Here is a 122,269-nt window from a genome sequence, read left to right on the forward strand (position 1 = left end):
GGAGTTCTGAACACTCTACAAAATGTCATCATTAATGGATCAGGAAACTTGGCTCCTATTCCTGGATATACTTAGGCCTCTCTCAAGACCAGTGACTTGACTTCAGATTTTCCTTCTTTAAAATGCAAGACTTGGGTTGAGGGAGGAAGCAGGAGGGGGAGATGAATTCCCAGTCCAGTTCTGTCACCGCGGTATTTGGTTTATTTCAAATAATTTAGCATGATGCAGTGCTGGCCCTGACCATCATTTTTAAGCAGGTAATTTATCTTTACAATTCTCTTCTCTCTTAAGCACCTAAGGGACCATCTTTCATCTTTAGCTGTCTAGTGGTCTCATACTGAACCCCTGTCCATCCCATCCCCATGCTTAAGACTCCTGGCAATAACTGCCTTTCTTGGCCAATCCTCTAGTCTTTAGACTTATTTCCTTTCCCTCCCCAAATCTCATCCCAAATAACTGTCTGCTTTGAAGAATCTAAAAACTGATTTGAGCTCATCTGTTAATGACTAAAATTGGCAAAATGAATTATCTCTCTTAGAAATTATTTGTATTTTAATGTCTGTGATCTTAAATGTACCAGAAAATCAAAGTTAGAGATAGTTGTTGTGTCATAGACAAAGATCTCAGAAAGATCTTTTCATCACAGTATTTCCCTGTCCCTTAAAGCCCCAAAGAGGTAACAAGTATAGTCACAGCACACAAAAATTCAGAGGAAGAAAAAAAGAAAGCACAAAATCCCAGTTTGCCTTCCCATAGGCCACTTTATACCCGGAAAGACATATGGAAACATCAAATGTCAAACAAGTCTCTCTGGGAACCCTACCAATGCATCCACATGTTTCCAACATACAGAAGGTTTACTGGGCTCCAACTCAATAACTATAAATAGCATAATTTGGTGAAAGGCTCCACCTAATTGGCAAATATAATCAGCAGAAGACAGCTTTCTTTCTCTCTTTTGAACTTTCCACTTTCCATACCCCCTCCTATTCCTAGGATCTCCAATCTCCCTTCATAATATAATTCAGTTGTGGCAAGCTCCATTGCTTTCCCAACTCATGGTACAAACCAAATTAGCTGTAACTAGCTTTGCAGAAATCCTTGTCCATGGTGCTGATAAAAAGAGGCACTACGATTCTAACCCCAAAAACTATCTCAAGGTAGTATATAAGCAATCAGTGTTAGCTGATGGGAGAGAAATTGAATAGGATTGTACATATTAAGGTCAAAATGACCTCAGAGGCCTTTTAGTTCAACTCCTTGATCTACTAGAAGAAGACACAGAGGCCTAGGTAGCTTAATTGGCATAGGTAGTAAGCATCAGAAGCAAAATTTGAATTCAGGTCATCTGACTTAAGAGTCAATGAACTTCCTACTATACTAAACCAGCTTTGACCTCCATCATTCTTCATCCATTCCAAACCTATTTTTCACCTTCATCAAAAAATCCATTCCTCCATTATTTAATATTTGTGCAAGCAACTACCCCTGTTTCTTCTGCAACTTTGTCCCCAAAATTATTTATTTCAATTCTTCACTGTCCTCTATTCTTATGTCCCTTGCTGTCTGGTGCTATTGCTTCTCTTCTCTTGCATTACTCAGCCTTAGATTACATTTACCACCACACTCTTCTGCTCCTCTCATGCCACTGAATTAAGCTAGAGAAAATCCCACATGCATGCTGACAAAATACACTGAAAATTAAGGTTATACAACTTCAACTTGGCCCTCACTATATCAAGACTTCTACCCCTCCCTAATGTGCTGCTTATCTCAGTCTCCACAAAACCTGTTCTAAATGTCTTACTTTTGCAAGAACCCACTACCGCTACCACACCCTTTGCCCTTCTCTCTCAGGTAAGGACCATGCCTCTTACTTTACTAAAAACATGGAGGACAATCAATGCAAGTTCTTTCTTCTCCCATTCTCTTAATCTCAAAACTCTTTGGTGTAATTTCCCAATTCTCTCAACCTTTCTCTGAGTACTTGATAAAGATATGTCCTTCTCCTTGCCAATATCATGTGCACTTAATCCCATTCCATTCCTCCCATCTTCTCCAGTAGCATCCCAAATCATTCTTACCTTTCTTTCAGATCTCACTATCAACTGTTTTTCCCTATTTTAAAACATGTCAAAGTTTAACCTCCACTTAAGAAAGAAATCCCTTTACTAGACACTATACCAATTCAAGCTATTGTCCTATAACTTTCTTCTTTTTCTCAGGCAAAGTCCTTGGAGGGAGGGGTTAAAGAAAAAAAGCCCAACAAAACTTATGTATCCTCACTATTTCCACTTTCTCTTTCATTTTCACTAATCAAGCTTTTGAAATCTGAATACTACCGTCATCACTCACTACCCTTTCCAAAGTTACCAACATTCTTTTAATTGAAAAATCTTAAGGTCATTCTGTCCTAACTCTTCTAATTCTATCTTCTGCGGTTGACATTATTGACCACAGTCATTTCCTGGATACATTTTCTTTTGTGAGTTTTTGTGATGGTATTCTCACCTGGTTTGCTTCCGACTTGTTTGACAAGTCCTTCTCAGTATCCTTTTCTGAGTAATCTTTTACATCATGCCCCACAAGTTGTATTTCCCAGGGCTCTATCCTGGGCCCTTTTTTCCCCCACTCCATATAATCCCATTTGGTACTCTAATCAGCTCTAAGGGGCCAAATTAATATCTCTGTGTATATGACTCCCATATCTCCATATTAAGACCCACTACCTCCTCCAAGTTTCAGTCACATATCAACAATTTGCCTATGGAATATTTCAAATTGCATGTCCTGTAGATGTCTTAAATTCAGCTTTTCAAAAATTGAACTCATTGCCTTTCCTGTTAAGCCCTCCCCTCTCCTAAACTTTCCTATTTATATTGAATAAACAAATACCCTTCCAGTGTCTCACATTGTCCAGTGTCTTGATATTGTCCTTGCCTTCCCATCCTCCCTCACTGGAAATTTCTATTTAGACAACATTTCTTGCATTTGTTCCATTCTCTCTACTCACACTACCAACTCAGATTAGGATTCCAATCTCTAAAGTAGGCTCCTAACTGGTCTCCTGCCTCAGGTCTTTCAAAATGCCAATTCATTCTACATGCTACCATCAAAGTCATTTTCTTTAAGTGCACATCTGACTATGTAACTCCCCGATTCAATCAAGACAAAAGAAACCTATTGCTTCTGGAATAAATTATGCCCCCTTGCTCTTTTTATTTTTTAAGACCCTACAAAACCTTGCCCCAACTTACCTTTCCACAATTATTGGACATTATCCCCCACTACCTCGCTCTGAAATCCAGACAAATAGGTCTTTTTCTGGTTCTTCAATCACATATCCTTACACTAGCAGTTCTCTGTGCCTAAAATTCAGTGATTCACCCCATTACCTCTACCTCATAGAGTCTCTCTCTTTTTTTAAGATGCAGATTAGATGATCAGACTGTCTTCAGATAAAGCCTTTTCTTATTTCCTTAAATGGTAATGCATTGGCCCTTTCAAATAGCAATACTTGCTTGTATAGAGAAATATAGGTATGTATATGTACCCATATATATACATACATATGTGTGTCTATATATATATATATATATATATACACATGTATATATAGACACACATATGTATATGAGTTTTTAATAATGCTGCACAGATAATATTCTATTGATCTATTTGGTTTTAACATAGTTCATTTCCTTCCACCCCCCATATCTCTCTTTTACTCTTCTCCCAGAGAACTATTCTATATAACAAAGAATATTTTTATTATATATGTTTTATATTTTCTGCTTGTCTCCCCATTAAAATGTAAGCACATTATCAATAGGAATTGCTTCATTCTTTGTATTTGTATCCCCAGGACTTAGTATAGTATCTAATATTTAATAGGTATTGAATAAATACTTGTTGGCTTATTGTGAAGGTACAAATGAAAGACTTGACAACAGATTGAATGCTCAGACTATGAGGATGGAGACAAGAATGAAACCAAGGTTGCAAACCTGGGCAACAGGAGAATGATTGTGACATGGAACATAATAGGGAAGGTTGGAAAGAGGGAGAATTTGGAGAAAAAGATGCTAAATTCTGTTTTGGACATTGAGTTTGAGATGCCTACAGAAGACGCAGTTAAGAGATGTCCCAAAGTCAGATAGTGAGATTCTAGAGCTCAGGGAGAGGTTAGGACTAGATAGATAGAACTGCGAATTATCTGCATAGTAATGATAATTGAACTCCTAAGAACTGAGATCACTAAGGAAGACAATGTAGAGTAGGAAGTCTCTTATTTTTTGGCACTGGTGGAGGTGGGTTGACATGGACCCTTTGGAAATCTGGTGAAGCCTATGGATCTCTTCTCAGAATACTGTTTTTTAAACAAATAAAATAAAATGCTAAGAAATATAATGAAAACCAAATATATTGAGATACAATTATAATATTTTTTTAAATTACAAAACATGGGTTAAGAACCCCTACTACACAGGGAGAAAAGAGGCCCAAGGGAAGGCAGAGTAAAAAAATACCTTAGGTTAATGGAAGCCTCAAGGAAACAGAGGTCACAGTGAGATAAGAGAAGATTTAATGACAGTATGGTATGGCGGAAAAGGGGGATATATCAAGAACTGTGTAAGAATGGAATTTAGAATTCAGATCTTGGAGTTTACTTCTATGGATACCTCCAGGGAACCTTATTTCCTTTAGGATACCTCATTAGCCAAACATTGGAAGTAATGCTACAGATGCTATGGGGAGACAAACAGTCAAAGCCATCAAGATAAATGTTGTAAAATGTTTAAAATGTTCTTAGACACTGAAAAGGTGTGTTTATGAGCTTCCTTAGAGACCCTCTTGGGAGAGATAAACAATTATAGAAGGTGATGAGGGATTAGAGATGCTTAAATTAGGGTTGCTTTCATCAGACTTTACTAGAAAGAATTCTGGGAAAATACCTATTTTAAAAGTGCTTTTTTACAGGAAAACAGCATATTGCCCTTAACAAAATGTACTGTGTCAAAAAAGAAAGGTACTGTGACATTTAAATGCTGCAAATAACCAAGTCTGAATACATTTTTTTAAAAAAAATTTCATATAAGTAAGCATAATAACGTGAGAAGCAGCTGGGATATGGATAAAGATGTGAAAGGCTGTTGTAGTGGTTGTTGTTTTTAATAATAGCAGTGACCAGAAGTTACTAATTTAAAACATAGAGTTTGCCAAAACAATCTTAAGAGATGAAGGTTAGCAAACTTTGCCATGGTTACAGAAAAATAAATGGAGAAGCAGAGAAACTTGAACTTTATTCTAAAAAATTTTACTCTAAAAAGTATAGGCTGGCAGTACTTTTGTAAAATTTCTTCTCTTGAGTAGATGCCCTTTTCTGAGGGTTAGAGCATGACAGGAATGGAGGGCCCTCAAAATCAGAGTTAGAATTGATATTACATATTGTGATGCCCATTTGCAATAAGAATAATGTATTTTGGTTATTAAAATAATTTGGTTTGAAGTTCTCCAGGGAAAAAAGCAAATATTATAAGTATAAAAGATAAAAAGATAAAAGAGGGAGATTCGACTTGAAATTGAGATACTAGTTCCAGTCTTAGCTCTTTTACTAGTTTTGTAACCATGGGTAAATCATTTAACTTCTCCATTTCAAATTCTTCATTTGTGAAATGGGGAAAAAGACACTTGTACTATCTACCTCTAATGCATTGTTTGGAAAGCACTTCATAAAGAAGGAAGGAAGGAAGGAAGGAAGGAAGGAAGGAAGGAAGGAAGGAAGGAAGGAAGGAAGGAAGGAAGGAAGGAAGAAAGGAAGGAAGGAAACTAGGAAGGAAGGGTTTCTAAATTGTCTATGTAGGAGAAATACTGCTAAGTGCTTTATAAATATTATCTTATTTGACCTTCACAAGTTTGACAGGTAGGCACTATTATTCTCCCCATTATACAGTTGAGAAAATTGAGGAAGATAGGTTAGATGACTTGCCCAGCAACACATAGCTCATAACTCTCTTAGAGTCGATCAGAATTTAGGTCTTCCTGGCTCCGTATTAAGCCCTCTATCTACTTTGCTAGCTAGTTACCTCAAGTACTGTAAATATTAATCATTATACCTAGAAATGAGATAAGCTCTAGAAGAAGGAATGCTATAGATGCCAATGGACATTTGTTGGATGAAAGACTCAATGAATGAATTATCCTCCCCAGTCATACACAATGGTTGCCATATACCCCAGTGTATGGTGGGAAATTTGTGGTAATAATGAATATCTTCACCCAAGAGGGATAAATCTAAAGTCTAAGATTCAGGAAGAAATGTGAAAATATTCTCTTGGTTAACATTATCTTCCTGTCCTTGAGGAGGACCAACCCAATTCAGGGGATTCAGACAGCCAGTAGGCATTGCTTCAGGGCAAGCTGCTGAGAGGGGCCCTTAGCTGAGTCCTATTTATTTAATTAGCCGTGTTCTTGGAGGAAAAAGAAGGTGAGTATGTCAGAAAGGCCAAAAGCAACAAGGTCCTGTCCCCTGTAGGACTATAGCTTCTGCAGGGCCTGGTCCCCCCAGAATCCTGGATGCTAAAAAGGTGCTTTTCCCTACCAATTGAACATAGCACAACCCATGAAGTTCTGAAAGCTCACAATGGCTTTGTCTCCTTGGAACTCTGTTTTTGCTATGGAACAAGATGCTCAACTGAGTGCTTAGCTCTAAGTCTGTCACTGTTTAGCAATGATGCATAGATAAAATAGTCCCACCAGCTTGTTAGAAATGTGAGCACAGTAGGTTCTTTTGAGGGTAAGTGTTACTTTGTCCATCATTTATAGGGATTTTATTTGAACATAAGTAAGTGTTTTACTTTGTCAGAAGCTTTTCATGCATCTATTAAGAAAATCAGTTGCTTTGAGACTGTTTTTAATATGATTGTGTTGGTTGTTTTACTAATATTTAACCACCCTTGCCTTTTTTTTATATAAAATCAATTTGGTTATAATGAATTGTTTCTTTGGTTAGATGTCTATTTTATGTTTTGTTAATTTAAGTATATTTTAAAATAATCTTTCTTTTTCTCAGCTTACATAGTATGTTGTGATAGTTTTTATTATTTTTTAAACATAATTAATTGATTTATTTTTAGTTTTCAACATTTATTTACATAAGATTTTGAGTTTAAAAAATTATTTTTTCCTCCCTTTTCTTTCCTCTTCCCAAGACAGCATGCAATCTGATACAGACTCTACTTGTACATTCATATTAAACTTATTTTCACATTAGTCATGATGAAAAGAAGAATTCAAACTGATGGAAGGAAATAATTTGGATTTCTTTCTTTTTTTGTTTTTTGTAATTTTGTTTTGTTCATCTCCTATCTTGTTGATTTGATTTTCTGTCTTCTTTTCCATCAAGCTGGCTAAAAATTTTTAATTGTTTTTGTAGTGCTTCTGAAGAGCCAATTTTTTGTCATTTTACAACTTCTATAGTATTTTTAGTTTCCAATTCATCTATTTGTTTTACAACCTTAAGTTTCTTTAGTGACTATTTTAGACTTGCTAATTTGCAGAGTTTCAAATGCCTTAAATCTTATATTCTGTTTTTAATCCTCATCTTTTACTAGGTTGTTAATATATTTTTATTAGGGATATTTTCCCCCATATAAATGACTGACTTGCATCCCAGAAATATTTGTGGGTTGTTTTGTGATTATCATTAGTTTTCAAATAATTATTGTTTCTATGATTCATTCTTTGACCTGTTTACTCTTTAGGACTTCATGGTTTCCATTCACATTTTTGTCTTTTGCTTATGCTTTCAGAATTAATCATTATTTCAGTTTTATTATGATATGTAAATGATGCACTTAATATTTTTGCATTTTTTACGTTTATATGCTATACCTGGGCTCTAGTTCTTGGTCAATTTTTTCTAAAAGTTCACCTGTGCTGCTGGGAAATATATAATCATCTAATAAAGAAGATTTCATAATTCTTTGAGTTCTAATTTCTCCAGTGATTTGTTGAATTCTATAGTTTTTCCTTTTTGATCTTTCTGATATAGTTGTCTAAATCTAAGAGAATAACATTAAGGGGACTTTTTATTGCTATCAATGTCTTTGTAATTCAATTATTTTTCTCTTGTGAATTTATGTGCTATTTCATTTGAATCACATATATTTAATATCAGATTTGGTTTGTTTTATATGCTTTCTTTTTTAGCATAATGCACTTTCTGTGTTTATCTCAGCTTTTATTGTGAATTTTTATCTCAAAACATGATTTCAATTTCTGTTTTTCTGGACTCATGTGATGCCTAGAAATTTTTGTTGCAGTGTCTCACTTTTCTTCTGTACATTACTTTGATTTTTTGATGTGTTTCCTTTAAGCAATAGAATGTGAGGTTTTCTAATTAAATTTGTCAGACTTTTGTTTTATTTGATTGCACTATACATTCACATTTGCAGTTTTATGAATTAGCTTTATTTAGTCCTCTGTGTTTAGTATTTTCTGAGTTAGGATGTTTTTGTTCATTTTCCTTTTTTACAACAGTACTTTCTCCTTATGATTTTTTTTTTTTGCTTAATGTAATTTGAATTGGACCTATTCCCATAGGTTCTCTTATCCACAGCCATAATTCGATTCTCCCATTTATCAAACCTTTCCCTAGTTTGGGAATTTTGCTTAGCTAATTGATTCTTTCTTTCTTTCTTTTGTTTAGTTAACTAATTATTCTATCTTTTGCACACACATTCCCCTTTGCCTCTTAGTTAAATAACTAGTTCAAAATTCCCTACTCCTCTAATACTTTCCCTCTCTTTAGTTCCCCCCCCATTCATTTTCTATGAAGAATTTGCCTTATCTTCAATAGATCTTTTCTCTTTCTTTCTGTTCTTAACTTGTATTCTTTGCTTTATAGTCTGTATATTTGTTTTTTTTTTCTTCCTTTAATCTTGGGTCTCTTGTGGAATTAAAGTTTCTAAGATACCAAGCTTTGCTTTACTCTTTGAAATAATTTCTAAGTTATTGACTTGTAGACTTCAATCCCTTTTTTCTGTTGCATCTTTGAAGTAGTCATTATGACAAGGCAAAGCATTTTGCCATGATAAAATCTTTCATTTTGTCTCAAATCATGAGGGCCAATTGTACCCCTGGCACTTTAGCCACTTCTGATTGTTTTTTTTCCAACTTATAAAATTTTCTCTTAAATGAATCATATAAAAAACTTGGTAAGCCTTAAAATACTATATAAATGCTTTTTTATTGCTGGTTAGTCATTTCAGTCATGTTTGACTCTTCATGACTCCTTTTTAGTGTGTTATTGCATAGATACTGAATTGGTTTGCCATTTCTTTCTCTAGCTCTAGATGAGGAAACTGAGACAGGCAGGGTAAAGTAACTTGCTCAAGGTCAGATTTGAAGTTAGGTCTTTCTGAATCCAGGTTCAACATTCTATCCACCTAGTTTTCTATGTACATGCTTATTGTTATTGTATTACATCTTGGTCTATGCCTTCCTAGTTTTCTTGACATCGGTTACCTCTACTTTTCCTAATTTCCTTTCTCCTGAAGTAGGATGTTGTCGTTGGAGGTATAACGTTCTATTAGAAGAAATGGTCTTGTATATCAACTCATCACATATTAATTCCATTGTATTGTCCCAATCTCCTGTTACAAAATATCTCTCTCCATTGTAGCCCTTCCCCACATGGAGTTGAGATCTTCCCCTTTCTTTACTCCTGTTTCAATATCTCCCTTGCCATATCATTTTTTCTATCATAATCACTCTCCTTTCTGAGAGACTACAGGTATTAACTTCCCTTTGCTGTCTACCAGGAACTTGACTGAAGTACATTAAATGTTCTCTTCTATCCTCTACCTCATGTCTTGTTTTATCTGCATCCTAACATTCTCTTGTTTCTTCCCACAAAGTACATCATGAGACCTATAATGGGGATGGCAAGATGTAGTCCATAGTGTTTTAGGCTTGGTCCTTCAGAATCACTTCTCCCGTTTCTTTAAATGCAGTTTTCATCTTTATTCTTTTGTTTGTACATTTTAAGAATATGTGAGAAGCATAAGAATAAATGGAACTTTCCTTAAAATGATAACAATATCTATCTAAAATTATCAGCAAGCATTATCTGTAATAATGATGACCTAGGAGCCTCCTCAATAAGATCAGGGATGAAACAAGAATGTCCATTATCACCACTATTATTCAAAATTTTCTAGAAATGTTAGTTTTAGCAATAAGACAAGAAGAAATTGAAGGAATTAGACTAGGCAATGAGGGACAAAGCTATTACTCTTTGCAGATGGTATGATGGTGTAGTTAGAGAATCATAGACAATCAACTAAAAAAATCTGCTTAAAATAATTAACAACTTTAGCAAAGCTGTAGGATATGAAATAAACCTACATAAGTCATTGGCATTTCTTTATATGACCAACAAAGCCCAGCAGCAAGAGACAGAAAGAGAAATTCCACTTAAAATAACTGTAGATAACATAAAATATTTGGGAGTCCATCTGTTAAGATAAACCCAGCAACTATTCACACAAATAAAATCAGGTCTATGCAATTAGAAAAATATCAATTGCTCATGGTTAGACTGAGCTAATATAATAAAAATGACAATTCTATCTAAATTAATTTCCTCATTTAGTGCCATACCAATCAAATCACCAATAATATTTTATAGAGCTAGAAAAATTAATAACAAAGCTCATCTGGAAGAATAAAAGGTCAAGAATATCAAGGAAATTAATTTAAAAAATGCAAAGAAAGGTAGCCTAGCCATGATAGATCTAAAACTATAGGAGAAAGCAGCAATCATCAAAACTACTTGGCACTGGCTAAGAAATAGAGTTGTGGATCAGTGGAAGAGTTTTAAGTACATAAGACAGAGTAGTAAACGATTATAATAATCTACTGTTTGATTAAACCAAAGACTCCATTTTCCAGGATAAAGACTCACAATTTGACAAAAACTACTGGAAAAACTGGAAAATAGTATGGCAGAAGCTAGGCATAGACCAATGTCTCATATCTTATACCAAGATGAGGTCAAAATGTATACATAATTTAGAAATAAAAGGTGATATCCTAAGCAAATTAGGAGAGCAAGGGATAGTTTATCAGATCTATAGAGAAGGGAAGAATATATGACTTAACAAGAGATATAGAACATTATAAAATGCAAAAAGATAATTTTGCTTCATTAAATTAAATAGATTTTGTATAAGCAAAGCCAATGCAACCAATGTTAGAGAGCAGAAAGCTGCTAAATAATCTCAATAGCCAATGTTTCTGATAAAGGCATCATATCTAAAATATATAGCACCTGAGTCAAATTTACAAGAATAAAAGTCCTTCCCTAATTGATAAATGGTCAAATGATATGAAGAGGCAGGTTTCAGATGTAGAAATTAAAGATATCTGTAGTCATAGAAAAATGCTCTGAATTACTAATGATTGAAAAAATGCAAATTAAAACAACTCTGACGTACCACCTCATATCTTTGGATTGACTAATTTGAAAGAAAAGGAAAATGATAAATGTTGGAGAAAATGTGGGGAAATTGGGACATTAATGCATTGTTGGTGAAGTTGTGAACTGATCCAACCATTCTGGAGAGCAATTTGGAACTATGCCCAAAGGACAATCAAACTGTGCATATGCTTTCATCCATCAATAACCACTGCTGAGTCTACATCTCAAAGACATATAAAAAAAGGGGAAATATCCTATTTGTACAGAATATTTATAATATCTATTTTTGTGGTGGCAAAGAATTGGAAATTGAGGGAATGTCCATCAATTGGAAAATAGCTGAACAAGTTGTGGTATAAGAATATAATGAAATACTGTTGTGCCATAAGAAATGATGAGCAGGTGGATTTCAGAAAAACCTAGATGAACTGATGCTGGGTGAAGTTAGCAGAACCAGGAGAAAATCGTACACAGTAACAGCAATATTATATGATGATCAACTATGATTAACTTAGTTCCTCTCAGTAATACAATGATCCAAGACAATTCCAAAAGACTCACGATGGAAAATGCTATTCACGTTCAGAGAAAGAACTAAGGAGTCTGAATACAGATCAAAGTGTACTATTTTTACATTTTTTTTTTCTGTGTAAGACTTTTCCTTTTTGTTCTGTTTCTTCTTTCACAGCATGACTAATGTGGAAATATGTTTACATGATTGTACCTGTATAACTTATATCAGGTTACTTGCCATATTGGTGGAGGTGTAAGGGGAAGGAGGGAAAGAAAAATTGGATTTTAAAATCTTATAAAAATGAATATTAAAAACTGTCTTTATATGTAGTTGGAAAAAAATACTTACTAAAATATTTATCAAAAAAAATTAAGAAAGAATGATATCTGCTCAATTCTGTATACTTACAAGGTCATTTGCAATAATCAGTGAGGACTTGTTGGACATAGTTTGTTTTCCTTTTTTAAAAAAATGGGTAAATGTAGGAGACAAAATAATGCTTAATAATTGAAAAAATGAAAATATATCAAAAAGGAAATTAAAAGTGTTAAAATATAATATATATGAAAATACAAAAATAATAAAAAATGAACTATTTTCAGTTTTTCACAGCTAACTTTGCCCACAACAATGTTTTACATATAGTAGGTACTCAACACATGTTTATTGAGTGAATGGATTATAATGAAAAAAGCCTACACATTATAATGAAAAAAACACTGCGTTTTATCAAGATCTGGGATGATGGCCAAAAGACTAATTGTAAAGGACTGGGATAATGCCAAGAAATCCACAGTAACATAATGGTACCTAAGAGATTTGGCAAATCTATGGAAAGACAATTATTACCGTATTGATAAACCTGCAGAGTTTTTAAAATATAGAGTCTTTTTTCCCTCTGACATGCACAATTAATTAAAAGTGACAGAATTTGTGTGTCTTGGAGTGTATATGTACAGTGAATGTGTGCTTTTAAAGAGCCAGTCCCAGTTTTTGTTTTCTTATATGGTAAATCAAATAAAACTTTAAATGAATTAAGGAAGCTTGTGATAATATTCTTTGGAATCCATATGTCAACTCACTTTAGAACAAATAGTCATCTCTTAGTTTACTATAGGATTATATACCAAGAGCCAGAAGAGACCTCAAAGATATCTAGTTCAACCGTTTCATTTAACAGATGAAGAAACAGAGGCCAAGTGAGGTTAAGTGGCTCATTTTCCTTGTACATCTGAATGTTCAGATATTAGATTATCTTCAAATATTAACACAAATATTTGTGTAATGGGGAGGAAAGAAAATATTAAGCAGGTCTTTTACCATATTAATATATAACATTACTATACCTACTCTATACTATTAATATATCTATTTTCCACATAACACTTTTCAAAATTGGTAGTTCTATTAAGAGTTGTGACTTTTTTTCTTTTAGATGTTGTGTAGATTCTATGAGATCTTACAAATGCAAATGATTGTCAATGTTCAGTTTCCCACTTTGCTTATTTGTGAGTATCAAACATCCCCGTAGCACTTGTCACTGTGGAGCTGGTAATATTGTGTGGTGAATACTGCCATGTTTCTAATGTTCTATGGTGGATTTGAAACTGGGGATGTGAAAGGCCTGTTCTAGAACTTTTTAGTTTAGTGGATTCTCAGCCTACTGTTGCAGATGTCTTTAGTTATTGGACTGTATTCTAGAGACTTCTTTTCTGTTTTGTTATGTTTGCTTCCCAGGATGTCTGATCATTGAAAATCTCATTAAGCTGTTTAACTTGCATACTCAAAACCTACCAATTCTCTCAGCCTCTAATTGTAGAGCTAAAGAATGAAACACTAAACTCCATGAAAAGCTTTTCTTTTAGTGATCCCATTTTGCTGTTAATTTGGCAAAGATACTTACTTGAGTGATTTGCTATTTTCTTCTCCAGCTCACTTTACAGATGAAGAAACTGAGGCAGAAAGTGTTAAGGGACTTGCCCAGGATCACACAATTGGTATCTGAGGTCAGATTTGCACTCAGGTCTTCCTCACTCTGTGCTGGTTGCTCTACCCACTGTGCATTTAGCTGCCCTAGACATAAAGTAAGAACTTAATAAATGTTTATTGAATTGAAATTCATTGGATTATTTACCTGATTGCCCCTTCCTATACACCATAGGCAGAAAGTTTCCTCTTCTTCAGTAGTTTCATGCCCCTTTCCCTTCTCCAACAAATAACTAAAAAATTCTTTTAAATCCCTTCTGTTTACACTTGCTCTGAGATCACTTACTGCACTAAAGCTAGTTTCCTCGTCTCTTCATAATTCCTTAGTTTTCAGCTTTTTTCTTCCGCTGAAAGATGAGGGTAAAGAATTCCATTTATCTCCTAGCAAATGATGACACAGTAAAAACTAGCTTATCTGACATTCTATCAACCTTAAGATTATTAAAAAGTCACTTTCAAGCTTTGCCACCATGATCCCGTTTTACTGTTTACTATCTGTTATGACCTTTGGCAAGTGACTCACCAACTCTGGACTGAGATTCCTCCTTTTTAAATTGAAAGGTTTGGGTAAGATGATCTCAAGGACCCTTCGATCTCTAAATATGGAATTTTATCATCCTATGTTTTCCCCAGCGCATTGCAAGCCCCCCAAAAGACTGCTTGAGTCATATAAGAAATATTAAATTCTGTTCACCATAATATTAAAACTGGAATTTTTATATAGGATTTACTAATTATATTAGTGATAATTCCTTAAAATCATTTTTAAAAGAACAAAAACACCCCCACCTTTACAATTCTGGGCCAGGATACAAGGATAGCTAAAAGCAGTTTAGGAGTTGAAGTACTATGGTATTTTAAATATCAAGATGAACTGCCATAGGATACACGGAAAAGACAACATTTCTTCCTCAATTCCAGTGTCCTTGGTTCTTCTAAATTCTGGATACAAAATATGTAGATTTTTGAGGGGTAGGGAATAGCTGTCAAATGTTAGCTTAGCTTAGTTTTATTATGTCTTTGTGGCACAGTGAATATACTGCTGGACCTGGAGTCAGGAAGACTTTGTGAGTTCAAATCTGGCCTCAGACACTTAGCTTTATGACCCTGGCCAAATCACTTACTCCTGTTTGCCTCAGTTTCCTTATCTATAACACGAGCTGGAGAAGTAAATGGCAAACCACTCCACTATCTTTGCCAAAAAAAAAAACAAAAACAACTCAAATGAGGTCAAAGAGAGTCAGATACAACTGAAAAGACTGGATAACAGCAAAACCATAGGTCTCCGTGCAACATGCCTGTCAATTTTCTTCGGCAATTTCTTTGATGACAGAGACAATACCAGAGGTTTATTTACTCTGAATAACACACCCCGTTTGATATATATAGTTTTGATGATGATTTAGTGCAATCTACTGGGAAAATTGGATCCCCAAATGCATCTGAGAGACACTTCTCCATTATAAACTGAAATTTAAAAAGTTCCTGTCTAATTTTCTTAATATAGCCAATCTTGAAGACAAATGACTGAACTTCAGCAACAATCAGTTTCAAGCACAGGAGGAAATAGATTTATTCATTCCTTGTGGCCTATTTAACCCAAATAGTTACCCTTAGGGTAACAGGATAGATTAAGTTGAAGGTGAAATGGTCTGTTTGACTTGGTGTTTCATCTTGCTGGATGTGGACAAGATGAAGCTCTGAGCCACAGATTAGAGTCCACAGATTATATATGGTGGTTGTTGGTGGTTGAGATCTATCTATTCTTACCTTTCTGGGAAGCACAGGGGTTAGGAAATGCCCCATTCAATGAGCTATTCCCTTCAAAGTTCATAAGCACATTCTGCCTCCATTGAATCTGGTAGAATATCTTTCATTCAAAGGGTTAATGGAATCTTGAAGACAGTTTTCAGAGTTAGATAATTAGAGCCTAGGGATATTTTAGGATTGAGTGACTCTGCATACAACTCAACTCCCTAGAATGTATGATACCCTTTTTGACCCTTATATTAATTTTGATTAAGTCAGATGATACAAGGCACGAAAATTATCTGCTAATTGTCTTGTAGTGATTTTTAACTAGCACTCCTTCCTACTTCTCATCCCCAAACCCAGCCTGACACTACCTTCCTTTCCCCTCTGATAGGGCCTCTACTATTCTATTCCAGTTTCAGCTAATTGGAGTTGGCCTTCAGATTTGTCTCAAGCTAGATAAAGCCAAAGTAATTTTACAAGAGTTGGTATTCAATCCTTTTCTCCCATCATGGGCTTGTTTCCTTTCTCTTTTCTCTGTGCCAAATGGGCTGCACCAGCTTGTATGGTGCATGATTATACACCAGGATGATATCCTGACCCCACTGAGGTTCCTCTGGTTTGACCACTTAACAAATCATGCTTGGGGGCTTTTATTTTGATAGCAGTGAAATACCGTAAAGACACACTCATATTTTCTGTATGCATTTCATATTTTATTTATCTTACATTTTAGGGAGAAAAAAATCATATTTCATTAATGTAACGGATACCAAAACACAATTGAGAGAGAAAGAGGGACTTAAAGGTTAATATCAAAGAACTCCTTTAAAATTCACACTTGGTTTAGTAATGATTTTTGTGACTTGACAAAATATGGGTAAAATTCTCATTCTGTGCAACTCTCAGGAAGAGTGCCCAGTAGCATAACATGGAATGGGAGCCTCAAGCACTATACATTTGTCATCAAGAATAATGCATTTCCTGCTTCACCTGGTTAATCAGAACTCTAAGATCAATGCACCTTTCTTGAAATTAATGTGTAACCTTTAATTCTAGAGGAAGGAGCTTGGGGGTCAAAATGTTGAGTATTCCACTGTGTTTTAGCATTAGGTATATATTAGTGCTTGAAATCAGGAATGCAAGAGTATAACACAAAGTAGAGAGGAATACTTTAAAGTAACATGCATATATAAAAGTACCCACTTATTACAGAATACTGTGAAGTACACAATTACATGAGTAGAAGAAAACTATAATCTGTCTAATCTTTTAGCAAGGCAGAAAATGCAGCAAATCCTTTACCTTACTAGGTATGTTCTCTTTAGAGGAAATAATTAACTTTAAATCAGCATGTCTCACTTTTGAGAAGGATATTAACTCTTTGAAGGCCTAGGTCCTATCTTCAATCAATTGTCAATGATCTAAAAGGCTTGCAAATATTAGTACTTCTCACCAAAACAATGTTTTTCTTTAGGATCATGTCTGCTATATAGAGAAAACACATTATTGGTGCATCTTACAAGCAGGGAAATATGAAGAATGAAGGCTTTGAAGGAACCTGTTTGAATCAAGTACTTTTCTTCACTTTACCCCTAACCAATCACACATTTTAACTTTTGCCCTAGCAGTTACTAAATTAGAAATGTTTTAGAGACATTAAAATGATTCCCGTAAAAACTGACTTGATTATGCCAGTAAATGTAGTAGAAGTCACCATTCCATTTTTAGGCATAGAATTGTAATAAGCAAACTGTAGATTTAGAGAGTTTGTGATTGATAGAGGGACTGTATCTTTGGTAAAGTTTTTAAGTGTGCTAAAGCTCCATCTATGTTAGAATGCAGAACACATCATTAGAAGAAAATGGATGAGTGAATGTGGGAGTTTTTCTTTGAAAAGGATATTTAAAGACATAACGTTTTAGGAGGCTGGTCATGTAATGCCACTTTTTTTTCCTAGAAGAAAACTCAAGGACTTGGGGAAAAACAACAAAACACAATCTTTTAAAGGCACACTGGTGAGCTTATCTTTATAGATAAATGTTTATATAATATATATTCATACATAACACATATAAAGCTGATATGGATCAACTTATGGATATAAATATATTTATGTCTAACGCCTATGGAAGGATATTGCAGAGGAGTCCAGAGAACTCTGTAACAGGAAAAAAAAAAGTACATGATATAGATATTGGCATAGATGATATAGATATTTATATAGATGTAGCTAGAGATATAGAGATACTATATGTCTATATCTCTATCTGTAACTACCTTCTTTTTTTTTGTTCTATGTTATTACAAAATTCTTTGAAATCTTCCACAACATCCTTCCATAGGCTTTCAACGTTGTGGAGATATAATTTGCCAACATTTCCTCAAAGGATACTATTCGACCATTCTCATTTCTTCTTACATCCTAAATACTTTCCAGAGCTAAAACAAACATAATTCATCTGAAGTCACATCTTTTGTCTGATTTAATAAGTGTATTATCTTTAACTTTGCAGTCTTGAAATACCGTAAAATGGATTTCAATCTCTCCTAGTTCTTTTTTTTTTAATTTTCCATCATCTCCTAGTGTATCAGCAACCAGGAGGAGTTATATTTATGGTCATAGTTCAAATTCTTACAGAATTAAAGGATTGGCATGTTGAGCTCAAGTTAAAACTCCTGTAAATAGTTGATTGTTTACCTTAGTCAAGAGATATTATCAGTTGAACATAGAATAGAAAACTTGGTGAAATTGTTGAAAAGAGAAATGAGAGAGCTGGTTCAAAATGTGAATGAATTCACTTAGACCTTCTTTGCATCCATTGGGAGCTTTATTGATGCAAAGGCAGAGGGCCTGAGATTTATCAAGGAGCTAAACAAAGGCAGCAATGTAGGAAAAGGACAAAACTTGTATAGGATTATTTAGGATTTCCTTAAGGGGGTTGGAGATCTAGGGTTAAGTCTTGCAAAATAAAGAAATCTCGCAAGATGATAAAGACACAGGATGAGACACAAGATAAGGGAGATGAGGAAATCCCATTCCCTAGGATGAGGGGTGGGGACAAGGAATTTTATGGTCCCTCCAAGATGAGAGGAAGTTTTATGGTAAGGGGAGACTTTAGGGTAGGTACTTTTAGGTTAGAAAATAAACCCTGGGCTTCACAAAATCAATCCTTACTATTTTTAATCTTAGGGCACTGTTTCTATCCACATCAAAATGATTTCTCTTAAGTACCTAAGGAATGGATGAATAAACTATAGGTAGATCTGTTTTTTCCCCAAAGTTATGGTATTGAACCTTATCAGAAGAACAATACTGCTTTCTCAAATTTCAAGAACCTCTTCTGCATGATCACTTTGGTCCTACTATGTTTATCAAGGAAGTAACATATTCATATCCCCTTTAAGTCACATTTATCCAGATTAAACAAGCAGTAGAGCAACAGTGGCATCAAAAACTAAGAGTATAGAATGAATTTCTGGGTGAAAGTAAAGCATCATACTTTAGAAATATGCAAATAAGATTCTGACATTCCCTAACACTACCCTTAACAAAACAATATTCTAAGTATTGTCTTAGCTCTTTGTAACATAGAATTGGAAATGGAGGAGGCAGTTAAAAACCCATTTTAAAAAGCATGGATCTGTACTTGTTTGTAGAAACAACTTTTGAAAGAATCTTCAAAGAAAAATCATTGTTAAGATTATGAAAAATGCCTCCAAATATTATTTGGACACTACTAATAAGAAGTGATTACATTGGCAAAGTAACAAGTGGTATTAGTGAAAGCATTTAGAAAATAATCCCATGGTGAGAAGTCACACATAATGATTAGATTTGAGCTTGGAATCTCTCCCAAAAGTATACACACCCTTGGGACAATTCAATTAAAATTTTGAAAAAAAATATGATACTGTCAACAAGAAAACAGAATAGAAAATTAAGCAACATCTGGATTGAAGAAAAACATTACATTTTAAATCTCCAGATATAAGAACAAAACATTTCCTACCATGCCCCTAGTCCACAGCAAACAAACAAATTAATAAAACATAGCCTACCCTCTGTAAGACCTCTAGATTTTGGACTGCATTTGGAGTGTTGCCATAGCTCTTAGTAATAAACAGAGTAGGCACATATACACACAGTCGAGAACTTGCCTGTGGGCAGCTTCAAAAACGAATTCAATTAAAATATGTTTTAATCACCTACTATGTATAAGGCATTGTGCTAGGTAAATAGGATCAAAAGATAAATAATTGTATGGTATGTGTCCTCGAGGAGTTTCTATTCTACTGTGTGTATGAGAGGCAAGAATTCAGCATGTTCATAGATAAATCCAAAATCAAAGTGGGAAAAAGAGGGCAAAGAAGAGGTCCAGGAAAGGGAACTAGGAAGATTTGGGGAAGGAGAGAACACTTTTAGCTAGAGGCATGAGGGATCTATTACATAATCTGAGCCAACTAGGACTTTAGAAGCTCAAATTTGAAGACAAAGCCTTTCTCAAAGGCATGGAAACTACTTGGGCAAATGGCACAGAAATAGAGCAGTGAGTTCTTAGCTGGCACTAATTCATTAGCTGAGTCAGAATCAAGTACCACTAGTGTGATTTTGGATAGTTTCAGTAAAACTGTGGGAATGAAGACTGGTGGATAAAGAAAGCCTCGTTAAAGAGGATTTGGATTTTGTTTTCAGGGGCTTGTTCAATTTGCCAAAATTTGAGGTCGGGCTGTAACACAAAGTACACTCTTCAGCAACAAGCCCAGAGCTGTGCTGAAGATATATGAAAAGCAAATGAAGATCATTTTTGTGTCTGTGAAAAGAAAGAAAGAAATCAAATTTCCACAAACAGAAAAAAGAGTGAAAATGTTAAATTATTCATAAAAATTGAATGTACTACAAAACCTCCTCCTTGAGAATTGAAAGTGTATACCTCTTTTATAACTTGATCTTGAATCTCCAGAAAACATTTTCAAATCACAAATCTTGAATTCAAAGGATGACTGAGGAAAATTGTATAAAGTTCAATCAGTAAGTGTAATTACTTAAGAGCTTAATAAATACTGCATTGAATTGCCACCTGAAAGCATGTAGACAGACATTCAAACTGTTTGATGTTAAGTTTATTTTTTAGATTCCTGGCAATCTGTATGAAAACAAAATGTTAGACTTTAAAAATACTATTACTGACAGAAAGTAAATCTTGCCTGCCTTGTTTTGAACATAAATGATAATAAAACAAAATTATATTCTAATAATATAAGGTATCCATGGGCAGGTAGATGACATAGTGGATAGAGTACAGTGTTTGAAAGCAGGAACACTCATTCTCATGAGTTCAAGTCTACTACTAGCTGTGTGACCGTGGGCAAGTCACTTAACCCTATTTGACTCAGTTCCTCATCTGTAAAATGAGCTGGGGAAGGAAAAGCAAACCACTCCAGTATCTTTACCAAGAAAGTCCCAAAAAGGGTCACAAAGAGTAAGATAAGGCTGAAATGACAACAATAAACTTAGCATCCACAGTTCAAGTGGGATGACATTACGTGCATTAATGTGCCCTCTCCTTTCTGAGTTTCAGGTAGTAGGATTTTTATGTCAAATCAATAAATGATGTGAAAACAATTATAATGCATTCCACTTAAATATTTCATCCTTCCTTTGTACAGAGGGGCTTGTCATTTGCATTGTGACTTTCTTGCTGAAAGCTGATAACATTTATGTTGTGGAATCATTAGCACTGAGCTGTTGGGTAGCAAGTTGTCTTGACATCTATTTATATGTGTATTTGTTTTTACAGAACAAACACAGCTACTCCTCATTTTTCTATAAAAAATCTAAATTGTTTTACTTATACACTGAATGAATAAAGAGAATAAGTTATAACTTTGGATTGGAAAAAAAAAAGGTGTTAGGTAGAGGATGTTGAAAGTATGAGAAAACTTTCAAAGGGGAGCTGCTCCAAATGTTTCAAGCTTACCATATTTACAATCTTGTTATCTGAGAATTGGGAGTGACCATGGAGTGCTTAGTGTAGATAAATATCTACAATTCCACGTTGGTCCTTAGCTAAAAACTCAACAAAAGTTGCTGTAGTTTGCTAATACTAACATTGAAACCACCATTTTCATAGTTCACTAACACTGATATTCAGTATTAGTCCTTATTAGTCCTTTAGTCCATTTTCATTAAAAGGGCCAAAAATTGGAGTGGGATGGTCCTTGAAATAGATCATTTGGCAGGTAGGTAAGGCTAGTCAGGAAGATCTCAGTTCAAATTCAGCGTGACACTTCTTAGATGTGTGACCCTGAGCAAATCACTTAACTTCTCTAAGTCTCAATTTTCTCATCTGTACAATGGGGATAACAATAGTACCTATCTCACAGTGCTTTTGAGTTAAAATTAAATGAAATATAAAATGCTTTGCATACTAAAAAATGCCATATGACTCCAGCTCATTTTATAGATGAAGAAACTGAGGTAAAGGAGTCACATCTAGGAAGTGTCTGAGGCCAGATCTGAAGTCAGGAAGATGAGTCTTCCTGATTCCAAGCCCACCTCTATATCCATGATGCCTGCCAGCTAGCTGCCTTTATAACTGCTAAGTATTATTGCTACTCTGATAGCTGAAGGTACACTTTTCAGTGTAGCAAATATCAACTTATGCTCGCTTTCTCATCCTATTTGATTCTGTCTTTCTGAAAATTTTAAATTTTTACTCAATACAGAGGTGCAATTTTTTTTAACCTAAAGCAAATTGCATGAACACCCTTAAATGAACCTTTTAAGGCAAGGACTCACTCCATAAAGAGAAAATGTAAACTTTAGAGGAATCTAAATGAACTTTTTAAAAAATAAAGTTTTCTAGCGATCCTTGCACTCCCTGTTCCCCAAAGTGTGAAAACTCTGAGAATGTGAGAAAGAAGACAAAAAGGATGGTAAGTTGGCCAAACCACAAATGGTACCTGGTTCTAAAAGGGAAATCCCTGACACAGTGGGTATGTCCAGCCATTGGTGTCATTATAGGAAAGAATTATTAAGTAGTATGGTAGAGTATAGTCCAATTTGACTTTAATTCTGCAGGCTTAGATGTGCCTGTAGAGTAAGTAGAAATTATGAAAAAGAAAGCAAAGATAAAAAAAAAATCAGCTGAACCAAGTCAAATTGACATAGGTGGTCTGCTCTGAAGGCTGTGCTACAGTGAAAACATTAACAGAGAGAGCTTTGAAATAATAGTGACTATAGTGATAAGAGCTAGCATTTGAATCATGTTTGAAGGCTTGCAAACCACTTTGCATGTGATCATATTTGACTCTCACAAAACCTTGTGAGATAAGTGCTAGTATTTTATCCATTTTATGAAGAAACTGAGGCTGAGATATGTGATGTAACTTGCATAGGGGCACATAGCTAATAACTGAGGCTGAATTCAAATTGGGGTCTTCTTGTTTCCACGTCCAATGATCTATATACTATGCCACCTAGCTGCTTCTAATGAAGGGGGGCATATTAAAGACATAAAAGATATATGTGTATATACATACATGTATGAATGTGTGTATATGCATATGTATATACATGTATGTATGTATGTATGTATGACAAGGTTGCCAGTCAAAGCATAAAGCAGGATGAAGTAGAGATGAAGGTCTTTGCAAATATCATTCATAAATATATTCAAAGAAATCTGTGAATGCTAAAAAAAAGATTATCAGAGATACACATATAAAGCATTTTTACAAACCTTAATGTCCTCTATAAATGCTAGCTATTATTAGTGTAGCTGTCATTTCCATAACATACATACACACACAGTTTTGTTACTTCTCACTTCCCTCTACATCACTTCATATAACTCTTTTGTTTATTCTTTAATCCTTTGCTATTACCCCTAAAAGTGTTCCTATCAATATTTTCATGTATATATCAGAACCTTCTGTTTATATTTGACATTGTTTTGGTACTTCTCAAACACTGGAATTTCTGAGTCAAAGGATATAGATATTTCAGTCACTTTTTGTAGCATAATTCCAATTGCTTTCCAGAATACAGAATTCCTGAATTATAGTTGAAGCAATTCATAGCTCCAACATTGCTTTAATATTCTTGTTTTTTCTGTAGTCCTCTAATATTGACTATTCCTATCTTAGTCATCTTTGTCAATTTGTTGGGGGTTGGGTTGTATCAGTAAGCACCCTGACATACACAGGGGAGACTATTATCACAGTTTCTTAAATCTGCATTTATAAAAAGAAAGGCAACTTTTGAGGAGTGAACAATCACTTCAGTTACATTCAACGTACAGAAAAATATAAGTGGAGATAAAGACCACCAGACAGGGCTCTTACTGTCTGAATCAGAGCAATATTGCCACGCAATTGACATACATCCCCGAATCGAGAGAGCCTTTACACCTGAGCAGTTGGTGGAGGGGTCTGAACACATGACCACTCAGAGTCTCAACGAAGGATCACAAGATCCTTCTCATAAGTGAGCCCCCAAAGTAAAACACTAACCTTCCAGTAAATATAATAAAGACTTGGCTTCTGATTGTCTCAGAGTCAGCAGGCTTGAAACCCACATGACTCAGCACACTTGTGAACCATTAGGGCTCAAAGTGGACTGAACCTTCAGGTGCTCACAATCCAGTCTGAGCCTGGAAAACAACTCCAAACATATAAATTCTACCCTGCTTGCTGCCACACAGGTGAAAACCTAAACATTTAGCTTTGCATTTCTCTAATTTTAAGTGATTTGGAACAATCGTTCATATGTTTTGTTTTTGCTTTTACAGTTACAAGACTTTTAAGAACTATTCGAATTCTTTGACCACTTATCTATTTAAAAAGTGGCTCTTGATCCTTATCAGAAATATTTGATGCACACGATTTTTTAAGTTGAAAGTTTCCTTTCCTTCCCCACTTGCATTAATTATATTTATGCAAAAGATTTTCAATGTCAAGTAATATTTCTACTTTATCTTTTGTAACTGTTTCTATTGCTTATTTGGTTAAGAATTCCTCACCTGGTCATAGCTATGAAGGTCATCTCTGTCATATCATTTCCGTTTTTTTTATGATATGACCTTTAATATTCAAATTTTGTTTTGATTTTTCCAACAATTTCATCAACTTCGGAATTCTTGTCCAAGTAATCTATGTTCTACAAGTTATTAAAATCAGGATTACATAATGCATTTGTAATGTGTGAAACTTTTTTAAGAGATATACAACTGACTGAAATATAGAGAGAATATATGATCTCACTGTGTTAATTTTTAAGAAAACTTTGGATTCTAGAGCAAAATGTAGCCAGACTATCTTTAAACTAAGTTTCTCTCACATATACATCAAAATTATAAAGTATTTTGTTACATATTCAACTGTAAAAATGGTTCAAGGAACACTGAGGATCAGTATATGGAAGTGTCAGTTTTCCCATCTATAAAATTTGGAGGTTAGACTAATTCATCTCTAAGATACAGCCCTGCTTTGACATTCTATGAAAATGACCATAACAAAACATTTTTTTTACCGTCAGCAAGAGCATAAACATGACTCTAATGAATAAATTTCCTAAGAGTTTATTGATTTAAATCATTACTTTTAAAATATATGAATGTATAAAACATTTTTCTCACTATCAGCTACATGTGATATACAGTGCATTTTTTTCTCTAATATTTGGAGAAGCTATCAGGACTTGTTGAGTGTCTTGGGAAGTTAGATCCGTGAAGTCAGAGGACCACATCAGGTGGTCTTCATAGGTTTTTAGATTTTATAACTTCAAGGGACATCAGATATCACCTAGTTCACTTTGCTGAAACTACAGATGAGGAAAAGGAGACTCAGAAACTTCAATTGACTTGGTTGATGTAATGCATGTAACAAGTAACAGGGCTAGGATTAAAACCTGGGTCCTCTGAATACTAATCGAGTATTATTTCCCCTGCACTATTTTTGTCTCCTTTAATACTATTTCTCTGCTCCCAGAGAAGATATATCAAGGATCAGGTTTAGTATTCTATATGGAAAAATCTACTTTACTCATTAGACATTGCTGCCTCTGAGCAAAACACTTTAGGAAGACCCTTCTAACGTGTCAAGGATAGAAATTCAGAGAGATGTTCTGACCTAAGAGATAGTTTGGATGGTTTGCCCACACATCTTGGGCATCCCAACCTGGATATTAGACTACTTCTGCTTTTATCCCAAACTGGATTTTAGGCTGTATTCTGCTCTTAAAGGATAAACATTTTTCCAGTATGTCTTGATCTGGTAAGTCATAGGGATACCTCAGATAGTGACTTTCTTGTTAAGTCACAAGCTAAATGTTAGCAATTATCCCTAGTCAAAGACTTTCCCACAAGAATGCTTGCTTAGCATGACTTGTAGGGTTCCCTGAAGACCAAAGGGTGAGTGGTTGGCCCTGGTAGACATGATTTCTCAGATTTTTTCCATACTTCAATCTCACACCTTCTTCCCTTCAGAGGAAATGTTGCTGCTTGGCTTGAGCAAGGATTCCCTGTGTCCTGTAACCTGAAGATAATATTACTGCCTTGCTCCTTATCCTTTATTCTCCAAAATGCAATCATAACTTCCATATACTATGATCTCTAATTAGATACTATAGAAGAATCATGGCCAATTTATTTATGCCAAAAAGAAATTCTATCTTAGGGTTTTCCCATCCTAGTTCCCCTTACCCTTTAAACATCTTGACTAAATGTATTTCTTAACATTTAAGACTTTTAGTTTACTAAATTCATGACTATGTTAACTTCCCCATGTTACTCTATGAGATTGGTGTTCACATACTCTCAGGTTTCTTCCATAGGCAGCTAGGTGGTAGACTGGATAGTGTTAGGCCTGAAGTTAGGAAGACCTGAGTTCAAATCAAGCTGCAGAAACTTCCTAACTCTATGACCATAGCCAAGTCACTTAATCTCTGTCTGTATCATTTTTCCTCAATTGTAAAATGTGAATAATACTAACACCTACCTTTCAGGGTTATATAAGAATCATATGAGATGATACTTATAAAGAAGTTAGCATAGTTCTTGGCACACTTGTTCAGTCATTTTATCAGTCTTGTCCAATTCTTTGTGACTCAGTTTGGGATTTTCTTGGGAAAGTTTCTAGACTGCTTTGCAATTTCCTTCTCTAGTTTATTTTACAGATGAGGAAACTGAGGTAAACAGGGTTAAGCAGCTTGACCAGGGTAACACAGCTAATAAGTGTCTGAGGCTAAATCTGAATGCAGGTCTTTCTGACTCCAGGACCAGCACTCTTTTCAATGAGCCATCTAGCTGCCCTATCCAGCACACAGTAGGTACATAATAAATATTTGTTACCTCCTTCATTCCCCCCCAACCACTTCTAATCCCACTAAGTCATCTTTGGTTCCTTACTTCTCTCCCTCTTTCCCTCCTTTCCTTCTTTCCTTCCTTCCTTCCTTCCTTCCTTCCTTCCTTCCTTCCTTCCTTCCTTCCTTCCTTCCTTCCTTTCTTCCTTCCTTCCTTCCTTCCTTCCTTCCTTTTCTTCCTTTCCTTTTTTAGGATTCAATAATCAGCTTCAGTTCAATTGTATGACTTGTCACTGGGCAACTAGGTGAATAGAGCACCAGTGCAGGAATCAGGAGGACTTGAGTTCAAATCTCACTTCAGACACTTGACACTCACTAGATGTGTGACCTTGGGCAAGTCACTTAACCCCAATTGCCTCATCCTGGGTCGTCTCCAATCATCTTTATAAATATCTAGTCACTAAATTCAGATGGCTCTGGAGGAGAAGTGAGGCTGGTGACCTGCACAGCCCTCCCTCACTCAAAACAAAGTCAAGTGCAAGTCATGTCATCATTTGTCTGATGGCATGGTCTTCTTCAGCAATGAAGGATGAACACGCATGACTTGTCACTACTAGATTTTCAGTTGACTCCCGTGTTCTAAATCAGATCCATAGCATATACCAAGGTGGTCAAAAGAGAAAGAAAAAATGATAATTGAATGCCTGGAACTTAATCCAAACCTTAAATATGAAGACAAAAACAAATGAGTGATTCTGTGACTTATCTAATGTCACAACCAGTAGGTTGTGGAATTGGGATTTAAACTTTAAATCTGTGACTTACATTCTAATGTACCTTCCAGGATATCTGTTTACCTTATTTCTCATCTAGAGACTCTGAAGTTCATAGAAATTTGCACAGAGTAATTTGCTAAAGGGCAAAGCCAGTATAAATGGCTATCTTCAAGTGTTTAAAGGACTGTCACAAGAAGAGCGAATGAAAGAAAAAATCATTTAAGAGCTTACTTAGTATATGCAAAGGATTGTTCTAAGTGCTGAGGATAGAAATAGAAAAGCAAGACAGTCCATACGCACAAAGAGTTCACTTTCTAACAGAATAGAACAGGGACACAGTTTACTTTTCTTGGTCCCAGAGGGCTCTTAGTTCCTTAGGAGCAATGAGTAAAAATTATAAAAAAGGCAAATTCAGACTTGATATAGGAAACATTTCCTAACAGCTAAGGCTCTCCTTCACTTAGAACAGACTTTCTTATGGGGTACTAGTTCCCCACTCACATTCCCCCCACTGAAGGTTTCTATGGTTTGTCCTGCATTTGGAAGAGGACCAATAACATCTTGGGGTGCTGTCTTGACTTGTATGTCAATTGGATTTAAGTGAGGCAGAGTTGCACAAACTCATCATGCTCACTCTCTATTCATAAATCCTTAATGTCCAATGGCAAGATAAAAGTCAAGACAACTGGTGAGGTCCTGGGATGCACTGGATGACTTTGGCATCTTTGATATCTGACCAAAATTTAAGCATTCCACAGCATCTTCAGCCATCTTCATGGCCATTCAAACATTGTTCTCATCTGCCTGTTCCATCAGAGGAAGTCTTCACATGCTGGGGGTAGACAGTCCTCTAACTTACTAACAGGTTTGAGGACTATTGGTTCCCTCACCCTTGTTTAGCCTATCTTCCAAGATGTTTATGTGTGTGTGTTTTTTCTTACCAGAATGTGGCCACTTCACATGCAACAGCTTCTTTAGCCACAGGTGAGAGTTCAGTGACAAGTGGACACCAAATGTAGGTGAACAGTCCTGAAATGGGCTTGGCAGACCCTCACACCACAGATTCTTGTCCTTACTAAACACTCCACACACCTCATACACTAGGCGAAAGCTGAAGTGAACGACTGATTGTACAGGATATTATGGAGGGGATTTTTGTTTAGGCATGAGGGAATACAAAGAGGAGAATAAGCTTTTACTTAAGAGCCCGTCATGCCTGAACTCCCTTCCAACTCTAAAATTCAACAGTAACATCAACACCTTAATGTGGCCTTAGAAGAGGACTTGAATGGGTAAAAAAGGATGATTTTTAAAGGGAATTAAAAGAAAGTGAGTCTTGCAATATAAAACTCAGACTGGGAGGAAGAGATGGGAGTGAGGCCATAGGCAGTAGGAAAGCTAGACTATGGGTGCAGTTGCTCTGGAAGTTTTGAAAGGTGGACTGCAGGCCTGAAAGGAGAAGGAGGAGGGCAGCAAACCATTGGATTGGTAGAACACCAGAGGATGGCAGGAGGGCAATAGCCCTGGGGAGAAAATCTGGGCAGGAAGTCCCCTATCTTATCCCACAATGGCAACTTGAGCCAAATCCCTTTTAGCTTATTGCTAGTTATAGCTCAGACAAGAAACTTAATTTCTGCCAGAACCTTCCTTTATTATCTCTTCTTTTTCAGAATATTTAACAGTCAACTTTCTAAGGAAAGTAAAGTAGAAAGAATAAGCAAAGAAAAACTTCTAACTGAGAGTGTAGCCAGGAAAATGGCACCCTGTAGAAAGTACAAATGAAGAGTTAAGTCAATAGAACGCAATCCCCAGATATAGGTTTTGATTTTGTTAGCTATTCTAAATTGTCTGTTCCCCCGTAAACATAATCATTGATCATATACAGAGGAGATCTCATTGTGTGCTCTGAGAATGGGCTGATAAAAGCAAATTGTGAGTAGGAAAAACAGGTTTAGAAATAGCAAGCTATGCTAAAGAGGAAAAGAGAAATGGATGACTGGCTATTTCCTCTAGCTCCATGTGAGGTAGGGAAAAAAAATAAAAAGGACATTCATAAAGCTATAAGTCTCTACATAAAGGTGGTTTAAGTTCCCTACTATGTGTCAAGTATACTGTGGCATGTGTTTACTAAATGCTTGCTTAAATAAATTTAATCTAGGACTGTTTATGTTCTAGGATATAATAAAAACATTTTCTCTTTCCCCAAACCTTTTTCACAACTATTTGGAAAATGGTGATTGTCTAATGAAGATCGTTTCTTTCTAGTATCATTTGATTGAAACTGAAAATGCAGGCCTCTAACTTCTTTCATTTGGCAAATAAACTGATAGAATTATCTGGTTACTTAAAGTGGCCTACTATATAGGTATATTTCAAAGCCTGCTAATTAACATAGAAGGAAATTTATCTTTGCCACTCATATTCACTTCTTGGTTTTTCATATTTTACAATTATAAATCTCAAATTGACCAGATAATTTTTACACCTTTTATAAAATGGACTCAAATACTAGATTAAAAAATATGAAACAGATATTAGGTGGTCCCTGCCACCTTATCCATTGTCAAAATAGTTATAATCTCCAGAGCAGTGTCTTCTCTTTCTCTATATTTTTTATGATAGCAGTTCTTAAATTTTTTGGTCTCAGGCGTCCTTTATAGTCTTAAAAATAATTGAGGATACTTCAAGGATCTTTTGTTTAACAACCAGCTCTCTCAGAGGAAATATGTAGGCACAACAAATTCTTAAGTTTAACTTGCAATATTAACATTTTCTTCATCACTTTCTTAAGAATCAGCAATTACCAAACAATAAATCAAACCCATAATTTAGCGTTCACAGGTTCCTGAGGTGCAAGTTCTCAAACTGAAAATTTGATACTCAGTTTTTAGGAGCCAGTTTGAGAGGTTTCCAGAATATCCCTGACTATATCTATCATTATTTATCATATTAGAAATTAAAACATCTTAGCATTATTATGAACATAATTTTGACCTCAAAGGCCCCCTGAAAGGATCTTGGGGAGCCCAGAGATTGCTATAACAACTTTTGAGAACCACTGCTCTATATTATCTAATACAGTGAAGGCACCTAGTAAGTTCTTAAGAAAAATTTCCTTTGACTTGTTATTTTTATGCAAACCATACTTTTTTCATTCAATTTGAAAACAATTTTCATAACTCCCCTTAAGGAAAAACTACAGGATCCTGAACAGAGAATAGCAAAAAAGCTTCAAAATATTACATTTTCGTTTTGAATTTTCCTGGTGTTTTTCTTTCATTTTTAAAAACAACAAACTCAAGCTTGAGTGTACACCACCCTGGGTATAAGCCCTGTCAACTGCTCTTACAACAGGAAACAGTAAAGAATGACAGAAGTCTCTTGTTTGCAAAAAAGTCATTCCTGGTAGATTATTTTTAAAAAAATAAACCTTAATTTTTAATAGAAATATAATTGGGAGCCACAGGAGAGGAGAAAAACAAGCATTTGAAATGATATAGAAAGGATCCTGGTTTGGGAATTGACTTACTATACATATATGAAAATAAAAACATAGATGTATATTTGTGTGTATGTATGTATACAAACATGTATATATGTGTGTCTATGTATGCATGTAAGCATGCATTTACTTATGTATGCATGTGTGCGTGTGTATGTATAAATATGTGTATGCATATGCATGTATATATGTCTTATGTATAGATGTGTACATGTATATTCACATATGAGTGTGCATGTATACGTGTGTGTATTTCCTCCTCCAAGTTATCCGTTAGGTGGCTAGCTGACCAACTTAGAGTAGATGGCCACATCAAAGATCAGAGCATCATAGCTTTACAGCTGGTGGGTACCTGAGAGCATCCCCTAGCCCTTTATTTGACAGATGAGGAAACTGAATCTCAGAGGAGGTCAGTAACTTGCCCAGGGTCACACAGCTCTCAAATGTTGGAAGTAGAATTCCTACCATATTTCATGTCCAACATTCTATCCATTGTCCAGCAACTCTCAGACTTTTTGGTCTCAAGACCTTTTTATAAGTCTTAAAAATTAAGGACCCCAAAGAGTATTTGTTTCTGTAGGTTATATCTATAGATATTTATTGTATTCGAAATTAAAACATTTTAGTTTTATTGAGAAAATAATTTTGGCCTGAAGGACCCCCTAGGAGTACTCTTGAAACTCCTAGGGGACTGGGGACTCTGCCTCGAAAACCACTGCACTGTAGAGCTGTGTCACTGTGTGCATGGTGACTCTTTTGAGATTGCAAAATGGAAAGAAAAAAAGAAATTTTGTTCCTATTAAGTGCCAGCTATACAGCCTAAAAGACTGTAACACTGTAGTTATCTAGGAAATTCTAAAAGAGAATTTTTTGGTTCTCCTATAAATATTATGAAGATCATAAAATACTGACGTGAAGCTCACATTAATTGCAGGCCCAAATAGTATATTTGCCAAAAAGCATTACCTTTAGACTAAAAACAAAACAAAACACTGATAATAACTACTGTTTATCCAGCTCCCAGAAAGAGAATGTTCTGTAAGCCAACAATTATTGAACTTGTCATAATGAAAACCATTAGTGGTCTCTATTTTGGTTCAACAGTTGGGGAGGCCTTGTTAAGCATATCGACCTATTTCGTGAAATTTGTCAATAACCTCGCTTATTTATGACACCTGCACAAATGAGAACACTGCCTTTTTAGTGCTAGTTAAATTCCTCTTCTAACTGAAATGGCTTTTTAGAGGCTGTGCTTGTTATTCATTTCTTATACAATTAGAAGAAAAGTGTAAAGAGAATGCCTTAAGCTCATAGCATGCATCTATTTTGGTATATGAATACAGGATGTCAAGTTGGCTCCACTGTTGAACCTTTGCTCACTAGTTCTCTAATTAATCGGGATATACTGAACAATTCATGAAACCAAGCAGTTTTTTTCTTTATTTAATATTATTTGCTCTATGTTTCCACATATGAATATCTAAATGATATTTTATATAGAAGAATTTTATAATGAGCCAAAATACATGTAGACCATGTACCTTAAGAATTGCTTGAGTTAGACAAATCTGTCACACAACTATCAGTTTTTTAGCCCTTGATGTATGTTTTGATGTCATTTGTAAAGCAAAATGATGACAAAAAAAGTGAGGCTGAGTTTTTACTGTTTATAAACATCATTCTCTGGGCTTCAAAGTATGGGATTGACACTTCATAAATGATAATTCGGCACCATTCTGGTTCCCATAAATTAACATTTAAAAATGCTGCTTTGAAGAAAATAAGTATTTGAGACATTTCTGAATCTAGAAAGGCATCAAGCAGCAGGCTCCAAGATTAAGGAGGTTTATTAAAATGGAAGGGTTACAGTACACGATTGGGAGTTATGGCCTCAGCTTGGCTTCTGCTTCTATGAAGTATCTCTCCATGCCTTGTTTTTTCCTATTTATAAATTGGAGAGTATCCATGGGTAAGAAAGCCTGAGACCTGTAAGCTGAGATCAAATGGAATGTATCTTGGGACAGCAAAGGCTTTTTATTCATCACACATCTTACCTTTTTCACATCATCTTTTATCTCTTCCTACCTATTTATTTCAATGGCTGAACATTGGAAGAAAGAAGGTTTTGTTGTGGTGTTTACTGTTTGAACACCAACTGTCTTATTGTTTCAAATAGCATTTGAGATAAACTGTATTCATCTTTCTGTTTATTATAAAAGAAAGGGAACCATTCTTGGAGTCAGGAAGACATCTGGTAAAGTCCTGCCCCTGATTCATGCTATCTCTGAGATAAGTTACACAACCTCACAGTATCTTAAGGAACTGATGAAAAATTAAAGGTGATTTCTGATCTATACCACTGGAGCAAATTTTCACACTGGGAGTTCCCAGAACGAATGAATTCAGACATCTGGACTCAAAGAAAACCCATAAGCCACTATTCATCACTAAACAGGGACAAAACTTACATAGAATAAAATTACTTTTTTTTTTTTAATTTCAAAAACCTAATCTGATGTAGATTGGTGTCTTTGTGTGGATATAACTAAAAAGACTGACCTGTTTCCAAGAATCCTTTTCTCAAAGTAAATTCATAATGACTTTCTAATTCTCAAGGGCTCTTAGCAACAATTGGTGTTGATTGCCATTCTGTTTCCAGGTCTCCAAAGCCATTGGAAGTCTCTTTTAGGCAGAAGCAAAACCTTATTCTTGATTACTGTTCTGTCTGTTACTCTCTCCTCATCAGTATAGAACATTGCTTGAAATATCTTAATGTGCCTATCCAAACTGCTTAATATCTCTCTCTCTCTCTCTCTCTCTCTCTCTCTCTCTCTCTCTCTCTCTCTCTCTCTCTCTCTCTCTCTCTCGCCTTCTCTCTCTCATACACACACACACACACACACACACACACACACACACACACACACATTTGCATTTTCCCTTTTCCATGTTTCTCTATAGAAGATGCCAGGAGTCTTCTGGGAGGCAGGAGGAGTGGCACACTGATGGACGTACTGTGTTGTCCTACCATGGCGTTGAAAGCAGCCTCTTTTTGTGGACTGCATATTTTATCTAGTATTGTCTATATTTTTAAATTTATCTGACTGAGGTACAATCTCTCTTTCCAGTAGTGTCCATGAGTGAAGGATGCTCATAAACATGTTACCACATGCATATTCACACCAGGATCACACCTTCTGTATCCCCAAAGCAGGTCCCTGGTATTTATCATAACTAGGGCCTCTTATGTTAGATGATATGGGTACATGGCAAATACTCATTACATTTGATAGCCCCTTATGTCATTTATCCTTCTTTAAAGAATTGACTTCTGCTTATTCATTTGGTTGCATTTGCCATATACTAAATACCCTTACGTCCAACTTAAGGCTTGTGTGTATCTGATAACTCTGTTCTAGAACCTTTGTAAAGATCCTGTTTTGCTATTTCATGTTAAAACAGTGTTTTGAACATAGTAGCCTCTTAGTATTTGAATTAAATTCAATTAAGCATATCTTGTAGGTGACTATTTCTGCAGAGAACAAGGTATGTGATCATTGTCTTTTAGAATTTTGAGCACTTCAGGGACAAGATGATATTCTTAAATGATTATTTTTTTCTGGGTGTTTATTTTCTTACATTCTTTTTGCTGATGACATGCTGAAAAGAGAATGAGTTTGATTAGGGAATGGATAGTGAATTTGTAAGTAGTAATTAAAATAAGTTTGAATCCATTCCCTGCTTCAGCTTAATTGAGTCAGACTGTTTTTGGGAGCTCATCACATGTTAAATGGGAAGAGAAAATCAGGAGAAGGTGTTTCCCAGGTAAAATCAAGGCACCTGTAGGATATTGCCAGATGTGGTCAAAAATCAGCTTTATGGACAATTCTCAGACATTTTCTGTTGAACACTTGGTCACATAGACTACTGCTATATAGAAATGCAAAACTCATTAATGAATGCGAATAAAAACCAGAACATTATATCGCTTCCCTTTCCTCCAACTTCTCTATGACTTCTTGGGATAAGCCTCACCCAAATTAATTTGAAGCTACTGAAAAATATATCTTTTCCTTACCTTTGGTAGCACACAACTGTAATCCTTGTTGCTGGGGAGGTGGTGGCTAGTGGATCACTTGAGCCAGGAGTTCTGAGACATGGTAGCTGATAAAGTAAAATAAAGCTTATCAAGTGTTGACACTCACTTAGTCCAGCATGAGTACAGTGAACTGATAGGCTTCAGGACCATCTGCCTAAGGATGATGAGTAGCCATTTCACTTCTCTTCTGGGCAAGATAGGGAGACCCAATGGTATAGACAGAGAAAGAGAGAGGGAAAGAGAGAGAGAGAGAGAGAGAGAGAGAGAGAGAGAGAGAGAGAGAGAGAGAGAGAGAGAGAGAGAGAGAGAAAGAGAGAGAGAAAGAGGGAGGGAGGAGAGGGGAGGGGAGGGGAGGGGAGAGGAGAAAGAAAATACATTTTCTTACCAATAAAATATGGAAAACTTTAATCTTATTTACAAAAGCAGTATCTGTTTGTTCTTTGCCCAAAATATCCTTTCTTCAGTAAGTCTCCTATTCACCATTAATTGGACTCTAAAGTTGAAGTTTGGCATGATTTTAGTCAAATATTTTTGAAGAACAAAGATTAGTAATTTATCCTATTTATATTTTGTACAAATTTGGGTTCTACAATTAGGTCTGGATCTTCAGTGCCTATATGACATTTTTGAGCTTGATCAGTGGGATTTATCTACCTCTTAACACAAATGTTTCACAATTTCATAGAACTGTCTTGTAAAGTACTAATACATAACCAAGTTATCGATCCGACATGATATATTGTGCTTTTTCTTCAGAGTGATCCATCTCAATCACTTGAGAAAGGGTGCTTAAATGAATCTGAGGTAAAAGTGTATAGACATTGTTTTGCAAATTGAGACTTATGAAGCATGTCCTTTCAGCTAGCACTCAGCCCAGTTTCTGTAAGAGTGCAGTTAATTTACTCAATTTATTCTAATAGTATAAAAACTACCTTATCCAGTACTCACATGTACCTATCATGCTTGCTCACTCATACTATTAAGCAGCAATGTAATATCTAGCAACATAATCAATCAACTAGATCATAACGTATGTTAAGAGGGCTTTAAACATTATCCTACAAACCTAAATAGAAATATGAACACAATTTACATTTATATCTAAATATACTAATTGCAAAACAATGAAAATCTTCCCCATGAAAGAGGCATAGTAGTGTAGTGAATTAAGAATTGGGCTTGAATATAGGGAAACCTAGGTTCACATGCTGAACCCCGAACAAGTCTAACCTTTCCAAGTCTAGCTTCAGGGGTAGAGAACCTGCAGCCTGGAGGCCACATGTGGCCCTCTAGGTCTTCAAGTGTGGCCCTTTGACTGAATAGTTTGTTCTGTGAAGCATGGATTCAGTCAAAGAACCTCACTTGAGGACCTAGAAGGCTACATGTGGCCTTGAGGTCACCAGTTTTCCACCCCTGCTGTAGACAACTCTCTAGACTATATACATTGCAGAGAAGAGGCCTATTTTCATTGATGGAGGAAGTTCAGACCCTCCCCCTATCTCTAATTCACATGAAATTTAACAGATGACTTGTGGCCAAGTATGGTGGTACACAACTTTAATTCTTGCTTCTGGGAGGGACTAAAGCTGATAGATTGCTTGAGCTCAGGAGTTTTGCTCTTTAGTAGCCTAGACTGGTGATCACACTAAGTCTAGCTCATAATATTGTGAGCCCTAGTGTGGGTGGGGGAGCACAGGCTGCCAAAGGAGGGGAGAACTGGCACAGATCAGAAAGAGGGAAGATAGAAACTCCTGTGTCAATCAATATACAAATAATTGAATTGGGCTTATAAGAGGCTGTGTTTTCAGGTTTTCAGGGAGGGAGGGATACCACAGATCAAAACAACAGCAATTCTGAAGTTTAGATCTCCAACAGCTTACATGGAAAAAGAGAAAACAAGCATTAATATTGATTAAACTCCTGGTGTAAACTTTTAAACTAAGTGTTATGGCATGGTACAGAAACAGCAATTGAAGATATAATACTTGCCCTGAAGGAACTTATAATTTAGTAAGACAGAACATGACTAACAAAGTGTCATAAACGCATGAAGTCCATTCTACTATGGTACCAACTCAATATACGTCCCTCTTCTCACAGAAGTAGACAGGACCTCAAAGGCCATCTAGTCCCACCCATATCTGAGGGAGAATGACCACTACGACATACCCAATAAATTAAAAATAAATAATAAAATAATTGTTCGTGCTTTGATTGAAGACCTATAGTGAGGAAAAACCCACAACCTCCTGAGGCAAATGGTTCCTTTTCTATATAGCTTCAAATACTGGAAGTCCTCCCCTCTACTTTTTGCATACCTAAATTTTCTATTTTGTAACTTCCATATATTATTCTTTATTCTTTCATGACCAGACAGAACAAGAGTAATTCCACTTCTGCATGATAATCCTCCACATACTTGGTAATCACTGTTTCACCTCCACCTCTACCCCTCCCACATACCTTCTCTTGTTCAGACTAAATGTCCTTGCTTCCTTCAACCAGTCTTTTTATGACATGATTATGGGGTCCATCACCATCCTACTTACTCTCTTCTGTATATCTTCTAGTTTATCATTTCCATGCTCAGAATTAAACATAACCCTCCAAATGTGGTCTCATCAAGATAGACTATGGAATGGAGAACAATTATCTCTCTTGACCTGAACCTTGTGCTATTCACTGGAGTATAACTGTATTTTCTTTTTGAGGGGCAGAAAGGAGTAGTATTTGGTTTCATGATTTCCACTGTGAGGAACTCTCAGTGTAGAACACTGTCCTCCTTACCAATGGAGACAGGGAATTCATCTGCATCTTACATCAACAAAGAGTTTTGCAGGGATACTAAATGGTTTCCTGGAGTAACACAGCTATTATATGTTATTCAGTCTTCATAGCATCTAAAATCAGTCCTCTGTCTGAAATTTCAGGTGTCCTCTTGATACCCAACAGCTGTAAATTTAAACAATATTTCAAGTCTTAAACAGTTGGTAGCATGTAGAGTTTGTGAAAGGGAATAATGTGAAATGCAGCTGAAAAATTAATTCGTGATCAAATTGTAGAGGGCCTCATAAGTCAGGTTGGGGATATTATTTCCTAGAGGCAAGAGGAAGGCATCAAAAAGCTTGAGAAGTGATATGGTGAAACATGTGTAGTGCCAATGTGATATCCACAGTGTCCACGGTGGTCATGAATATGCCAGCACAATTCTGAATCACAAAATGCAACAGATTCTTCACATGGAAGACAGAACCAAAACGTCCATTCAGATACCAGAAAGCCAAATCCCAACACCACAAAATCAAATCCATCATAGCAACAAAGAAATTCACACACAACAACGCACCAGCCCCAAGCCTTCCCTCTGTTAAGCTTCCCACAAACCATCTCCCTTAAGCAAATCTCAAACAGGATCCCTTAAGCAAAATCACAAACAAGTTCTCTTATTCATCCTAGCTAACTGCCCTTACAAGCTCTGACTGCTCTCTGACTAACTAACTTCCTCTCAGCTCTGCTCCAGCTTCCCCTCTTCCTCTTCCACCCCTCCTGCTCCACCTGTCCAACAAGCTCCTTCCACCACATATGACTTAGGCTTCCATGTAATTTAAGCAGGGCACATAGGCCTATTAATGGATGGAAAAGATCTTCAAATCAAGCAAAAAACTATGTTAATAATAAGCAAAAATGCATTATCAATACATGTTTTAGGAAGATTGTTTTGGCAGCTATATGGAAGTATAATTAGAAAAAGGAAATATTAGGGGTAAGAGGAATAATTAGGAGACTTATAAAAGTCCAGATCAGGTAAGATGTTGTAGAGTCTGAACATAAATGGGAAGAACACAGATCCAAGAGATACTGCAAATGTTGAATGGATAGGACTTGGTCACTGACAGAATATTGAGGCTGAGAAAATTGGAGAAGCTAAAAGTAAGGTGTTCAAATGATCTGAGTTCCCTAAAGTGTGGAATCCTAGAAAGTAAAATTTCTATGAAACCAGAAAAATGCTAAGTAAAGCATTTCTGCTCTACTAAGGTACAACTTGGAATGTTCCTTATGAGTGAGGAATTTTTGGAAATTTGAAATAATATTGATGATCAATTAAAGAATTTCAAAATGGTACAGATGGAAGAGATTTTAGGTTTCATCTAGCTGAAATCCATCATTTTAAAAAGTAAGAAATAAAAGACCATGGGAATGAAAGTTATTATTGCATTTGAGTGAAGTTTCATAACTAGCCATATTTTACTTTTTATATAGAAGTTTAGAGTTACAAAGCTGTGACAATCTCTTGTTTTGTTTCTAATAAATTTTAAATGGTATATTCCTCATGACATAGTGGAGAAAGTGCTGGCTTTGGGATCAGACAAATCTAGGCTCAAATCCAGATTCAAATTTGACTTGCGACGCTATGTAAGGCACTTCTTTTAGCCTCAGTTTCCTTAAAGTGAAGCTATTAATATCTACAGCATTTACCTCATAGGATTGGTATGAGAATAAAATGAAATAATATGGGTAAAGCACTGTGTAAAACTTTAAACCTATATAAATGTCAGTTAGTGTCATTATTCTTCCAGAATTTGCTCTGTGCCTCCTTGAATTTGGAAGTAGGGCAGTTTTAGCTCAAATTCCCAGTTTAAAAATAAGAAATTTCCTCATCGCAACATTTGGCTAACACTTTGGTGAGAAAATAATGTTTTTCTAACATTTAAACAGCAGACATTATTCAGTGATAGGGAGTACACCACATGCAGATGACAAATATTACTGTCCTCCTGCAGATGAGAACACTTAAACTCAAAGGGTCAGGTGAGTCAGTGCCAGTGAGTACCTAACAGAGAGTGACAATTTAAACAACCATTCAATAACCCAGATAGACATCTATAGAGACAGAATTCAGTGAGTAGATATGAACATTACCCTCACTATCTCATCCCATTCAGGAAACTTTTATTAAGCAACAGTATGCAAAGCACTGAGAACAGAGCAGGCAGAGTTCCTAAAGTATTGAATTGGAAATCTTTGTTAGTTCAAAGGCAATGGATCATAAAAATGATGAAAGAAGAAATGCTTCATTGGACCAAAAAATGAGTTATTAGAAAAGATGGTGGAATCTTTCCTAGAGGTAAATTGTTAATTGCAAAATTCATTAAGAAGTATAGGAAAAAAGAGAGTCCCTATGTACACCAAAATATTTGAAACAGCACTTTTTGTGGTAGCAAAGAAATGAGAACAAAGTAGATTTACATCAATTGGGAAATGGCTAAACAAATGGTAGTGCATGATTTTGATGTGCTGCTCTGCACTGTAAGAAAAGATGGCTATGATAGACATGGAGAAGCAGGAAAAGACATGTATGAGCTAATACAAAGTGAAGTAAGCAGAGTCACAAAAGCAATGTACACAGTGACTACAACAATGCAAATGGAAAGAACAACCACTACAAAACAACAATAACTGAAGGTTGATAAATTATGAAGAACAAGCTTGGTCCCAAAGAAGAGATATAAGAAGATAGCTCCACCTTCTCCTTTGAAGAGATTGGGGTCCAAGAAAGTGATAGAAATGTATTCTCAGATTATTTTTGGATGTGCTGTTTTGTTTTGATGTGGGTTTTTTTTGATGTGTTGTTTTATTTTGATGTGTTAATCAGTTTTGTTGAACTTTTCTTGCACTTTTTTTTTTTAAAGTACATGACATAAGGAATACCTTTCTAGCAGATGGATAGGAGGAGTAAAGGGGGAAATCTAGGTAATGGAACAAAAAATCCACTTTAAAAAGAACTGTAGAAAAACTCTGGCAGAATCTAGGGAGAGAAGAAAAAAAGATTTTCCTTATGATTTTAAAAAAAAAATTTTAACAAAAGAGAAAAGGATTATAATTTTTTGTAACATCAAATAAAGCTTTTAAATTCAAATGATCATATGCTGATATAGAGTCTTTGCCTTTTATAAATTATTTATAAAAACAGAGTCAGTCAGTTTAACTCACAGAAAGTCTAGTTACAATTAAGCAATTTGCCCTTTTGGCATTTTGAATATTGCCCCTACACTCTTATTTAGGGGACATAGAGTGGAAAGCACACATACTGAACGTACATTGCCTGGTCAGTGATGAAGAAATGGATCTCAACATCAAATGCAATAAAACTACTGACAACTTCATCTGGACTACTTCTAAATACTATAGGGGAAATAAATATAAGTAACACAAATCAACACAATAAATATCTCCTGAGCAAAAGTGACTGTGCGGTGCTGCTTCACTAATAGTCTCCTCAAAAGATGCAAGTCACTCCATTTGCCATGTTTCCTTTCCTTTATCTGTAAGTGGAGTGAACTAGATGGGGTTGACTAGACTCAGAAATCTCTTCAGCTATAACATTCCTTGAACTAATAAGCCTAAAGCCTGATCCTGTCTGAATCTCTCTAAAGAGGCTTTTCTAAATTTCATGTAATAAGTGTTCCTTTATCTTCTGACTTATTGTAAAATCATAAGTCATTGGGCATATTTATAATAAGGTGAGAATTTTAGATAGTAAACCAGGGTATTTTGTTATTGAATAGTCACGTCTCTTTGTGACCTCATTTGGGTGTTATTGGTAAAGATACTGAAGTGATTTGCCATTTCCTTCTCTAGCTCATTTTGCAGATGAGGAAACTGAGGCTAATAGGGCTAAGTGATTTGTTAAGGGTCACACAGCTAGTTAGTGTCTGAGGCTGGATTTGAACACATGTCTTTCTGACTTCAGGCCCAGTATTTATCCACTGTGCCACCTAACTGCCCTTACCATGCTATTGTTATGTTAAATATTTTATTTTTGATTAATGTATTACACTGTTTTATAGACACACATATATAAACACAAAGCATGTGTGTGTGTGTATGTGTGTGTGTGTAGTAAGTAAGGAGGATTTTGTTATGCTTTTTAGAGTTTAGTTTTTCAGGATCCATGGGCATGGCAATGTCCAAGTGTTAGATAAATAACTCCCAGAATAGCTCTAAGGATCCTAGACAGCAATTCCTAGAATCATAGTGACAGGTTGTCCTACTGAGACTGTGCCAGGAGATACGGTATGACATAATGTGATACTGGCTAGGCTTGCACAAAATGATGATACTGCTAAAGTTAACCTGTGAGCTTAATGTTGGCAAGATGCCTTCTTTGTCTGTTGCCCTTTAAAGCAAGTGGGCACTGGTCAGTGAGTGGGGTATCCATAGGGGATATTTGAGATTTGCATAATGCATAGAAGCATGCATATACCTGCCTCAACCAGCCCCCACTGAGGCTTGAGGGGATTCAGAGGAGTGAAAAACTAATACTATGCTGTCTCAATTGACCACATCTAGGTATAAGGGTAATTGCCCCACTTCTTGTTGGGCTCTGCAAGAAGGGTGATTAGGCAACGTTGAAGGATTTGTTGCTCACATTATTAGCAAACTCCCTCTTGTGAGAAGACTAGACTTGGGTAAAATATGATTATTAACCCCTCTGAAGTTGTCTTCCTGTCCTTTCTGTCTGACCAGATCAAGAGTAAATCTGTTTGAGACTGGATGAAGTCCAAAAATTCCAGTGCCTCCTGTGCGTTATTTGTGAAATTTATGTGTTTGTATGTATGTATGTATATACATATATGTACACATATACATACATATATAAAAAACAGTGTGACACATTAACACAAGATACATATCTACATATGTAAAACAATATATTATCCACACACATCATGTTCATTAACATATACACAACATACATACGTGCATATATATGAGATTTTAATGTCTCAAGCTATATTTTATTGTGCATGTACACATAATTTTTAGTTGACTAATAAGATTAGCGTTTGTGGCAAGTTCTCTAACACGTTACCATGATCAAGATTCTAAAATCTGTTATTCGTTCAGTTAAAAAAATCATACTTTTAAATGTGATAGCTATTTGTGGTAAGATAGTATTTAATAAGTTTTACTTGCATTTGGAACATGTCTTTTTAAGAAAAATAAGTAGGAGAATAAGACATTTTCTGCATATTTTCAGCGATATCCTTAAGTTGAAATCTTGTAGCAAAGCCCCTGTACAGCTGATAGATTTTTATCATTAACATGGGCATGTATTGGGTACCTTAAAACACTGATGCACAAGTGTTGAAGATTTAAATATTTCCTTATAATTCCTGTCAAAATTTTCTAATAAATTATGCATCTTTTAAATGTCAGGTACAGATTATTATACACTAAAAAGAGAATAGTTGAAGCAGACTAGATGATAGTTTTTTTTTAAAAGAAAATAATACACTTTCAAGTGTGTATCTCTGATATATATTAAAGGTTGTATACTTCACTTTTTTTTAATAAAACACACTTCTGGATAGATGAAAAGTTTACACCTCACAAATTAAAGTTACTTTTATTTTTCTGCCTTATAGCACCTGAATTAACATATTACATCTTACACAATTTAATTTTCTGAAGCTAATAATTAAATACAGCATAGATAGGTGAGAAAATTAGAATATTAAGACTTTCATTATATTATCTGCATAATTCAAAATCTAGCCTAATAAAATGACAAAGTTGTTAGGGAGTCCAGAGATCCTCACTTATCTCAAGCATGAATCATCCTTGCAATATCCCTGACCAAGTGATCATCTCAGGTATTTCTTTCAAGTCTCTTAAGAAACAGGGAACTCACCATCTGCTGAAGTGGTTCTTATAATTTCTGGACAGTTTTTATTGTTAATTCATAATTTTTTCCTTATATTTAAATGAAATCTATCTATCTATACTATCTACTCAGTAATCAAAATTTTGCCCTCTGGGATCAAAAAGAACAGATCTAAACCCTTCTTGACATGACTGCCTTTCAAATATTTGGTATAAAAACAATAAGATGTTTTATATAGCAGGACACAAGTTCATGGGAAAACATAACCTGGAGATTTTAGTGGATTGCAACCTTAATATGAATCGACACTTTATAATGCCATCAGTGGCTCTAAGAAGCTGTAATATGTTTAGTAACCACACCATGGTACCATCTTGACAGACAGGATAAACCAGATTGAGAATAACTAACAGACCTCAAACCCATCAGTGAGTTAGGGAGATGTCTACCCCAACTATGTGAAAACTTCATCAGGTGGAATGGGTGGATGAGAACAATTTGTTCCTGTAACCATGAAGATGACTGAAGCAAGCTGTGGAGTACTTAGAGCTTGGTCAGACATTGAAAGTGGCCATCCACCGGTAGTCTTGACTTTTGTCTTGTCACTGGACTTTGGTGACTCTGGAAAAGAGACTGAGGCTGCTGACTACATACAACTCTGTCTCACTTAAATCTAATTCGCACAGCTCAAGACATGTCCCATGATGTCATTGGTTCTCTTTGAAAAGTAAGTACAAACAACAACTTTGATGTGCCCTCCTGAAAGAAAACATCCAATCAAAAAACCTAATGCTATCCTAGAATGCATAGAAGATGCATAGTGGGCTTCAGCTTTCTTCTCACTTATAAAATCATGAGATTACACTAGGTAGCTTCTAACCTCCCTTCTACCTCAAGATCTGGTATCCTGCTATTCAGACTTCTGTGCACAACAATGGAAGTAATAACTTCATTTTGCCTCCAAAGGACAATATCTGGAATTTCATCTTTCATCCTGAATGTCACATTTCAGGAATGACATTGACAAGCTATCTATCCAGAGGGAGGGTATTCATCACTGTTAATGTACTGGGAACCATGCCATAGAGGGATCAGCTGAAGAAACTGGACATGGTTAGTATGGAAAAAACATATGGAGGGGTGGGGGATAAAGGAAGGTTGCAGAAAAGCTATCTCCAAGTGAGCACTTTGTAAACATTAAATCATCATATTAATAGATATTCTTATTTTTTTATTATGATTAAAGTTTTCCCAGTCTGAAGATGATTCCTCTAGGTAAAGAAAGAAAAAACAAAACAGAAATTGACAAGACAAATCATCAGAATGTGCATGAGACTTTCTGTCATTCTGAAGACTGTCAGGGGAAAGATAAATAGAAAGATTTTGGAGGCATCAAAGCAAAATATAGCTCATGTTGTAATAGTTGCACTTAAGTCTACCCTGAACTTTTTCTCTGACCTTCAGAAAGACAGAGGTAGCAGAACTTTTCTAGTTTTCTCTTTTCTTGGATAGTTCAGGTATGCTAACCTGCTAACCATACCCAGTGAAATAAACCCATATTGACCTGATGAAAACTGGAACCCTATAGACTGCACAGAGATTATGAAACAATAGCAAGAAATTCCAGAATGGTTCAAAAGAGAAATGCCCTTAAAGGAAAAAAAATTGTAATGGATTTATGTCAGAAATTAGAGCTCTAAATGAAGTGCTTTCTTTTTAAATCAAGTTGATCATTCTTTGTGGAAATTATATGAAATATATGAATTTTTTATCTGTTCTTTTTGTGTTTTCTTCAGTATGTCACTTATTTTGCATCTGTTATAATTTGTGCTTCCTCCTTAAGTAGGACAAATATGAAAGAATCCTGCAAAGAATTAAGCTACAAGAATTAATGCAGTGCATGTATGCATACTGGAGATCATTTACACATATGAGAAAATTGTTATATTTGCTTCTTTTATCTGTATTTAAAGTGAATTTGCACAGAAAGGTAAAATCATAGTAAATTATGACAAAATTATAAAATTATATGACTTCTAAAAAGTAATCCTTACAGCAACTGACACAATTTAAATATCTGGTCCTTCTGTACCCATATGCAATGTCAATGTGAATGATTTCCCTGTTTTCTGAACTCTTTGAGTCCAGTGCTTTACATATGGTAGGGGCTTAATAAATGCTCATTGAAACAAATTGAATCTTGACAACCGCTTTCAACTACTTGTGTATAAAATTCAGGATAATGCTTTCTAATTCTTTCTGCCTTGAACAGGGTAGGGACTTAATGTTTGTTGAATTTTATAAGCAAAAGGCATAAAAATCCATGTTTATGAAAAATTATGATAAACATTACACTTGTTTCATTGAAAATACTTAGCTGTAGGGAGTAAAATGTGATGACTATTACAGAAATGCACCCTACCCCTCCCCACCCCCTTCCCTATAGTCAGTGCAAGCAAGCAGTAATGTTTTGAAACATCTCAGGGATTTTCTTCTTGTGCAGAAAGTCTAGAAACCATGACAAATGTTACACAGCTGCTGCTCATTATCGTCATCATCATTCACCACTTACTCTTCCCTTCACTGTATCATTTTCATTTGCTATGTAGTAGGTTATTCATTAGCTGAAGTAGAAATATCCCTTAGTCTCTCATTCCTTTTCATCCACATTAATTTCTCTGTTTATATCATATTTTCACTAAGCATGATTACACTGAAGGTAAGGTATTGTCTTCCTTACAAACATGATCTTTAAGTAGCTGGTAGATTTGTAAGACTTTCGTTAACCAAGTCTCCATGTAGTATTTCTTACTGAAGGCTGGGAATATGATATTTTTTAATTGAAATGTATCATAATAATTTGGGCAGCTAGGTGGCTCAGCTGATAGAGAAGGAAAAGCCTGTAGTCAGAAAGACTCTTTCTCAGTTCAAATCTGACCTCAGACACTTATTAGATGTGTGACCCTGGGCAAGTTACTTAATCCTGTTTGCGTCAGTTCCTCATCTGTATAATGAGAAGAAAGAAATGGCAAACCACTCGAGCATCTTTGCCAGTTATTGTTCAATTGTTTTTCTGTTGTGCCCGGATTTTCATGATCCCATTTGGGGTATTTTTGGCAAAGATATTGAAAAAGCTAGCTGCCCATCTTTGCCAAGAAAATCCCAAATGAGGTCACAAAGAATCGGCCAAACCTTAAATGACTGAACAGCAACCCCCGCAAGTCTTCAAAGTACCTCTGATAGTTTTAGAATAGATTGTATCCACATCATTAAAATATAACTGCTACCAGAATGATAAATTTCATTTTCCTGTAGTTTTTGAATTTTCACTTACATTTCCATATCATTATGAAGAGAAGCTGATGATGCTGAGGTACCAAATACATTTTACCACCTTAAGTGGCAATCAATCATTTTGCTACTGAGAAGAAAGATATTTCTCTTGTTTTTTTTTTTTTTCTTTTTGAAGGGTAGGGAAATGCTAAACTGCCTCCCAAGCTAACATTCTCAAGATGCTTTGATCCCTTTGGCAGTTTCATTGTATATAAGTGTAATTTTTGTGATATGTAAGAAGCTACCCTTTGTTTGAAAGAGCAGTTTTCTCATTAAGCACTTGAGAACAATCTTGGATTGTGGGAGCTCAAAATAGAGAACAATGAAGTGTCGATAAAAGGATTTAGAAACATGGTAACATCAACTTACTGTCACTGCAGCTTGCCTGTGATTGAGTGTGGGATGCTTAATAATAGTGTTTGAGACTGAAAACACTATACAGCCGTGTCTACATGCGCTGGGTAAACTATATGGAAAATACTTTGGATCTGGCTATTTTATTTCAGGGGTACTTTGCCTGAGAATTTTTTCAGAATTAAAAAAAAATGCTTGGGAAAATGGAGATCTAGTTAAGTGGTCTTTGAGACTACCATAGATTTGTTAGCTTGGTGAGCAAAACAAAGTCTCCCATCCCATCACTGACATCACACTATTGGATCAGGCTTTCAACTCTGCCCCTTTTACAGGTCTCCTGGCATTTTGGAATTCTTGCTTGACCACAGCGAACTATATTTTCCAGCATGCCCTTTTGCTCCTCTGCCCTGGGATCTCTTGACATCTAATTCAGAAGCTTTCCTTGCATCTAATTTCACTAGATATTTCATAGACTAATATTCTTAAGTAGAACGCTGGCCTTCCCCTTAAACCTCGCTCCAGCACAACCTGAGGCCTAATCAGATTGACTTCAGGCACCAGTATCTAGAGGCTAGAGAATCTCATAGATATTATGATCAATATTGCGTGTCCTTACTCCCCACTCTTTTATCAAGATAACATCACAATAAGGGAGAAAATATTTGGGGTGAGGAGACTGTGAGATTTTATATTCCCATTAGAGATTCTATGTTTTGAAAAGACACTTCACTATTTACAGAATTGCTGGTCTATTTAAGTGAATCAGATACCCTAATAACTTTTTCCATTCCAAGTGATGCTGGTTGGCATTGTTACAAATGCTGGAGTGAGCTATTCATGGTCTCTGACCTTTTCAAGTCAGCATGAAGGCCAAAGCGATTGGCTACACTAATGAAGCGGTGAATAATAAGTTATATGTCTTTCTGAAAGTGCACTGTCAGAGCACAAGAGCCAAGGAACAAGAACGCTGGAATTACTTCCTTTATAACCTTTTCCAGAGTTCAGGATTAAGTAAATGTGAACAGTCATCCTCTGATTTATCATGTGTAGAAGAACATGTTTGGAAAATAATGAAAAGAGATATAGTTATTACATGTCCTCACAACCTATTCCTTGCTTAACCCCTTGTAATCTATCTCACCACTGCCCAGCTTCCCAGTGTTATTCTCTCCAAGGTCACTAATAATCTTCTTGTCATCAAATCCAATGGTCTTTTCTCATTCTCTATTACTTTTTTACTGCAAGGCCTACTATTGACCACATCCTACTTGAAGCTTGCTTTAATAAAACTATTTTTGTGGTTTTTCTCCTACTTCTTTGACTCTGCCTTCTCTGTTTAAAAGATTGTACTTTCCCCCCTTCACTCAGTCTGTCCTTCAAGTCTCATGTTCGTACTGATTCTTTGAGTCAGAGATCAAATGTAATCTCCTCCAAGAAGGTTAACTTACTTGGAACTTTTATATTACTTATAAAACTTATCGCATAATGTCTAGCATTTTATTTCTGTACATGGGTATTTAGGTAACAAGGTGAACAGAGTACACCTGGAGTCAAAATGAATTTGTACAAATCTGACTTCAGACACTCACTAGCATTGTGACCCTGGGCAAGTCAATGAACCTTGCTTGCCTCAGTTTCCTCATTTGTAAAATGAGCTGGAGAAGGAAATGGCAAACCACTCCAGTACCTTTGTCAAGAAAAACTCAAATGGGGTCACAAAGAGTTGGACACAACTGAGAAGCGACTGGTCAACAACATACATACCCTCATTTTTCCCTCCTAGATATAAGATTTCTGAGTGCAGAGACCATATCTTATTCACCCTTTTATCCCATAAAGCACATAGCATGATGCCTTATGTGTTTCATACAGTTATATAGAATTGTATATTTAGGGGGGACCTCAGAAGTCATCAGTCCAATCTTCCTTCGTATTCAAGAATTCGGTCTACAACAACTTTCCAATCAACTTAGTAAGGCTTTGCAAGCTGCCTATCTCTAGAGGGTGTCATTTATCTCCTTTATGAACAAATCTAATTATGGGAAATTCACTATTTCACAAGACAGTTATTTAAACAGCTTTAATTGTTAGAGTCAAATCATGCCTCCTTATTTCTACTCATTTGTACTTGTTTTGCTCTTGGAGATTCCACAAAACAGCCCATCAGATATCTGCCCAGACGTCATTTCCCCCCAGGACAATCTAGATTCCTCTCCACTTTCTTCAGCTTTTCTTAAGCTGCATGATTCTCAATCCCTTCACCATCCTGGTTGCCTTGTAGAAGCACTTGTGCTTGAAAATTGAGTACCCAGCAGGGAGCACAATACTGACAATTTAGAAAGGACGAACAGAGTACCGGTTATTAAACCTCTCTTTGTGACCCATAATTTCATCATCCGGAGATGTTGTGTTTGGGCTCTGCTTTCTTCTTATGCTTTTAGCTTTCACTTCTTTTTGGAATCACAATGCTACATAAACATGGTTTCTTTGCCTTACTCACCTGTAAAAAACAAAAGCATCCATTGGCACTTCTTCCAGGTAGATGTCGATTTATGTATTTGCTTCTGTTATTATTAGTATTGACATTTCATTATACAATGAGAAAAGAAAAAGAAACATTGTAAACTTAAGTATTGAAACTTAACTACCTAAGTGAAGAAGAAAAATGCATGTCATGTGCACAGCATAATGTCACAGAGGATTCAAAATATATAGCAATAATTTCCACTTCAAGTACGCCTATATAAGTACCATGTGTTATGTTGGAGTTGTCTGTCTTTGCTTCTTTGTCAGTTTTCTTTTGTTCTCCACTGTGCCCTTTTTTACTTTGTTCTTTTTTTCCCACTCCCTCTTCTCCCATCCTGAAGGCTACAATTAAGTGTGGATGTATTTATATGTAGATAGATAGATACACATATAGTTATATACACATACATACATATATGCATACATGCAAAGACATATACTTTCTCCAACAAATTCTAATTCTGATCTTTGTTTTGACATTTGCGCATCTCTTAACTCTTCTGCTTTACTTCTATCCTCTGCCTTTCCCTCCTAGTACTTACCCTTGTCCCTCTCCAAGAATCACTCCCTCATCCTCCCATTTCCTTAAATCTGAACCCCCTACTGTGCCTCCTTTGACCTACTCCCTCACTCTTCCCTCTAAAGATCCCACCCTTATCCTCCCGAGGATCCCTCACTTGTCCTCCCATTCTCATTAATCTAAACACCCTTCTATACCCCCTCTTTAACCTATTCCCTCACCCTCCACTCTAGAGATGCCTTCCTTATCCTCTCCCCTCATTCCCTTCAAGTTTTATTTCTTTATGAATTTTGAAGACTTTTATGCATACATACAAACATACATGCATACGTATTTGTATGTGTGTATGTATGTATGTATGTATGTATGTATGTATGTATGTATTCCCTCTTCAACACATTCCCAATATGCCTATGGGTTTTCCCCACAGGCTGCCTTTCAAGTAGTGATCAGTGAATTTCTTCTATTTCTACTTTCTCCTCTTGTTCTAATGCTTCAGGACAATTTTCTTCAATTATTTCTTGTATTATTCTACCAAGACTCTTTTTTTTTTGATCCTAGTTTTCAGCTAGTCTGATTGTTCTTATGTTTTCTCTTCTTGATCTGTTCTCTAGATCAATTGTTTTTTTTATGAGATGTTTCACATTCTCTTCTATTTTCTCACTCTTTATATTTTGTTTTATTTTTTTCTTGATCTCATAACTTTACTGGCTTCCTCTTGACCAATTCTAATTTTCAAAGAGTCATTTTCTTCCTTAAGATTCTAAATCTCCTTTTCTAATTGATTGACTTTCTTTTCATAATCTTATTTTTCTTGAATTGTTCTATTTTTTTTCTTTTAGTTTTTCTTCAATCTCTCTCATTTGATTTAAAAAAAAATTTTTAAGTTCTTCTATAAATTATTTTTGAGCAGTTGACCATTTGACATTACTCTCTGGCATAAAAGAGGATTTCTTGCTTCAGTATCCTTCTCTGAAGGTGAACTCTGGTCTTTTCTATTCCCATAGTAACTCTTTATGGCTGGAATCTTTTTTCCCTGTGCATTTTTGTTAAAACTTGTAGAAGCTTAGTTTTATAATCACCTCCAGTACTGGGGTACTGGAATGGTGCCTCTTCCCTCAGATCCTCCATCCCTGGGGTAAAAGTTCCAATGGCTGGTGCCAGGCATCAGGACTTGCTACTTGTGTTTAAGTGAATCTAGCACCTGGTCTGGAGATGTTTACTCTTTGCACAGACCAAATCTCACCCTGGAATTTTTCTTCAGATCTTTTCCAATTGTCCCAGAAGGACTCCTGTTCTGTCCCTATGCGTATTGATTTTTACTGTTCAATATTTGCCCTGAGGTGTTATTTCATCTCTTTTGTGGGGAAAATCTTGAGAGCTTAGAATTTTCTGACTTACTCTGCCATCTTCCCAGCATCCTCCAGACATTTTGCAATTGAGGATACTGAAGTGGATAGAAGTTAAATGACTTGCCCAGGATCATACATCTCAATAAGTGTTTAAGGCCCATTATGAAGTCAGGTGTTCCCAAATTTAAGCCCAGAGATCTATTCAGTCTAGGTTATAGAGCCACTTAGCTCCCATGACATTTTCTTGGGTGAATTTTTTGACTCCTCATAGCTACATAAACATGGTCATGACTTGATTATTCCTTCCTTCATAATAATATCATGAGTAACTGAAATATTTCTGATTAGATATATTTGATTTATCTTTAAAAGCAGTGGTCATGTACATTTATATTTGAATATACCAGCCTTATACATATTAATGCTGCGATAACAGAAATGATGGCACATTGACAAGCACTTTAGAGTTTATCAAATTTTTTTCCATAAGAGCCTTGTGAGATAGGTAGCACACATATTATTGTCCCTATTTACCCATAAAGAAGCTAAAACTCAAAAAGCTGATATAGAAAGCTGATATTCAAACACATTTCTCTTAATTCCATGTTCATACTCATGTATACATATGTACATACATGAGTTCATATATACATATGCATACATACATACATATACACACCCATACAGAAATACATACATACATACACACCCACAGGATAACTAGTAATTCATTAAAAGAGAAAATGCGGGGCGGGGGGAGGGGAAGGTCAAGCTAAGATGGCAGAGTAATAGCATGAACTTTCTAGAGCACTCCCATCAAGCTCACTCAAGTACCTGTAAAAAATGAATCTAAACAAATTCTGGAGCTGCAGAGCCCACAGGATAACAGAGTGAAGCAAATCTCCAGCCCAAGATAGACTGGGAGGTCACCAGGAAGTATCTATTGTGCCATGTGGAGGGCAGGGTGCAGTCCATTGTGGGTTGCGTTGGCACAGACAGGCCCTGAGCAGATCTTGGGGAGACTAAATCTCTCATATCTGTGGTGGTTTCCAGACTTCATGACCCCAAAACACTGAGGATAAACTGGAAGGTCAATGGGAAAAGCCTGTGGGACCAGGACAGGAGAGTGGAGTAGTCCAGTCTCAGCCCCAAGATGGCAGAGTGGGGAGAGGGTGGAGGAACCCTCGACAACCACAGCAGCAACAGGAAGAGTTGATATCTAGAAAAATAAAATTAAGTGGTGAGGAAGGAATATATTGGGAGGAGAAAGGGAGAAATGGAATGGGGCAAATTATATCTCATAAAAGAGGTAAGAAAAACCTTTTTCAATGGAGGTGAAAGGGGGGGAGGTGAGAGGGAAAAAGTGATGCTTACTCTCATCACATTGAGCTAAAGGAGAGAATAATGTGTACTCAATTTGGTATTAAAATCTATCTTACACTACAAGAAAATAGGGGAGAAGGGGATAGGTAGGGTATGAGGAGGATGATAGAAGGGAGGGCAAATGGGAGGAGGGGATAATTAGAGTTAAACATTTTTGGGGAGGAACAAAGTCAAAAGAGAATAGAATAAATGGGAGGCAGGATGGGATGGAGGGAAATTCACAACATGACTTTTATGGAAATCTTTTGTATAACTACACATATATAATCTATATTGAATTGCTTGCCGTGTCAGTGGGGATGGATGGGGAGGGAGGAAGGGAAAGAAGTTGGAACTCAAAGTTTTAAAAATGAATGTTAAAAATTGTTTTTACATGCAATTGGGAAATAAGAAATACAGGTAATGGAGTATAGAAATCTATCTTGCCCTACAAGAAAATAGAGAAGATGGGAATAAGGGAAGGAAAGGATGTGATAGAAGGGAGGTTAGATTGGGGGAAGAAGTAATCAGAATGCACAGTGTCTTGGGGTGGTGGGAGGGGAGAGATGGGGAGAAAATTTGGAACTCAAAATCTTGTGGAAATGAATGTTGAATACTAAAAAGAAATAAATTTTGAAAAAAAGAGAAAAATCATTGGAATTAAGAGGAATTTTCTTCTACAATTGTCAGTGGTCATGTGGGGCTTTTATCCCATAGACTGTCATACAATCTTAGGACATGGTTTTTCAGTCAGGTCATGATCTCCCTAACTGCACTTTCTTTTATTTACTATTTTGTGAAGACATAGAGAGAACTATAAGAATAAAGGAAGAGAGAGCTCAAGGTGATTGTCAGTGCCAAATGGCACTGAGTTATCAAGCGGAGTAAGGACAGGAAAAAACCACATTGGTTAAGGTGTAAATGAGACCCATAAATGACTCTTCAGACAGGCATTAAAGTGATCCTTCAAGAGAATCCTGGATGCTAGGATACTGGGGGAGAGAGAAGAGTGATTGATAAAGAGTTCTGGGGACAGGAACCAAATTGCAATGGGCTGAAGACACTTTCAGTGAATGAATGAGCAAAAAGAGAATAGAATTAATGATCACAAACCATACTTTCTAGGAGTGAGTTTGTCAGTGAAAGTGGAAGGAAAAGACAGCATGATAGCTTGGCTGGATTGAATGAAGGATTTTTAGTTTGTTTTGTCAAGAGAGAAAAGTATATTTGTATAGTGAGTGGAAAGAGTCAGAGAATGAAAAATTAAAGATGCATAAGAGTAAGAGAATGATTAATGTGGGGAGATTGCAAGAGTAGCTGAGATTGGGAAGTACAGGTTAGCTTTGACACAAATGGAGCCAATTTTCTCAGAAATTGGATGAGTGAAAACATGGAGGGAATTGCAAAACTAGAGGATGAGAATTGGAGTTCAAAGCAGATGATTTTCTTCTCAGTAAAATAATTAATAACTAACATTTCATGGTGTCTATTATATGTCAGGCACTATGCGAAATGCTTTATAAATATTAACACATTTCATCCTCACAACAATCCTTGAGGTAGATGCTACTATTATTTCCATTTTACAACTGAGGAAACTGAGGTAATTAGGTTAAATGACTTGCCCAAGGTCACACAATTAGTAAGTGTCTGTAGTCAAATTTGAATTTAGGTCTTCAGACTCTAGCATCAGTACTCTTGTGCCACTCAGCTGCCTTAATAAAAGACAAAGTCTTATACTAGTTAAATCAGTGAGAGTCAGAATGAATTGAGGCCTTTAGAAGGAAAGAGGAGTTGTAAAACTATTGTTGCTACTATGGTAGAGATTTTGTTGTAGAATGACAAGACTACTGAATATCAGTGATAAACAAGTAAAGATGGAAGAATTATGGAGTAGCTTCATTGGCATGATTTTATCCAACAACATTTCAAATCTAATAAAGAATCTTGGAGGAAGTTGGTCAAATTACCCAGGCTTGAGGATTAGAAGTAAATAACTCCAAGGATAGAGTAAGGGGCATTAACAAAGTGGCTGAATATATGGTCTAGATTGGGCAGAAAGGAAAGTGAAACCAGAATAGGTTTGATAGATGGGGGGCATAGAAAGGAATCAAAAGTACTTTTTTTCCTTTCCATCTCCATTTTTAGTTTAAATATATCGGTATCAGAAGAATAAGTCTAAGGTTAAATGTATTCTCTTAGAATTCTTGAGAAAAAAATTTTTATCCTAGTATTTCTTTCCCTTTCTCTAGGAAGTGAATAATTCTTGGCATCTCAAGTCATCCTCCAGAAGGCAAATCTAGTTTTTAACACCATATATTCATTAGATATTTACTTTCTACATTCTTCTTTCTTTTTTCAAAGTCTTATTCATCACATATAAAAAAGGTGGAAATATGCCATAGAGGTCTCCCTTTTCCCAATGTCTTTCAATTTCCTGCTTCGGTATTCTCTCTCTCTCTCTCTCTCTCTCTCTCTCTCTCTCTCTCTCTCTCTCTCTCTCTCTCTCTCTCTCTCTCTGTCTTTCTCTTTCTCTGTAACACTAAGCACCCCAACATACACAGGGGGGCCTGCTAGGACAGGTTCTTAGATCTGCATTCATAAAAGGAAAGGCACCTTTTGAAGGATTTACAACCCCTTTAATGGAGCACATGTATCATTCCTTTAACCAAGTGCATATATCATTCACCTTGTTCATGAGAGTCAGTATCCTGAACTTCAAAGAAAATACAGAGAAATCAAAGATTAACAGACATGGTTTCCTCTGCCTGACCATAATTCAACAGACAGTCCAACTGTCTGACCATAGTTACCAGAAAGGGAAGCACAGTAATCTGGGTTTTCAAAGCTGGGAGGCTCCTTTGCAGCTTCCCAGAGGCATCATCTGACCAGTCAGTAAGCCCCAAAGTAGAACATCATCCTCAGAGTTCTTTGTACACTTTTTAAAGCCAGGGGCATCACATCCCTTGAGAACCAGTGCCTTATTAACAAAAAGACATAGACCTTCCTACAAATCCTCCTGGGCCTGACAGATCCTCCTTAATCACATTATTCAGAGGCATTATACTTCTTGATTATACTAAAGTGAAAACAGCAAAAGATCCTATTTTGATTGCCTTTTCCCTCTCCCTCTCCCTCTCCCTCTCCCTCTCCCTCTCCCTCTCCCTCTCCCTCTCCCTCTCCCTCTCCCTCTCCCTCTCTCTCTCTCTCTCTCTCTCTCTCTCTCTCTCTCTCTCTCTCTCTCTCTCTCTCTCTCTCTCTCTCTCCTCTCTCTTTCAGAAGCATTTATTGAAATCCCACTTCTACTAAGCCTCAAGTCCCATGCTTAGCACAACCAGAGAAATATAGTCTATGGTCAAGTTCACATTTTGGGGAAGACAAGATATTGGAGAGTTCAGCAACTGGGCAAAGAAAAAGACTTAAAAATTCTAAGTCCTAAAAGTGGTAAGAATGTATCACAGAGGTATATTACATGGTCCAGGCAGACATCTTTAGGTTGTCAATAGGTCAGATGACAGTGTTGGGAAACTATAAGCTATACAAGCAGGACAGGAAGCCAGGAAGTCCTCAAAAAGCAGCAGGAGACCAGATGGTAAGGTTTGTTTGGCAGCCCATTTGACCTGAAAGAAAAATTGATGACTCCTATCAACCCAAGTCATGTGAGCAGTTAAACAATCTATTTGTTCCAAGTGATCTGGAGCAAGAGTTGTGCAAGTCAGATTTCAATTGGACCTGACAGAGATGAGAATTTCTGCCTTTCTCTTGTTAGTAATACATATGAACAATTTCTATAGTTCTTGCTACCATGCATTTTTCTGTCTGTATTATTTAGAAAAGAAATTTAAAATAACACATAGAAAAATTGAGGAGGCATATGAAGAAAATGGCCAAAGAGAACCATGGAATACAGCTCCAAGATAAAGTAGAGAAAGGGGGAAGTAAAGAGAAATGATTTGGAGATTTTACTGCAGGGTTAAACAGTGACATTTTAAATTCAACACCTGCAAGTACTGACTGAGTCTTCTTACTTCTTTTAAGCCACTTCTTTGACTAATCTTTTTGCTTCAGCATTGTCTTCAACTTTTGAATGGACAAGAATATACTTCTACTCAATATCCCTGTCCTGAGTATTATTTTCCATGTTAACAAATAGGTCTCTGTGGACAACATCCTAATTTTGACTTCTTTTCCACTTGTTAATCCATTCACTCAGACCTTTGGTGAGAAGTTAATTATCTGTGAACACAATGAGTTTCTCAATGTTTTGAGCCTTCACTTTTTCAATTCCTTTAGTAGCTGCTTCTAATGATTCTTTTTAGTTTGTCACAGAGAATGTCTACCACTTATTTTAGATGATAGCCTGGTCTCCAGTAGAAACCAATTCATCCTTGTTCCTCTTCTCTTCCATTACTTTTTGTAGGCATCCTTGACATATACAATGTAGGATCTGATTACTGGTATGATTGCTCATTCCAACTTCCAGAACTTTTAGTTTATTAATCATAGTCATAGTTCCAGATCATGTTCCCAACTCATCTTTAGTCTTTCTGAAGACTTTGTGGGAAAAGGAAGTGACTCTGACCTTCAGGCAATGTGAACCTACTTTGATATTCTCATTCATGGCCACTTATGCAAAGAGCATTGAGTGGCTAGTTTGAAAAGTCTGGGCAGACTCCTTGTCAAATCTTAAATATTTGCTCTAGAAACATGACAGGAATGAAACACCCTACCATTCCAAACAAATGATTGCCTCCTTACCCATTGTCAGGGGAGCCAATAAGCACTATGATGTCACTTGCTGTTGGGAATAGTAACAGAATTTCCTGTTATTTGAGATTCTTCCTTTCTACTCCATAGATTACAGTATTCTACTGTTTCTTTACGATATCTAGAATTTCCCACTTTGGGAAGAACCTCATAGCATTTATGTAACTTCATTGATTTAGAGTCTCTTCCCCTTTCTTTTATCCTATATAGTATTTTTTGGTTTTGCCATGCTCATAACATCAGTTTTGATTCTCATGTGCCATCTCTGAATCTTTTTTTTCTGTTTTTCTTTGGAATTATTTCAATCCTGCCCAGTAATTCTTCATTCTATTAAGCCAGAAAATAAAGAGGAATTCTTTTAAAACTTTTAAATTGTTTTTTGACAAGGAAACCAATTTAAATTTAATACAAGCACAATGACTTGCTATTACCTTAAACAGGAAATCAAACTTATCACAAGTCTTTCGGGCAATTGAGACAATTCCCTAAACTTTCATGTTTCTTGGATCATGAGCAAGATCATTATCCTTCATGATTTATCTTGGACACAACTTCTCTCAAGCTGCTTATGCATCCTTTTTCTTTTTATTTTTTCTCTCTTTCCATCTCTTTTCCTTCCTTCCTTCCTTCCTTCCTTCCTTCCTTCCTTCCTTCCTTCCTTCCTTCCTTCCTTCCTCCCTCCCTCCCTCCCTTCCTTCCTTCCTTCCTTCCTTCCTTCCTTCCTTCCTTCCTTCCTTCCTTCCTTCCTTCCTTCCTTCCTTCCTTCCTTCCTTTCTTCTTATTTCTGCTACTGATTAGCATAGGCTTTGACCTGCTGCATTTCTGATATGGCCAGTTAATGTCTTCTTAGGCATCCTGGTGTACACCTTTCTCCCCAAAGGGCTTACCATATTGGTGCTGAACTTAGTGTAGACACCTGATCAGCTTAGCCCTGCTCCAGTTCAGAACTACTAAGCTCAAGCTATCCATAGCATTGGCCTCACCAGATGTACTGATTATAGGTATGCCCCAGCATGCCCAACTATCCTGTCTATTTTCAAGTTATCAGCCATTCTTGAAATGCCTCTTTTAAATCAACCTAATCATTTCCTTGTCTTTCTCTGCCAGGTTCTGTCTGCCTGCCTTCCCACAGGTAAGCAATTAGCTCCTAGAACTGGCCTGCAAGTTTGCTTAGCTAGGCATCTGCCCAAGAACCTTTTGCAGTCAATAGATATAATCAACAAATACACTAAGGCTCCTAAGCAAAATATTTTTTTAAAAAATTCTAATTCACTGTTTCCTGTCCCTGACTGAGCTCCCAGTTCCCCACAATATTTGGTTCCTACTCATGAATAAATGTTGAAAGAATGAAAAATGGAAAAAAAAAAAGATATGAGTCAAGTAGGAATTAAATGTAGCAGTAAAGAAGATACTTTAAAACATCATTTTTAAAACACGAAACATTTGGGAGTCCCTATGAAATGGATTTACTCCTTAAGTCATCTTTTTGCATCTAATTTATGAACTGAAGCAAAAGAAAATGCACAGCATAAGCTCTCCTTTGCCTCTTCTGTTCATGGGTTTTCTCCTCTTTCAAATAACTGTTTCCTGAATAAGACACATTTTGACTTTGTGTTTATTATAAAACCATTAGAAGAGCAGAAGGTGAATGTCTCCTTAATGAGCCAGTTATTAGTTTTTCAAGAGCATATTTTTATCAACACCTACAACATCTGCTTATGAATTTATAATTTATTTGGGACTTTGCATTTAAGTGGATATGAATACTGTCCTCTGTTCAAGGGTGAGGCATATGCTTATGAATTTATGCAATTTATCTGAGGTATTTAACATTGGAGATTTTTGGTGTTTTTTTACTTGCAATTTTTATGCACTGTTGCCAGAAACATTTTTTAAAGAACATTACAATGACAGGTTTACATCATTGGTTGTTTTTGAGATAACTTTACTAAACTACCATTTCTTCACACATTGCTTATGAAAGATACAAGACACCTTGAGTTCTTGGTGCTCATTCTTGAACTGGTTTGAATAAAATCTGACACCTTAGCTGCTTTAATAGCCCATTAGGCACCATTCTGTTCATGACTCACTGTGACTTGTTGATCTGATAAAAAATATATATACATAAAAGTCAGCTACTAGAGATGTAGAATCTGAATATGCACCCCAAAGTTTTAGGTGTCTGCAAAAATATGCTGATACAAACAACTCCTTCATGAAACAGGTAGAAATTGGGCATGAAATACTGCATGTCAGGAGAAACAACAGAGGAAAATAGGAATGTTGCACAAACTAACAGTGCAAATCAAACATTCAAAGAATTTGTCATGTGTAACAATTATTCTGCCCAGATATTTAAATGAACAAAAGCCAAAAACTGGATTCTTTATGAATAAAAAAGGTTTTTATGAGTGATGTAAACAGCAACTCTTTGAGGGATCTCTCAGTATTAGAAATAGTATAAATGTTTTAAAGAGTATTATTTTTTCCTTGGTATGAGTAATAGACTAAACCCAAAATGAAACATGCAGGAGATCTGGATTCTCATCTACTCTCTGACATTCACTATATGATGACTGGCAAATCATGCTTGACAGTCTCCATGCCTCAAAAATTAAGAGATTGTACTTCATGGTCCCTATGGTTATCCTAGCTCGGAAGTTATGTCATTCTAAATGCCATAGCTCTGCAATTAGGGTCAAGAGAGACATGCTGATGTCCAAATACAGTTTCCAATAAATTAATTATCTCTAAGGGAAGGATGTAAAGAGGGGGAAAATATCCTTAACTGCTTAATATCATTGGCATGTTTACTGTGGAAGACTCTGATGCTGTCTTATAGTCATCTGTTACCTAATTTATTTATATACTCAAGTATTGTATTAAAGAGCTTTTATTTTCATTTACTGTAAATATGGTAGGTTTTCCACTGAAAAATCTAGCTGGATTTTCCATGGAATAGTCATTTACTCAGTCTCAGCTTTCTCATGTATAAAATGGTGATTTTATTCATTTATTCATTCACTGTGGGATTGTGTGGATCACATGAGATAACATCTAAAGTGCTTTGCAAACCTCAAAGCACAATACAAATGCCAACTATCATTATTATTTAATTAGATTGGCATAAGGAAGGTAAAAACTTAAGGAGAAAATGCTTTAAAGCCCTTTGCAACATTTAGCAAAATTTCACATGTAACCATCATAAGAAGTGCCTACTATGCTCAATGAACTATGTGTGAGGTGGCAAAGAACATCTTCCCTGAAGCCTCTTAGAGTCCCCTAAAGCTCAGCTCCTGTACCATTTACTGGCACTGTTTCATTTTTTCTTTGTCCTCTGAGAGCCTAGCTGGTAACCTGGTTCATCACTGTGCCCAATAAGGATCTGTTGGAAAGAGCAGGTTGTTTCATGTCTCTGAGCTTCATTTTCTTTTTATGTAAAATGAGGTGGTTGGACTTAGTAAATTTCAAGGGTATTTCTAGGGCCATCTGTAATTTCATGATCTTCTGAGTCTAAATGACTCTATTTAAATTGTCTAAGCAAAAGGACAGATAACCCTTTCTTTAATTTATGTGTGCCTGAGACCCTCTTCACACACTAATCCCAAGAAAGCCACCTGGTTTGTGATAGTCTGTGGGTCAGGATCTACTCAAAATCATCCCGTATAATCTCTCGCCAATGTATTTCATTTTACTAATTTAAGTAGAGTAATTTATAATTTCATTCACAGAAAAAGGCATTTATGTTAATAACATAGCAAAACAAGTGATGAGGAAAATACATTCTTGCCCTTTCCCCCATTACTCACAGGGGTATATCTGGTTGTCACCATGCCAGGGAGACAGAGGACACAAAGAGGCAACATGTGTTTCAGGGAAAGGAATTTTCATGAAGAAGGACTCATAAGTAACATTTGTGGCCAAGAAATTTGCTTGGAGATGGAGAGAGGAAGGAAATACCCTAGGTTAAAACAATGCCTCCCTCTGATGTTTTAGAATGATTAGTATCATTGGTGTGAGATCATTGCTCTACTTTCTGATCATCTCAACTAGATGGCATCACTGATCTGGTCTCTGTGGGACATCTCCACTGATTGTCACTACCTTCCTCTGCCACTAGCAAGCATTCAGCTGAGATGCATGTTCTTGGATGAGCTGCTAAAGCAGCTACTATTGGGGTCTGGGCTTCAAGAAGCTCATTTTCCCATAATATTTCAACTCTTTTGAGATTCAGATCCCAGCCAGCCCTTTCCAACTGGCTCAGCTAACTAGCAAAGCCTTTAGGCATTTAAGTCTGTTTTTGAACTCCTTTTATTCTTGCTGTTGCTCGGTGGGAGGATGGTGTTGGGCATCTCTTCTTTTAAACTCTTCATTTAGAATATAAAAAGAAACCTTTTTCTATTACCATGAATATCAGTCATGATCTATAAAAATTATATGTAGAGAGACTAGGTAGAAAATACTGAAAGTGCACCAATGACTTTTAATCTACTCCCCACCACCAACTGCATGTTGTTGTTTAGTTGTGTCCAACTCTTTGTGACCCTTTTGGGGGTTTTCTCATCAAAGAGACTACAGTGGTTTGCCATTTCCTTATCCAGCTCATTTTAAAGATGGAGGCAAACTGGGTTAAATGACTTGGCCAGGGTTACATAGTGTGTGAGGCCATATTTGAACTCAGAAAGAGTCCTCCTGGTTCTAAGCCCAGTGCTCTATCCACTGTAATATGTAGTTACCCAAATAACTATATTCCTATATTTTAATGTAGGGCCTAGAAAGAGAGTAGAGGCTAAAAAAATGAAGAATATTGGAAGTACAAGTACATTCCTCCTTAAACACTAGGTCAATACTGTCCTTTCTAGATAAGGTCTTTCTTAAATTTAGCAACTAGTAGATGTTTCAAGGGGAAGCATTAGTACAGTTGTCCTTTTGATATACAGTGGTTCTGGGATATCCTGTATGCATTATCGCCTAACTTAATCAACTTGTGTAAATTTCAGAAGGCGAAGAGTAAATCCATATATTGTAGCTTCCTTGTCAGTTTGATAAATATTGTTGGCTGTGACAATCATTCTATTCTTTCAGGACAAAATGCAGGTGTCATGCCTCAGGTTTATAATTAATATCCTTATTATCAATCACTTGCAATAACCCATATTTTATTCCAATATCTCAAATTTATATAATACTCCTATCAGAATGCAAGCCCTAGATGTATTACAATATCTGCACAGTATTTCCTTTGTGCCATGTTATCTGTTTGAAGAAAGATAAACTGAAAGTGTCTTTGCATGTGCCAAGACTGTAGATATTTTTAAATTCCTAGAACCATTTTTTCCATGCTACTATAATGATGGTAGCTTAACAAAGTGGTTCATATATTGAGCAGATACTATTAAAATATAATAATAATGAAACAACCTAACATTTATGTAGCTCTTAGTATGTGCAAGGCATATACTATTATTCTCTTATTTGATCCTTACAGCTACACTGGGAGGTAATATTATTATCATCATCATCATCATGTCAGTTTCATAGATGAGGAAACTGTAGCAAACAGAGGTTAAGTAGCAAGCCTAGAGTTACTCAGCTATTAAATGTCTGAAGCCAACTCTTGGCCCAGTGCTCTATCCTTTGTACTACCAAGCTGCCCAAAAGTATTAACTGGAGTTTCTGAGAAATGATGGTGAGGGGTTTGGAGCAGCTTATGAATCAAAATGAAAGGGTTACAACAACCCAACCAATATATTTGAGGGTTTACTCCAAAGGACAGAGATGGCAATTGACTGGATTCACAGAACCACAGATTTAGAGCTGGAAGTGATCTTTAAGTGATCTAGTTCAACCCTCCCCCTATATATATTAAATGAAAGCCAGGGAAGTTGTAACTTGCCAGACTGTAAAGAGCAAAGCTGATATTTGGTCCCAAATCCTGTATTCATTTTTATCATTTATAGCAGAAGCTAGATGGTACACAGATCACTGAGGTTGATTAGAGCAAAGGACTTTGAGTCAGGAAGACCAGATTTCAAATCCCACCTCAGATACTTTCTAGTTGTATGATCCTGGACAAGTTACTTAACTTCTGTCTGCCTCAGTTTCCTCATCTTTAAAATTGTTATACTGATAGTACCTACCTTCTTGAGTTGTTCTGAGGATAAAGTGAGAATTTTTATCAAACACTTTGCACAACTTTAAAGGGCTATATAAAAAGTAACTATTACTATTGCATCATCCTGCCTTACACAGGAAGATGATAGGATTATCTTTTTTGGTTTCATAGTGTTGGCATCACCACTTTGGTCTCACCTTGCTAAGTTACAAATATATGGACATTTCAACATAAATTATGCCATATAGGCAAAATATACTAGTTGGAAGTTTTGTTGTTACTGGATGGTGTTCTATTCTAGCTAGATGGCACAGTGGATAGAGTGCTGGGCCTAGATTCAGGATGACTCATCCTACTGAGTTCAAATCTAGCCTCAGGCACTTACCAACTGTGTGACCCTAGGCAAACATGGTTTGCCTCAGTTCCTCATCTGTAAAATGAGTTGGAGAAAGAAATGGAATATCTTTGCCAAATGCCCCCAGAGAAAAGTGTTTGACAGACGTAGTTTATTTAATTTAATAAGGGCCTACCATGTTAAATGCTCTGGACTGGGCATATTGAGATAAATGATAAATAAAGCATAAAATTCATAAAAGATGAATAAAGCATGGTTCTTGCTCTCAGGGAGCTTATAGTCCCTGCAAAACATGCAAAAATTAACAGTTTTTTAAAGTAGAATACAAAAAAAAAGGTGAGCTGCAGAGACAGGAGATCATAATACCATATTCTTGAATACAGTTATTATGCCAAATTGTTGTTCAAATCTCCTTATAACTGTGCTGTCTCTGTTATTTCTTTATTCTTCCTCCTATGCCATCCTTCGTTTCTTTTCTCCCTTCCTCAAGGTCTTTCTTTCTGAGCCCAGCTGAGTAAGCATTTGTATGTATGACAGGTGATCTGAAGGAGATTTACAGTGAGATTTAAAGTAAAAACTAATTAGGACTATAATTAAAAATGTAGACTGACAACATGGTTTGATGTGCCTGGCATGCATTCTATAATGTTGTTCCTGTTCTTTAAAATAACGAAATATAAAGGAAGTCGGAAGGTTCTCCTCAACTGCTGCCATGTTTGTGGTGCCACAAGCCAAAACCAAGAAAAGAAATAGCAATGTTGAGTGAGCCCTGGATTTGAAGTCCAAGGATCCAGGTTTCACATCTTGCCTCTGATATTGTGCATGCTATATCTATGTGAGTTTAAGAAGTCCTTTAACCTTCCTGGGCCTCATTTTCCCCTTTTATAAAATGGAATTGGACTAGGTAGCTTCTCAAGTTCATTCTTGCGCTAAACTATGATCTCTGTTGCCATAGAAAGCATCCCTTATCTGACACAAGGGACAACTGGGAACTTAAATACCAAGTTAAACAATGACTTTTCTGAGGGAAGGTATGAGGGAGCACAGCTTTCCTCCTTTGTGACCCAGGAAAAAAGCAGCCTCTCAGAAATCTCTGGAGATTCTGAGAAGCCCAAGCCCAATGGATAGGGTGTGTCCCCAAAGGGCCTTCATTGGAGGTTCAGGAAAATGCATGGGAGGAAAAAAAGGACAGGGCATCAGTGTCATAGTATACAGGCATACATCACCTTTGGAATCAATATTTATTAGGGGAAATTTCCCATTATTGATATACAATAGAAGAGCTTTCTCATTTGCTAGCTGACATATTCTTGAAATCTTGATTAGTGAATTGTACCTAAGTTAGATGGATAAATAGTTTCAATTAGGATTAAACTATGCCGTATTAAATATTAACAAAAGAAATTAATGTTCACCTTTCTAGACTGAATCAGTAAGGAGCTAGAGATTTGACCTATTCAGGCTCTTACCTTGATTTAATCAGAATTATAAGGGCTTTGTGTCTGTAACATTGGTTGCGTGGGATGGTTCACTACAACATGAACCTCAGAAACCTTTAGTATTGAGAACTTCATGAGTAGTAATTTGGCTGTTTTTTTCTTTTAAAAAGGTAGAACTAAGAACAATTGGTAGACTTTAGGCAGGTTAATATAACAATAAGGCTCAACAAAAGTGGGATAGACTGCTTTGGCAGATAATGAGTTTCCCTTGCTGGAAGTCATCCAACATATTGGCAATATTGTAAAAGATATCACTGTTTAAAGATAGATTGGACTTGATGGCCTCTGGTGTCTATGCTCATGTTCCATGGTTCTAGTGAAGTCAATCATAAGTGGATGGTCATGTGTTATATTCCTCTTTGTGTAGTATTTCCTCTGGTCCCACTTCCCCAAATCCCATGTACATTGGCTGCCTAGGTCCCTATAAGGTGACTGACTACTTTTCCTCTCAGGCTTGTAGGGATATCCCTAAGGGTATGTGATTTCTAGTATTGTCATACATCAGCCCCCATCCAATGTGTTCCCCAATATAAATCAACCAGCTGACATGAATAAGGCTTTACACAAGGGATATTACTGAGAAGGTAGAATAAAAACAGTAATTACAAAAAAATCACTTAAATCTGAAGGACATACTTGGCCCTTGCACACATACATGTAGGGAGCACATGTTAATAAATGATAAATTCCAAGCTTCTTGTTAGTGTCTGTCAAGAAGCATTTATTAAGCATATACATGATCAGACATTATGCTAAGTGCTAGAGAGCTAAAAGAAGGCAAAAGTTAATACCTGCTCTGAAAGACCTCACTGTCTAATAGAAGCCCTTTTCTCCCTTTTGGGGAATTTTCATGAAGTTCCCCATAAGTTTAGCTTTCTGCTGGACCCCAATGGTCAGTGTCCTATAGAGGACTAAATCTATCTCTCCTCAGTATGTCTAGTTTGTCCTAAGTTAGTTCTCAGGAACTAAGAACTGCTCCTGGAATACTGATCCTGGCTCCAGTGGACCTTAATATTAATGCAAATTGAACTGAAAATTCTTCTAAGTTTTGAAAGTTTACGTGATCCTTATGGGGTCAATGGAGGCATGGCGGTGAGAGATATTCCATCCCCTCCCCATTTCCAAGGACAATTCTCTGGACAAATGAACAAATTGACCATTTCCCAGACTGAGCAACTGCTGGAATGAATGAACTCCCAGACTGGTTTGCTCTTTTTATCCATATCTTCACAGTGTCTACTTTGATTCACTTCAATCAGCTACAAAGTTATTTCCTGTGGCATCATCCTGTGTGGCATCATCTGCTTTCATCTAAGTATTCAAAAACTTCAATCCTCCCAAACAGATTAAGGACTAGTTCAAATGTAGTTTATAACTTTAATTAATTTCAGAGATTCTATCAAGAGTGTTGGGACTTTTGTGTTCTCATTAATTGGGCTTAGAATAGAAATTTGCAGTCTTAAATTTCTACCCTCCAGACAAGTCTAACACTGTACTTTGCACCAAGTGGGCCCTCATTTAGTTTTAGCACTAACTGATATTTCTCAATACCTTGTGAGCAGGGTAGAATTGAAAAGGACTACCAGGAATTCTTGATTGAATAAAATCTTCTTTTTACTCTTTGCATGTAGAGAAGAGTCACTTCAAGTACTGTTAAATGACTGGTATTTGAAAATTGGCATTGTGGTTTTGAACCTATTACCTACCACATTACACATGTCTCTTTCCACTCCAGATAAACTGAAATATCTCAACCTGACCTCTAATATCTCAAGGGATTCTGATCTTGGTACCATCCATTCATATTTCTTTCCTAGTGTTCCATACATGTATGTACATGCATGTGCAAACACATACAAACACACATGAAAACATGTGATTTTCTGTCCAAATGATAATACAAATTCTCCAGTTCTACCCCACAGCATTTTAACAGCACTAACTCAGTAGGGCACAAACATGAAGTATTTAGTAAATGATTATAATGCTCCTTCTTGGGCTTCTTTGATTTCCATTGATGATAACAGTGATGATCTACCTAAGGATTTTTATATATGCTATTATATTTGATTCTTAAAACTCTGACATGGATAGTAAACACATCATTGTCCTGCCTAACACATAGCGCATATTTAATAAATGTTTGTGGAGCAATGACCAAGACTGCAGAGGACCCATGATGAGTCATACTACCCATCTCTTGACAGAGAGCTAATAGACTCAAGGAACTGACTGGGATGTTTAGTTTTTGGACATGACCAAAACAAGAATTAGTTTTTCTTGACATCTTATTTGTTACAAGGGTTGTGTTTTTTGTTCGTTTGTTTTATTTTTAATGAATGTAGGGAGGGTGAGACAGAGAAAATATTGTTTTATTAATTAAAATGATTTAATTTAAAAATAAATGCTGGTAGATTAATCTTAGAACTGAGGAAAGTGAGACTGTGAGAGATTAAGACTTGTCAGTGGTTATCTTGCTAATAACTTGCAAATGTTAGAAACTTAAACCTTGGTCTCTGATACCACTTTAGTTATCTTTTCACTACCAATACAAAATGATAAGTAAGTGGATTTCAAAAAGATATGACAGGAAAGCATTTATCCCAAAAACTAGCTAAAATATTTTCTGTAAAATGTGGTAAGTCTGAACAGATTTGTGTTAGGAATTTTGAAATTATGTATGAAAACTCCAGCTTACTATCTTGGCTTCAAACTCATGTTTAGTTCTCTGGTTTTCACCTCATTTAATTAAGTCCTTGTATTGTGCCTGGGGCACACTTGTTACCTCCTTGGGTTTGGCTGTCTGCTTATACCTAAATAACAGGAGCTACTTGATGATTTCAAATAAATATACCTGCTGGCTCCTGGCTAGATTTCACCCTTCCATTTTGGTCATTGGAAGATCTACCTGGGGATGTATCCTATTGGTTTGCAAAAAAATAGAGATTTTTTCTTTAAAAAAAAAAAGTTTGTTTTTTAAGACATGACCCCAAATGACCCAAATAGCTGGTTTGATCCCCACCTCCACTCCTTTTGTCTACTCTAAAGGGTTTCATTTCTATTTGTCCACAGGTTCTTTAAATGAATCTTTTCAATATTGAGTTAAATGGAGTGGTGCTTTTAGGACAAATGCTTCTGCAGGATAGTATACCTTATTTAGAAAAGACGTATTGTACCAGTTCCATTTAGACCAATTACTGTTTTGAAAGGAGTAGCTAAATTATAGATTGTGAAGCCATATTACTATATTTCCCACCAGTACAATAATCTAAAGGAGTGGACCAAGGCTATTTGGGGAAAGGAAGAAAACAGAATAGTATAATAGAAAGTGATTGTCTGTAAGAGCAAGATTCAAATACGTTAAGATTAATAACAGCTCTATAGCTAGTGCTACTAGATCTCAAATTGTATTATAAAGGAGCAATTATCAAAAACACTTGGTACTAAGAAACAGAAGGGTAGACAAGTGGAATATACTAGGTACTCAAGACACAGTAGGCAATGAATATAGCAATCTACTGTTTGATAAATCCAAGGACCCCAGCTTCTGGGATAAGACCTCACTGTCTGACAAATATTTTGGGGAAAACTGGATAACAGTGTGGTGGAAACTAGGCATAGACCAATGCCTGACACCATACACAGGAATAAAGTCCAAATGAGTACATGATCTAGGTTTAAAGATTGATAGTATGGACAAATTGGAGGAGCAAGAAATAGTGTATTTATCCGATTTATGGAGAAGGGAAGAATTTTTGACTAAAGAGATAGAGAGCATTATGAAATTCAAGATGAATAATTTTGATAACATTAAACTGAAAAGTTTTTGCACAACCAAACCCAATGCAATCAAGATTCTCAAGATTCATAGGGATGCAGAAAACTGGGAAAGAATTTTTGCAGCTAGTGTCTGTGATAAAGGACTTGTTTCTAGAATATATAGAGAACTGAGTCAAATGTACAAAAATACAAGTCATTCCCCTATTGATAAATGGTCAAAGGATATGAACAGGCAGTTTTCAGTGGAAGAAATTAAAGATATTTATAGTCATATGAAAAAAATGCTCTAAATCACTATTGATTAGAGAAATGCAAATCAAAACAGCTCTGATGTATCACATCACACCTATTAGATTGGCAAACATGACAGAACAGAAACATGATAAATGTTGGAGAGGTTGTGGGAGAGTTAGAACACTAATTCATTGTTGGTGAAGCTGTGAGTTGATCCAGTCATTCTGGAGAGCAATTTGGAACTATGCCCAAAGGGCTACAAAAATGTGCATACCCTTTGACTCAGCAATATTGCTACTAGGACTGTATCCCCAAGAGATCATAAAAATGGGAAAGGGTCCCACATGTACAAAAATATTTATAGCAGCTCTCTTTGTGATGGCCTAAAACTGGAAATCAAGGGAATGCCCATCAATTGGGGAATGGCTGAATAACTTATGGGATATGAATGTAATGGAATACTATTGTGCTGTAAGAAATGATGAACAGGAAGACTTCAGAGAGGCCTGGAAAGACTTATAGGATCTGATGCTGAGCAAAATGAGCATAACCAGGAGAACTTTGTGCACAGCAATGACCACAGTGTGCGGGAGTTTTTTTTCTGGTAGACTTGGAACTTCATTGCAATGCAAGGACTTAAAAAAAGTCCCAATCGTCTTTTAAGGCAAAATGCCTTCCACATCCAGAGAAAGAACTATGGAATTCAATCACAGAATATAGCAGATAACTTTTGTGTGTGTGTATTACATTTTGGTTTGTTATATGATTTCTCCCATTCATTTTAATTCTTCTACACAGCATGACTATGGTGAAAATGTATTTAATAGAACTGTATGTGTAGAACCTTTATAAAATTGTATGCCATTTTGGGGAGGGAGGCGGGAGGTAAGGGAGAGGGAGAGGAAAAATATCTAAGTTATGTGGTAGTGATTGTAGAACACTGAAAATAAATAAAATTAATTTAAAAATTAAAAAAAAATAGCTCCACACCTTGAAAAAGCAACATCATGTAATAAATAGAGTGCTGGACTTGGAGTTAAGAAGGCTTAGGTTCAAATCCCACCTCAGATGCTCACCAGTTCTATGACTTTATCCAGCCATGTACCCTATCTCCATCTTGGTTCCCTCACCTCTAAAATGACTTCAGTAATACCAGGTAGTACTTACTTTCCAGGGTTATCATGATGATCAAATGAAATAAAGTATATAGTGAGCTTTGCAAACACTGAAACCTAATTTCAGCAAAAGTTATTATTGTTGTTATATCTCTGATCTTGGTAAGTCACTTATTCTGCCTAGACCGCAGTTTCCTGATGTATGAAATGAGCAAGCTAGAGTATCTTTAAGGTACTTTACAACTCTGCTTATATTAGGATGAGAGGTTAACATCTCTTTAACCAGCAGAAAGAATCAAGAGGCTATGGTGTATTTAGGACAAGGTATAATTTAGGACAATGGCAGTGGATGCATGGAAGACCAGACTCTTTTTTCTCCACTGTGCTTGGATAGCTGGAAAGGGTAATTGGGGAATTTTCATATATAAAGAATGGCCCAGAGCACTCATTGGGAGGGTACCATTTCTTGAATTGTAAAGAAGAGTCTACGTCTTCACACTACAGAAAAATAGCTAAACAAAGGAGGCAACATAATGGAACTTAGGAAAATCTGGGAGAGTCAAAATATTAGGAGGAAAAAACCCAATCAATTTATTCATTCTTTGCAAAAGGAATAGCCTTTTATTGCACCTGGCAGGTGCTTAATGAATGTTTGCTAAATCAAATATATTTCAATTTCAATTTCCTAAGCTTTTAATTAAGGGCTTGGACTGTATAATTTCTAAGAGATCTTCTAGTCTCTACAATTCTTTCTTTAATATGATTCCCAATATATTTAGTATCACAGTTTTTGGTTTGGAAAATATGATTAATACAACTCTAATGAAAAAAGCCCTAAGCTGGGCAATGGGAGCACTGAATGATAATACCAGTTCTATGTGACATTCAGAAAATAAGTTTTGTCAACTATAAAAGGGATGGTGAGGGAATTGGAATAAATGATCCCTACTATTCTTTACAGATCTAACAGATTGCTTTCTCAAGTGTAACTTTACTTGGTAGCTCTTGAAAAAGCCTGAAGCAAGTCAGTCCCTCTCAGGCTGAAGTAGAAGCCATCTTGGAACATTTCAGGGACACTGGGTTTAAAAACAGCAACGACAACAAAAACAGAAAAGGCATATATCCTGAGGGCAAAGGTTATTGAACTGAACTGTTTATTTTTTTCTTCCTTCATGCATCCCACATTCATGCTGATTGCCATGTAGCTCTATAGCTCCATCTAGAAGCTTCAGAAATTTGAAAAAAAGGGGGGGGGTGGGGAATGGTAGCATTTTGGTGCAACCATTAACAAAGAAACTATTCCCATTCTAAATCTATACTTTCAGTTATCCACTTCACAAAAACAATGCTTTTGAGCTACACTTTTCATACTTGGCCTCTACTGAAAGGTCATTTTATATATATATGTATATTTTAAACTGTAAACTACATTGATTTGACCACTTTTGAATTATGTGAGAATAGGAAAGAGAGGTGGGAGAAGATTGTGTTTTATCTTGGGGAAAAATGCCGAAGTTTTTCTTAGCTTCCTGTCACTAAAAAAAAAAAAAAGTATATGTGTACTAATTCTTTGAGGGAAACACAGGTTCTCTTTATATTTGGTGAGTAGCCAAAGTGGATAAAGAAAACATCTCTCACACAGCTGGTCCAATTTGGTGTTACTTTCCCAACCTCTGAGGGTAAGATATTGGCTAATTTTGGAAACAGTCTATTTTGCCAGGAATAGGGCACAATTTTATACTCTCTAATCCTCTACTTGGAAATGATACTGCTGATAAGTTTGGATGCTTACTCATTATCATGCTTGTAAGGTCTTAAGTACACCTCTAGATAATTCTTTTGCGAATCAATGAGTTTCTGTTCAAACTTTCTCTCTCTTAGGTATGCATCCTTGGAAATGTAGCACGTTGATGATGATGGAAATGATAATGATAATATGATGATGTAGAAGCAAGCACCCTGACACATCCAGGAGGGCCTGCTGTACAAGTTCTTAGATCTGCTTTTCTAAAAGGAAAGCAACTTTTGTGGGGTCAACTATCACTTTAATCAAGTACATGTGTCATTCACTTAGTTCAGGGGACAAAGTCGGTACCCTGAACTATACAAAGAAACCATGATCAACAGACAGGGCTTCCAAGTGTCTGACAGTAAGCAATACATACATCATAGATCAAGACAGATAACTGAATGACCATATACATAGTTACCAGAGAGAGAAGCATCAACATCTGGGTTTTCAAAGCCAGGGGCTCCTTAGCAGCTAGCCAGAGCCTCATCTGGTCAAATAAACATTTTCAATGAGTAAACACCACAGCAAAACCTCACCTCAGAGTATTTATACACTTTTCAGAGCCAGAGAGCATCACAACCCTTGAAAATCAGTGCCTCATTAGAAAATTAACAAAAGGTGTGGGCTTCACCTAATCAAGCTTCCCCTAATGGGCAGGCCCGGCAATGAGTAGGGAAGATTTTTAACTCATTAGTATTACAGATGATGAGAGTGGTTAATATTTTATGTTGTTGTTCAGTCATTTGAGTCATGTCTGACTGTGACCCCATTTGGGGTTTTCTTGGCAAAGATACTAGAGTGATTTATAACTTTCTTCTCCAGGGCATTTTACAAATGAGGAAACTGAGGCAAGCATGGTTAAGTGACTTGCCCAGGGTCACACAGCTAGTCGATTTCTGAGGCTGAATTTGAACTCAGATCTTCCTGCCTCCAGACCTTCTCTATCCACTGTGCCACCTAGCTGCCCTATTTTATAGAGCGCTTTAAAATTTGCAAAGGACAATGAATCTCTGAGACTGTATTACTATGGTAGTTCATAAGACCTATCAAGTATAGCACCTTCCACATAGTGGAAAATCAATGATGATTTGATCTAAAATGCCCCCCCAAAAAACACTTTTACAGTAAATGAGCAGAGGCTGCTGTGAATTGCGTAGATCAGAAACTATGTGTGTGTGTGAATGCAGATATGTGCAGACATACACATATCCATGCACACAAATACTTTCTTATAGAAATCATGGGGAAGGATATATTGGGAAACATATCAAAGAAAGAATTTTAAAGACTAGAACATCTCTTAAAAATTATATAGTCCAAGCCCTTAATTAAAAGTTTAGAAAATTGAAACTGAAATATGTTTGATTTAGCAAACATTTATTAAGCACCTGCCAGGTGCAAATACTAGTGATACAAAGACAAAAATGAAACAGTACCTGCCCCTAATGTGTTTACATTCTGCTAGGTAATTAAAGTATACACAGATATGTTACTATAAGGTGATTTGAAACTCAAAGCTGAAACAGCAGGAAGTATTAAGTTCAAAGAGAAGGTGCCACTGAGTCATACCTTGTAGGCAAATAGATTCTGAGAAGTGCAAGTGAAAAGGCAGAACATTCCAGGAATGAAAGGAAGGCTATGGAAAGTTATGAAAATAGGACATGGTATTCATAGAATACCCACCAGGCCAGGTTGTCTAAAAGGTAGAGTTCATTAAGGAAAGTGATGTGAAATAAGGATGGAACAGTAAATTGGAACCAGATTATAGAAGTCTTTAAATGTTAGGCTGAGGTGTTTGTATTGTACCTTAGAGACAGTAGCAAGAATGGACTTTTGTCTTGAGAAAATTATTTGGTACTTCTTTACAGGGTGGAAGGGAGAAAGAAACTATAAGCAAGGAAACCAATTAGAAACTTATTATAGTAATCCAAGGAAATAGTAATGAAGGTCTGAATTGGGGAAGCTGCTGTGTGAGTTGAGAAAAGAGAATGAATATGAGTGGTTCCATGATAATGGGAGGCCTTTAAGGAGGAAGCCTGATAATACCTGATAAATGATTGCATACGAAGATGAGAAAGAGAAGAGTCAAGGATTCTGAGCTGAAGCTCGTGTGTTTCAGACAGTGACAGTGTGCCCTCAATAGAAATAGGGAATTAAATTATTTTTCTAAGATCATGAAGGGGGTTAATTGGAGAGCCTAGTCTAGAACCCACGCTCCCTAATTTCTAGTCCAACACTACAGAACAAATTTAAGTTAACTTAATCACTGGGGTTTTTTTTGTGTGTTTTAGCAAAAATGATCTATTTCCTGTATACTTTCCAGCACACAGTAGTATTTCAGATTGCTGAAGTGCTGAAATGTAATTTAGTTTATTTTCTAGACATTATTTTCACTTTTTTTATATTTGTCATTTAATCTACTTTTATGGTCCTGATATGGGTAGATGGCAATCAGAATGGTCTAAACGTTGGTTTCATTTTGTTCCTCATTGCTCGGGGTCAAGGCCCGAGCCCCCTGGATCCCCCTGACCCACGGGCCTCTAATCTGTGGGCCCTGAAGGAAGGAGACCAGAGACAAGACGATCCAGGCAACAACAACTCTTTATTCAGCTGAGGGTTAGGGTTTATAAAGGCTGAGCCACCAATCACATACATGCTGAGCTCATCCCATTACTTCACTATCTCATGATTGTTCCACATCCTTACACCCGCAGTAAGGAAGGAAGCTTATCTTGTTCCTGCAGCTAGTTCCTGGGTTCCCAGGCTCACTTGCAACTTTACTGTACAGGACGTTGGTATCTGCAGGAACATCAGGTTCCAGGGTCACACAGAGCTTCTGCCAGGGTGTGCATCAGCACCGTTCCCACGGGAACAGGCTTTGCCTCTGACTTGCACCCCCTGGGACCCTCTGGGCCCCTTACACCTCATAGTTATCGCTGGGAGACTTTTCATGCCATTTGATCTTATATTGATTTCATGATGGAAACTGGTGAAAGTCATCTAGACTTTCTCTTCTTTCCTCCTGTAAGGCAACAATGTCCTTCGGATGACATATATTTGTTTCAAGACATGTAGCATATAAAACAACAATAACAAAAACTAAAGTTGAGACCAAATTAGCTCCCTAGAGAAAGTTACTTCATTCAACAATGAGAATTTATTGAGTGCCTATCAAGAGCTATATTAGACACCAGGAATAAGGAACTAAATTGAAAAAGTCTTTCTCCTCAAAGAGTTTACATTCTATTATGGGATGTCTACCATATATGAAATAAGAAAGTAATGTATTTTCAATGACTTTCAAGTTGCAGTGTTTTATTAACTGATGTCATAATCTCTCAATTCCCTGGATCAAAGATTTAGAAATAGAAGGGACCTCATGTACAAAAATATTTATAGCAACTCTTTTTATGGTGGCTAAGAACAGGAAATCGAGGGAATGCCCATCAATTGGGAGAATGGCTGAACAAGTTGTTGTATATGAATGTAATGTAATACTATTGTGCTATAAGAAATGACGAACAGGCAGATTTTAGAAAAACCTGGAAAGACTTATGTTAACTGATGCTGACTAAAATGAGCAGAACCATAGAATGTTATACACAGTAACAGCCATAGTGTTCAAGGACTATTTCTTGATAGACTTAGACTTTCATAGCAATGCAAGGATTTAAAATATTCCTGAAGGACTCGATGCAAAATGTCATCCACATCCAGAGAAAGAACTATGGAATTGGAATGCAGAATGAAGCAGACTACTTTCTCTTTTGTTATGTTTTGTTTTGGTTTGGTTTCCCTCATGGTTTCTCCCATTTATTTTAATTCTTCTATACAACATGACTAATATGAAAATATTCTTAATAAGAATGTATGTGTAGAACCCATATAAGACTGCATGGCATCTCTGAGAGCGGGGTGGGAGGAAGGGGGAGAAATTTAAAACTTATAGAAGTGATTGCTGAAAACTGAAAGCAAATTAATTTCAACAAAAAAAGAAATGGAAGGGACCGTACAGGTCACTGAAAGCACACCATCAGGTTTTACAGCAAGAAACTGAGGTACAGAGAAATTAATTGATTTGCCCTGGACCAAGGTTAGTAAGAACCTGAGGTAAGATTTGAATTGAGGTTTTCCTGATTCTGGGTCAAGGGCTCTATTGGTCATTCTGTGCTTTGACTTTTAAGGCAGCAATCTCATTCTCATGAGATGCATGTGATTTAAGACATTTTATCTACAAAAACAGACAAATTTTTCTTTAGTTTCAATTTTTTTTTCAGAAATCATTTCCTTTTTCATTTCAAACAATCTGCGTTCATTTATTGTTTCTGGTGGATGAAGCAGTATGTGAGGTACTGAGGAAAAAAAAACAAAAATTTCCTGCTTGCATGGACTTTATGGTCTATCAATTTAGGAAGCCAGGATTACATATATACAAACATGTATATATATAATTTTTATTTCATTAAATATTTCCAAATGACACGTAATTACACTAATTTTTTAAATTGTGAGTTCCAAATTCTCTCCCTCACTCCTACCAGTGCCCCTTTCTTAAGAAGGCAAAGTCTTTGATCTTGACTATACATGTGACATCATCTCAAACATGTTTCCATATTAACCAAGTTGCAAAAGAAAATGAAAATAAAACAAAATAATAAATAAAAATCAAGAAAGTTTTTAAAAGCATGTTTTAATCTGCATTCAGAGTTCATCCATTCTCTCTCTGGTGGGTTCTTTGGAATTGTCTTAAGTCATTGTCTTGATACAAGTAGTGTTCGTGGTTTCAGAGCAGTCTTCCATAGTTGATCAGTCTTATTATATGTTGTTACTGTGTATGATTTTCTCCTATAAATATTTTTGTACAAATAGGACCTTTTCCGTTTTCTTTGATCTCTTCGGAATACAGACCTAGTAATGATATTGCTGGGTCAAAGAGTACACACCATTTTATAGCCTGTTTAGCTTTATTCCAAATGCCCCAGAATAGTTGGACCAGTTCACCAATAGTGCATTAGTGTCTCAATTTTTCCACATCATCTCCAGCATTTGTCGTTTTTCTTTTTCTGTCTTATCAGCTAATTTGAAAGAAGTGAGGTAGTATCTCACAGTTGTTTTAGTTTGCATTTCTCCAATTAGTAGTGATTTAGAGCATTTTTATCATGTGACTATTGATAGCTTTGATCTCTTCTGAAAACTGCCTTTTCATATTCTTTGGCCTTTTATCGACTGGGGAATGACTCATAAAAAAAAGTAACTTTGTCTGAGTTACTATATATTAGAGAAATGAGGTCTTTATCAGAGAAACATGTTGCAAAATTTGTTTCCCATTTCCAGTTTGTTTGTTTATGCCCAATTTACTGTTTTCCTACTAATTTTGGCTGCATTAGTTTTGTTTGTGTAAAAGCTTTTTTAATTTCATGTAATGAAAGCTATCTCCTTTACTTTCTGTAATCTCCTCTCTTTCTTGCGTGGGGATAAACTCTTTGCTAATCCAATGGAACTGACAGATATTTTTTTTCCCATGATCCTCTAATTTAATTATGGTAACACTCTTTATATCTAAATCATTTATTCATTTTGACCTTGTCCTAGCATATAGTGTGAAGCATTGGTTTATGCCAAGCTGCTTTCCAGTTTTCCCAACAATTCTTATCAAATGTCTAATTTTTACCTTAAAAATTGGGAATTTGGGTTTACTATTATGTATTATGTACCTAATACATTCCATTGGTTCATCATTCTATTCCTTAGCCAGTTCCAGATTGGTTTAATGATTATTGCTTTGTAATATAGTTTGAAATCTGGAACTCCTGTGCTACCTTCCTTAACATTTGTTTTTGGTTGACTCCATTGATACTCTTGATCTTTTGTTCTTCCAGGCGAATTTTGTCACTATTTTCTCCAGTTCTATAAAATAATTATTTAGTCGTTTGATTATTATAGTATTGAATAAGTAAATTAACTTAGGTAGAATTGTTGTTTTTGTTATTATATTGGCTTAACCTGCCCGTGAGCAATTACTATTTCTCCAATTGTTTAGAACTGTCTTTATTTGTGTAAAAAAAATGTTTTTTTTAAAATTCTGTCCATAAAGATTCTGAGTTTGTCTTTGTAGGTAGACTCCTAAGTATCTTATACTGTCTACTTTCCTGAAATTGTTTCAACTAGCTTTTAAATTGATTCTTTAGAGTACTCTAAAAATACCAGCATATCATCTGTAAAGAGCAATAGTTTTGTTTCCTCCTTGGTTGTTTTTATTTCTTAAATTTCTTTTTTTTTAATCTATTTGTTGTATCTTACATTTCTTGTACCATATTGAATATTATAAGTGATAATGGATATCCTTGCTTCACTCTTAATCTTACTGGGAAGGTCTCAAATTTATCATCATTATGGTTAATGCTTGTTCTTGGTTTTGAATAGCTACTACTTACCATTTTAAGAAAGGTTCCCTTGATCCCTATGCTTTCTGATGTTTTTAGTAGGAAAGGTTTCTGTATTCTTTCAAAGCTTTTACTGTCTCTATTGATAAAATCATATGATTTATGTTTTTATTGCTATGATAAATTATGCTAATAGTTTTCTTAATGTTTTCTTAGTATTACATTCTTGGTATAAATCCTACCTAGTCATAATGCATGATCTTTGTGATATGTTACTGGAATCTCCTTGCTAATGTTTTATTTAAAATTTTTGCATCAATACTCATTAAGGAAATTGGCCTATAGTTTTCTTTCTCTGTTTTTGCTCTCCTTGGTATCAAAACCATAGTCATGACATAAAAGGAAGTTGGTAAGACTCCTTTTCCAATTTTTTAAATAGTTTCTAAAGAATTGAAATAAAATTTTCTTTAAATGTTTGGTAGAATTCGTTTGTAAACTCATCTGGTTGTAAGGATATTTTTTTTCTTAGAGAGCTCATTGATGGCTTGTTCAATTTCTTTTTCTAAGATGGGATTATTTAAATATTCTATTTTCTCCTCTGTTAGTCTGGAAGGTTGATAGTTTTGTAAATATTCATCTATTTCAATTTTATTGTCAGTTTTATATAATTTGGAAAAAATGACTCCAAATAATATCTTTAATTTCATCTACATTATAGTAGTTCATTCACCTTTTCAATTTTTGATACTAGTAATTTCACTTTTTTCTTTTTTCGAAATCTAATTGACCAATGATTTTTTTTCGTGAAATCAGTTCCTAGTTTTTTTTTATTAGTTAATGGATTTTTTTTTACTTATTGTTTTATTAATCTTTACTTTGATTTTTAGGATTTCAGTCTTAGTTTTTAATTAGGGATTTTTCTTTTTCTCTTTTTTATAGTTATTTTAGATGCATGCTCAATTCATTGATCTGTTTTCTCTGTATTATTGATGTAAGAGATTAGAAATATAGTTTTCCCATGTCTGCAGCTTATAAATGTTGGCATGTTGTCTCATTATTGTCATTCTCTCTTTAATGAAATTAGTAATTGTTTCTATGATATGCTCTTAAGCCCACTCATTCTTTAGGATTAGATTATTTAATTGCCAATTAGCTTTTAATCTATACTTCCATAGTTCTTATTTAAATGTAGTTTTTAATGCATTGTGTTCTAAAAGGGGTACCTTTAACATTTCAGCTTTTCTGCATTTGGTAATGAGATCTTTATGACATGATCAGTTTTTGTCAAGGTGCTATAAACAGCTAATGAAAATTATACTCCTTTCTATTCGCACTCAGTTTTCTCCAGAGTTCATTCATTTCTGACTTTTCTAATGTTCTATTCATCTCTATAATTTTTTTTTATTTATTTTACAGTTCCCCTTATCTTACTCTGGGGAGGGAAGTTGAGGTCCTCCACTAGTATAGTGTTACTATTTGTTCCTGTAATTAATTTAACTGTTCCTTTAAGAATTTTGATGTTATGCCATTTTGTGCATGTATGCTTTGTACTTATATTACTTCATTGTCTGTGGTTCCTTTTAGTGAGATGTAGTTTCCCTGCGTATCCATAAGTACGTCAATGTTTGCTTTTTTCTTTATCTGAGATCATGGTTGCTACCTCTGCCTTTTTTTTTTTTTTATGTCTACTGAAATATAATAGATCTTACTCTAGCCCCTTATTTTATATCTCTGGTTTCTTCCAAACAACATGTTCTTGTATTGTGGCTTCTAATACATTCTGCCATTAGCTTTTGTTTTATGGGTAAATTCATCCCATTCCCATTAATGGTTATGATGACTAAATGCATTTCTCTCCATCCTATTTCCCCCTTGCTTATTCTTATCTTTTTTTTTTAATCTTGTCCCTTCTCTAAAGTCTGGATTGCTTCTGAGCAATAATTTCTGATATTTGCCCACATTTTACTTCCCTGTTGGGTAAGATAGATTTTTATACTCAGTTAACCTGGGGTTTACTGGCTAGATTCCTTTCCTTCCCTTCCCTTCCCTTCCCTTCCCTTCCCTTCCCTTCCCTTCCCTTCCCTTCCCTTCCCTTCCCTTCCCTTCCCTTCCCTTCCCTTCCCTTCCCTTTACCTTCCCTTTTCCTTCTCTTTCCCTTTCACTTTCCAAAACCCTAAACCTATTGCACTCTGAAGCCCATAAACTGGACTACACTAGGAAGCTGTTTTCTGGACCCTCCCAGCTTAAGAGTGATTATCAATAGTAACTGTTCCTGTTTCTTTCTCAGCCTGATACAGTTATTTTTCTTTGCCTCATTAAAGGGGGCATCTCCTGACTACTTCTTAAACAGGCCTATTCACTGAATAGGCATTGCCTCAGTCTAAGTGAGTACCTGAATACACCTTGCTGTAAAGGGGCCAAGGTCTCCCACTGCATCCTGGGCCATCTCCAGTCATCCTAATGAAGTAGGTTACAATTAACTCTATCTATCTATCTATCTATCTATCTATCTATCTATCTATCTATCTATCTATCTATCTATCTATCTATCTATTTATCTGTCTGTCTATATATATATGTATTTACACATCGTGATGAATATCTGGTCACTGAATTCAGATGGCTCTGGAGGAGAAGTGAAGCTGGTGACCTGCACAGCCTTCCCTCACTCAAAACAAAGTCAAGTGCAAGTCATGTTGTCATTTCTCTGATGGCATGGTTTTCTTCAACAACAAAGGATGAACACAACAAGATAGATTTCTATTATCAATTGAGTACATATATTCCCTACTGAACAAGTTTATAGGTGAATGAGGTTCAAGCCTTGCCCTCACCATTTTATTTTTCATTGTAAAAGTTCTTTCCTGAGCACCTCTTTTATGTCAGATAATTTCCCCAATTTTTCCTTTCTCTTCTTCCTTCTTCCAGCTACACCTCTTTCTTGCCTATTCATTTTTTTACATAGTTCCAATGCAATCAAGTCATTCTTACACCCTCTTTCTATGTAGAATTCTTCTGAATGTTCCAATAATGATAAAGTTGTTAGAAGATACAGAAATCATCTTCTCACCTAGAAAGGTATACAGTTTAATCTTATTGAGTTTCTTTTGATTTCTCTTCCATGTTTACGTTTTTATGCTTCTCTTGAGTCTTGTATTTGAAAGTCAACTTTTCTATTCTGCTTTGGTCTTTTCATCAAGGATATTTAAAGTCCTCTATTTCATTAAATATCTATTTTTCTGTTGAAGGATCATATGCAGTTTTGCTGTGTAGGTTATTCTTGGCTGTAATCCCAGGTATCATGCCTTCTGGAGTATCATATTCCAAGCCTTCTGCTCCTTTAATATGAAAACTGCTAAATCTTGTGCGATCCTGACTGTGCCTCCACAGTTTCATTCTGGATGTTTGAAATATTATCTCCTTGATCTGAAAGCTCTGGAATTTGACTATAATATTTTTAGGAGTTTTCAATTTGGAATCTCTTTCAGGTGGAGGTTTTTCTATTCTTTCCATTTCTGTTTTACCCTCTGGTTCTAGGAAATCAGGGCACTTTTCACTGAAAATTTCTTGAAAAATGATGTCTAGACTCTTTCTTTGATCATGGATTTCAGATAATCTAATGATTTTTAAATTATGTCTCCTAGATCTATTTTCCAGGTCAGTTGTTTTACCTTAGATATAATTCACATTTTCTTTTCCTTTTTTCATTCTTTTGACTTTATTCGTTTCTTGATATCTTATGGAGTCATTAGATTCAACTTGCAAAATTTTAATTTTTAAGAAATTGTTTCTATGAAATTTTGTATCTTTTTTTTCCATTTGGTAAATTCTTCTTTTTTAAGGAGTTATTTTCAAAAGGAATTTTTTTTACCTTTTTTGATTGATTTGGCCAATTTCTGGGGATTTTTTTAAGGATTTTTTTCTATTTTTGTGCCTCTTTTATAAAGCTATTATTTTTCCCACAATTTTATCCTTTATTTTTTTGTCTAATTTTGTCTATCACTTTTATTTGATTTTTAAAATACTTTTCAGCTCTTTCAGAAATTCTTGTTGGGTTTATGTCCAATTTACATTTTTTTTGAGGCTTTGCTTGTAGCTCTTTGGATTTCATTGCCTAGTGAGTTTGTATTTTGATCTTCCCTGTCAATATAGTATTATTTTTAGTGTTAGGTTCTTTTTTTGTTGTTGTTGTTTGCTTATTTTTCTACCCTATCTCTTAATTTGTATGTTAAAGTCAGATCCTGTTCCTGGTGTGGGAATCTGGGAGATGGGGCTTTGTCTCCATATTTGGGCTTTTTCATACTGCTGTTTTCAGAGCTAGTTCTGGAGTTTTGGGAGTTTTCAGTGGTTACAAGTGATATGGGGAGAGATGTGGTCACCGTTCTCTTGGTCTGCACTCTGGTCCTTATCCAGTAAGGGTCCCTGTTCCCTTAAGATTGCAATTGATATTGCTCCTAAGGTCTGTTCTCTCTTAGGATTGGAAAGGATACTATTCCTCAAGGTCTCTGATCCCTTGGGGCCAGAAATGATCCTGCTTCTCAGGGCTTCTATGTATTCTTGACTGAAAGTGCTCTTCTTTGCCTTTAAACTATAATCCAGAAGTGGTTCCAAGAGTGTTAACAAACAACATCTGATCTTGTATCCAATGCTAGCACAGGGGTCCTCTGTATCTCTTTCCGATCATTTATCAGGTCCTCTTACCATCTCTGACTTGAAAGATCCCAAAACTGCTGGTGCTTCTGTCACCATCATCTAGTTACACTACTGGTATTTCATCCATGTGGGCTCTAGCCCAGGTTCCTCTCCTCCCCCTTTGTGAAAGATCTCTCTCTCTCTCTCTCTCTCTCTCTCTCTCTCTCTCTTTCTCCCTCATCGGGTATGAGTTTAATAAAAGACATCTCAGATAAAAATTACTAACACCTGGGAATTTGGTATTTGCTGTTCAAAATGCAAAAAAAATACACAGTATGCACAATAGCATAATAGAAAGAAAAAAGTCTCTTGAAAACATAGTAATATTTATAGCATGAAAATATATCAAAATAGCTTTGCAATTAAATTTTTTATGGATGATGTGAATGAGCAGATAGATAGGGAGTTACAGACTTCTACAAAATACAATGAAAGAGATCAATGAACAATTTCTTTAATGCTCTAGACTGGTAAGAAGAGGCCTATCTCTACCTGCCAGATCCATAGTCCACCCAGCTGAAGGGTAGCAACAGGTAGAAACAGCAAGTTGCTTTTCTCTACTGGATAGGTTATTAGAAGAACTGCTAAAAAAATCATTTCCCCTTTCAGAAGGTGATGGCTTATTACTAACAACTCTAGTGAGACACACGTTTTCCTCCTTCATTCTACACCGTTGTAGCCATCCATGGACTCGTAATCACAAGAAAAAGCACGTGGACACTTTTCATTCCTGCTGGCTTCTAGAAGACACATTACAATCAATCATAGTCATGCAGCATATGATCTTGAAGTAGAGGAGGAATTAAATAAGATAAAAAGCCATGTAGCTTTTGATATATCATAACTATAGTGTTTTCATTTTGCACAGTCAAACTCACTTATAATGAACTCAACTTGTACCAAAGCTAAAACCCCAGCAGTCTCACCTTTTATAAGCTAGGCAGCTCACCTCACTCCTGATAAAACAGACACATACACAAATAAGGAAAGGAGGGAGCAAGCATTTATTAAGTGTGTACTCTGTACCAGGCGCTGTGCGAAATGCTTTACAAATAATATGTCATGTAATCCTCACAGCAACATTGCAAGGCAGGTGCTATTTTATCCTCATTTTATAGATGAGGAAACTGAGGCAGACAGAGGTAAAGTGACTTGCCCAGGGTGGTATAGCTCGTAAATGTCTGAGGCTAAATTTGAGTTAGGTCTTCCTGACAGCAAGCTCAGTGTTGTTTCCATTGTACCATCTATTTTCCTGTGATAGGATATGCATCCTATATCATATCATGTCATATCATATCACACAGACATACAAATATACATGTCTATATACACATACATATGCACAAGCACATTATATGCATATATGTATTATATATAGATATGTATGCACACACATATATGTGCATATATAGGTATATATATGTGTGTGTGTATGTACAAATATATAATTTATAAGAAAGGCCAGTGGTGTCAAATTCAAATCAAAAGGAATATCTATTGGTCATGTGTTGACTTGAAAAACATCAAATTAACATTATCTGTGTTTTGTAGTATTTTTTATTTATCTTGCTCAACATTTCCCAATTGCATTTTAATCTGGTTCCTCCATGCTTGTAATGCCAGGGGTCACTTCAGCCTGTAGGATGGGAATTTGACAGCTCTCCATCTAAATCCTTTACTCCTTGAGGGTCAGCTCAATCCCACCTCTACCACAAAGTCTTTTCTGATTGCTCTAGAGCATATTATTCTATCCTTTTTTTGAGACCTTTGATTTATTTATGATCAATACCAAGCAGTTTTGCATCTGCTAAAAATTATTTTGTGAGCTTTGTCTAGCCAACTCTAAGTTTCTTGAAATCAGAGACCATGTCTTGTGATTTTCTTCTAACTTCTGCCGTACCCGCAGCAGTGTTGAACACAGAGTAGATCATCTCAAAGTACTTGTCGATTGAATGATTTCTGGGTGAAACTAGCATTAAATCAGCATATCCACACTGGAACAGCCCCAGAGACATCTAATAACAGAGTCAGACACAACTGGTCATGGCACTGCTTTTCTACCTTATTTTAAAATGCATTTTTAAAGCATATGGGATTTTTCAGCATGAGCAGAAGGTGCTGTCTCAGAAGTAAATGCTCCAGAAACTTGATTTTCAGCCTTTGGCTTATGATTTATTTCATGGATGAAGAATTTTTTTGAGCTAACTTAAATCTCATACCTCCATCACTTTCATGAAGCTAAGACTCCATCTCGACTTGCCCTTAGGTCACCAGGACCCCAGGTCAAATTGGTGCTGGAAACTCTACAACACAGCAAATTCAGCCTCTAACAGTCAGATTCCAAATGGGAATACCACAGCCACGACAATCCAGTAGTACTGTTCCCCCATTCACTCACTCCCATTTCATTTTGGAGTAGCATATGATCTAGATTAAAAGCTATATCCATCCCCCACATTATTCAAGATAAGTGACTTCTGCTAAAAAATAATCTGACCCTTAGGATCTTGTCTAAAATAAGGGTCAAACAGATTGAAAAGAAATCTATCCCTTGATTTCCCTTCATCATAAAAGAATGAAACTGGATACATCTTTCTAAGGCCTGAAATTGAGTTCTTAGGTGTGAATTTATTGAGTATAACTTAGAAACAGGGTGGCAGAAAAAAGAGAATAAGAAGAAAAGCATGAAAAACAATGGAGGAGGTAAGAAAAGGGTCATGATATCTTCTTATCTATGCTCCAGGTAGGTAGGCAATGAAAAGACCACTGGAGTCTTTGTTTAGCATGAGTGAAGATTTATCATTATTTCCCAGAGGATGGTTAGTGATTCAAAGAGCATAGACAAACATTCATGTAATCAACCACAGACAACCTATTAATAAATCAGCAGTTTGTTAAATATTTCCAGGCCTACCTGAAAGTCATTGTGAAAAACCCACAACCTGCAGCTCTATGGCATTTTGCATTGGTACACCTAGCTAACAGCATGTCTTTGTAGCATAAATATTGTTTTTTCCTGCCATGATCCATTACTGTCTGAGTGCTGTTGAATCTCAGAGCAAATGCCAACAGTATATTTCACATTGAAGTATGGGGTTATAAAACTATTGCTCTGAGCCTTCCTCCTTCTTTCAAATCTGCCTAACATAAAATGATTCTTAATTTAATACCAAATAACTTCATCCCTCAAGAACCATTCAGAAAGAGAATACATCTAGATATCTCCTATATAAAGGAATATCTACATGCTACAGCTGAGCATGTGCTATTGGTGGGTTTCTAATGGCAACTTTTGCATGAGTCAGTCGTAGAATTTAAGAAGCACCGTTGACCACTGTAATCTTGCTTTAAACATTTACCCACATGGAGCTCAAAGTCACAGAATTTGACAGTTGGAAGGCAACTCAATGGCCATACACTCATATACCTAGAAGGAATTTCCATCATAACATAATCAATCAATCTTATTGATACATCAGAAAAGATTGGTGGATTCTAACAGGTGACCCTAATGATTTCAGTTGCCAAGTCCAAGGGCCACTGTACACCATTCAAACAAGCAAACAAACAAAAAAACATCCCCACTGGACCAGAAGATCATACTTTGTTGGGAGATAACATAGCACAGTAAAAAACAAAACAAACAAACAAAAAAACCCCACTGAATGCAAAGTCGGAAGATCTGGGATCAAATTACATCTCTAATGCCTTCTGCCTTATGCAACCTGGAAAAAGACATTTAATCTTCCTCTGCCTCATTTTTGTCATCTATAAAACAAGGGAGTTGACTTTATTGGATGTCCACTGAGGTCCTGTCCAATCTTAGTTAGATCATTTGCCTCTGCTGTGTGTTTGGGGTGGGGAGAAGCTGCAGGCACAGTGGCAGTCAGGGTGGTACAAAGGAAAGGGTGCTGGCCTCAGAAAAAGAAAGACCTGGGTTCAAATCTTGTATCAAACACTTCCTAGCTATGTGGCCCTTGGCAAGTCATTTAATCTCTGTGAAACTCAGTTTTCTCATGTGTAAACAAGGACTATCTCACAATGAGATAAAAATTGCACCTCATCCGTATTAACTATTTGATGATGATGATAGCAACTAACATTTATATATTGCTTACTATGTACCAGGCTAGTTTTATAATTAATTATTAATTCATTTGATTCTTGTAACCCTGTAGGTACTATTATTATTCTTGTTTTATAGCTGAGGAAACTGAGATATATGAGATTAAGTAACTTACCCAGGATCAAATAGCTAATAAGTGTCCGAGGCTGGATTTGAATCTGTCTCATTGATTCTGGGGCAGCAAAACTGAAGTCTGGCCTCAGACACTAGCTGTGTGACCCTGGGCTACTTTCTCAGTTTTTCTCTATATTCATGGAAGAGAAATAAGTGAAAACAAGAGATTATGGGATCACTGTAAGAGAACTAGAAGAGACAGAGTTCTGATACTCATGGGAGGATGCTGGCGCCAGTGTTCTCTATAAATTATAACAGGTGTCCAGGGCAGCTAGGTGGTTCAGTGGATAGAGCATCAGTGCAGGAGTCAGGAGGACCTGAGTTCAAATCTCACCTCAGACACTTGACCCTCACTAGCTGTGTGACCTTGGGCAAGTCACTTAACTCCAAATGCTTCATCCTGGGTCATTTCCAGTCATCCTGATGAATATCTGGTCACTGGATTCAGATGGCTCTGGAGGAGAAGTGAGGTGACCTGCACAGCCCTCCCTCACTCAAAACAGTCAAGTGCAAGTCATATCGTTATTTCTCTGATGGGGTGGTCTTCTTCGGCAACGAAGGACGAACATACACACACAAACATACACACACAACAGGTGTCCAGCATGTAGAAAATATACTAGAGCACCATCTAAGCCCTTGTAGGAGACAGAAGCATTTTCAGTTTTTTAGGGACATAAACGGCTGTGATCCACATACAAGGGCCAATCTGATTTTTTGTTTGTTTGTTTTACTCTCTTTGAACTCAGTAGTGCAAAACATTTTAGTGACATTCTAGGCTAGGCAGCTGACTCAGAAGAGGCAAGAGGATTTTCTGAAAGCAAACATTTCTAGATGCTCTCCAATTCAGAATCCACTTAGAATAGATCTCAGAAAATGACCCATAAGTGCCAATTTATTGATACTAGTGAAACCCAAGGGACCCAGGTAAAGTAGGAATCATATGCTGACAAAAAGCAATTCCTACCAGAGACTGAGAGTCCAGAATTTAAGGAAACCTCTCTTGATAACTTCGATTTAAATCTGGAAGAATGCTGAATTAATTACTTAACTACATCTTACCCTACCTCATCTGATGAAGCAGATGTGAAGAGGGAAGGACATCACAGAAGTAGATTAGTCCTAAATACAAATTTCCACCTATTTCTCAAGAACTGATGAAAAGAACTTATGGTCACTGAAACATAGTAAGTGCTTAACTGCTTTTACTAGATTTGACTAGAAGGAAAGAAACATGCATTTATTAAGGACTTATTAAGTGCCAGGCACCATATGGGAGTTAAATGCTATTGTGATTCTCATTTTAAAATTGAGGAAACTGAGGCAGAATGACTTGCCTAAGTATTTGAGGCTCGATTTGAACTCAGGTCTTCCTGACTGTAAGGCTAATATACTATCCACTTTGCCTACTAGCTGCCTTTGACGGACAGGAGCTGTAAACACCACATCTTCTTTCTGTCTAGCACTGACATTGGCTAACATCCCAGCTCTGACCCTTATTTCTTGTAGGATTAGGCAAATACCTTAACCTGCCTGGACCTCTGTTTTCTCACCTGCAAAATTAGGGGATTGGACTGTCTTCTTTCATCCCTTGCAGTTTTAGAACTATGATTCTATGACTTCCTCTCATACTTTCCTGAATAGCAAGAAATTTAAAGTGAGAAAGCATTTAATTCTTGCACTTTCCACTTGGATGGGAAGTATGTGGGGCTAGGATGAGGGCAGATAGACTTCAGCAAAGAAGAAAGGCTTAAAATGAATGAAAAACCCTAAGACACAGAGTTAATTAATTGAATTATTAATTAGGTTAGCTGACAATCAATAAATTGATGGTCAATGGTTTCAGTAATCAAAGATGCCAAGGGAGGCTCAGAAACATCTTAAATCAAGTGGGTACCTGCTGACAAGAACTCCCCTGACAAGTGAATTTCAATCCTGATTGGTGGACTTTTAATGAGGAGATCTTCATTTCCTCCTCCTAATGAGACTCAGCAACCTCCAGCAATCAGGACAGGGGAGTCCATCTCTATCCAGACCACTGTGATTGCTTTGGGTCACCCTAAACTCTGATGGAGGGGTACAAGGACAGGGGCTCCTTTCCCCAGAGTAGAAACTTGCTCAGTCTGGATTCTGTTTATCCTCTAAACAGGAGTTAGATCTCTTAGTTGGGTGAAGTTCCACCCAAGATTAAAGAGCTTGTTCCTTGAGGGTCTGAGATGTCAGAAACTGACTTTATCAAGAACAGTGCCTTAATGAGAAAATTGAGGAGAAAAGCCTGGATCCCAATTTAATAATTGGTTACTAATATATAGAAAAAGAATAATTTTTCTCAGAGATCATGTTCAAGGTAGTTGTAGAGACAGTCTGTTTCCTCCATCTTTCTCTATCCATTCACTAACAAAATCACCAATAGCTCTGTCCTGTCCAGTGCCCTCCCTAGGAATTTCTTGTCTTTTCCTTCTTTTCTAAGCTGTTCAGCCTCTCTCCACCCCTTTCAGCCTCTCTCATATATCTGCTCATAAGCTATAGATGTCAAATTCATCCCCCTCCTGTTACCACTGAATAAGTAATAACTATGGTATTACTTCACCAAAGCCTGTCTAGTGGAGTAGAAAGTGCATTGGACCCTAAATTTGGTAGGTTGGACTAGATAAGCTCCAAGATCCCTTCCAATCATGAAATTACAGTTCTTAAACCCCAGTCCCTTCCATGGAATTTGAATCTCAAAATCCCATTGAATTTGCATGAATTATTTCTCATGTTATTTTCAAATCATGAATTAAAGTTAAATTGAGAGAATATTTCATGATGGTTTCCCCAAGTGTTGCCACCATCCATTGGAAAGTTACCCTACATTCCAAAATTGTGTTTTCCTGTCTCTGCTCCTGGGAGATGGGGGATGGGGAGGAAAGGGACGTGGAAGGGTCCAGCTATCATTAGAATCAGATACTAGAAGTTAGGGCAGCCTTTTCTTCCTTTTTCTAGCTTCCTCTGTGCCCAGGCATGGCTTAGTCCCAGCAAGGTTTAAAGACTGAGGACCTCAGACACTTTCATTCCAAACCTAATTCCTTCTCTTGGCTTGCATGGGAAGTACTCAGTGTGTTGTAGCTAAAGCTGCTGCTTGGTAAAGAAATGGAGTTTTACACCAGGCCCGATTTTAGATCACAGGAACCATAATTGGTAAATGAGTGAAGAACCCCAAGATAGTCAAATTGTTCTCCCAGAGGGAGCCTCCTTCTGTTAATTCTCACTATCTTATCAAGTCCCTGCAACCCCACCAATAGGCTTTATCCCTACCTCCTTCCTTGGAGGAAAATGAATGTTCTTAATGATTCTATATGTTTCTTACCTGAGGCAAATTTCCTACCTGAGGCAAATTCCTTTCCTGGGACTAAGCCCAACTGACCCTAGTTACAGCTCTGTGTAACCCATAGTCTAAGACTGCTTTTCTCCTTCTTATTCTCAGTCAGCTTTGTCTTATCTCCTAACCACAGCAAATTTAACATATAGAGACACATGCCTAAGCATTGTGAAACTTGGATGGGGTTATTAGTCCCTTCCTATTGATGGCTATGAGAAGTTGGAGCCCTGAATATGTTTTCTTACTTCCTGTCTCAGCACACCTCCCTTAAGCTCCTTAAAATGAGTTAAGGTAGAATTGTCTTGTTTATATGGACAAGGACAAGAAAGAGAGGAGAAAGAACAAAGGGTTAAGTAATTACTGTGTGACAGATACTGTGCTAAGCACTTGTCTTGGGGAGAAGAGTTCACTTTGTGAAACAAGAAGGGATTCCATGTCTCTATCACTAAGGGACTGCAGAAATAGAAGATACCTTAGATGCCGTCTCGTCTAACCACCTTATTTTACAGAGGTTTGGAGAGTATGAACAACTTACCCAGATTCATTTTTGTTTTACTTCTCTAATCACTTTAAAAATTAAATGTATTCAAACTCAGGTTCCAAATTTAAGACCTGTTAAATAGTTACAGGAAAAAATCTCTTACCTGTTTCCCCAGCTCTGTTTTCTAATTTCTTAAATTCTGCTCTTTGTTTTGTTGCCTCTGGAGTTCACCTGCTTCTCCTGAGGTTGTGCTTTTGTTCCACAATTAAATACTGCTTATGTTTGCCTTGAAGATGGCTAAGTGCTTACTTCTGTGTTCTTGAACTGAGTCTTAAAATGTTTTTTAATTCTGCTGAATTTAACCAATAATCAAGCGCTTTGCTAACCTACAAATTTCAGTCTGGTTGGCAGTTCAATGTAATTCTCACATCATTCTTTCACCCCAGTAGTTTTATTTTTTCACACTCTTCTGAATGTTTCTAAAGAGTTGGTAATAAGCTGTCAGACACCTGTGTGCATCAAGGAAGGCAGAGTTTGAAATATGGCTTTGCCACAGGGGTATATTTTCCAGGTGATAAATAACTAAATACCTTCCCTCTCTAGAAGTCATGGAAGACACAGGTGTACTAAGTAGATCTCACTCTTACTCTCTGCCTTTACCTTCCCCGCCACTTCTATCCCTCCCTTGCACTCAATAGAGATTGACTGAAAGATGAATTGATCAATAGATAGAGCTCCCTTTTCTCCCCATCCTTCTCATTTCCTATCTTTCAGATGCCTTCTGCCATTCTCTTCTCTTTTCTTACCGCTGTCTCATATGAAGAAGTGGCCCTACTTCTTGCTAAAATAAACCCATCTACCTGCACAGGTGATCCCTTTCTATCCTGTCTCTTCCAACATATTACCCTCACTGTCATCCTTACTCTCTCACTTATCTTGAATCTCTGCTTATCTACTATATCCTTCCTTGCCACCTACAAATATACCCATTTCTCCCTCATCTTTAAAAAAAAAAAGTCTTTACATCCCTGCTATCATTCCAGATCTCTTAAGAAGGCCATTGATAATAGAAGCCTCTAATTCTTCTCTCAATATCTTCTTAACTCCCTACAGTCTAGCTTGTGGCAACATCATTCCATATAAACCATTCTCTTCATCATCATATTTCTTAACTGTTCTGAAGACTTTGAGGCTGTTGATCACCCTTTTCTCCTTAATACTTTCTTCTCCACTGGCTTTCTAAAAAAAAAAATTCTCTCCTGTTTCTCCTCCTACCTACTGATTGTTCCTTCTCAGTCTCCTTTGCTAGATTCTCGTCCAGATTGTGCCCACTAACTATGGCTGTCCCACAGGGTTCTGTCCTGAGCCCTTTTCTTTTTACCCTCTATACTACTTCATTTGGTGATCTCATCAGCCTCCATGGATTTAATTATTATCTCTATGCTGATGATTTCAAATCTACTTGAGCCCTAACCTTTCTGCTGACCTCCAAACTTGAATCTCTTATTGCCTTTCAGACACCTAGAACTGGATGTCCAATATTCATCTTAAATTCAACCTGCACAAAACAGAACTTTATCTTTCCTCCTAAACCCTTTCCCCTTCCTAGGGGAACTACCATCCTCCCAGTTCCTCAGTTACCATCTCATACCTTCCATATCTGCTCTATTGCTTTGGCCTGTCAATTTTATATTTGCAACATTTTCAGTCATGTCATGTCTAATCATTAATTCAAACCCTAGTGGCTCCTCTTTGTCTCAGATCAAATATGAAATCCTCTGTCAGGCACAAAAAGATGGAAATGGATGGGAGAAATATTGTGTATGTAGAAACAACCAGATTTAGCAACTGAATGTACATGTGGGATGAGGGAGAGTGAGTAGTTGAAGATGACACTGAAATTGTGAACCTGGGTGATTGGACAGATTGTGGTATCCTCAGCAGAAATGGGAAAGTTTGGAAGGGTGAGTTTTTGAGAAAGGATACTAAATTCTGTTTTGGACATGTTGAGCATGGGATGTTTATAGGACATCCATTTTGAGATGTCTAGTAGGAAATTGTTTTTAGCTATCAGGAAAGGAAACTGTAGAGATAAAGATTGAAGGTTATAGTGAATACATGAGATTACAGTCATATTTGATGGATAAGATAGATGGATGATAGGATGGGAATTAGGGTACAAGTAGAAGGGTTGGTTTTAGCAAGAAAAGGCTCTCTTCATCAGAAACTGGAAAAAAAGAGGAATGACTGAACAATAATATCAAAGGGTTTATAGAGACAAGGAGGGAAGAGGGACCTTAATGCCCGTTTGACTTAATAAGAACTAAAGTGTACTTCAAAAATTTGAGAATATTCTTCTAAACAAATAATTTTATTTGCCTGTAAATAATTAATTTTATTTCCCCATATAGTTCTCTATATGGGGAACTAACTGAATTACTCCATGGTTGAACATATTTTTACGCAAATAATTTTTCTGGACCTTGGCCAAAGCAGTTTGGTTATCTATGTGAACTAGGGATGACTGAGGTATAGTCATGGAAACAGCACTGAATTTAGAGTCAGAAGACTTAAATTCAAGGCCTGGCTTTGCCACAGACTAGTTGCGTGCCTGAGGGCAAGTTGCTTAAGTCATTGAGTGTCATTTTCCATATCTGTAAAATGGGACAATGTTACTTATACCACCTACTTCACCATCCTAATATTATGGTGTTCTATATAAAAGTGTTTTGAGGATGAGGAAGAGGATGATGGTTGTGATTATTTGGGCATAGCTTCCTGCTCTCATCATTAGTTTTAATCCAGTGAATGTCTATGGAAAACAATCTATGATATTGTGTTATATTAAAGAATATCTCATGTGATTGAAACGAAGTATGTATGTTAGTATATAGATTAACCTGAGTTTTCCTACATATCAACTTGTTAGTATCATCATTAAGTTAAATGGATACTACAATGTTTTATGGTAAAAAAGATAGTGTTTGATAAAAACATGAGTTCCTGTATTCAAATTTAGTAAATAGTTCTGAAATTTCTGGGGCCAAAAAAATAAAAAGAAATCCCTCCAAATTTTGAACTTTGGTTTTTGCTACCATTTTTTAAAAATTTATTTGTTTGTTTTATTAAGATAGTAGCTTTGATTTTGGCTTTAGGAAGAAGCATTTTTCTTAATCCTCAGTGAGGGGATAACTGTGGAAAGGTGTAAGCCTTAGCTAACTCTTAAGTAGAGTTAAAACTTGGAGAGCTGTGAATACATCTGTTGTAAGAAAAAGGCAAGAAATATGTGATTTCAACTGTCAGACCTTTAGGGAGAAATAAGCAGCAGGAGATAGAGAACTGCTTAGCCAGAGAATATTGAGGAAAAAAAAAAAAAGACAGAGGCAACCAGAGGCATTAACAGGTACTATTCACAACACTTTAGGCTTGGTTAGGCTCAATCACAATTGATTATTATTTTATAACACTATAAAAAAACTGCCTAGATTTGCCTCCTCTTTGTCTGCACATGTCTCATTCCATCCAGATGCTTTTTTTACTTGAATAATTCCTAACCTACCTTTGCTTGGGATTGGTTTCTAGGGTAATAGGAAGAGTCAAAAGAGTTCCCTTGCTGAGACAGAGGGTTGTCTTACTTTGTGTATCAATAATAGTGCCTCAGGGCTGGGCAGAGCCAAGATGGTGGAGTAGAAAGACACACATATGCAGGCTCTCCCCACACAGCCCATAAAATACCTGTAGAGAGGGACTCTCAACAGATTCTGGAGCAGCAGAAGTGGAGAACAAGAGAATGGAAGAAATTTCCAGCCCAGGGTGACCTGAAAGGCCCACAGGAAATGTCTGTTGCAGGGGAGGTGGAGCAGAGCCCAGCCCAGCCTTGGCTGTGCAGCACGGCACAGCTCTGAGAGGAGGACACCTTGGGGCAGAGTCTCCAGTAGCAGTAGCAGCATTCGCAGTCCCTCAACCCACAGGTGCCAAAGGTCAGTGACAGGGTTTTTTCAGCTGGCCAGGAAGGGAGAAGGACCTTCCCATAGCTCAGGCCTCAGGAAGCGGCCACAGAGGTCACATGAGGTGGGCAGCAGCAGTTCCCAGGAAGCCCTTACAGCAGTCCACTTCCATTGTTGGATCAAAAAGCCCCTGGGGGCACTGAAGAGCTAATTATTACCTCAGCCCTGTGTAGAGGCCCTGAGGGAGTTGGTCTTTATCTCACACTGAATGGCGGCCCTGCCCCCACAGCTTAACTGAATCTCACCTCCCCCTCCCCCCCTCCCCCCCCCTCCCCCGCCCACCCCCATCCATGCTGGCTTGGCGGAACTGGAGGCCAGGTGGCTGTGGAGAGGAAACTTCTAAGATTCTGGGCACAAAAATCAGTGTGCCCAGACCAGTATACACCCATGATTGTGCCACCTTGGAGGAACTGAGATCTTACAGCTCCCCAGGGTATACCCTACTCTTGGCAAAGGACCCAAAAGTCAAGTACCTGCTTAGTAAAATACCCTAAAAGGGGAAAAACAATAAGACTATACAAGGTTACTTTCTTGGTGAACAGATATCTTCTCCCATCCTTTCAGATGAGGAAGAACAGTGCTTACCATCAGGGAAAGACATAAAAGTCAAGGCTGTATCCCAAACATCCAAAATAAATATTCAATGGGCTCAGGCCATGGAAGAGCTCAAAAAGGATTCTGAAAATCAAGTAAGAGAGGTGGAGGAAAAATTGGGAAAAGAAATGAGAGAGATATAAGAAAAGCATGAAAAGGTTTTGACCCTTGCTAAGGGAGACCCAAAAAAGTGCTTAAGAAAATAACACCTTTAAAAATAGGCTTACTCAATTGGCAAAAGAAGTCCAAAAAGCCAATGAGGAAAAGAATGCTTTAAAAATCAGAATTAGTCAAATGGAAAAAGGTTCAAAAGCTCACTGAAGAAAATAGTTCTTTAAAAATTAGACTGGAACAGATGGAGGCTAATGACTTTATGAGAAACCAAGGAATCACAAAACAAAACTAAAAGAGTGAAAAAATGGAAGATAATGTGAAATATCTCATTGGAAAAACAACTGACCTGGAAAATAGATCCAGGAGAGACAATTTAAAAAGTATGGGACTACCTGAAAGCCATGATCAAAAAAAGAGCCAAGATATCACCTTCCATGAAATTATCAAGGAAAATTGCCCTGATATTTTAGAACCAAGGGGCAAAATAAATATTGAAAGAATCCACCAATCACCTCCTGAAAGAGATCCAAAAAAACAAACTCCTAGGAACATTATGGCCAAATTCCAGAGTTCCCAGGTCAAGGAGAAAATATTGCAAGCAGCTAGAAACAATTCAAGTATTTTGGAAATACAATCAGGATAACACAAGATCTAGCAGCTTCTACATTAAGGGATTGAAGGGCATGGAATATGATATTCCAGAAATCAAAGGAACTAGGACTAAAACCAAGAATCACCTACCCAGCAAAACTGAGTATAACACTTCAGGGGAAAAAATGGTCTTTTAATGAAATAGAGGACTTTGAAGCATTCTTGATGAAAAGACCAGAACTGAAAAGAAAATTTGACTTTCAAACACAAGAATGAAGAGAAGCATGAAAAGGTAAACAGCAAAGAGAAGTCATAAAGGACTTACTAAAGTTGAACTGTTTACATCTCTACATGGAAAGACAATATTTTTAACTCTTGAAACTTTTTTCAGTATCTGGGTAGTTGGTGGGATTACACACACACACACACACACACACACACACACAGCACAGGGTGAATTGAATAGAATGGGATCATATCTTAAAAAAATGAAATTAAGGGGTGAGAGAGAAATATATTGGGAGAAGAAAGGGAGAAATGGAATGGGGCAGATCATCTCTCATAAAAGAGGCAAGTAAAAGACTTCAGTGGAAGGAAAAAGGAGGGAGGTGAGAGAAAAAACAGGAAGCTTACTCTCATCACATTCGACTAAAGGAAGGAATAAAATGCACACTCATTTTGGTATGAAAACCGATCTTACAATACAGGAAAGTGGGGGAGAAGGGGATAATCAGGGTGGGAAAGATGATGGAAGGGAGGGCAATGGGAGGAGGGAGCAATTAGAAGTCAACATTCTTGGGGAGGGACAGGGTCAAAAGAGAAAGCAGAAGAAATGGGGGGCAGAATAGGATGGAGGGAAATATAGTTAGTCTTATACAACAGAACTATTATGTAAGTCATTTGCAAAACTACACAGATATGGCCTATATTGGATTGCTTGCCTTCCCAAAGGGGATGGGTGGAGAGGGAGGGAGGAAGAGAAGTTGGAACTCAAAGTTTTAGGAACAACTGTTGAGTATTGTTCTTGCATACAACTAGGAAATGAGAAATACAGGTAATGGGGTAAAGAAAGTTATCTTGCCCCACAGGACAAAAGAGAAGATGGGGATAAGGGAAGAGAGGGATGTTAGAAGGGAGGGTAGATTGGTGATGGGGTAATTAGAATACTTGGTGTTTTGGGGTGGGGGGAGGGGAGAAATGGGGAGAAAATTTGGAACCCAAAATTTTGTGGAAATGAATGTTGAAAACTTAAATAAATAAATTTAAATAATAATAGTGCCTCAGATATGTTCTAAACATATTGCCATGTCCTTCATTTCCTATGGATTGCCTTCATTTCTTATAGAGCTCATGATTGAGCCTAACTACCTTGTTTTATCCTTCAGTTTTATGTCTTCTCATATACTTACCTGGCATTTGACTCACTACTTGTCCACTCATTCTCTGCCCATAACTTGGGGGCTCTTGGAGCTAGGTACCATAGATCCAAACCACTACCCATACGGGAAGAGCAAAGTGAGAGGAAAACCAGAGTGGACAGCCAAGGTAGAAAACAGGAACTCTGCAAAACCTAAGTCAAGACATGTCAATAGTATGTCCCAGAACATTATAGTGAGCTCATAGGATATCATCAGATCTTCGGATTTCTCAACTAGAGTGATTGGAGCAAACCCTATCTAGCCAATCTTCCTGAGGGGCCTGTGTTAGGGTATGGTACCAACTTGCCTCCTCATTCTTCCTTCATTTCTATGCTGTCAACATTTGCTCTTAGCTCTGGCTCAATACTCCCTACCCTTGTTGTAGGGAGTATATTCCCTATAAGTGTAACTGTACCCGATATGGCTCATTTATTGCCACCCATAGGCCCTGCATTTGCTATGGCACTAATGGAATCATGCCCTAATCATAAAAAGAGGCTTCATGGTTGAGAAGGAAAACAAATAGCCTTAGTTTCAAAGTCCCCCAGTCAGTTATGGACTTTGTTATGCTTCCCTTCGTAAGGCAATGCTCGCATGAAGGCAACTTGATTTCTATGACTTCTGATTTACTGTTTGGTCTTGACCTGTTTATTTCCTAATTCCTGAACACTAACCTACCTTCTAAGTCCAAATCCATCTTTAGTACCAATTTCTAGGCCCTCTCCAGGTGCAGGATACACCTGTGCCTGGCCTCAATTTTTGGGCAAGTTAATCTTTCAATCTGTTGCTATTCATGATCCTACTATGATATGATTACCAGACAAAAAGAGAATGACACAATAAAACTGAGAGATTTCCAAAATAAGAGAGATGGGATTATGGGTAAATTTATAATGACTGATCAGACAGAATTCTTTCTTTGATGCAACACAATAACCCAATTGATTTTTTTTCATAAACCAGCATTTTTTTTGTAATGGCTAAACCACCTTTAAGCCTCACTTGACTTTTTATTGCACTTGGCTTATCACTGGCACTTGACAATTTAGCACTGATTCTAGACACTAGAATTGGGATATGCTTTTTATTTTCCAGGAGACTTTTCCACCTCAATAGGTTGCAAGTAGACACAGGAATCCATGATGCAGTCACCCGTAATGTTTGATATTCAATGATTGCTGTCTGGAAAAGCTCACAAGAGAACTTAGAGAAGGGGTTATGGATGATTTCCCAGAGTCAGAGTAATATGAAGGGCTGACAGTTTGAAAAAGATTGAAATCCCATATAAGCCTATTCTCAGCAAACCTACACAGAATCAGAGGGCCAGGAGAGTCAGTTAATTCATTTAGTCTAGACATTATCTTGTCCATCCCACTACCAATTGAAATGTCTGTACCAAAGTCACCTCAGATTGATAGTCCCTAGTGATCTGTCTGTTCTTTGGTTATAACTGCGCAGTGGCAAAACAACTTGTGTCGTGTGAACCAAACAAGTGATTTTAAAAAAATAAAACAAAACTTTCCAACTTATTGTTTTGGCACATTCTAGCCAAATCTTTAGTGTTCTCTAGTGAAAAAGGCCTCCATAGCTTCTACTCCTGATATACTTCAAATGTTTCTTTATTTTTTCTTGAAATAAAGACATTTTAATTAGAGAGAAAATAAATCCCTCTTCATGCAATACTGTATTTCTTTTCTATCTCTGACTGAAATGGAAATCAGTTGCTTACTTTTTTCCCCATAATGTTCCTCTTCTTACTTCATAGGCTTACGGGTCGTTTTTAATTTACTCCTTGTGCCATAGTTTCCTCAAGTCACAAAGGCTTAATGTTTGATTTAAGAAGAACTTTGATCAATAAAAGGTTTTATTAAGATGTTGTTTGAATTAAGAATGAATTTTGGTCAATAACTTGAAGTCAGTGAGAATGAGCTAGGTAGGGATTTAGGCAACAGAAAATATGGATTAGGTAAAGATTCAAATTTCTGCTTACTGGCATTCCAATTGCCTTGAGTTTGAGGTCCTTGTGAATTGTCTAGTAGGGTGCTAGACAGAGATAAATGCAAGAATTTTTGACAGATTGAACATTCTCAAACTTCTAAAGTAATATCACAAAATTCCAGACCAAAAGAAAGAGCCCTAAGTGATCATCTGGTCAAGTTGGAAAAAAAAATCCAGAAAACCTAAAAAAAACCCTCTTAAAACCATAGCAGCTGAAAATAGGAATTGTGTAGCAGATGAAGCAACAGACTATGACATTAATGAGGCATTTAAGATTCAGAAAAAATAAAAAGTCCTAGAAAAAATGGGTATGCTGTGTAACATAGTTACTGCCTTAGGACTCCCATACATGCTTTTCAGTAATTTCTCATCCTGTTCCTGGCAATTATCTGGTTAATTACCCCAAGCATAAATTTCCGTTCTAATGTGCAATTAGCAAAATTATCTTGATTGGCTAGCTATATGGGTTAAATTACTTTGAGCTGGATAGAAGGAATTGGGGTGCTCAAGGCTACTATCCTGTCTTCAGCCTTCTGTTCATTCTTCCCTACACTTTGTTGTGAGGCATCTATGGTTCTTTGCTGTAAACCCAGTGGTGACCCTGGGGAAATCATTTTCCTGGACTTCACTTTCTTTGTTTATAAAATGTGGATGTTGAAGTAAATAATCACTGAGGCCCTTTCTATGTCTGGAATTTTGTGCTGTTGTTTTGTAAGGTGGGGATTATCAATTTGTCAAAAAAGCTTTCAGTGCCTCTTCTGTATTCAATACTATTAGGTTTCACACAATGTCCTCAACCATTGTAGAGCCAAAGGCAACTGGAAAACCAGTAAATAGAAGTCTAAGTCTTTTTCACCCTAATACAAATGTAGATGTAATCAACATTACCTGCTATCTAATTTTCTTTTCCATCATAGTGGATATTTAATAAACCCCTATAGATTCAACTAAATCTCCCAGAAATTAATTTTTCTTAGTTGAATATATATACAAGAAAACCACTGGAAAAAACTCACCACTGTTGTTAATAAGAGAGGGCTAGCTTACTATGGAAATGGAGTAAACAGTAAAGATTGGGAGAAAGAAGCTATCTGTATGTAAATTGTTTTGACTTATTATTGTAACAATTTTATGAATTTTAAATACATATTATGCCATACTCTGAGGGACAGACTTAAAATCTGCATTCATTAGCAGTTACCTTTCCCCAGTCACTTTTCCTGAAGATAAATTCCATGTCTCAGAGTCTGAATGATACATTGGAGATTGTTAGTGTCTAAAAACTCTCCCCTTTTCATCTTTAAGCTAAATTGGGTCCTATGTTGATGAGCTAGTAATTACATAATCAAGATTTCTTTAAATAGTCATTGAAGGCTATAATTTTTCACTTAGAAATTATTTTGAAAAGTCATGATGATGTTCAGAGGGGAAGACTTTTTTTTATGAAGTTCTCAATAAATCAAAAACAGTGAAGAAACTTCCTAAGGAAGACAAGTTCTATAATAAAGTAACACTAGTTATGGCATAGGGTTCAAGTTTATTAGTCCCAGGGGACCTACAACTCTATGAACATGGTGCTGTTAAATAATGTCATCCTTCTCATAAAGTATATATTTTCCAGCTGGGTGCAACTTAACATAGTTTGATATTTATGATCTAGGATTGAAGTGCAGATGGACATAAAAATTGTCAGGAAGCCCAGGAAAGGAAAGTTTCCAGGTGGCTTCTCTTTTCTCTCATCGTGATCTTATCCAATGAAAGCAGGTGCATTTCAGAACACTAAGGAGTGGAATCAGCAAAATGTGTAGGGCAATCCCTGCCAAGAATTTTAACCATTTTAATAAAACTTCAAGAGGGAGGGTTCTCAGCAAAGAAATACCTAGCTTTCTGGGAAGGCTGAGCTTGCCCCCTGGGCCTTAGCTAAACAATTCTGCACTAGTTCAGCATCATGGGTCCCCTGGTAGATCTCTGGGATGGGTCAGCATGTTTTCTGGTCTGGTCAAGTTTTAAGCACTTAGGATCCCCCAGTGAGTTGACATTCAGAAGCCCCATTCATAAAAGACTTATACCTCATTGACAGTTTAAGTGGTTAACTGCCCAGAGGGACTTGAGGAACTCCACAGAATGTATACATTTTCAGTTTGCCATAGGCAGTCACTATAAAGAAAGTTCTGGAAGTCTTTAATGATACTTACCTATAGGAGATAATCATTTTATGCAGAGAGTTTGATTTATGTCTTTTTTTTTTTAGGAAAAAAATTGATAGTGTAACATAAATCTTTAGGTAAAACAAGTCATTACCCACACTTCTTACTTGGTACTCAGTCACATATAAAACAGAATGAGTATTCAACATTGTGGAAAATATAAGAAACAAGAAGAGAGAGATGTTAAATTAGGTGTAATTGTTTGTATGCTGTTTCTGATTAGAATGTAAGTTCTTTAGGGCAGGGAGTGGTTTTTGCCTTTCACTGAATCCTCTGCACTTAGCACAGAACATGGCATATAGTAAGCAGTCTGTAAATGCTTGATTTGTTGAGCTGACAAATAACTGTACTCTGCCCCTCTCCCCCCATTTTCTTTTCCTTCTTTCTCTGTCTCTCTCTCTTCCTCTCCTTTCCCTCTTCCTTCTCCCTCCCTCCCTCCTTTCTTCTCTCAATTTTTTCATTGTTTCACATTTCCTAGTGCCCCCTTTATCACCATACTATGGCCCTGGTAGTTTGGAGGACTATGGTCATTAGAAGAGAACATTCATCGTAACTTCCAGAACTTTATTCTTGGGCAACTTTTATTATTTTTTACCTGAAAAATAAACCCTACTTACATTAGAAGGAGAACTTTGGACTTCCAATAAATGTGTCAGGAGATTAGGAAAGAGAGGTGACTAATTCTAACTCCGCAATTGACCCATTCACCCAGTTCTTTTTTCTGTAGTGTATGGGAAGGAATACTCATCTATGTCTATAGGAGTTTTGAGAAATAATTCTAATTGTATTCACAAGATGTAATGGATATCTTATTAACATCTATTTAAATGATCCTGTGATCTCATTAATGTTAATACTCCCACCATTGATGTGGATTAGAACCTGTCCAAGATTTCTCATGCCAGTCCTTCTGTAATGTTTTCAGAGGCTCATCTTAGCAAAATGAAGGTCATTCTGTTGTTCTTTTACTATCACAAGAGTACTAATGTAGCTTTAAAGGCCTAAGAGTGGACAGAGAGATGGTCTTAGGGTCCAGAGGATCTTTATTCAAATCCTTTTTTACACATTGGCTAGGTGACCCCAGGAAAGTCATTTAAGCTCTTAGTACCTTCTGATAACTTTCTAAGACTATAAATGAAGAGCAAGTGCTCTTCATTAATAGAAGACATTTTCTCCACTAGATCAATGAAATCACAGATCTTGTCCATATCACACCATTCCATATAATACCAATGTAACAGTTCACTTGTCCATATAAAATGACTATTCTTCCTCTTTTTTGATTATCCTTTATGTTGATGATCTTTTGAGTGTCAGATTTGCATGCAAATCATGATTATCAACATATAATACTAAGATGATATTCCATTGCCTTTTGCATTGCTCATAACTCGTGACATTGCAGTCTTTCATGATTGATTCGTCAAAATATAGTTATCACTAAGGAGATAATAGTGTTAGAGATGGACTTTTGAGTGTCAGATAATTTAGCTTTATCAAAAGTACTGCAATGTATATACTCATACACATAAGTGTATACAATATACTTGCTATGAGGGAGCTAAAAGCGTTTTGCTAATATATACATGATTACTATTTGTTATAGTAATGATGTTTGGGTTTCAACTGTTATTAATAAAAATGGTACAGAGTCAAATTGGACCAAGTTACTTTTTTTCAAATGAAAGAAAAATTCTAGCAATGATGATGACTGTCAACGATATATACCTTATGTGATCTAAATAAATAAATAAATAGCATCTTCTGATTTGATTAAGTATCTGCCATTCCACTTGTAAGGTCAAAAGTTCAGCCAGAACTTATGATCTATGAGAACAATTTTGTTCCAGAAATCTTACCCAGTGAGTGGGTAAATGGTTACCATATAAACAATAAAGTTAAGCCTGTATAGGTTAGGCATTATTTCATTTCACTTAGCATTGATATATTATAATACTAATTTTACAACACTTTTATTACTTCGTGTGTCTGAGACATGCTATATCTATAGGAAAAGAGAAAATTGGATCTGAAAAAAGTCAAGAAAAGTTGGATTGGTTAAATAGAAGAGTGGAAAGGTATTGTCTACTATGAATGGCTCTTAAAATATTTTTTTAAAAAGCCTTGTTCTGAGGATATATGAATGGAATGGAACAAAGGATAAGGAAGCATTTTTTTTCTGAATTGATTTCTTTTTCTTAACTCATATAGGAAAGGCCCTGACTTCTGGGAAACCAATAGAATTCCTGCTGGCTCTCAGGCTCAAATACATTGCCAATAGCTTTCTTTAGAAAGAAGAGTAGAAAAGAAAAATAAGAAAAGGGGAAAGATTAAAAGCACATGTGAAAAGGAAAGGAAATAGAGGACACTTTCTAGGACAAAATTTTGCTATCTAAAGAACTCTGACTTTCTATTGATTACGTTGAGAGAAATGAAAAAAAAAACAAACGTGTATCATATGTCATAGAATCATAGTCACAGATTTTCCGTTAGAGGGGACAACTGTATCCATCTAGTCCAATTCACAGGCCAAAACAGAATCCCCCTTAAATATACCTGCAAGTGGTCACTCATTATTTCCTTTAAATCTTCCTGTGAAGCAAGAACACTTTCTCTGGCAGTAGGACACTGTGGTTTTGCATAGATCTCATTGGTAAGAAGATATTCCTGATGTCAAGCTTCAGTCAGGCTCTTTCCAGCTTCTACCTAATCCATCTAGTTTCCTTCTTTGGAAACGAAAAAACTCTAATATCCTTTCCACAGAGTAGTCTTTCAAATACCTGACAAGTCCTGCGCCTGATCCTCACTGTGTTCCCTAGACCTCTGTCTTCTCTATTCTGTGCTTAACAAACCAGTTCCTTGACAGGAGTTTCATATTCCATGAAGTCAGGTGCTTTCATCAATCAGGTTGCTCTCCTTTGGAAATTCTTGATTTTATCAATTTCTTCCCTAACCTATGGCACCCAGAAGAGAACGCAGTAAACCAAATGAAGTCTAAGTAGGATAAAATACAGCAGGATTGTTACCTCCTTATTTCTGAAATCTAGACCACTAGCTTTTACCAAGCCATCCTGCCTTAAGGGCAGGTCAGAATAGCACTACTTCTGTTGACTTCCAGGTCATAATATTGACTGATATTGGTCTTGCAGTCCACTATAAATCTAATTATGTATGTGTCTATATAAGTATGAATATACATATATATGCACATATGCATGTATGTATTGTGTTCATCCTTCGTTGCTGAAGAAGACCATGCCATCAGAGAAATGATGGCAAGACTTGCACTTGACTTTCTTTTGAGTGAGAGAGGGCTGTGCAGGTCACCAGCCTTATTTCTCCTTCTGAGCCATCTGAATCCAGTGACCAGATATTCATCAGGATGAGTGGAGATGACCCAGGATGCAATGGGAGACCTTGGCCCCTTTAGGCCAAGGTCTATTCAGGTACTCACTTAGGGTAAGGTAAAGCTCATTCAGTAAATAGGCCTGTTTAAGAAGTAATCATGGGATGGCCCCTTTAATGAGGCAAAGAAAAAATTATACTGAATCTCATAAGAAATTTAATAGAAAAAAAATCATGATGTTTTACATTTGGGTTCAAAATATCTACTTCATAAGAATAAGATGATTAGGTGCGGTGAGAAAATATTGCTCCTGAAAAATATGGGTGACATAGGTTAGGGTGTGGTGTGGTGCAATTTGCCTGTACTCCATGTTACCAAGGAGGCTGGTGGACCTTCTGAGCTCAGAAGTTTTGAGTTGTCATGGGCCAAGCCAGTCAGGCATCTGCATCACTCAAGTCTGGCATCAATAGGGTGAGCCCTCTGGCATAGGGAGAGGGTATATACCACATTGCCTAAGAAGGGAGCAACCAATCCATATAGGATGTGGAATAGTTCAAAGTCACCACATTGACTAGTAGTAAGATTGGGCCATCAGTAGCCAATGTACTTCCAGTCCAAGTGACACATCGATATCATGCTAATTAAGAGTAATTATTAATTAATAGAAAATTTATATAGTGTTTTTATATAATATAATTACATATATGTATATTTATAAATGTATATACATACATGCATTTTCATCTTATCTTGGATATAAGGTATAAGATGATGACCTATACCTAGTTTCTGACAAACTGCTTTCCAGTTTTCCAAGAAGTTCGTCAAGATCTTTTAAAATCTTTATAAATCTTACCTTTATCATATATTGCATAAGCAGCCATCCCTCCCACTTATATATCATCTGCAAACTTAATAGATATTCTTCTCCAGCAAATTGCCTTCACAATCACCCCTAGTTTTTTTTTTTTATTTTCCAACCCTATCTCTCCAGTGGTAGGTACCTTTCCTGCTCCTTAAAAATGCATCTATGTCACCTCCATCCACAAAAACAAAGAGTCACTTAATCTGATTGCCTCCATTAACTATCTTCTACCTGCTCTCTTTGATAGGTAAACTCTTCAAGAAAGTTATTTCATCCTCTGCTTCTACCTTTTATCCTATCAATCCTTTTAAAATCTTCTGCAATCTGACTTCTGATCTTACTAATTTATTGAAACTGCCCTCTCAAAACTTATCAGTTATACTCTTAATTATTAAATAAAATGGGCTTTTCTCAATTCTTATCCTTTTTGACAACTGCAGACTGTAATATTGTTGATCACCAACTTTTCCTGTATACTCCCTTCCCTTCTATTTTTTTGGGGACACTACTTTCTCTTAGTTTCTCCTCATATCTGACCATTTCTGTTCAGTTCCACCTGCTGGTTCTTCATCCATGGCAAATCTCTTAACCATAGGTATCTCTTAAAATCCTGTCTTAGCTTTTTCCTTTCTTTTCTCTCTGTACTCTTACTGGGTGACCTTATTAGCTCTTGTGAGTCCAGTCATCATCTCTATGTTGATGATTCAAAGCTCTGTACATCTATCGCTAGTGTCTCTCCTGAGTTCCAGTCCTACATCACCCACTGCCTTTTTGACAAATAGAACTCAATATCTTATAAACATCTCAGTTTTCAAATATTCAAATTAAAAACCATTATCTTTCCCCTAAATCACCCCCTATTTTCAACTTCTTTATTTCTGTTGATGTTACCACCATCTTCCCGGTCACCTAGCTCTATAACTATAGTGATCATTGTCAAACCAGTAATATTGAAGTTGCTGTTGTATGGATCAAAAGGATGCAGAATAAACACCAGCTTTTCTCCTTCTACTCTTTTTGAAGGGAGATTTTATTTCTTTTCAGGAAGGGAAGCAGGAGGTTGGATCTTCAGAAATTGGGAGTACTGGGCTAGAATTTGTTCTTAAATCTTATTAGTCTAACCTTTTGATCACTATTCATTAATAAGGGAAAGGAGAGCCCTAAATTTTATATTCAAAGTTTGACTCCCTCCCCCCAAAATGCCAGTTCCACGATGAACACACAGAGAAAGTAATAAAGAAATACATTTGTCCAAATTGAGAGCAAAACAGAAATCAGAGAAAGTATACATAAGAGATTATATACCAGACAATTCAGAGTGAAGGAACTCTCCCATTGGAAGTGAGGCAGCAACTCAAACAAGAGAGTACCACATTTCACTCAAGGGGAAATTCCCCAAAGTCTCTAGTATAGCAAGGTGGAGATACAAAAGTGATGGAGACTGCTAGTTCCTCTCTTGTTAGCTTCTCTGAATCTTATTCTCCATTCAGCAACTTGAAGTAGGGTTGGCATTGTGTATTCTCTCTTGAAACTGGAAGTTATTAGTACCTGAAGGGACTGCCTATCCTGAAGAGACTAAAGAAACCTGAAGAGATTCTCCTCCCCTCTCCTCTTCTCTCCTCCCCTCCCCTCCCCTTTCCTCTCCTCTCCTCTCCTCTCCTCTCCTCTCCTCTCCTCTCCTCTCCTCTCCTCTCCTCTCCTCTCCTCTCCTCTCCTCTGTCTTCTCTCCTGTCCTCTCCAAATCCACCCTACTGCTTACATAGACATGGGAATTGATGTCTATTAATGAGGAAAGAGACCCATGGCAATGGTCTTGGGGACCTGGATTACACAACCTTGGTGTCATACTTGACTTTACTCCAACTCACCCTATATATGTATTTTTTGGCCAAATTGTCATTTCCACCTTCAGAATATCTCTTATTTAAGTTCTCTTTCCTCAACTCTCACAGCTGCCACCCTAGTTAAGGCTTTAATTGACTCTAGCCTACCTTACCACAATAGCCTTCTAACACTGGTCTTCCTGTCTCAAGTCTCTCTTCATTCCCATCCATCCTCAATTTAGCTGCTAAGATGATTTTTCTGAAGCAATGTCCTGATAGCATGATTTGCTTTCCTCTCTTTCTCCTCTTCCCTCCTTCATAATAACCTATCAATGATGGTAATTGTAAGTATAGATTGGAAAAGGAACATAACTTGGACCAACTAGCATTTATTGAGTTCACTGCAGAATGGGAGTCTTACCAAAAGAGGTAAAAAGCTCCCTGAATCAACAGTACACAGGTTAATAAAGGTTTTAGGGAGCTTGGAGACTATGTGGAGTATGTGGGACTAGGCAAAAGTTGATTGGTCAAGGTCCCTGTTGCTAGGGCTCACGGCTGATCTGGTGCAATCATCCTTTTACCCAGTTTCAGGATAGAGATTTCTTCATAACAGAATATGGGGTAGGGCTCGACTGTCTCTCAGAACAGGTTGCGCAATAAGGTATCATGGCACATCCTATTGTAGGTTACTTGCACTGCAAGTAATGGGAGAGTCCAGACATATATGTGTGAATAAAATTGTTCTCTAAATAGAGTACTTGGAGATCCACAGAACCTAAACCTTTTCTACTCCTATGGTACTTCTGTTCTCAAACAACATTAAAATAACTCAGCAGTGTCAATTTTCAGTACTCAAGGATTCAGTTCACCTGAGCCAAGTGGCTTGCATTCATCAAAAGTAGTTATGTAATCTCTCTTGCAGTTTCTTAACTTATCTTGCTCATCAAATTCCTGCCAAGAATTTTTTTTTGGAATTTCCAATGCAAAGTTTGTTTTCTCAGGCAAAAGGAAGAGAAAAAAAAAGAATTGGGCATCTCTTCCTCCTCTTTGCTATCAGTTATAATCATTCCATCCACTCCAAGCAATGTCTCTATGTCTTCTTTGTTTATCGCTCTTTCTCCAATATAACATGGTCATTGTTGCTATCATCTTCATCATTATCATTATCATACCTAGCATTTAAGTAATGCTATGAGTTTTACAAAATGCTTTACAGATATTCTCTCTTTTGATCTTAAAAATGTCCAACAACCATATATTTTTGTTCTTAGCACTCTAACCAACCTCAACTCATTCTGAATTTCAGCACTCTGGACAGTATTTTTACTGGTCTGTGCTAAGCTTTTATATTCCATCATATTTTACCTAAGCTTGCTACCATATTCAGTAAATATCTTTCAAAATTAAAGTTTGGGGGATGAAATAAGCATTACTAAGCATCTACTATGTGTCAGACACCATTCTAAGTGCCTTACAAATATTGCCTCATATGCATCTATGTATCCACATTAACTCATAGTATAGTACCTATGTTGTGAACCCTTTGAAATCTGTTCTGCTAAATTCTGTGATGTATGTCAGACAATGCACATTTTTTCTCTTTTTCTCCACCATATTCTGAGAGATAATCACTATTTCCCCCAAAAATCCTCATTGTTTCTACCTCAGCAATTTGTTTCTTCCTATTAATGAGAATCAGCTCTGACAGAGCATTTCTCCCTTGTTCTGAGGTATGAAATTATCATTAAGGTAAGTAACAAAATGCCTAATGCTCTGCTTTTGGGGTGAGGGAGTGAAAGAGGAGAGGGAAAAGAGAGATAAAAGAGAGGAGAAGAGAGGAGAGAGCAGAGAGAGATAAGAGATGTATGTGTGTGTGAGAGACAGAGACAGAGACAAGAGACAGAGACAAAGAGAGAAGAGCATTTATGGGTCAAACTGAAATGCCTCATCACTACTATATCATGCCTCTGTGTCTGATTTGTGATTTGTTCCTCAAACTCTACATCTATTTTCTCATTCTATCTAGGTGGACTGCAATATCCTATAGAGGAGGAAGAGGGGTCATGTTCCTTCCTGCACTGATCTTTAGACAAATATTCTACGCTATGCTTCCCCATCTGGTTCCTGAATTTCTTCACATGAATAGACTTTGTTAATATATTAAACAACTCTGCTGAACCCAACTTTTCTTCATTTTCTTTTGAATAAAAGATGCCCGTTAAGAGTCACATTTCAATCCTTTATCTCATCCCATCAAATCTCAGTGATATCTAGGAGGTCAAATTTGCCCTGTACTAGTGCCTCTAGTTTATAATGTCTAGTGTATTTCCTTCATCTTGCTTGTTGACTTAGCTTCATATATTTGAGTATGAGCATTTAAGGACATGACTTTTACTGGCTCTTTTTTTTTTTTGTCTCCTGTGAATTTCTTGGCATTCCAGCTACCATTTTTCTTCCAATGCTGCAGCTACTCTATGGTATTCTAGCTTGATGTGTATATAGAGGCAGTTGTTTCTGTTTCCTATTCATTTGAGTCTAAGCTACTTTTGATTGGTATTATAAGATAGTAGGCAAATATGATAATACCAGACTTTTTAAGTACAATTTATCCCTAGCTGAGAGCCTATCATTCCAATATTTTAAGCTGTGCTCCATAAATTCAAATCTGTTCTCAAACATCATCCTCTTAGTTAGTTGTTCACTCTCCAAATATGCTTTTTGCTTCTGCCTTCCTGGGTAAGAGTTATGAAAATTCCATTTATGCACTAAGGTCTTCAATTTTTCACCCAATACCTTATAATCTTTGATAATGCTTTCTAGTTATGGCTCATACTATTATTTGTGCTTGAGTCACTATAAGGGGATGGTAGTCACCTGTTTGAACAAATCTTGAAAGAATCTCGAGGCGGAGCCAAGATGGCGTAGTAGAAAGACGCACATACACATAGCTCCGAACCCACAACCCATAGAACAACTACAAAGAAGTAACTCACGGCGAATTCTGCACCCAGAGGCCACAGAACATTGGAGCGAGGGAGATTTCTGTTCCGGAGAGATCTGCAAACCTCTCGTAAAAGGTCCTTCGTGCTGCAGACTGGGCGCCGGGACTGGGAGCTGAGTACAGCCCTGCCGTGGCTGCGGCACCGAGAGGAACAGATCCGAGCGGGCTTCAGGGACGGGATCTCCAGCGGCCGCACAAGTACCTCCACCCACAGGTGACGGGGGTCGGTGAGAGAGTCCCTTTGGCGGGTCGAGGGGGGAGTGGGGTGCCCCCATGGCTCGGGCCCCCTCGGGAGACAGAAGCTGAGGGACAGCGGCAGACCAGGGCTCTCCAAGCAGGCAGGAGCCTGGATCCATTGTTGAAGGTCTGTGCATAAACTCCCTGAGGGAACTGAGCCTGAGAGTCAGCCCTGCCCTCACCTGAGCATCTGAATTTAATCTCACACTGAATAGCAGCCCTGCCCCCGCCAAAAGCCCTGAGGCTGGAAGCAGCATTTGAATCTCAGACCCCAAACACTGGCTGGGAGGATCAGGAGGTGAGGTGGGTGTGAGGAAAATATTCAGAGGTCAAGTCACTGGCTGGGAAAATGCCCAGAAAAGGGAAAAGAAATAAGACTATAGAAGGTTACTTTCTTGGTGAACAGGCATTTCCTCCCTTCCTTTCTGATGAGGAAGAACAATGCTTACCATCAGGCAAAGACACAGAAATCAAGGCTTCTGTGTCCCAGCCCACTCAATGGGCTCAGGCCATGGAAGAGCTTAAAAAGAATTTTGAAAATCAAGTTAGAGAGGTGGAGGAAAAGCTGGGAAGAGAAATGAGAGACATGAAGTCAAAGCATGAACAGCAAATCAGCTCCCTGCTAAAGGAGACCCAAAAAAATGTTGAAGAAAATAACACCTTGAAAACTAGCCTAACTCAATTGGCAAAAGAGGTTCAAAAAGCCAATGAGGAGAAGAATGCTTTCAAAAGCAGAATTAGCCAAATGGAAAAGGAGATTCAAAAGCTCACTGAAGAAAATAGTTCTTTAAAAATTAGAATGGCACAGATGGAGGCTAAGGACTTTATGAGAAAGCAAGAAATCACAGAACAAAGCCAGAGGAATGGAAAAATGGAAGATAATGTGAAATATCTCATTGGAAAAACAACTGACCTTGAAAATAGATCCAGGAGAGACAATTTAAAAATTATGGGACTACCTGAAAGCCATGATCAAAAGAAGAGCCTAGACATCATCTTTCATGAAATTATCAATGAAAACTGCCCTGAGATTCTAGAACCAGAGGGCAAAATAAATATTCAAGGAATCCACAGAACACCGCCTGAAAGAGATCCAAAAAGAGAAACTCCTAGGAACATTGTGGCCAAATTCCAGAACTCCCAGGTGAAAGAGAAAATATTGCAAGCAGCTAGAAAGAAACAATTCAAGTATTGTGGAAATACAATCAGGATAACACAAGATCTAGCAGCTTCTACATTAAGGGATCGAAGGGCATGGAATAGGATATTCCAGAAGTCAAAGGAACTAGGACTAAAACCAAGAATCACCTACCCAGCAAAACTGAGTATAATACTTCAGGGGAAAAATTGGTCTTTCAATGAAATAGAGGATTTTCAAGCATTCTTGATGAAAAGACCAGAGCTGAAAAGAAAATTTGACTTCCAAACACAAGAATGAAGAGAACCATGAAAAGGTGAACAGCAAAGAGAAGTCATAAGGGACTTACTAAAGTTGAACTGTTTACATTCCTACATGGAAAGACAATATTTGTAACTCTTGAAACATTTCAGTATCTGGGTACCGGGTGGGATTACACACACACACATGCACACACGCACACACACATAGAGACAGAGTGCACAGAGTGAATTGAAGAGGATGGGATCATATCTTAAAAAAAAATGAAATCAAGCAGTGAGAGAGAAAGATATTGGGAGGAGAAAGGGAGAATTGAATGGGGCAAATTATCTCTCATAAAAGAGGCAAGCAAAAGACTCATTAGTGGAGGGATAAAGAGGGGAGGTGAGAGAAAAACATGAAGTCTACTCTCATCACATTCCACTAAAGGAAAGAATAAAATGCCTACTCATTTTGGTATGAAAACCTATCTTACAATACAGGAAAGTGGAGGATAAGGAGATAAGCAGAGTGGGGGGGGATGATAGAAGGGAGGGCATGGGGAGGAGAGTGCAATTTGAGGTCAACACTCATGGGGAGGGATAGGATCAAAAGAGAATAGAAGTAATGGGGGACAGGATAGGATGGAGGGAAATATAGTTAGTCCTATACAACACAACTATTATGGAAGTCATTTGCAAAACTACACAGATTTGGCCTATATTGAATTGCTTGCCTTCCAAAGGGAAGGGGTGGAGAGGGAGGGAGCTAAAGAAGTTGGAACTCAAAGTGTTAGGATCAACTGTAATGTTCTTACCACTAGGAAATAAGAAATACAGGTACAGGGGTATAGAAAGCTATCTGGCCCTACAGGACAAAAGAGAAGACAGAGACAAGGGCAGAGAGGGATGATAGAAGAGAGAGCAGATTGGTCATAGGGGCAATTAGAATGCTTGGCGTTTGGGGGGGGAGGGGAGAAAAGGGGAGAAAATTTGTAACCCAAAATTTTGTGAAAATGAATGTTAAAAGCTAAATAAAAAAAAAAAAAATGAAAAAAAAAAAAAAAAAAAGAAAGAATCTCTGGAAAACATCTGAAAAATCACTTAGCCCAATTCCCTCCTTTTACATTTATTTTATCTATAATATCAAGTTGAATAAAGAAGATGGAATTTCATATATGTGTGTGTGTGAATGTATGTATAAACATATTTTAGGGTCAGAAGGTATCTTGGAGATCATCCAGTACAAAGGTACTTAAGCTGTGATCCACAAACTCCCAAATGGTCTATGAATAGGTTGTTTTGTGTTTTTTTTTGCGGGAAGGAGGTAGGAAGATGTCAACGAACTTGAGGAGAATGTGTCTTTATTTTCACTGAAGCTTAACTGAAATTTAGCATTTCCTTCAGTTATTTAAAAAGCATCATTCTAATTAGGGGTTCATAGGCTTCATTAGATTGCCAAAGGGCTCCATAATAAATACAAGTAAATAAATAAATGAATGGTTAACAACTCCTGATCTAGTCCAAATCTCTCATTTTACAGAGAGAAGAAACTCAGGGCTGGAAACCTAATAGATGGGAAGAGACAGAGATTGAATTAAAAGAAAATCAAGGTCTCGTAAACATTCTCCTGCACACATACACACACACACACACACACACACACACACACACACACTTCAGTAGTTTCCACAAAACTATACTATACTTCTTTTTATTAAGGAAAAGCCCTATGTACAATATACATGATTGTATAATAATAACAAAACAATAATTAATAACTAGCATTTGTAAATTGCTTCATAAATTGAACTTTAGAAAAATAGTAGCTGAGGTCCTCTAAGGTAGGCCAAGAAAATGTAATACTTCTAGAGAAAAATATCTGAAAGTGCAGCATGGTATAAAGAAAAATACTCTGAATTTGGAAGGCAGGAGACTGGAGTTGAGATCTCTGAGGATCCTTCTGCTCTTAAAGCTGTGATACCAGCAGTCTATGATTTGGGCTTTGACATTTTGTAGGAGAGAGTTTCCATGCTACTGGAAACATGGGCTTATCTCTTTCAATTAAAGTTGTTTTTTGCTACAATGTTAATGATAATCAAAAACACTTATATAGCACTTGGAGGTTTGCAAAGTTTATAGGTGGTATCTCCACCTGGAAGATGAGTGCTATTATTGTCCCCATTTTACAGATGAGGGAATTGAGACATAAAGATTACGTATTTTGCTCAGGCCAGTATGGGTCAGACACCAGAATTCTTCCTGTTTCATCCCAACTCTAAACTAGTTGTCCACATACTATGTCAGTCTGCCTCTAACTGCTCTATAACAATGCTTATCTAAAAGACAGACCTCTCTGGGACCCTGATATTGGAGAAAGTAACACTGGGCCTCAATGTGATTATTTTCTCACCATTGTCTTCCTTCAAATAGCAAAAAGATCTATAGAAAAAAATATATAACCAAGTGTTATGTGCTAGATATATTGTAACCCTAGACTGGGAGTGAAGAACTTTTGTATTTTTTATTTTGGCATGGATGCCAACTTCCTTTAAGATCTGGACACAGCATGTCACATTTTTCCTGAACTTTTATTTCCTTTCTTATTAAACACAGGCAAAGCTTTCTTCTTTAGAAGGTTTCCTGTAAGGATCAGTTTCCACAAAGTTTGAAGATATATTTTCAAGTTCTAAAAGAAAAAGTTGGCAAAACAAGAAAATGGAAACACAGCATCTAGAAAAGTAGCTGTGGTGTCATCAAAAAGTAAAGTCCAGCAATAAATAGCCTGAGGTCCAGAAAGCATATTATTTGGTCTGGATAATTTTCACTCATTGTTGCCTTAACAGACTGCATCTTTTTACCACTGGAATCCCAGAACAAGTCTACTGATAGTATAATGGTCCAAATACATAAGGAAGTCACAAATAAGAAAATACAAGATGAAGATTCTTTTTATATTGTGCAGTAAGATATAACTAAGATAACTCTCCTTCAAGTGATTCATGAAGTAATCTAATATCATGAAAAGAGAGCATCTTTGGTGGCAAGAAGAGCTAAATTCTTGGGAGGATCAAATAAAATAATGCATACAAAGATCGTTGCAAACTTAAAGCACTATGACACAGAGGGATCTGTCTGATTTCTAAGATACCTTCTGGCTCTAAAATACATATATACATAAATTCATACATATATATAAAGATACATATAAAATTCTACCTTATTTCATCAACATAGTATTATGAAGTAAGTGTAAAATAAAATGGGAATTGGACTAGTTGATTTTTGAAATCTTTTCCAGACACTCAGCATTTGAGAGGCTCCAAAGGAAAGTGAAGGAGAGAAGAGGTGTTTAGTCTACCTACCAAGCTGAAGGTCTATAGAGTCATAGTGCTAAACTCTTTGTTGTATGCCTTTGAAATCTGGATTATATACCGGTGCCATGTTGGGAAACTAAATCATTTCCATTTGAATTGACTTAAGAAGATTCTGAAGTTTACCTGGCAAGAAAATGTACCAGATACTTACATCCTCTCTCCAGCTGAACTGCCAGGCATCGAAACTGTACTGAAGAGAGCACAACTCTGATGGACTGGTCCCATTGCCACATTGCCAAATGTACGATTACCTAAAACACCAGAGAACTCACACAAGGCAAATGCTTACATGGAGGTCAGAAGAAGTGATACAAAGACACTCTCAAAGGCATGGGGGACACTGGCACAGGGCCATCTAACATGGTGTGCCCTCATCAGAGAAGGTGCTGTGCTCTGTAAGCAAAACAGAAAAGCAGAAACTCAAAAGTAAGGTGAAATGCGCAAATCTAGAAGTATATCCATCCCAACTATTCAAGTGGACTATTTGTGCCCAACCCCCAGTAGAGTCCTTTGAGTTTATGTCAGTCTGCCCAGACATAGCTGAACACACTGTACCTTGACCCCAACATTGTGATGTCATTTTGGTCCTTCTCCAGCACAAAGGACAAGGATGAACAACTACAGATTGATAATTAGCATAATGGTTGCTGTTGTTATAACTAATAGCTGACATTTATATAGCACTTTAAGGTTTGTAAATCATTTCACGAATAGTATCTCATTTGATCCTTGCAGCAACCTAGGGAAGTAGATGTTATTATTACCCTTGTTTTATAGATAAGGAAACTGAGGCAGGCAGAAGTTAAGTGACTTGGCAAGGGTATGAATTCATGCAGCTAGAATGCGTCTGAGATTAGATTTGAACTCCAGTCTTAGCAACCTCAGGTCTGACACTCTATCCACTGTGCTATCTGAATGCCTTATTATTGTTATTGCTATTATTTATTCTTGCCTTTGACATGGCAGCTGTGACTATGATCAATCATTTAAATTCTTCATAGCTTGAGATGATTCCCAAATGCCATGAACTATAGCTGCCTTAATGATCCCCATCAGCAAGGAGATTGTCCATATATTGAGGTTTCTACCCTGATGAAACTCCAGTCATGAATCCATAGGTCTGAACTTCTCCCCTCACAAAATAAAAGGTTATACGTTGTTCCATGTAAAATATACTACACAGAAATGATTGCTAATTTGAAAACTTGTTTAAATAAATAACCCTAATCTGAAACAGAGGTATCATATTCAAAATATCTCCATTATAGTCAGTCAATAAATAGTTACTAAGCACTGACTCTATGCCAGGCACTATGCTAAGCACTGGAGTTACAAAAAGAGGAAAAAAGACCATCCCTGCCCTCAGGCATTTACAATCTAGTGGAGGAGACAACATGCAAACAAAGATGTACAAATAGGCTATATGTAAGGTAAATAGTTAATAGTGAGAAGGCATTAGAATTAGGAGGGATTGGGAAAGGCTTCCTGAAGAGGGTGGGATTTTAGCTGGCACTTAAAAAACAGCAGGGAAGACATAATTTGGAGTTGAAGAAGGGGAACATTCCAGGCATGGAAAACAGCCAGAGCCCAAAATGGAATGTCTTGCTTGTGAAATAGCAAGGAGGCCAGTGTCACTGAGAAGAACACATGGGAGGAGTAAGGTGTAAGGAGACTAGAAGGGTAGGGGAAGGCTAGGTTATGAAGGGCTTTGAACACCAAACAAAGGATTTTTTATCTGATCCATGAGGTTGCAGAGAACCACTGGAGTTTACTGAGTAAGGAGGTGAGCTGACCTAGTTAGATTTGTGCCTTAGGAAAATCACTTTGGTGGCTGAATAAAGGATGGATTGGTGTAGGAAAAGACAAGGTAGGCAGATCACCAGCAGGTTATTATAATAGTGCAAGCATGAGTTGACGAGGCCCTGAACTAGAGTAGTGGCAGTGTCAGAGAAAAAGGCCTGTTTGAGAGATGTTGCAAACGTGAAATGAATAGGTTTTGGCAACAGATTAAAGATGGGGAGGTGAGAGAGTGATGAGTTAATGACAAATCGTGAGCCTTGGAGTTTGTGGGGATGGTGTTGCCCTCTGTAGTAATAGGGAAGTTAGGAGGGAGGGTTTGAGGAGGAAAGTTGGATTTTTGGACATCCTGAAGTAAACTGTCTACTGGACAGTTCATGATGCCTGAAAGGCAGTTGGAGATGTGAGATTGTGAGTCAGCAGAAAGTTTAGAGTAGAATAGGTAGAGTTGAGAATGATCAGCTTAGTGATAATTAGATCCATCCAAGCTGATGAGATTACCAAATGAAGTAGTATAAAGAGGGATGAAGAGAACAGGACCCAGGATAGGACCTTGTAGTTCACCTTTGATTAGAGAGTGTGATTTAGATAAAGATTCAACAAAGGAGAGTGAGGAAAAGCATTCAGAAAAATAGGAGAAGAACAAGGGGAGAATGCTCCAAAAAAAAAAAAAAACCTAAATAGAAGAGAATATCAGGGAAAGGAGAATCAACAGCACCAAAAACTACGAAGAGGTAAAAAAAGATGAGGATTGTGTAATGGCCATTGGATTTGGCAATTAAGAAATCACATGACTTTGGAGAGAAGAGTTTTAGTGGAATGATGAGGCTGGAAGCTGGATTGTGAACAGTTAATGAGAGGTAGTAAAGTAGTAGTCAAGATTATGTTTGCTAACGGGGTGGTGCATTGTAAATTTTCCTTGAAAATAATTTAAAATAGTAGTTGATGCACTACTTATTCTACGGGAAGCTAGTCCATGATTCTGAAAGTGAGAAGATTGTCATCCTGGGAACTAAATAGGTACCTGAAGAACGCTACCCATGATTGGATCAGAGAAGGAAATGGAGAAGAGAAACTGGCCCCCAAGTGAAGTGTGGTGAATCTAAAGACTTGCCGTTTTCTATTTTCTTCTACAAATCCCCTTTATACTCCACTCACAACTTTCAATCAATTAACAAAAGTCTTTATTAATGGTCCTCTATGAGATAGGTACTGTACTTGGGGCTGTGAATACAAATACAAAAATAAAACAGTGCCTGTCCTGAGGACCTGAAATTCTATGAGGGAAGCAGCATGTATTTATATGGGTGCGTAATAGCGCACGTAAAATAAAGTCAAGATAATTAAGAGGGAAGGGACTAGCAGCTGGGGACTAGGGGTTAAGAAACGTCTCAGGCAAGAGTTGATGCTTGAGATTAGCCTTGAAAGAAACTAGGGATTCTAAGAGGTAGAACAAGGAGAGAGCAATTCAGGGAAGAAGACAGACTGTTTAAAGATATGAAGACAGGAAATGGAGAAACAAGGGAAGTAATGTGTAAAAAGACTGGAATCAGATAATATTTCTTTAAAGGGCTTTAAAAGTCAGAGAGAACAACTTGTTTTTGATCTTAATGGCTATATAAAGCCGGTACACTTTATTGAGAAGAGTCATGGTCAGACTAATGGTCAGACTAATATTTTAGTAAAAGAGAGGGGATAGAATTAAATAAGGGAAACCAAATAGGAGGCTACTGCAGTAGTCAAAATTAGAGTTGATGAGGTGTTCAGATCTTGGTTCCAAGTTTGATGAACCAGTACAGTAACATTGAATGAAAGGGTCACTTAACTAGTAGTCAGGTGACCTGGACTGCATTCCCATTGCTTCCTATATATATATGTGTATATGTGTGTGTGTGTGTGTGTGTGTGTGTGTGTGTGTGTGTGTGTGTGTGTGTGTGTGTGTGTGTGTATCCACTTAAATTTCCATCTTAACTACTCTTGGTTTCAGTTTCTTTTCTGTAAAAAGAAAGGGTTGGAGCAAATGATTGTTAAAATACTTTAAAGCTTTAATGTTCCATAATTCTATCTCTGTTGACATACATTCTATAATTTTTCCTATAAAAAAATACCTCAAGGATGTGAAACTGGCTCATAATGGTTAGCCAATCAGTTTATTCTTTAATTTGCTTCTCATTGCATTTTTAAGGTATAATATTCCAACATTAAAATAAACAATAATGGCTTAATGCATAGTCTGAAGGCATGGAATTGAATCCTCATAGTGTACTTTAGGAGAAAAATAATGTTTTCCTTAATGAAGAAATAAAGAGAACTGAAAGTACCTCTTACAGTGATGTCAGTGGGAATTACAAGTAGGAATCTGAGGGCAGTATTGGGGCTATATGCTCAACTTAATCTTCTTTCTCCAAAAAATAATGGAAATTTGCTACAGTTTTCTACTGTCTCAATGTGTGGGCACTGCATGTTACTTCTCTTTAAGCAGTATTTTGTACCCAGATAGTCTGTAGTTATGAGGAAGATGGGAGGAGCAAGTTAATGTCAAATCATGACTTCCAGAGAACACATTGAACTATCAAAGGAAGTTGTAAATGCTTGTCTGGGAAACTCCCCAAAGGGAGAAAACAATTTTCTGAAGCAGATTTAGGATCCAACTGTCAAATACAGTAAGTACATAGAGTCTTCTATACAGTTTTGGGGGAATCTGTTTGTCCTTGAATCTTTTCTCTCCTCTTTTTCTTGCTCTGCCAAGTTTCTGGACAAGCAAATCACCCTAATCTTCTGCTGCAGATACTTTACAGCAGTCATTTAAATGAAAATACTTTTTTTTGCTCTCTGGAAAATATTTGCAGGCTGGTCAGTCAGTAAAAGGAAGGCCATGGTGCTTTTCCAGATGGAAGGACAATTTTAACTGGCCTTTATCACATAAATCTGGGAAATAATGACCAATCCTAAGTTGTTTTTTTTTTCTTGGCCATTAAATTTCACATCTGAAAACTCATACCTCCCCAGCTCATATCAGATACCTGTCAATGTTTAAGGTTGAAAATTCAATTAAGTAACTTCAATAATATTCCCTGTCAATCCTTTGAGTCATAATCCATTGTTTCTCCATTTCTTTTATAAACATCAGATTTCTCATTCCTTATAAGTATTAGTGAATCTCTCT

General features: G+C 36.7%; 1 long non-coding RNA gene across 1 annotated transcript; it reads left to right on the forward strand.

Moving 5' to 3' along the window:
* The first annotated feature begins 6,661 nt into the window (after positions 1 to 6,661).
* On the forward strand, positions 6,662 to 111,555 carry LOC140509103 (uncharacterized). The gene is made up of 4 exons (XR_011968570.1): positions 6,662 to 6,796; positions 17,215 to 17,311; positions 17,698 to 17,755; positions 111,341 to 111,555. It is a non-coding gene; the product is annotated as an uncharacterized lncRNA (long non-coding RNA).
* The last annotated feature ends 10,714 nt before the right edge of the window (positions 111,556 to 122,269 follow it).

Source organism: Notamacropus eugenii, chromosome 5, assembly GCF_028372415.1.
Source record: "Notamacropus eugenii isolate mMacEug1 chromosome 5, mMacEug1.pri_v2, whole genome shotgun sequence".
In the NCBI taxonomy this organism is placed as follows: Eukaryota; Metazoa; Chordata; class Mammalia; order Diprotodontia; family Macropodidae; genus Notamacropus; species Notamacropus eugenii.